This window comes from Gasterosteus aculeatus, chromosome 8 (genome assembly GCF_964276395.1).
Source record: "Gasterosteus aculeatus chromosome 8, fGasAcu3.hap1.1, whole genome shotgun sequence".
In the NCBI taxonomy this organism is placed as follows: Eukaryota; Metazoa; Chordata; class Actinopteri; order Perciformes; family Gasterosteidae; genus Gasterosteus; species Gasterosteus aculeatus.
Genome location: NC_135695.1, coordinates 14,686,096 through 14,830,274, shown reverse-complemented (window position 1 = coordinate 14,830,274; position 144,179 = coordinate 14,686,096). Strand labels below are relative to the sequence as shown.

At 43.0% G+C, this 144,179-nt stretch overlaps 5 protein-coding genes and 1 long non-coding RNA gene across 12 annotated transcripts; 4 read left to right on the top strand and 2 right to left on the bottom strand.

Moving 5' to 3' along the window:
- Positions 1-38,941: 38,941 nt before the first annotated feature.
- fam43a (family with sequence similarity 43 member A) lies at positions 38,942-40,743 on the bottom strand. The gene has a single exon (XM_040184374.2). The coding sequence runs from the start codon at positions 40,741-40,743 to the stop codon at positions 39,703-39,705; it is 1,041 nt and encodes a 346-aa protein (XP_040040308.1). The 3' UTR covers positions 38,942-39,702.
- A 393-nt stretch (positions 40,744-41,136) lies between these two features.
- On the top strand, positions 41,137-46,892 carry lsg1 (large 60S subunit nuclear export GTPase 1). The gene is made up of 14 exons (XM_078108313.1): positions 41,137-42,278; positions 42,485-42,611; positions 42,703-42,823; positions 42,905-42,991; positions 43,160-43,246; positions 43,366-43,426; positions 43,604-43,780; positions 44,005-44,367; positions 44,469-44,570; positions 44,668-44,815; positions 45,052-45,171; positions 45,418-45,497; positions 46,043-46,219; positions 46,353-46,892. The coding sequence occupies exons 1-14, from the start codon at positions 42,180-42,182 to the stop codon at positions 46,530-46,532; spliced, it is 1,929 nt and encodes a 642-aa protein (XP_077964439.1). The 5' UTR covers positions 41,137-42,179; the 3' UTR covers positions 46,533-46,892.
- On the bottom strand, positions 46,818-50,099 carry LOC144411451 (uncharacterized). Its single transcript, XR_013468618.1, has 2 exons — positions 49,832-50,099; positions 46,818-49,030 (listed from the first exon to the last, which is right to left on the bottom strand). It is a non-coding gene; the product is annotated as an uncharacterized LOC144411451 (long non-coding RNA).
- A 63-nt stretch (positions 50,100-50,162) lies between these two features.
- Positions 50,163-55,497, top strand: tmem44 (transmembrane protein 44). Of its 2 annotated transcripts, none has more exons than XM_040183797.2 (10): positions 50,163-50,487; positions 50,570-50,693; positions 50,767-50,857; positions 51,083-51,243; positions 51,498-51,584; positions 51,662-51,832; positions 52,093-52,254; positions 52,519-52,584; positions 52,671-52,822; positions 55,283-55,497. In XM_040183797.2, the coding sequence occupies exons 1-9, from the start codon at positions 50,297-50,299 to the stop codon at positions 52,812-52,814; spliced, it is 1,197 nt and encodes a 398-aa protein (XP_040039731.2). In that variant the 5' UTR covers positions 50,163-50,296; the 3' UTR covers positions 52,815-52,822; positions 55,283-55,497. The 2 variants fall into 2 exon arrangements, with proteins under 2 accessions (XP_040039731.2, XP_040039732.2); XM_040183798.2 differs by having other exon boundaries at positions 50,188-50,487; positions 52,671-52,793.
- Positions 55,498-57,601: 2,104 nt separating this feature from the next.
- atp13a3 (ATPase 13A3) lies at positions 57,602-85,077 on the top strand. Of its 3 annotated transcripts, none has more exons than XM_078108310.1 (34): positions 57,602-57,846; positions 64,031-64,111; positions 68,092-68,178; positions 68,280-68,453; positions 68,764-68,985; positions 69,135-69,205; positions 69,410-69,493; positions 69,847-69,916; positions 70,486-70,620; positions 70,706-70,778; positions 71,487-71,618; positions 71,784-71,966; positions 72,183-72,340; positions 73,029-73,217; positions 73,446-73,507; positions 73,834-73,984; positions 74,232-74,351; positions 74,604-74,621; positions 75,026-75,179; positions 75,464-75,584; positions 75,721-75,845; positions 76,207-76,367; positions 76,652-76,780; positions 76,917-76,996; positions 77,125-77,167; positions 77,291-77,400; positions 77,581-77,677; positions 77,763-77,835; positions 77,985-78,162; positions 78,643-78,821; positions 78,925-79,013; positions 79,238-79,318; positions 79,894-79,989; positions 80,493-85,077. In XM_078108310.1, exons 3-34 carry the CDS (start codon positions 68,128-68,130, stop codon positions 80,688-80,690), a joined length of 3,807 nt encoding a protein of 1,268 aa, XP_077964436.1. In that variant the 5' UTR covers positions 57,602-57,846; positions 64,031-64,111; positions 68,092-68,127; the 3' UTR covers positions 80,691-85,077. The 3 variants fall into 3 exon arrangements, with proteins under 3 accessions (XP_077964436.1, XP_077964438.1, XP_077964437.1); XM_078108311.1 differs by lacking the exon at positions 57,602-57,846 and adding an exon at positions 63,918-63,937; XM_078108312.1 differs by lacking the exon at positions 79,894-79,989.
- A 1,270-nt stretch (positions 85,078-86,347) lies between these two features.
- Positions 86,348-117,010, top strand: opa1 (OPA1 mitochondrial dynamin like GTPase). Of its 4 annotated transcripts, XM_040184207.2 has the most exons (31): positions 86,392-86,595; positions 87,516-87,840; positions 88,370-88,466; positions 88,655-88,762; positions 89,465-89,518; positions 90,959-91,041; positions 92,678-92,833; positions 94,147-94,200; positions 94,431-94,535; positions 94,788-94,874; positions 95,197-95,310; positions 95,499-95,579; positions 95,690-95,764; positions 95,867-95,938; positions 96,173-96,272; positions 96,477-96,607; positions 96,921-96,993; positions 97,523-97,595; positions 97,682-97,797; positions 98,785-98,849; positions 99,048-99,124; positions 100,208-100,373; positions 100,617-100,769; positions 100,997-101,105; positions 101,479-101,558; positions 101,699-101,839; positions 101,984-102,100; positions 102,199-102,292; positions 102,408-102,518; positions 114,951-115,024; positions 115,182-117,010. In XM_040184207.2, the coding sequence occupies exons 1-30, from the start codon at positions 86,567-86,569 to the stop codon at positions 115,013-115,015; spliced, it is 3,111 nt and encodes a 1,036-aa protein (XP_040040141.2). In that variant the 5' UTR covers positions 86,392-86,566; the 3' UTR covers positions 115,016-115,024; positions 115,182-117,010. The 4 variants fall into 4 exon arrangements, with proteins under 4 accessions (XP_040040143.1, XP_040040144.1, XP_040040141.2 ...); XM_040184209.2 differs by lacking the exon at positions 92,678-92,833 and having other exon boundaries at positions 86,348-86,595; XM_040184208.2 differs by lacking the exon at positions 89,465-89,518.
- Positions 117,011-144,179: the final 27,169 nt, after the last annotated feature.

The following is a 144,179-nucleotide window of genomic DNA, read 5'->3' as shown; positions in this document are numbered from 1 at the left end:
GCAGTCATTCTGATCGGCTGTTCTGTGCTGCTTCTTCTAAATGGGAAATCCTCAATTCACAGTGAGACTGGGATAATTACATATTCATTATCTTTATCTCGGCCCTTCTATGTTCCCTTCAATTCTGCCATAAAAGACGTATGTTGGTTATCTCTCTCTAACATTACCACCTGATAAACATGAATACATGCAACGTTATTCTAAAAATGCTTTTGCAATACATCAGGCTGCACATTTCAACCGATTGTTTTGCTAGTTTGTAGATGTTAACTATTTCTTTTTCATCTCCATCATTTAACCAGTTTCTCCTGAATAGGAAGCCTGACTGACAAAAGTATCCTAACATGGGAACATTAAAACACACTCCTCTCGGGAGTACTGACGTGATTTGTGACAAATACAGATGTTTTGGTATTTTTTTCTGCAGATGTTTTGGTATTTTTAGGCTCAGAGAGGGCAGAATCAGAATCCAGGATCAGCTTTTAACATCATATAACATATATATAAATATATATATATACACACACACACACACACACACACACACACACACACACACATACACACTTCCCGGTCGAATTTCCAACCCAAAGTGTGATAAATCCAATGGAACGCCTCATGTGGCCTTATGATGGTGATAAGTCTAATACACTGAACCGTGTCAGGGTGAGAGCTTTTTCAATCCCTTCTATCCTTGAGACGAAATAACATAGAAAAAGAACATAGCGGCTTGGCTGCCACTCTCAATGTTGTTGCTATGCTGTTAAATTTCACACCACTTTATCACCTTCTCTTGTCTCCGGAGGCAATCGGTTCCCATAACAGTGAGATAATATTCACTGTCTCTGTCTGTCTAGATGACAGGCTAAAAATATACTTGAACAAACAGGCTGACTCGTTACTCAACCAGCTGACAAAGTCTTCTGTTCTTGACCATCAGCCTCACTGACACCGTGTACAGAAATCTGTCTCTCAGTCCAGAGCCTTACACGTCTAATTTATCTGAATATTTACTCCAAAATTTCCAGCAACAAATGCTTTATTAGACAAAATAATATTTGAGACGTAGATGCATTTATTTATTTATTTATTATATACATTTGTATTGTTTGTGACAAAAAAAAATCCTCAGTGGAAAGAGCTGCACAAGAGTGAGTATCGGCCTCGTGACTCATCAGTTTTCTATAACCCATGAAAAGGGAAAGGAGTGCCATAAGAAAATAGTTATTTTTACTCCGACTGTGACCTGGATCTTGTCAAAAGAAAAGAAGAGGCGCAAATCAAGCAGAGAGCGACAGAGAGAAAGAGAACCAGCTTGCACCAGTTTCCACCTACCAGCTTCTTTTATAACCCAATATCACACAACTCTAATTTCCCTGAAAGGACTTTAAACTTTGAAACAATTTGATGAATAATAAAACACAGAGATAGTTTGATATTTGATAAGTATGTAAGTTTGATAAGAAAAATCTGAAGGAAAACTAATAACTGAATCTAACTGAAGGCTTGGATCTGCCTCAGAGAACTTCTCCTGACATCTTTTCTAAAACTACAAATCGTAAAGTTAGATGCAGTTGAACAGCTACTCGTCTTGAGTCGCCATGGAGACCACAAACACAGAATGCAGAAAAATGTAATATCCCGCTAAGTGTTATTTCAAGATAAGTAGAGCAATATTTTCCACATCAAACATACAAAGCTATTTGTTCTACAAAGTAACTACAAAGAGGGATTTGACCGCGCTGGCAGAGTAACTGGAGGACCTGGGGAGTCGAGAAGAAGAGGAGGAGGAGGAGGAGGAGGAGGAGGAGAGAGAACAACCAGAGTCGAAAGACCCTGACTGCTCTCACCCCTCAAGAAAATGCACGCATTTATGCATTCGCGACCCCGCACAGACCGTCTGAACCCTCCAGCGGAAGAAGGTATCTGCTTTCCCAGATAACCACGGTGAAGGAGGAAAGTGTGAGGGACACACACGAGGAGCCACGTACAGGACAAGAGGCCCTGCACTCCTCGGGCCACATACCGTATATACCAATCTGCTTGCAAGCCCATGCTCTCGTCACCCTGCTCGACCCCACCGTGCCCCCCCCATCACACACAGAGAACCCCTCCCTCAACAGCAGCAGACCCTGCTGTTCCGTCCACACCAGCTCCTCAGACAGCCCCCCCGTCCCTTCCAATCGTTTCAGAGGTGCAGGAGCTCCAACAGATGCTACAAGATCTGTCACAAAGAGACTATTTTATTACCCAGCACTCTCGAGACTTTGACTGTGATTAACAGTAAAATTGGAAGGAGCTGTTTCAACTCGCAGAAGCCTCAGCCTGTACATCATCAACAGTGAAGTGATCACTCTAATGAACCCTCTCCCTTTCAGTGCATCCACAGTCAAATCCTAAACCCTGTAATCAGACCACATCACCCTCTTATTCAAAGAGCACACACATAAAAACCTTCACTTAGGAAATGTAGATATATACAGCACATCAAGAGAATAAACTACAAAAGGAAACAACAAAAAGTACCAGTGGAAGTCTATCTGTAGCGGGTAGTGTGGAGCACCCGGGCGATGGAGGCAGTGGCTCGTGTGGACAAGCTTCATTCCACAGATCTCTTACGCACAAAGCACAGTCGGAAGCGGCCTATACGAGAACGCGGCAGACGGAAAACCCGAAGAGGGGGGGGCGGTGTGAGTCAATACTCGTGGTCGGGGGACAGAAGGCCAGGGCGGTTTTCCAAAGTACAGACGGAGCAGGGTCAGCAGCGGTCAGAGGGTAAACGCGGGGGGGACAGTCTGGCATGGTGCGGGGAACGATCTGGCGGCGAGGGAGTGAGTGCAGTAGGGTAGACAGGTGAGAGCGAGTGAGCTGGCCAGGTGTTTGTGACCAGCAGGTGCACTGGGTGAGTGAAAGACAGGTGGGGCAGGGGGGAGGGGGAGCGGGGGAGCCGAACCGTGACACTGTCTGTCGGACTGAGCCACAGGAGCTGGTCATACATGATGGAGTAGTTGTGGACGGATTGGAATAATGTTTTATTTTAAACGATTTATTCAAAAGTGGGCACACATTTGACCGTCTGAATAAAAGAGTGATATTGATCTTTAGCTGTATGGGCAAGATGCCCAACAGCATTCTCCACTTGTTCTATAGCGTTCGTGTAAAAGTAAATTGGATATACTCCTGATCATCGCACAAATCACAACGAAAGAGAAATGTAGTTACGTAATGGAATTAAACCACCAAATCACAAAGGAAATTACATTTAAGTGTGATATTATACGAGAGTAAGCAGTAGCAGAGAAACTGCCAACGAAGGCTTTTACAATGTACAGTACGAACTGTACAGCCTGTCTACAGAAACACAACAGGCTACCCGGGGGTACCAGGCTGTGTCAAAAAAGAGACACAATGTCACTTCTTACTGTCCCGTAAGAAATAATGCAAGTTATGTTTTCTCTCGAAACATAAATAAGGATTAGGGTTATATCCAGAGTTGGTCCATTCCTATAAATATTAATCTATATGTTGACTATTATGTATTATAAGGTTCTACAAGCTCTGTTTTTAAGTTTCTGATTTGTAAAATAATCTGTGTGTTTAAAGTAGATTTGCCATCGTTATTAACAATTTAATTTTCTTTCTTTATTATAACAATGTAACCTGAACATTCATCCTTACAAGGCGTATTTTCTACCATTTTAAACGCACAATTATTGCAGGAGGTTTGTCAAAGGTTGAATTTTAGCCTTGATTGAGAGCGAGAAAGAGATGATACATGGTAGACGTTAGATGGGTAGATGGAGCAAAGACAGAAACAGCACGTCTCCCCACATCTTAACATGTGGTTTAGATGACACAGATTTCTGCAGTGACAGGGGGAACACTTTGTACTCTCGCCTCTGATTTCTTATTTTTATCATGTCAGTCAGCGCCAAGCAACACCAGAGGCATGAGTCAAAGTTTCATTTTCAGCTTTATAACTATAACAGAATAAAAACCTGACACTGACAGTAAAAGTAAGTAAAACAGCTACAAAGCATAATACGCTAATACGTTTTTACACAACGTTAACAAAGCTGCCTGTTTTAGCTGTTATTTAAACCTGTATTTTGTAAAATTTTAATGGCATATATTGGTATTAAATTGTACAGATTGATGTGTGTGGTGTACAACCCGTTAGCCAAAATGTGATTCTGCACTGAGCACGTAATACAAAACCTGGATTTTGTGCACAGCTCAGACTGTACACGTCTGATAGAAGCCTGAATATAAATAAAACAGTCATGAACTCCTCTATAAATATTTTATTGTACATCTACAGTAATGAGTTTCGATTCATACCTGTCCATCATTTTTAATGACATATGAGGTTCAGTTACAGTCTCGACTAATGATGCTCATTCTGCTAACTTTATTCAGAGAGGATAAACAAACAAGCCGTAGTACACGGCAAGTTACTGGAACTAACCTGGTTTGGATTTCCCATCATGGTTCCAGGTATTGATGATGCAAGGCAAGGTAATGGGCATCAGCACCGTTGATTGAATTGAATGTGTTGTTTTGCCATAACATTTTCATTTTGTCATTCAAATTGAATCTGGACGCAAACCGGAGCAGAACCTAAAAAAACAGAAGGCCCCCAAATCCTGTGTAAATATGTGTGCCAGACAGAGACTTTAGACGATGTAGAAAACAATGGACCAAGTAAATAAATACTGGAGGGTATGTTTCTGTGCATGTATGTTTATTCATTTATTAAAAGTAAGCTCAAAATCGTCTGCTTACTAACCTTTGGGGCTTTTCAGAACTTTTCCACAGCATCTCAAAGCCTCCAGCAAATGTACCGTTGCAAGCTATCAAGTGGACCTTTGATCTATTGTTACTTGAAGAGGACAAATAACCCGAGTCCCACGAGGTGTCCTGTGGGGGGCACTGTGGTAGCATATGGTGCCGGTCCCCATTGGGCACAGGCTGCCAATGCACTGCGGTTTTGTGAGCTCCATTATCCAAAATTGTGATCAGAGCTCATGTAGGATTTCCAGCCATCTATGTTGTGCCAAAGATCTGTCCTGAGGGATGTTTTGTACTTTACACTCTCTGCCTGGGTGGGATCCCATTCTCATTGGCTGCTGGTTAATGTACAGTGATGCAGGGCTGGATATCAGGTCAGAGTCAGAGAGGTTTCCTAAAGCCTCTCGCTGTCAATGTTAATTGGCGCTCCAGTCAGCCAGTGGCAGCTATCCCACCGCAGCGTAATTGGGAAAAGTAAAGAGTTGGCCGGACGTGTCACTTCTTCCCTTCTTTTCCTTTGTCTGTCTTTGTCATAATTAGCTTGCACTCAGTCAAGACTTCACACGGATAATTTGACATGAAACCAATGGAGTCAGAGTAGAAAAAGAGTGTGTTAGGGAGAGAGAGAGAGAGAGAGAGAGAGAGCGCAGGAAAAGTGGAGAGGGACTTTCAACTCAGCAGGAAGGAAATATGCCTCTAGTTTCCAAGGTGATAATGAAGTGCCAATTGTGGTATGTCACTTTTCCCTTCTCACATTAATAAGTGGCCCTTTTGATCTCATAATCTCTCATGCAGCACAAGTGCATGTCTTCATAAAGATCCTGTACCAAAATCTGTGACAACTGTGGCTAAATCTGAAAAAAATACATGCCGAAAAAACAACTTTAAAGCCTCTACTTTCCTTCATAATTAACTCAACAACATCATTTATTGTCATTCATCCTTCAAAACCATCATTACTCGCCACAAACCCCGACCCTAAACCTATCCCACCAGCGGACAGGTGGATTTTAAGATATTAGAATCTATGCCAGTCAGTAGGAACAAATGGATAACTCTGGTTAACATTCGGAACAAGAAAGAGAATCACTGGATAATCATGCCTGAAGGAAGAAATAACTCTGAACTAGACAAATGTGTGGTTGACATTTATGAGATTAAAGAATAGGGCTCATACGACAAACATCTTGCTTCCAGACAGTTTAGACTTCTGATAATACTCTTCAAGGGAGACCGATAATGTAATCAAGTATTTTACAAACAAGTAGCGTGTTGTGTGAATTACACATAATAATATAACACCCAAAGGACAGACCGACACTTTTTACTTTGCGTGAACAAGGCGTTACATTATCTCTCCATCGATATTATCTCAGGCACCAAAACGTTACCCTGGTTTCTCTTTAAGATATGTTTCTTTGACGTGAGAGACTGGCCTCTCTTAATTGAACATTTGATGAATAGTAGCATCATGAAGCAAAATCGCATTGGATTGGATTGTATACGATGTTGTCCATGTTTTTAGTTTCTTTCCTTGCTGTCTTCCTTCACACATACACGCACGACACATAAACACACTAACTCAATAACACAAACGCACAGAAACACACTGACTCACTGACTCACTCGTCTCGTAGCAAGGACGGCCTCTTTGCCTCCACCTGCCCTCTGCTCACTTTGGTAAATCAAATCCCTCGAGCCCTTTAGATTATTACATTTAATCGCGGCTGACTGGGGACCGGCTGATTGGCTGAGAGGCTGGAAAAATGGGCGGCTGCTGAGAGTGAGGTTACTTTTATGTAAATAGAGGACAGAAAACTCAATACAGCAAAGGGAATTGGGGTGAACGTCGGGCCAACTCAGATATTATTGAAAGAACCAAAAGTGCTGTGAATGTCCACATTGGGATAAGTCGATACTCAATTGTCCACGCTGGTATGGAAAAAGTACACAGTTCAAAGACATACTAGACCGGTTCATGATATCACTGTAACGCTGCCATGAATTTTATTGAGTTGACAAATTCATGCTTTTCACCACCTCTCTTTTCCCTTTACAACTTCAAACACTAAATTCAGACCTCACAATAAAGCACTAAAATAGTGAAGATTGCCTGAACTAAACTCTTAAAAGATAAAGCTTTGAAAAACAAGTTGTAGCCTTGGACCACGAATAAGAACACGCAAGTCACATTTTTCACAACCCCAATAAAATGATAGTGGGCAACACGACACAGTGGGGCCTCCTCATGGGCTTTATTAAAGTCTTCACCTTCTAAATTATATCGATTCGTCTCAGTTGCCATTGATTCTCCAGAATCATTTCACTGTTCATTAATGCCATTGGCTGACATTGCTCAGCCAACAACTTAAGCTTTTCTGAAAAACACAACGTAAAACATCATTATAAATGTTTCCACTGAAATGATTGATTTTTCTTCATTAGTCACAGTCTGAACTACAGGGTTCCGACGCTGTGTGATGAATGAGGAATGAATGCACACAAAATACGTTGTTTTGACATCAAACTACTGTGCTTCTTAGACTTACGTTTCATCTCAAATGTCTACACCACCATACAAGAGAAAAAGGTTATACAACAGTGCGTGTACTCATGTACTGGGTAAGCATCAGGTGTGAAAAACCCAAAACATGTAGCAGTCGGCGGGTACAGTTGCAAAGGCATTGCATCATCTGCGCATGTTAATTTGTGTATGCGTCGGTACGCTCGGGTCTCGGTGATGCTGCTGATCCTACAAAGCATGCATTCCTGACATGCCCCCCCCCCCTTCCCCTCGGCCCCCCGAAGGGTTGCACACCAAATCAAACTTGTTCTTTCCTAAAGCACAAGTTGCTTGTTATCTCGTACGGCTGTTCCCCTTGCTACCGCTTCGCCCCCCAATTGCTCTTATATCTTGCACACGATCACATCAGTGTTTAATCACCAGGCATTAGTCTAAAACGCCCGCGTCAATAAGTGGCGGAAGGCTGGAAAGATTGCGTTAGAGCGCCAGGATCAATAGCCTCTGCAACACAGCGGAACCCCCAGAGGAGGCAAGGCGGCCCTGACTCTCCCCACAAATAATGCGAAAGGGACTCATATGTTTTATGAGTTTTCCTTCATTCTGAGAGGAACTAATATAAGTAATTTATATCCAGACCCTCTATTTATTTATGTTTTTTCTGCTTGATGAGATTGCGGCGTAGGAAGCCGTGAAGGGAACCAGCTTTGCTCTCGCGCATCGAGCCGTGGCGTCTCTCGGTCTTTTTGTCTCGGTGTCTCTCTGAATCTCCTGCTCTCCGTCACTCAACGTGTCCTGAAATGAAATTACCATCAGATGCACTGGAGCTCTTATAGATTCCACCCAGCTGACCCTAATTTCTTCACTGACTTGTTGGTAGCCAATGAAGCTCCTAAAGGCTTTTTGGCAATGGACAGACAACAAACGGGTGTTTGGCGTAGGACACACACACGGGACTCCAACAGTCCTTGTTATGTAAGTGAACTTGTTTAGTTGGTTACGTTCATGTAACACATTATCCATGCTCTACAAAGTCCTGATCACAGCCTCATTACAGAGGACTGGTTTTATAGACAGTCGCTTATTTGGGAGCTCAGTCTATTCTGTTGATGTTTCATTCATCCGTTTTATTTGTGTCTACTCTCACACATTCAAACAAGGTGATTGTTACAGGCCAAGAATTATATTAATGTGATAAGGCAACGTGTCATGTTGGTATTTTCCTTGAGCAATGCATTAAATACTTACATACTACATACATTGAGTCAGCTTTGGGTATATTCCTAAACAAAACCCAGACTTCAGATGATTACATTAGGTCCCAATCAACAACAACATACGTGTAAGTTTATGTGACAACATTTGGCCATAACATGGCGACCATATAAATCACAATTATTGTCCATCTGGACCAAAAAGTTAAGAAACCGCTGTGCGTTTCCCGTTGCCTGCAGACAGAGAGTCCACCTTGGCTTCTCGTGGAGTCATTTTCTCATAGACTTCCCTTCATACTGGATTCTTGCAAACAGGCCAGGCCAGGACAACGGCCTCCAAACTCACTTACGCTAGACTTTCACGGAGCCAATAAAAATAACTGGTATCTCTCTCTGGCTTCGCGGGTCCACGTCTGTGCGCTAGCATGCAGCTTTAACGGCTCCTGACTATGTCGAGACAGGAAGTTGCCGACCCGAGCACCGGCCAAATGTCCTAAAAGAAAGCATTGTCTGCCCTTCATCAATGCCGTCTCACAGCATCTTCATGTTACACAGCTGTAACGTGAACTTTGATCTGATAAATTACATCTACGAACCCATAACGACCTGGCTAACCCGAGCACAGAACGGGCTTTGTGCTAATGCTACTCAAGCCTCCATATCTGTGACGGCTTAGAGGGACAGTTTTAGTATTACGGCAAACTAATGTCTGCGTAGGCGTGTCATGCGAGATCAATTAGGGATGTCACGAGAACCGATATTTCCGTACCAAGATGAGTAGTAGTTTCTAATTATAAAAGTGTAAATCACTGGTGTTACGGTCAAAAGAAGAAGAAATGCACACAGGAAAGTGTTGTTCACCCTGAAGGGCTTTTAGCCAACAACCAAAAACTTTTTTCTTATCAAATTAGCTACTAAAATCCTGTGATTTTATGCTTGATGAAGGTTTAATATAAAACAACTGTCTTTTAATTCCAGAAGTAAAATTCATCAGTTATTGGCAGGCAATTTTTCGTTCATGACATGAGGTTTATATTTTTTGTGGGAAGTGCTCTAATACGGTATGCTGATGGTACAACATCAATAACAGAGTGATTCATGACATGATAAGAGATATTTCAGGTGTTCAACAGTGGCAATCCGATATTAAAAACCTTTTCTGTAATGTAAAGAAATGTCACAATATTTTATGATGTGTGAGATTTGGTGGACATTAACACAATTTATTTCTATAGTGCTTCAAATGGTACTCAAAGAACCTTTATAGGGTAAAAACAGAAACAATACAAGGACTAATAAGATGTCATATAAATTACACTGTAACCGTAAAAAAATAAACATTCACTGGTAGCATCTTTTTGAATGAGAGGATTATGCGTTTTTAGAAGTGAGCTCATTTTTTAAACAATAAAGAAAATTGTTTGAATATTTAGACCTTTGTCGCTGGAAAGATAAATGGGCATAATCTGCTTATTATCGCATATTGAGATGATATATTGATATTATAAATGAAGGTTTTAGAAAAGAATCACTTATTATCACATCACTTATAGGCTCCAAAAGTCTATATCTCAAGCTGGTTTCACAGGGGCAGCAAAGCAAGGACACAACTAGAACAGCCATTTAGGACACAGCGTGGAACAAGCCCCACTTCTAATAGGGTCATTCATGATGAAAGGGGCAGTGGAAGTGCCAGGCCTTCACTCAGCAGACAAGGTGGGCAAGAACCGCCGGTTAAATTCATCCAAGGATTACATAACACTAAAATAAATACATTTTACTGACTCTGAAGGCCCCGGGTTGTGAGCAGGCGTGATCCTGGACACCTCATATCACACAGCAGCAGACGCAGCGGGTCCAGGGTCAGTGCCTGTATGATTCATCGTCTCTGTCTGACTCTCCAGAGTCAAAGTTCAAATGAAAACAGTTACATAGCAACTATACATTGCATGTAGGGACGAGATGAAAATATAGGATTTTTTTGATCCATTTCAGGAGTGAAAGTGTTGGCTTTGTTTTGTAGTTCCCTGCCTCTGGTGTCCCTGGGTTAACTTCACGTCCTCCCCTTTGTGATTGTCTCCCTCGTCCCGGATTGTTCCCACTCGTGGCCAATCACCTGCACCTCCCCAGTGCACTTAAAACCATGGATGTCCTTTGTCTCGTCGGGGCTTCGTGTGCTGTTCTCGGTTTCTCCCGTGACTCTGGAATGCTCTGATTTCCTTGTTCCTGTGTTTGAGTTTTTTTTGTAAATGTCCACGGTGAGCACATCGAAACTGAGCAAATAAAAGATTACGAACTGGGAAATATGTGAAGGAAAAGGAATGTTATTAATGATTAGATTAGATTATTCTTTTGAGGAAACAATTCTACGGTACGTCATCTTTCCAATCTCCCTGTCTTTTCTTTGGCAATTTTGATTTCCAAATGTCCATTTAATTTGTTTTCTGTCGTTAGTTGTAAGTATTCACCTCTGTACTGTATTTAGGTTGCCAAATTCTGCAATTTTACCAATTTATATTTTCTGACATGATATCATTATAATTTACCTATCTTATCTTTACTGGATGGGACTAGTCTGACCAACATGCTTGGGCATAATTTAAAATAAAAGTGTCTGATTAAGTTAGTTATTTCAAATGTTCTCATGGTTTTCCTTCACATCTTACTTTGGACATGCAGCTATGACTAATTGTTAGCTCTATGTCTTTTTCACACGTCGCTTTATGGCTTCATGGCTTCATGGCTTTAACGTATGTCAATGTGACCGGCCATAGATTGACCTACCCCTACCTGTAGTGCAGCAAGCAAAGGCCACGGTCGTGAACTGGAAACGTGTTGAGAAATGATAGGGTGCATCTTGTGGCCATATTTGAGTCTCAGATACTGTGTGTATCCGTCTTTTTGTGCGACTGGGTCAAAAATACTGAATAACATTCAAGCAATCTTATTTTGTGGGACAGTGGTGCACTGGTGTGTTTCCTTGTGTGTGTGTGTGTGTGTGTGTGTGTGGTCGTGAGTTGACTGTAACAGCTATTACCACCTTCAAATATTTATAGGAGGACGTTCTCTAATATTTATTGTCTAAAGGCTGAAAGCAGAGCAGCCATTTCTCATCTATCCAGTTAACTCAGCCGAGGTAAGGAGGCGAGTTAGAAGGAAAGAGGAAAAGGGAGAGAGAAAAGAAAACATCCTAACAGGTTAAAAGAATAAAGGCAAACATTAAGAACAGACAAATGGATTGCGAAAAATATCTTTGACTGATAAAACATCTGAAAAGTTCTAAATAATACAATAAATATGTAAAACAAAATAACCTTTGGAGGATTTCTTAGAGTACAAGTAGATTATTTGTGATGATTTATCTGTGAGTTGGTCTGCCGCCAGATGTAAAAGGAAATCTATTGATATGGACATTTCCCTTAATCAACTTTAAATTGTTTTTTTAGATGCCTCATGAACCAAGAACTGACAATGAATGACCAGCACCATTCCAGACAAGCATATGAATCAAGACAAGATTTCCTTGTTCCAGGCTAAAAACTAATGATAAATGAACATCCATATAGTTTAGCATTTTGGGAACCTTTTCCCACTCCGTCTCTTCCACAAGAAGCGGAAAAGCAAGAATAAGGTTGGCCTAACAAAAAGAGGAGAAAGTTAAACAGACTCAACTTAAAATCAGTGCCCTTAAGGCTCACTGATCAACACATTCGCTTATTCCTAAAACAACATTTTACAGTGTAGTATGCGAGAGCAGGTCATGTTTCGGGCCAACAATTTACAGCTTAAGAATGCCAAGCAACCAGCCTAAGAAGCTTTAAATGAATACTTAAAAAAAAACAATAAAAAAAATTCAATAAAATAAATAAACAGGGTTGCTAATTAGTTCAAATCATTTCAAATTAGCCAGTCCCATATTTGTATTGGCTATGTTTTGTCAGGGTAAATGAGAGGCCTTTTTGGCCAGGCCTTGGTAATCAGCAGTGCAGTTCTCAGGAATGCTTGGCTGAGGTGTTGAGTTACATCATAAAACAAGGAACCCACTGTGAAGGATTTAACACTCAAACGGGCCGGTGCTCATTCCGGTGGAATATGCAGGTGAGTCAATTAACACAACAGCCGCACTCTCACCTGCACCCTGCGCTGGTAAAAGCCACCATTGGCACGCTTCCAGCTGGACACTAAGAGACTTGTGTCAACACATACACACGCTAACACACATAAAAAGATGCATTGTTGTAACATGCTCTACATTTGACTGTAACTCAAATCTCTGAAACACGGTCTAAATGAGCGGCCCGGTTCATTCCACCAGGTTGAAGGATTAGAAAAACCCGGATAAGGAGATTTCTGATGGTGAAACCTGATTATTCGGATTAATCGTGATTCTTAAAGTACCTTGTTGTACACAAGCCACACTAATTCAGCCCCAAAAATCTAAATGGGAAATTTAATATTATAAGCCTAACATTATGAAATAGTTCAACAGCTGCAAAATATATGATTTATGATAAAAACATCCAACTAAATGTTTGAAAAGGGTTTTTATGAGGTAAGATGTAGAGGAATATTGAAGCTGGTATAATTTGGGGCTTTAGGGTCCTTGGAATATTTCATTGCAATATATGTTAAATATTGGATCTGACTTGTTGCCTATTCCTGATTTCTATCAGGAATATAGGTCTTTGTCCACGTTAGATTAATGTTAAATGTATTTGATAACATGGCAACATTGTTACACAGTCAATTTTTTTGAATGTGTTCATAAATGACATCTGCTAAAATCATATGATCACTGAAAACTAGTCAGTACTCTATTAAAACCATAACAAAAATAGAGACGGGCCTTTTGGCTCTTACTGTTCGAATCCTCAAATGACACCAAAGAAATCAGTCGACTGTTTCTTTTTGTTCACAGACACAAGCACAAACTAAGGAGGGGCTGCAATTTTCTTCACAACTGCTTGCTGACACCTGAGGGAGGTGGAGTGGTTCCTCGTTGTGATGAACCATGACAAGACAAATGGATGGATGGATCCGAGGAACTGCAAACGGCCCATCTGGGTGTTGTTTATGTAGGTCAGAAAATACATTTTCCAAGCCGTGCACCAGATTTAGCAGATTCCCCCAACTGTTTATATCATCACAAAAGACTGGAAGCGATCAACTGAGGATTGTTGGAAAGCCGGGCTTTCTGTGAGGCTTCTGCAAAGTTATTTTTATGTCAGAGAACAGCCTCTTTGTAGAAATAAATGATGTTTCACTCTTATTGTTTGAGGATATGGTGGTTTACTTCTCCGCAAGTATTTGGTCGAACATGTTTATAAAAACTTTCTGCAGGGAGCACATTAACACAGGTTGACTACTAATTGTGGTCAGAAGCCCATCTTTGGCAAGCTAATGAGTCCGAATGAACACAAAGCCCAATTATGACGCGCACACAGTAATTCATGCTGGGAGTTTGGGTCAGGGTAACAGTTGGCAAGAAAAGACAACCTCCATAATGAGTTTGCTCAAATCAATGTACAACATTTTAGTAGAAATGAGGCCATACATTTTCAATGGAAATGGGGCCCTAAAAGCAGCTCTTTCTCCCGGGTGATCGGAAAGGTCGCAGCAACCCGCCTGGAAAAACATTACGGAGAATCTGCCCGACACTTTATGTGATGATGAGGTACTTCGGGAAGTAACACAAAAAGCAAAAAGACACATCAACGCACACGGACCAATGCACAATTCAGTCTTAGCAATGGGCATAGATATGGTATCTTCTCAAACTAGTAGCATTTGCCATTAACGTTTTATTTGACAAAATGGTATAAGTTCATGATAGAATTGCGGTAAAACGAAAAGAAAAAAAAACATGAACAAGAATACCACTGCCAGCAATTCTTCATTGTTCAATTCCTTTTTGTCCCTAGTGTTGTAACTACTCCCTTGTCTTTAAACAAAAACTGACTCATATTGTAAACAGTTCAAGGATTTTCACTTCTGGCAATACCGTCTACTATTGTCTGTCAACTCAAAACATCTGGGTTGTACAAAAGTACTCTTATACATGGAAAGGAGAGTGTTCACTCTAAACAATTTCATAGATATCAGTAAATTACTGTCATGGACCACTGGTTTTCCCGGTAATTTAACAATACAGAGCCAGAATATTACCGCTTACCAGGGTTATACAACCATCTGTACCTTCGTACTGTAATTCTATTCTCCACAAATAAAGACCTGGAGACAAATGTATTACAAAACTATGACAGTTTAATACATGTCCTTAAGACAAATAAAAAAGGACATTTGAGTAACATCATAAAACTGTACTCTGTGAAGTCTCCAAACAAATCTGCTTCAAATCATTCACAACCAGCTTAACTGATCTCATGAGCACAGCCTCACACACTGAACGGAAATAGCATCGACGGCGAAACACTAAATAATGCATCAGTCTTGTAGTCTTATACACATGTATAGTTCACTTTAACTGCACAAAGAGAGAGAGAGAACAACTTGAAAAAGGACTTTACTATTGTTAACTTGTGTGTGTCTCGCATACTGTATATTAACATGTCACCGCAAGGGGATTATTTTAAACTTAATGTAATGGAACACATCAAATTAAACATTATCTGAGATGTTGACAGTTCAATAATCATGAAATCAAAACAATACTGGAGTATTTTCCATGAGTATAAGTCCAACGTGTTCTTAGGATTCTATGTGATGGCATCAAATGGATCATCTTGTTTTGTTTATTTGCTGTCTGCATCCTCGGCCAGCGACCATTTGTCTTTGCTGCTGGGCAGACTAGTCCTCCAGAACGAGCTCAGCGCCCAAACGGAGGTAGAGGGTAGCTCAACAAGTATCACCTGACTGGAGGGGTGATGCTTCCTGGCTGCCTTCTGCACGCAATGTCCGTGTGACTCACATCTCATATATACTGCATGATGTGGCACTGAAAGGAAAACCCAGTTACTCCTCTTATGGACTGAACTGCTGGAACAAAGCAGTTTAGCTGGAACGAGTCTTGTCAGAACACTGTGTCCAACCATAATAAATGTGGTTTGTACAACACCTTTCATACTATAAATGCAGCACAATGTAGACAACAGAGAGAATAATAAAAAAAAAGGCCTTCAATAGTATAGTATTTAGTAGTATTTAGTATATAGTAGTTAGTATAAAAATAGTAAAAAAAAGAGTCAATCAGTGCGGAGCACTTGAATTTCTGCTGGTGTTATTAACCCACTTCAAATGCTTTAACTATGGTTGATTGTTTCTATGATGATATTAAGAATATTAACGCAACTCTTTTTACATGAAATGAAAACGTATGATGGAGGATGCTCTACGTATGTCAAATGATCAATGAATTAAAACGTAATAGTGACCAACAGTAGAGGAATGAGGTTGTACTGAGCGGCTCCCAAACCTGAATATGACTCATACTAATATTGGATCTTACACACACAAACAGTCCAATATTTGGTTTACCAAATAAATCAATTTGTGTTCATTTACATTATAAATGTAAATGTTTCAATTTAAACATTAAAGCTCACTCAGGATTGTTTAGAATTTATAAGTACAACTAAATAAAAAAAAAGGAGGAGCAGCTTAACGGGTTAAAAACATTCTTGGGTTATGTGTCACGTAATATTTTAATAGTACCGAATGTTCTAGCATTTATCTTTCAAAGGAATGTGGTCACTGAAAAAAAGAACATTTGCATCAATCATGCTCAAACTCCTTCACAATCCGCTGCCCTCGTCTTCATCGTCTACAGCCCCGAAAATTAACCTTTTATTAATGGGAAACAATTGGCTCATCGATGAGGGATGGAGATGAGGCAAACAGCACAATGGTGTCTGCGGTCAAAGGCCGAGCAAGAAACTCCTTTCATCATTACTCATCATCTATTCACGGACTCATTATCCCAGCTAGTGGCTGGATGTGCTGCCGTCAAACATGGACAGATCAACATTGGACAGAATCAACTCAAGTTGTAGCCACAAGTGAGAAGTCACACTATTAATTGTGTGTTTTCAAATAAAAGGGTTTTTTCTTTGCTATTATTAGATGCAGCAGATTCAGAAATGCATTGAGTTGCTAATAAATGGAGGTTTAGACAACATCTGAAGTCTGTCTCTAAAAGACGAACGCTGTGAAACCTTTACTGAGTTTGCCATCTTGTTATGTGTGTCTGCTGTGGTGAAGTGTGACCCAGACCAATAGATCGGCTCCCATATGATGTCACCTTTACTGTGGAGGGCCTTTATCAGTGAGGTCGGACCAGGATATCATGAGTGTTATACTTATTCCCCATGAGAGCTCTGTTTTTGTCACGTAGACTTAGCAAATACTTGTCAGTGGCTTAACGCCTACAGTATTGCACACCAGCACTGAGAAAAGAAATAAAGAATAAGAAAGAGGTGTGTTTTATGTGGTCTCCATTCCTCCACTTACAGAAATTGATCTTTAAACAAAAAGAGTGTCAAAGCTGACAGATTGGTGTTTTTTGGACGGTAGGGACATCCTGCAAAAACAAATAACTCCTTGAAAGTTTTAAAAGTCAAACCCTCCTTGTTCTTACACTTATTTCGATCAACTTGCCACCTCTAAGAGGAGAGAACTTCCCCCTACTTTTCTTCCCATTCGGGGCTTATCTGCATGATATGGCTGGATGCCAAATAGCACTTTCATCATTTAGGACATAAACTTCCTTGCAGCTGAAATGCACGTGAAGTGGTGTGTGAAATCATCTTCACTCAAAATAGCCTCGCAGGCTACTTGGTGAGCCTAATTGAAACGGCTAGATCGCCTGTATCAGGTCTTCTCTTGCAATCCACATGACTTATTTCCACCCATTAAGGTTTGTCCTGAGGTGGCGGCTTTAGGAGGAAAGGAAGCCTGGCTCTGACTGATAGAACTTCTCACTACCTGCAGGGTGATTTTACTTTCACGTTATTATCTCTCTCGAGTGGCCAGGGGATTTTATAAATCATAAGATGTCAAGAAGTCAAGGGCTTTTAATAAGACGGCGCTTGATCAAACAGAAGAGCGCATGCACACTGCTCTTCTAAAAGTAATACACTTGGGGCCGCAACACTCATCTATTAATTATTTTCTCAATTATTTGGTTTAATTATTGCTTGTAAAACAACACATTTTTAATTTCACAGAGTGACGTCTTTTATCTAATATTGTACAAAACTAAGAAGCAAATATTTGCCATTAAGATGATGCAGCTGATGGCTTTTGTGCCTTTCTAGAGATGATTTTAAACAATGCTTTTGCCTGAGTTTTCTGTCCATTTTCTATTAATAAATGAATAAAAGACTTACACACTTATAGAGAAGGACGTTTGACTGCCTGGGCTTATCCAAGAGATTATTATAAACTAGCAGTGGGGAGGGCATACAACCTTTTTGCTATGATAGACTGCTCGTTGGCTTTATGAATGAGCAGCCTGAAACGCATCATGTGGATTATTTCTTTTTTCATGAATGCTTTTTCATGCTTCAGACGTTACAGAAGAACATCATAGCTGCAGATATTTTTCGACTGTCTTTCTGACCCTGGCATGGTACAGAACAGGTCATGCTGAAGCTGCCGTCTGTCTGATCTGCTTCCAACCCATTTTCTTCACAGCCGTCTCATTTACATCATGGTTGCCATTAGAAGACTAGACTGCGATCAGATACATTGAAGGCTGCATTTCCTGGACGTCAGTGTATAGTATAATGTGGATGGAGGTGGCAGGGGAAAGGTAATTTGTACTGCGTGGGGCAATTCATTAGAGGAATTGAAAGGAAGAGGAAAGAAAGTATGAGAACGTTATTAATAAAAAACACTGCATGACATCACTTAAACTGAAGGAGGAAAAGAGTAATTACAGGACGAAGAACCGTGACGGCATGGTCGTATTATTACTAGTTAACTACGTGTAGAATATTTTTATAGTCATACTGTGTGTATGTGACCATGCCCACGTAGCTGGGACAGTTTGTCCCGAATTCCTTGATCAAGGGTGAGGTCTAAATCTGCTAAAAGCCAAACATTGAGAAGATGAATTTGCAGTTAGGAAACTGGCTCTGGCCTCCCTAGTTAAGGCTTTTATTCTTTTTAATGTTCAAGGTGACCTTGTCTGGTCAGGAAACATCCTGCAGGAGCAGATCACGGCCACCAGCACCCAGATTGCGCCGTCCGGTCAATGTGAGCTCGTTGAGAGCCGCTGTATTGATCCAGGACAAAAGCCTCCTTGAAAGCAGCTTTCTCCATCTGTGATTTATTTTTAGAAAAGGGTGATGGAGCCCTTTGTGTGTGTCATAAGATAGACTATTTAATGAAGATTGCACGCTGTAAAAGTAAAGGTTCAGATTTTTTATAACATGTTATGTTGAAACAGATATCACGACTTAAAGCATTGTGTTGCTTTTATTATACCACAAATGCGGTCCGGGATATCCAATTATCAAAGCATGGATCCATTACATTTTATTTTGTTACTCAACATATTATACGGCAGTGTCTTCTCCTATATTTCTACCTATATTATTACAAAAATATTTAACGTTGCCTTGAAAAGACCTAACAATTTCATGTGAAAATGGATTTGCTTTTTTTTAAATAGCAGAGAATTTTTCAATATGCATCCGCCCATCCCCACTATTGCTGGTATATACTACCTATGACTCTTTGTTATGACTCTTTGTCCATCTTTCTTTTGTCTATTAAATGCAAAAACAATTTGTGAAAAAAAGCCGATTATAGTTGATGAAATTGAATTTAATGTCTGGACTACGGTTCAAAATATGTTAAAAAAGAAAACCATAAAAGAACCCAGATAACAAGCTTTGTTTCAACAGTATAATCTGATTTAAAACCCCAAAAAATAGAATGGTATCCGCAGCATGGAATACTTGGAGGGAAGGTGGTCACGTGATAAATTGGGCTTATTTAAGATTCTGAATTCAAACCACCAACTAGACCTGTTTTTTTGGAAGTAAATCAACAACAGCTTCTGATATTTATAGCACTCATGAATTATTGTCTTCTACAGCACCCGGAGCATGTACGTCTACGGGAAGAGATGCTCTGATTTCCCTTAAGAAGAGAAACATCGTCACACTAAGAGATTCCGCCACTTATGAATGTCAGTCAAGGGGACACTTAGAATTGATATTATTGCGGTTTTGTTTCACATCAATTGCATTCATATGAAAACCGACTTATCTAAAACCTGCACATCTTAAATATCAAGCACAGAAACAATAGGCTTTTTTGCGGCATAATCCAAGTATCTTGCTGGAGTCCAACATTTACTTTCTAAAAAAAAGTTTATATATATCTATATAGATATAGATATAGATACAGATATTAAAGATAACAAGGGATAGTCTTATCCCTTGTTATCTTTAAAAAAAAAGTAATGCAAAAACCATAGAAAAAGTCCACAGAACATTATTGGTTGGTAATGCACTCAGGTTGACCTCTCTTGAATGCAAAAAAAAGTGTCAGACGTGACAGACAATGGACATTAGATGATTTGATATTTATGGCCTCTCTGCTTCTTTTTCTCAGAAGTGCTGTCCGTGTGCACAGCAGGGCGTTTTTGGACACAGCAGGAAATGGACATGTCAATAGACAGCTCATCACAAGGATTGTACATGTCTGAAAACCTCTGAGAGACACTGAATTAGACTTTGTCAATGCTGAAGAATTTGGTCCGAATAAGAAAGAAGAAATAACTCTGCAGGGCCTTTCTTCAACAACTCAGAAAACAATTGACGAGTTAATACATAAATAGAAACACAGCAGGCTTTGAGATGAAATTGGACTCAAGACTGGTCTGGCATTTTCTGCCAGTAATACAGTTTTACTATTTAAAAAGGGTCAGCCTGAGTGTAGTGTCAGGGATGTGTGTGATGTTGGTTTCTGTGTGGAATAATAGCGCCATTGAGTCATTGGGAGCCAGAAGTAGTGCAAACCTGCTGGATTTATGATACTCAAACCAGCTAAAGTCACTGACCACATGTTATCTATTTATTTATGTTCTTACTGATTTTACCTTTTGAATTTAGGGGGACTGTTTTGTTTAATGTTATTGATGTGCAAATGTATGTATTATGTGTACATCCAATCGGTGCTAAAAGTAAGTGTAGTTAATTGAATCCATACATTTCTTGAAGCCGAGTTTTGCTGATTGGAAGGTGAGGAATTTTATTTTGTTTGAATTATATTTTGTTTATTTTGTTTCCTGTATACAGTAATGGCTTCAAAAAATTTGAATAATATATGCATGTTGAAACATACTTGAGTGCACATGCGAGACATCGTGTATATATGCGACTGTGGTTAAACTGAATTCATTTTTTATTCCGATCAAAGATACAACAAAAAAAATAAAAAATAAAAGGATGTGCATAAAGTTTACAGTATAGTACTGATCTGGTAGTTTATAAGCTGGCTTACTGCCCCACTGTCAGACTTACTGAGTCAAGTAAAGAGAGTAGATATATTGTTATAGCCCTTGGTAAGGCCTGTCATTTCCCTCCTTTGAGAATGTGAAATGCATGCTGTGAAACAAGCCTATCGGATAGTCGAGTACCATTTACCTTATCGAAAGACTTGGTTGATCTAAATTTCACTTTCTATGAGCAAGGCATCCAGCCCGTGGAAATGCTTAGCACGTTGAAGGAAAATAAAGTGTATTAAACTGGACATGAATATAAGGCTAGGCGGTGAGGATAAATAACAAGGGTTCAAACATATCATATCTATATCCATATCCATATCCAGTTTTGGCCAGCCACTAGACTTCCTTTCCTATATTTTCTTGCAGTATTTTTCCATTGTTTATCTTTGATTTCATACAGATGTGTGTTTAGATTTAAGACACACATATCGCCTTACGTGCAAACAATGATATAAAACAAAGTTACCGCGTCATTCATACCTGGTCATTCATACCTGGAAGACAGGTATCACAGTATCATCTGTTTAACTTTGACAGGCTGGTCCGCGTTCTACTCTACAATGGAGAGTACTATATGTCCCAATACAACCTGTTTAACAAGGTATGACGTCTCCAGTGTCAAAATGATATAATTACAGATCACCGCACCCCCCAATTAACATAGTAGCCATGGTAACGAAATATACACAAATGATACGTTCAATGCATGTCGTATAAGGTTAAAATAAGGCCCATAGTTTGCATTTGTAAGTGTAAACCTACCTGCCTTTGTCCATTTGTTTTTGTATCATCATGTTTGGCTGTAAGCAGAGCTGGAGGTTTGCTTGTTATTTTTGAGGTTATAGGGGCAGCAGTGAGGATAAATCTATCCTCCTCCTGTTTCCTCTTTCCAGTTCTTTATTACCTACTGTGATAAGACAATACAATGTACAATACCACACATTATATATAGCAGCTGTTTTATTATCTTGTGTCAGAATTAAACATACACTTCACTGAGTTGGTCAAATGTCTCCCTGCCTTTAGCAGCCTGACAGAAAAAAAACATTCGCTGATTGTTCAGGTCAGTTTGCTGATGGACCTCAACTTGTTAGAGAGCGAAAGAAATGGGGGATAAAACCTGCCTGGAAAAGAGATGGACAAAGCCTTGCTACTGTAGCTCCCAACAAGCTTTCCTTGAAAACAAGCTTCCCACTGATATTAGTGTGTGTATTCAATTCCTTATGATTTCACCTGTCTGTAACACTCCAAACAAACTCAACTGCAATGATGTTTCGAAGGCTGCTGACGACATCAGTGTTTGCAGATCCTTCTTTTATGCATCAAACAATAATTTCCCTGTAGAGCTTAAATGGGAAGTTTACCTTTTAGCAGAGGACAACATCTGCACTCAACTTGACTTCTATTACTATGGAACATTGACCCACTTTCATGGAGAATAAAAACATTAACACGTGGCAATATAATGTTACATGTTGTGATCGTATGTTGTTACCATAAGAGTTTTAATAAGACTTGATAAAGGTTCATAAGGAACACTTGATTTGTGTTTGTTTGGGAGTTTGCTCAAGAGTGCTCATTAAAAATCGAGAAAGGCAACCACACACTGATAGACACACATGGCAAGTCAATTATTGAACGGTTTTCAGGTCCCCAGAGAGATGACACCACCCCCTGTTTTGTCATTTTCATTATATGTCTCATCTTCACCCGTAAGTGACACCAGTTCTTTGTAAGGCCTGAGGATAAACAGCACCATTAAATCCCCTCTCGGACAATTACTTCAAGGGACCTTCTTTAAAAGCCCAATATAAGAGATGATCTGTGTTGTTTTCACCTGATGTTACATAACCAAAGTAAAAAATAGGGCACTGAATGGACACTGACATTGAGGACAGCTCATGCCTTGAAGCCTGAAGAAAAAAATAAGGTTGTCAATATAAAAAAGAAAACGTTGGGGCAATGATTCAAGGCGAATATGCGTTTAAAAGAACACATCTTGTGTTTAATGGGGATTACAAAGTGCTTGAAGCCATGCTCTGCAGACAAACAAGTGGAGGTTAAAATGTTGAAGACAAGAAAAGAGGGGGGGGGATCACAAGTGCAGTTTAAACACAGATGTGATATGTTTACACTTTGTTCCCGTATTTGTCAAACCGGTGTTAATGTCCGAGACTAAACGCAGCCCGGGAGATCATAGACATCAATTTCACTCAAACACTATAGGGCATCATTCATTAGAAGGCAAGCTGGAATCTGCAGAAGGGGCCTGCTCATTATCACCACACAGTGAATCAAGGATGTACACAGAACTGAGAGGAAGATGTCACAATGCATATTAGCAATTACCGTGACAAACACCAGACGTCTTCAAAATGCGCCAGTCTGTGTGTCTCGATGTAATTGTCACTGCGACCATGCTTATCTGTAGCTACCGTAGTAACGAGTGTATGGTGAGGAAAGCTATGCTAACCGCATCAGCTTTCACTGCCGTTGTGTTGCTGTGCAGCAAGCACGCGGCATTGTGCGAGCCCGCTGGCACCAAATCAAGCTGGTCACACTGATTAGTTTTCTTACAGTCAGCAGAATGTCCTGGTCGCCAGTAGGACGTGAGCCCATGTTAATGCCAGACATTTACACTTTTTTATACAAATCACAACAGCAGCCAGAGCATAATGATGGCTTTATTCACAATGCAAGTGGCTAACTGAGCCCGTCTCGGCTGTCTGCAACCACTATGTGGAAACAAAATAAATGAGCAGTAATAATTTATTCATCTGTGCCATAGCCCCCCCCATTGATTATACAAATACTACCTAAAACGTGTCAGTGAGCCTGTTGCACTAACGCAAGTATGCGTTATATTGTCATAATCTCCTATCAGAGAATGTAGAAGACCTTCCGTTTATTAGTTTCTAGTGACGTAGTTGCAAGGCAATGTAAATGAATGGGCCGAAATAAAACGTAGTATTGTCACAATTTTGGGGATAAAGCGTGAGAATACCACGTTCCACAACGTAGCTATTCCATGTTTTGCTGTGAGACTGGGTTGGCTGTGATTGTCTTTAGCTGGTAGTCCCTCTTAAACCTGGCTGCTGGTAAAACATACCATGTGCAACCTCCACTGACCCTTTGGAAATGCAACCTTCAGCCATTCTGCTGACAACACACACATGTATTTATTTGGGATAAAGTAAGTACAGTAGATCCTGGTAAGCTTCCTCATGTCGTCTGACTGTCAGGGGCATGATGTAAACTGTCACTTCACTGGAAGCTCGCCAGTTGAGTGTGGAGAATGCAATATAAAACCAGCCTAGGTAGTAAATAGTCAAATACAAGTAAGAAGACGTTAAATAGACCTCGTTCTTTTCTTATTTGTTCAACAACAAAAAAATGCTGATTCAGCTATACTGTCACTGGTATCACCAGGCATAACATCCTGTAACATCAATGGCCTTTGTGTTGAATTGCATCAAAAAGAGCGATCTATTACTGTCTCATTGTAGACAAAGCTCGGGGGTTCACGACCAGGTTATTGTCTTTAGAGGGCACGCTGATTCAAACGACTCTGGAGGGCCTTTTTCCTAAGCCACTCGGGACACGACCCAGAGGCCAGAGGAGTAGATGGGAGTCAGAATCCTCTGCTTTCTTTCTTCTTGCTCCGGGCGGCATCCTGAGGCCACGCAGGCGGCGGTTGGAAATAGCCCAGACATGCAGAGCACACTGCTGGTGTCGTCTCCTCCTCCTTCCTCGGCCATGCTACTAATCAGCAGAGACAGAGGAGGATGCAGGACAGGAGCCAGACACAGATCAAGCCTGGCTGGGTGGGGCAGGCGCCAGGATTGTGCATGTGTGCAAGTATGTGGGTGGATATCTGGGTGTGCATGCGTGCTTACCTGTATGCATTTAGTAACTTTAGAACATGTGAGGGTGTCAGATTCCTGACGACATACTGACTTTAAGATTGAATCACTTCTTCAATCAGTGTCAAAGCAACCCACGAACATTACCAACAGTTACGCTATGTGCTTTCCCTCTGATGTGCATTCCTGGGAGTTCATGTTTAATTATACTTGACAGATATATATCCCCACCCATGTGTATACAACAAACCTTTATCATTAGAGAAGCTCATCGTACTTCCTGTTTTAAGCCCTGCAGTCAATAAAAGAGTTTGACGTGGTCTGAAGTTTTTTTTTTTTTCCTTTAACAATAAAGCTATTGGCTATTCTTCAGCTTTACTTTAAAATATATTATATATTTAGACATTGCCTTTCAATAGACTGCTATGTATAGTTCTACCGTTTTTTACTGTTTTTTCTTATTGGCAAGTCAACTGTGTAATGCAAACAGTTTGACACTTTTATGAATTGCAATTTCCAACATACGTCTGTTTCTGAAGCTTTGCTGTAAATGTAAGCAGTTCATAATGATTTGTTTTTATGTTCCCTTTTTAAATTACTTTATTACATCTGTCCAGTTAAAAGAACGTCATCATAGATACAAAAGCATAATAAAATATTTGATATAATTTATTATGTAGTAATGTATCGCACATGGGACTACAGAAAGACCGTAGTATGCATGCGCAGGTGTTTGTACATTGTGATGATAAAAGGATTTTGTTTATTAATTTATTCAGATGTTGTTAAAGCCAAGCTAGCTAGTTTTACTGTTTTTTTTGTGCTAAATGTTTCTGGTCTTTTAAATGCATCTCTGTTTTTGTATATGACCTTTTTGCAAAATATGACTTTGATTGCTTTCAGAAAACTTTGCCATGAGAAAATGGACGTCCTCATCTGGGCGACAAAATCTGTCCTCCTTGTTTTATTTTGATAGGAGGGCTGTGGATCAGTCTCAGGCTTCATTACTTTCCTAGTTTCTTATCTCAGACAACACATTTGATGACTTGTGGCATTTCAGCAGAGTTATTACTAACTATCCCAAGTCATCTGAGAGTACAGTGCATCATCTGTTTGTCTGCAGGTCAGATATGATAACAGCGCAGGAGTGTATTCCAAGGCAACATTCTTTGTTAATCACCGTGGATAAGACAACTGTGACAAAAAAGGAAACGAGGTGAGGATGCACCTCAAGCAGGCGCTGCAGTCCTAAGTGTATGTGAGGTCAGCGGGTCCTTTTTTGGAGGAAGGGATGTCAAATGACACACGCACACACACTCAAAAACCAATTGGATTTCTCTATTTATCCTAGAGAGCAGCAAATGTGTGAGCGACGACGAATGAACTGAGGCATAAAATGAGAGGTAGCAGATGACAAGGCAGAGGAAGTTGAAAACACACACACACACACTTACCATCACACTTCTGTCCTGTTTCCTGTTTACAGCAATGTGATGTCTCTCTTTGTCCACTAGATGAATGAACAGAGGCTTTTAACTTTAACAATAGAACACGTTGTGAAGTTAACGGAGCTCCCATTTAGTCTGAAAACACACTTAGGAAAGTCAAACACAACAGTAGTTTCTTGTAACTTCATGCATTTCATGTCTGTTAGAAAAAGTGAATCAAATTCAGATCTATTTGTGTCCTCAAATTGCACTTTATTCCTCTCAAACACTTTATTCTTACAGTTTCCTATAATCGATTATCTTTACATGCAAACTGTTAGAACTTGTGTCTACAATTCTAAAAATATCAAGATACAGTTTCTAGTGACACGATTTCATGAATAAATCCCTGAGGGAATCTGGCTGCACTCTCTAAATTAAGGTCTAATCCCTCTTTATGTATTCACCGGACCAATGATAACCACCACCAGCAATTAAACATTTGGTCATTTTCTAAACGTCACTTTTTGTACAAATAACAACAATATCCCATATTAATAAGTGAGTTTTAGTTTTATAAAAAAGAGAAGATAATCCATTATTTTTCCCGCAACGGGGAAAATTTCCTGGAGCACAGCAGCAAAAGTAAAGTGCACACACACACACACACACGTAAAAAGTTCAAACTAATATGAATTAGCAGTAACAAAATAACAAGAATGCACATTAACATTTGTTTAATGTGCATTCTTGTTATTTTGTTACTGCTTATTCATATTAGTATGAATAATATTATATACACAGGAGATAATATAAATAAACGCAGGCAAAACTATTCCGAGTGTTTATACCGCAGAAGTTTGGAGCAGAGCTGTTTGGCAGCCTGACAGTCAAATACATCGTCAAAGCCATCTTTTGCTGAGGATCATAGTAAAGAATGTGAACGAGCTCCGGAGCCCTCACGAAGGGATTGGCTGATGTTCGTTTTTCTCTCTCTTTTTTTTCTCTCTTTCTTCAGACATTGAAAACCGGCGAAAGGAAAACATCCTCACTTAATATTTAAAGAGGAAGGGGGAGGGGGGGGGGGGGGGGGGTGTTGAAGAACGTACTGTATAGGTCACTGAATCTAGGAAAACATTTCAGCAACACAGGTCTGTTCTGGCCCCACTGCCATCCGCCATGACGCCTGTTTATCCATCACACTTCCTGTTTGAATGCAGGACAGCTTGTGTGTGTGTGTGTGTGTGTGTGTGTGTGTGTGTGTGTGTGTGTGCGTGCGTGCACGTCTAAATGTTTTTGTATGAACATGTTAGAGTGTCTCTGTACCCCCTTTCTGCCTCTGTTCTATCCTTCTCAGTCACACACTCAAACACACATAAATCCCCAAATACAGCACGCAGACATGATCACACACACACACACATTCCAACTGATAAATCACAGCATTGTTAATGTGTTTGGACCCAGCAGGCTGCATTGTTCAAACATTTCTGTTGTGTACAGATCTGAGAGGACAAACAATGGGAAATTACACACAAAAACACCTGAGAAAGACAAGGCAAAAAAAAAAAAAACCTGCTGCATCTACTGAAGTTGTAGAACACGAAACAAGGCACACACACACATACAAATTCAGCAAGAGAATGTGAATGATCACATTGAGGGTAAAGTGTAACACCTCTTTTCAGGGCAACACACATGGCATGCTGACATCATTTTCCCAACCAAAGGTGCTCAATGTTACTGGGAGGGTGAGTTTACAAATAAGTATTTACTACCTGCAGGAGAACTATAATTTACAGTTAAATAACCCTATAACCTACATAACCTTAACCGCATCCTGTAATTTTTCCAACCGTTGTTAATCTCAAAGACAGATGCAACCATGCAGATTGTTGGATGCAACTTCTTGGGTTTACTCTTCCTCAGGAGGGTTTTCTATTGCCAGATAAAGAGCCCTGAGGGATCAACCTCACACGATCTTAATCAAGCCCCCAAGCTCCGACCCCTTGTACTTTTCCCACACAGCAGCAACAAGAGGCAGAAGCTCAGTGACTGGCGGCGTCAGATACCCCGTGTTGTGTATCTATTTTTAACCACGCGCTGGTGCATTGGGCAGAGCTCTGAGCTCTGGATTTTGCAACTCAAAGGCTGTAAACCGTGTGTTTTCCCGTCCAGCCATCTGGGCTGACAGGCAGCCTCTGCACTGCAACATGGAGGTGTGCTGAAGATGACATTCATCTTCCTCTCGCTCTCTTTCAGGTTCGACGAAGGGGGAAAGGTGGAGACAACAGAATGTCAGGAATTTGAAAGCTGTTTGTTATATTTAAGGCTTGGAAACACAAAGGAGTTCTGAAGGGAGTTGTCCCGATAGCTTGTGATCTAATGCGTGAACCCGCTTGAGATGTTGTCATTTGGAAAACGGCGTTGCACTACTGTGGTGGAGTTACAGTAATGTAGTTCAGTCTGTTTCACTGGTTTTCACAGCCCTTTTCAGCTGAACGCCAGTGTTTCGCTAATGAAGCTCAAATCGCAAAATGTCTGCTTTTGTCTTCAAGTGTCTCTTTTGAAACTCACATCTCATCTTTTCTTCCAATTTCTCATTAATCGCAATCATTTCCCACATTGTTGGATATATGTGCTGGAGAAGAATAGCCAGTGATGATTTCCAACGGAACCCTTTTAGCTCCACAATGTATCAATTATACAGGCAGAGGATTAAACATTCCTTCGTTTGAGAGTCTCACTTTATCCAATTTTCCATTTAGACAGGTCAGATGTCCATCTGAGCACGACTGTGTGTGTGCGTGTGTGTGCGTGTGTGTGTGTGTGTGTGTGTGTGTGTGTGTGTGTGTGTGTGTGTGTGTGTGTGTGTGTGTGTGGAGAGGATTTGATTAGATCCTGATTAGATGGCAGCATCAGTGCATGAATCAGTGTGTGACTGGTGGCTTATGGGCTTGTAGTGTAACAAACTGTGACTGATCAGAAGACTAGAACGAAGCTACATAAAAGTTATATAAATCCAATTCACAATGACAGACTTGGAAGAAAGGATTTGGGAAAAGTTTGAGAAACTCCTGAAAACTAAATGTGTGTGTGTGCAGTTACACAAACATGCTAAAATATCAGAATATAAGGAACGATCGTTTCAGTTTCAGTGATTTACCCGCAGGTTTTTATTTTTTTATTTGTCATTTTCAATGATTTACTTATCATTGGGTGCATTATTCTTATGCACCCTGGGAATAAATGATTGCGCCCACCTGTCACTCGACAACATTCCAACATAATGACTGTGTACTCTTCACATCTGTATGGATTTCTGTAATCTAACTAAAGTCTCTCGGGAGAGGAGGCCGTCTGATCCCTTAACTTGAAGTTCTCTTTGGATCAATTTCTGACTTTCTTTTGCTCCTCATCTCCTCCCGTTTCAACCTTTCCCTCCGCCCTCTCTTTGAACTATGCCCCCTTTTTTTTTTTTCCTTTCGTCTTCTTTTCCCTCCAGCGATTGGAGGAATGCCAGAGTCTTCAGAGTGGCTAGATATGAGTGTTGTTGCATTCCTATCTGCTGCGCTGTTTCGAGGTGGACAGGTTTGACGGGAGGGTAGGGACTCGTGACCGATGGGAACAGAACCCAGAAGAATCCACCTCTGCCCACAGAACCCTCCGGCCTCTTCCCACTGGAGGATTTAAGTTTCTCAGGCTCTCTTGTTTCGCATGCAACCTGATCAAAACACATTTTAGCCACACGATGCTTTCAATTTCAAGCTTTTATAGAGGGATGACAAGATATGAAGGAGAGAAAGACCCAAGATATGCCCCTCGCTGGACTGTTGAGGTTCATTGTAACCATCTCATCCAAAGCTCTTAACGCTGCTCTGCAATCAAATTAGTTTTAAATATTACTGGAATTTTTTTTTTGATTCTTGAAAAAGCGTAAAAGCAAAAAAAGCATTTTTGACCCCACCGTTGATGTTGAGTAGCATAAACATCATTGGCCTAGTAGCCAAGACGCGTGTTTTAACATTTGGAGGATTTTCATATATTTGGTTTGTGCTTCTTTTGAAAAAAAAAGAGCCCCTAAACACAGACAACACAAAGACAGGGCAATGTCCTTTTCGCTCTTGGGTTGTGAAGTGTGCACACACACACACACACACACACACACTCGGGGTTGTTTCATGTACAATCCCATTTAATCACAAGAATCCTAACTCTGTGCATTCCTGCCCCAAAGAGTTAGAACAATTTGCTTATTAGAGCAAACAATGGTATCCGTCAATTTCATTTTCATAAGCTGAAAGCTTATAGAGCGATGTGCTTATCCTTTGTATCCAGGCCAGTACACTGCGATTACTCTATCTTCCCATGTCTGATAGGCACCACGTTGTCTGTGAGTTTAGCAATATAATTACCAGGTGGATTCTAACCCTGCTGATCTGAGATGTACTTGTTTTCTACAGCAAAACTCTTTTCCTTCACATGCAACTGAATTGTCTGTCTGCAGTTTAAAATGGTTAAGTGTAATCGCCCAGAGGGTTCTTGTTCTTGCACCATGGTTGCAAACCTCATACTATAGAACGCACTCACAGGTATTATTTCTATTATATTCAAAGGGAAGCCCATACTCAGACCTGCTGACTCCCATTTTAGTAAGTTGCCACACCTGAAAGCCTGCATTGCTCTGTCATTGACAATGTGCTGAATCAGAGAATAACAAACCCTGTGATCACAGCACTCCTGGGAAATGATTACACTAATAGACACAGTTGCAAACCTATGTAATGATATAAGCAGTCGTAAATGCAGTGAAGTGCTCACATATTAACAAACAGGGCATTCATATTCTCCAAATAACAGGTGCACACAAAATCATCCTCCATTTCAATGCAAACCCTTAAAAAACATAAAACATAAACATGTAAATGTACATTATATGCATGTAGAAGAATATTACTGAATCCCAATGAATGCAAGCTCTAATCACGAGTTGACATTTGCTGCAGGGCCTGCACCTGCATTGTATTTGTTAGCTTTTCTGTGCGTTTAAAAGCATTTGCATGTGCTTGACAATACTTTTGTCAGCTTGTTTGTGCGTTGTGTCACATTCCTTATGTGTGTGTCAATGTGTGTTCGCAGGTGGAGGAAAGAAGAGGCCGTTGGCAGCAGGGGACCGGAGAATTAAATGAAGGAAACGGGAAGGAAATGACGAAGGCTTGCTCTCCGCGCAAAATTGCCACTCTCTCTTTGTCGTCCTGTGTGGAAACTTGGACTCACACACACACACACACACACACACACACACACACACACACACACACATAGCCTGTTGTTGTTGTTGTGACTGTGATGAAAAATCGGGTACACAGGATCTGAGACACAGGACACAGGATACAATGAACTTGGAGAATAGTGGAGGAGAAAGACGGGAAAGAAAAAAGGGTTAAGGAGACAAACTATGAGAGAAATAATGAACGATGGCAGAGAGAGGTGAAAAATATTTAAAAACAATACAAACCTTAATTTGAATGCACAGCAAAAGTTAAAGTTCTGATACCAATAAAAACACAATCTTATTACCGAATTTGTACTGCTTTTGAAACAGAAACCAAAGCTGACACATTTTCTCTTTCATTCAGCACTTATTTTGTCACATTGTGTGTCTCCTTTTACTATTTTTGAGGGAAAGCAGTTCAATTCTGCACAAATAAAATGTGTGAATTTCCATTCTGCAAATTTGTCACCCGAGCCGTGTCCAAATAAAGCTTTGATGTCCATTAAGTTGAGCGCGAGGGAACAATGGAGGCCAGTGCATCCACACTGATCACTGATAACCCACAAGGGCAGCTGGCTTGGCCACACAAACACGTTGTGGTCACCATGACAACAAGCCTGGATCAAACCGGACCTGGCGATGGGCTTTGATTTAACGGACGTCACGTCTGCTCGAATGTAAATCACAGAGAAGATACATTAATATAAGGGTACTTCTCTCTAACATTCAGGAGCTCAGGGAAAATCATGATTCATCTGCAGGGGCCCGTGACAAAAACAACAAAGGACCCATGCAGGGGTCAAGGGTCACGGCAAGAATGTCATTGTCAGGTTCGTTATCGTATATTTTCACACGAATGCGCATAGGTCTGTGTGTGTGTGTGTGTGTGTGAGAGGACTCATACACAAACACACACACGCTTTTGAAGAAATCAGTGTCTCGTCTTTCAGTTCAAACAATGTTGTTTTGGGTTGTTCTGGGAAACAATGGCATCCAGACATTTTCATCATTCCTGTAACAGAAAAACAATGCTCCCCCCTTTGGGCTTGCACATATTGTAGAGGTAATATCTCGTGTTGGTTTGTGTGTATGTGTTTGTTTGAATGAACAGAACATTGGTTTCTGTGATATAATAACATAAAACTTGCTGCTACGAGGAAAATTGGTGTGTATAAATACTAAAGACAGATCAAATAATGGTAACCGAAGGCATTTTGAATGAGCTTAAAACTGCCACACAATGCGAGAGATTCCCAATGATAACTGCTGAGTTTCTAAAGTTTCTCATTTATTAACATACTGTAAATATCTTAGTCATGTTTTTATAAAGAGAAATCTGTTTTCTGCTACTAGTTAACACAACACAAAGTCCACCCGTTTCGGGAAAACTTGCTGGTCTAAGCACACGTTTCACAGGAAAAAATCCCCTGGTGAAAAGGAAATGATGTCATTTATGTTCCTGGCAACGACGGGGAGATAAAAAAGAAAGAAAATTGTAGTGGCATGACGTGCAATAATAACCTTGACTGGATTAAAAAAGATACCTGAGAATAATCTGTGTAACTCGTAGCACGAAACACCCCATCAACAATGGCTGTCGAATAATGCAGTTTTAAGGTTCAGCTTCTGTGCGTTTCCTCGATGGCGTGCTGCTCATTCGGCCCCATGTCATGCTAATTCCATGGAGACAACGATGAAGAGGGGCTGAGATTACAGTCTCGCAAGTTTGCTCTGTTGCTTCCCAGAGCTCTTGGCCTGTGTCTTAAGAGGCTTTAAACGGCTTGGAAGAGATGAAGCTGCCATCTGGCTAAGTCCCGAACGGGCAGTCACACACGCTGACGTCGTGTGATGCAGCTGCTGGTGACCGAAAATCACAACTTCCGTTATCTGATGATGCAAAATGGTTAAACATTGATTGAATGTTTTAATTGGATAATATGAAATTAAATACACTTGTTTTTATGTAGTAACCCCTACCCAGTTTTTCTTTCAGCCGTCGCACCACCTGGCTATAGTTTAGGAAAATGTACTTAGTTTAACAATAAAAAAGTACACAATGATATGGAGCCCAAGACAGGATATTACTTCATTGAAATAAAATGAAACCACCATCTTTCTCTGACATTAACCCGTGCTTTTGTTGCCCAAACCAAATGCAAGATGAGAACCGCGGGACCTCTAATGTCAAAGGACCCTGCTGCTGTACAATCTTTGTGTGATACAAAAATGTGGGTTAGCGAAGAATACAATTGTCCCAACAATGTGCTTGGGACACTGTATAAGAGCAATTTTGGGAGAAAAGCTTGCCCGTCTTCTGCATTCTTCTAAATTAGGGATAGTTTTAGTATAATTAAACACTAATACTATGTTGCACAGCGCTTTTGTGTACCTCAGCAGTGATTTATTTTTGCAGCATGGTTGGAGGTGTCAACTTTTTCACACACCACATCGGTGTAAAGAACAGCACGAACCTGCATGGCGGGAACATGCTGACTCTCAGATCCTTACCACAGATCCCACAGCCGGGCATGTTTTGTAAACAGCTTGCATTGTCTTCTGTTTAACCAGCGAATGTAAAAGTACACCTATTTAATTAACCGCGACACAGACTCTGAGCTAACTCAAGAAAATCTGTTATCTGATTGGTTGATATTTTGGGGGGGGTTCCAAACTGTCTTTAAAACCAACATCAGAAACAACCTTTCTGTGAAAGGGTTCTAGACAGAGCAACATCTGATAGACATGGGGGGGTTTTGAGAACAAAAGACCCTGTTTTGTTTTCCTTTCCCTTGCAGGGAGACACGTGGTCTGCCTGCAGCGGAGACACACAGATCCTGAACGCTGCTCCTGCTCCTCACGGGACGTTTCTTTGGATGTTCAGCATAGACTGCTATACCATACATGTAAACATACGTTTGTGTTTTTCTGAAGTGTAGGAGCATCAACGATGCATATAATTTCTCTTTTGACACTATTACGTTTCCATCTAGACCCATTTAAACATTTCTACTCAACTTAAGTACTAAAACGTGTTGCGGTGGATAGTACACCAAAGTACGGATGTGGACTGATGAAATGCTGCAAAATGCAATGAATCAGACTCCAGCGGCCAGGTTTCCACAGCTAACACAATGTCCTTGCTCAACACAGATCAAACCGCAGCAGTCAGGATGTATCTATCAGTGAGGTCTCTGTTGCAGTTAATGCGGCTCAATGGAAAGTTGAGATGTAGTTAGTCTAATCAATGCTTCTGAGAAGCCCTCAATCTGAAAAACACAAAATATCCTCGCCTCAAAGTGCATCATTTAGATGGTGGATAATAAGAGAACGTGTGTGCTGACCACTCTTTTGGTTTTCTTAGATTGGGGATGTATTTTCTTCCTCGGCTTCTGACGCCGATGTTCTCCTGTTAGCAGACAAAAGCACCTGCAAACACTCAGGCACACACACACACACACGCACACATGCAGAAACATCTGCATCCTAAGGGACTTTCCTGAGAACTGAGGTATTGGACATTTTATCAGTTTCCTGTATGTATTTGACGAAGCACAAATAAACGTGTGGACTCAGCGTAGTTTCCTCGTACATGGACTAATCTGAATAGTAGGCTGAATAAAGTTGTTCAAAACCAGCTGTCACGTTGCTCTCGCGGAACGGAAAGCAAATGTTTTGGACACATGAATGTATCTCCACTTTCACAAAAAAATGCAGATGGGTATCTTGTTAAAAACACACAAAAGCTTCACAAACCTTATTTTTGGATTCGGAGATTCTGCTCAGACAACAAGTCTGTCCGAGGATCACCCGTGATTTTCTTTCCCCCCCTCTGTTATTATTCCATTTCCTCCCTGTGAACGGAAAGACCGAAATAACCCCGCTGAAATCTATGGCTCTCCAGGGGCAAAGCTTTTGTGTTGGAGCACGTGGAAAACAAGAGCAGCGGTGGCTGAATTGGGACACCGCGATATCTAGAGTTTCAAGGCCTCATGGGACTCGACCCGTGGACACGGACACGGCTCATTACATGAGCAGGCTGTACGGAGACCGAGCGAGAATTGTCTTGTGAGACACTCAGCATGTGTGATTCACGGGGAGAACTCGTAGGTTGGACTCTGAATGTTGGCTGTGTGCGCAGTGATGAAATATTCTGTAAGTACCAGCAACTGTGAGCTGAGGAAGGAGAGGTTTATGATCCAGGCTGAGGAAAACTAAGGTTACGTCTCATAAAACCTTTTCCTGCCGTGCATCTGTTATGATTCTTGCTTCCGCTCTGGTTTTCAGCCACGCTACCTGTGATGTTGATTGAGCGTTCACTTTGGCTCACAGTAAAATATCACAAGCCTGTGACGGCTTCATGTTTTATTACGTTGAAGAAAACCTTTTGATTCACTCAGCATCAAGGGCCGGTCAAAATTTGCACTTATCCTTTGAAACATCTCAACATCTACTGAATGGGTTTTGAAAATGTTTTCTATGAAAGTGGGAGGTTCCCAGAGAATGAATGCCATTGATTTGGGTGATCTACTTACATCTCCTGCAAAACTTTTCTTTCTTTTTTTCTGAAGTAATCATGTCTTCTTCTGGATGTTTTCAATCATTTTCTTTATTTCCTGGATCTGCATCTATAGCGATACCATCGAGTCCAACACTTTGATTTGTGACCAAACACATTCAAAATGAAATCAGTTTAGTTCTAAATAGACAATGTTAGCATGCCAACACGCTATACTAAATTTGTTTAAAAATTGTTAACATTGTTGTAAAGGTCTGAGTTGACATTTTCTCATATGTATCAATCACTAAAAGCTTTTTCTGGTTGGGTGCAAGAAAATATCAATACGATTGAGTTTTGTAATACTATCTTTTTTGATACTGTATAGATTCTGAAACACTGTATTGATTTGTAATTAAGTGTTTGTTAATGCAAAATATAGAAAATGCACCATTATGTCCGGATGTGTGTTGTATTGCGAGATTCTTTATTATTTTTTTCTATGGAGACAAAGTTGCACGGATGGACACAAACACACGCAGAGAAGTCCCGAGGAACAGCTTTCAGATCCAAACTAATGAATGCTGAAGCTGGCACCATAATGTTTTTTTTTTTCCTCTTTCCGTCTCTCGCTGTCCGTCCGTCTGTTTGTCTGCCTTCATCGCATTCACAGCATCCTGGTAAAGTTTACTCTGACATTGATATTGTCTGACAGTCTGCCTCTGGAGAGCAGGGTCAAAGAACGCCCCCCCCCCATAAGAGAGGGCCAACATGTTCAGCAAAACTTTTCCTGGAAGGTCTGCATGGTCTGTGCAGCATGTCTGATTGTGTTGCATGTCAAATGACTCTCTGCAGTCGTGTCTGTGGTTGAGGAACACGTTAATTACACACCTCACTGGCACAAATAGTAGTGTACTGTCTACATGAAGCATCAAATTAGGATCTGAGGAGCATGCTGGGACATGTAGCTCTCTGACACTATTCCTAGAGATTTGTTTGTAACGTTTCCACCATCACGAGAAGGTCGCCACCCCTCTCTCGGCTCTGATTTGATCCCTACAGGCTGATCCAAGTGCTGCTTGTGGAATCACATCGGGACACACTAACTAACGGCTCTGGTGCCCTCGTGCATTTTAGACAAACAGGTTTTCTGGAGTGGTAGAAAACGGGTCTTTGTGGCACTGCGATGGTCTGGTACCGTGGACCCACAGCTGCAGAATGAGGGAACTCTGCTCTTCTGCTTCTATGTCAAACCCGGCAGTGACCGTCATCTCTTCTTCATTTGAGGATAGTTATTGTAGTCGGAACAATTCTCTCATCAAATTCTAATGAGATTCTTCTGGATGAAGGGTGCTAATGTGTTTTCAGGGCCTCACAGGGAAGCGAATATGACATGTACTCAGGAAACTGGCTACTTCATGCTGTTGAACTGCAGTAGGTAGAAAGTACATACAGTACTTCTGCTTCATTTGAATAAATAGATTTTCTTTTTACTTTTGTTTGGCAGTTAGATGCTATTATAACACATTAATATTTTTAATTTAAAGCTGATATGAAAGAAATGATGATTCAAGAACACTTTATAAAATATTTAGTATGTTAGTAAAGTAAATATTTATCTATATACGTGATTATCTATCAGCTATAAAAAGCAAGAATGACAGACAAATGGCCTTTGTACACACAAGGAAGATAAACTGTGTGGATATATGTTGAGATTCAATTGACATGCACAATAACCATTTAACAAGCCACAAGTGCAGCAAATATTAAATATATTTGCAGGCCTGCTAGTGAGTACGTGTCTCTGCATCTAAATCTACGAGTGTTTTATCTTTCAGTGAATACGTCAGCACGGCCAATGAGATTGTGTTCAGCTGGTGAAACACTGTCCGTATATACGGGTAACAATCCCATATCGGCTTCCTCTGGTTTCCTCCGGGCCCATGTCTTATTCAGCCCCGTTCGTAGTGCCTGTCGCAGCAACCCTTCATGTTGTGGGCTTCGTGGGTGAAACTCGGCCAGAGAGAGACGCATCAATATCTGTGAGTTCCATACTGCTTCTGCCTGACTTGCTGGCAAGAACTGCGTGGCATGTGCTGTTGGGAGAGAGGTCAAATCCCTCGCCGACTTCAGGTCCCCTGTGCTGGCATTTGAGGTGAATCTGTCTCTACGCCAATGTGGGTATTAGATGCACCGCCTCGTACGAGAGGAAAGCGAGCGAATGCTTTATCAGTGTCACTTCTATTGATAAACTAACGAAGTCAAACAAACACGTGTGACCAATAATGTATAATGTTTTTAGCAAGAGGGGGAAATGTGAAGGAAATGTAGCCGTTGGCTCAGAGTGTACGATTCCGTATATAGATTCACAGCTCTTGTTTTTCCCCTAAGAGATTCTCTGTAGTGCCCAATTAAAGGAAGGCAGACGTAACAGGAGATAATAAACAGTCGGTGTGCTATTATAAGACCTGTGGTGCTTCAGTCGCCTTGTCATTAAAAGACCCACGTGATGTTCTAACAGCTTGTGCTGACGTCCCCCTGTGCGTACTGGCTTCCCCGAGGCCACTCGGAATGAATGGGCCTTCAGTAACTTAATTGAATAACTCCTAGAGCCTTCTTCCCTGAGAGCAATTTGGCGAAGGACACAGATGCAGCAGAGACTTCCAAATAAAAGATATCTAAAACACAAGACAATACCTGTACACTTTACAGCTTAGAAATGTGAAAAATGTCTCTCCTTCCCACCTACATATGGCTTATATTTGGCCCTGAAAATCCATGCCTCTCACGTTTAATCCCCAGTTAAATTAAAGAGCACCAGAGGAAACCATGGCCTACTTGTTGTCCAACACAAATCCAGAGACACACTTCAGCTACTTCATATAATTTTATTTTTTCATGGTAATTCAATGGGGTTCGCATAACAAACCACATTTCTTTAAAAATAACATTTTTAATTAAACATCTTACTTTACATCTTAATACATGGTGTTTTTTCTTTTGCACAGCAAAGATAGGACATTTATGTTTCAGACAACATATCAGACATTATGTACATGTAGTCAACATATTATGTAAATTAATTTCACAAGTGCAAAATAAAGTAAAAGAACAGGCTGTTGCAAAAGCGCCCAGACAGTTTACTTAAGGATGCCTGTTTAGACCCACTGCACCACTGAGGAAAAGAACAAAACGTGCTTTAAAACGGAATGTTTCGTGTGATCGCGGTGAGCAACTTTCAACAGGAAAATGAGACACAAAATATTCAGGTAAACAAGTCTGAGGACACAGTAAATCCTCTTAAATTAGGGAGCTGGAATTAGTGCAGTGTGTCCTGTGGCGCACTGGGATTTCTCATCTTTCCAACAGGCATGCACTTGTTTTTTGCGTTGAACATTCCTCAAATATAATTGAGAAACCTAATAACCTGTCGATGGCATTTTCTCGGCAACCTTCATTTCTTTTACCCGATCCTCTTATTATTTCTTCTCGGAGGCACCAGATCACAGTAAAAAAATAAAATAGAATTGAAAAACAACTCCCCAACACACACGGTTGAAGACACAGTACGTGTTTTTCTTCTCACGCCAGTGGCTCAACAAAACAGAGCCACCGGCAAAATGTTTCAAAACGATTCAGGCAATTTCCTGCACCTTCACTTCCCCAAACCCGTTGGTCAGTGTCACGTGCTCCTGGCTGTTCTCTATGGACGACTCGCTCCCCGTGCTCTCCCCAGACAGAAGCCTGGTGACCCTGAGGTCAGCCTTCAGCGTCTGCACGTCGTTGCCTATGCTCATCTCCCCCAGGTCGTTGATGATCTGAGACCACTCCTGCTTGCCGTTGGCGACGCGCTCCCCGTCCGTGTCCAGAATGTCCTCGTATTCAAAGTGCATCGCCTTCTCCTCCTCCTCCTCCCCGACCAGGTCCTCCGTGATGGAGCCCAGCTTGGGCGCGCTCCGGCTGCGCTCCACCGGGGGCTTGTAGCAACACTGCCCGTTCAGCAGCTTCCTGATGGGCACCAGCGGGATGGTTTGCTCGCCGATGAGCCGCTGCTGCTGGTGCCGCGCGTCGTCCCTGCGCTTCAGCCTTTTGAACTCGGCCAGCGCCGTGGCCGAGGTCTGGTACAGCAGCAGCGCCATGGCCTTCGCCTTCTCCGGCTTGGACACCAGCACCGCGTGGCAGCGCAGCATCACGGCCTTGTGCTTCATCTCGTGCCTGTAGACCCAGGCGAAGATCTTGGGCAGCCTCGGGTCCGCGACGCAGTAGGTCACCCTGTGCAGCAGGTACAGGTGGCCCGGCCGCCTCGCCTTGTCGTCCACGTGCACCATCCGGATGCCCTGGGAGCTGACGGTCAGCCGCATCTTGGTGCCGTTCTTGCCCATCTCGCTTTTGCCCCAGATCTTGCTGACGGCCACGTCCGTGCAGCCGTCCCCCTTGGACTGGATGGTGGTGGCGTTGCCCAGGTAGAGCACGGTGTACGTGGGGTCCTCGCTGGTGATCTTCACCTTTTTCCTCTTGGACTTGAACATGCTGCCCACCCGGTTGAGCGCGCTCTCGGGGCAGGACTTGGCGAAGGAGGTGAGCGCGGAGTAGTTGAGGCTCACCGCATAGCCCTTCTGCTTGGACAGCGCGTCTTCCTCAATCAGGTCGAACTTATTCTTCTTCCAAGACAGCATTTTATTGCTGTTTTGCGATCAACGGCAGCGACGTCTACCGAGGGAGAGAAAGAGAGAAACGCAACGTTGTGTTACTGCGATATCCGAGAGGCGTTTAACTCATTTATGAGCTACTCTGTGGGGAAGTGAACGCAAAGACAACACGTACTTGTTCCTCCTCTAACGCGTTATTTCCCATCGTAGTGCTTTCCGATCCGTCTCTCCTCAGTTGTGAACACACACGGCTCGGGTTGGATACATTACGCGGAATATATCTAGGGAGAAACCATTGGAGCGAGAATGCGAGGGGTGGGGACGAAACCAAATCACGAGGCGAGGCAAATGTATTTTTTATTGCTCATTTCAACAACAACGCTCTATTGGCCATGTAAGTCGTGTCCTTCTATATGTATTTTTTTTTTATAAATACACAAGAACATTACTTAAACATATAAAAAAACAGTGAAATTGGGGTAAAGTGCAAATGGAGGTGCAGTGTAACGTGTTAATTGTTCATTAGGGAGAGATATTCATAGAGTCCATTAATTAACTATTTTAGTTCTTGATTTTTTCACATTTTATTTATTTTTGCGTTATGTTTTGACGCATTTAATGGTTTTATCTGAAGCACTTTTAATATCCTCGTTGTTGAAATGTGTCAAACAACTAACTAACTAAATGATTTGTAATTAAGTATGTTTTCTGCTGCTGGGGTGAAACCAATAGCAACTGCATCAACACAATTTCCCTGTCTCACTCGTAATACACCATGTGTGTATAGTAGTCTATATGATATAAAGTCACCTAATATTTGCTCTTCACTTTTGGTTATGTAGAGACGAACGTACAAGAGGAGAGTCATTCTGTTGCGCCGTTTTGTGCCGCCATCTCTTGGTTAGAGTAAGAAGTGTCTATGATAATCTCGTGTAACGACGGAAGATCGATTAGTTGTTTCTTTAGCATTACTAAAATATTATTTTTTAATTTCAATCTAAGTTAGTGTTGTATCTGTATTTACATATGTATTTATATGCATTTTATTGTAAAGGCGGTAGAGTTGGTTATTAATGGGGAACCAATTATATTTGCGTCCCATTTCCTTCAGGGCACGTTCGATAGCTGGACAAAAAAGTAGAGTATACCATAGCTACGACACTATAAATGCTTAAAATAAAGCCGAAATTATCCTGTATATTTAGTAAGTAGCTATGCAGGAATTTTATAACAATTTATAACCATTAAGCAAAGGCACCTCAATCAAAATCTCCAAAAACGTTGTCCGGATGTGAGGTTCATTGGTTTTCCGCCACTTCCGGTTCCTTCGACAACACGGTAGTGCACATGGGGAAAAGTAGCTAGTCACATATAGCACCCCTTAGATACACTATATACACGTTTTGTTTCGTCTGTAGTATACTATATATACATATAAATATATTAGAACACAAAAATTAGGTATGGGTAAGAAGAAAGACGGCGGAGGAGGCGGACTGGGTCGATCTTTGATCAAGGAGAGACTTCAGGCAGGCCGAGGAAACAAGCGGGGCGACACCTGGGTATGTAACGGCAACAACTTACCAACTTACTTACTTAATAGTAAACGCAGTCAATTCATTTCCCTGTTCACGCTTCTGATAGACATTTCTTACCGCGATCAATTATAGGATAGTAATGTTTTTGCCATATAGCCACAAAATTCACGATCACCAGGTTTCTTTGGGGGTTTTTTAATCAATGGAGGCGTTGTTTTTTGCATTTTCAGCGCCACACATGTGAGCTCAATGATGGCTATGACTGGGGACGACTTAACCTGCAGTCAGTGACAGAGCAGAGTTCCATGGATGACTTTTTGGCCACTGCCGAATTGGCTGGAACAGAGTTTGTTGCAGGTGAGTAATACCTCACTTAACTTTTTATAATGATCTATAATCTTTTGATTCCATTGCTGTCTCTGACTGCTTCATGCTTTTATTTTCTTAGAGAAGCTCAACATCAAATTTGTCCCACCTGAGGCCAGAGCAGGCTTATTGACAGCTGAAGAGCAAACAAGGCTGAAAAAGCTGCATGAAGACAACAAGCATTTCCTCAGAATTCCTAGACGGTAAAAACAACAGATCTCGTTTATCTTATAAAAACACTATATTGTAATTTCTGAATTTAAATTCTCTCTCCTATTTTTAAGCCCCCACTGGGACGAAGGCACAAGTGCAGATGCACTTCAGCAAACAGAGAAGGACAGCTTCTTGGAGTGGAGACGAGTGCTTGCACAGTGTGTAATATTCTGTATTTTTGCCTTTTCTTTTCAGTAGTTGGCTAATCTTTAGTGTTGTTATGTTTATTGTCTAATAAGCTGTTTGAAAAAAAAAGTTGGAATATGTTTACATCCGTAGAAGATTATTGGTGTCAGCAATATAACTGATCTTCTTTCCCCTAAAAGACTAGAAGAGGAACAGAAGTTAATTCTCACCCCATTTGAGAGAAACCTGGAGTTCTGGAGACAACTCTGGAGAGTGATTGAGAGGAGGTAAAAAAAAGATGAACTTGAAAGATGAACACAGCCATGAGCTTATACCCTTCTTGAATGAGTAGTGTGTTCTCTTCATGTAATACTGAAGACAAAATTGTGTTTGTGTTGTCTTGCAGTGATGTCGTCGTTCAAATTGTTGATGCCAGAAACCCTTTGCTGTTCAGATGTGTCGACCTGGTAAAGTACTTTTGGCCAAGTTGTTAAAATAGAAAAAGGAAGATGCATTCACTGTTTAAGGAGAATAGAACCAAACTAAGCCTTATTTCTGCTGTGCACCCTGCATAGGGATGCATAGCAGAAAAACTCTAGACCGGTGAATCAAACATTTGACACCTTTCTGTTGTATGCTCTCAGGAGGCGTACGTAAAGGAGGTGTCGGAGCACAAGGTCAACATGCTGTTGGTGAATAAGGCCGACCTGCTGACCAGGGAACAGAGGCGAGTGTGGGCCAGACACTTCCAGAAAGAGGGGCTGAGGGCAGTTTTCTGGTCTGCGCTGGCAGAGAGCGACCGACTGGATGCTGAGGAAAAGGTGAGTTTGAGAAGTTGCACATCACCGGTGAACTTGAATGTGTTGTGTTAATACATTTCTATCGATTTCTTGGGATCTTTTAGAACAACATTCCCTCAGCACGGGGGGGTGAATGCTTGTGAATGTGTGTTGGTCTTTTTTTTTATTTTATTTTTTTAGCAATTTCAGACTTGCTGCTGTCTTTTTAAACTCACTATCAGAGCGCAAACTGTCTCTTCTTACAGGGCATGGAAGTGGAGGAACAAGACTGTGCAGAGAGTGACCCTGAAGACGAAGAACAGCCAGACAACGAAGTCCAAATAAAGCCAGCTGGAGAAGAGGAGGAGGAGGAGGACATGGAAGGTGATGAAGAGGGGCACCAGAGTGGTGCAGATGAAGAGCAGCAGGACAAGGTAACTGTTGCTGAGGAGGACTGGTTCACCTGCTCAGAAGATGACGAACATGAAGAAGACGGCGGAGCTGGTTCATCCAATAAATCCCCATTCCACAACTCAAGCAGGCTACTCCATAAGGATGAGCTGCTTGAAATGTTTAAGGCGGTTCACAGCGGGCCCAGGTGTAAAGAAGGACAGCTAACAGTGGGACTGGTGGGTGAAAAGCTGAACACAGTACAACAGACTGCAAATGGGATGCTGCAATCAAGTCGCCTCACAAGTTTTCTGATTGGCGTTTTGAATTAATTCAACAGGTTGGCTATCCTAATGTGGGGAAGAGTTCCACCATCAACACTATTCTAAGGAACAAGAAGGTGTCTGTCTCAGCCACTCCTGGACACACTAAGCACTTTCAGGTTCAGTACAACTCTTTAAAACCTCTCCATGTAAATTAAAGCATTTCATTGACGGAAAGCTGAATGTGTGATCGACTTGAATTTTCTTGACCTACAGACTCTGTATGTGGAGCCGACCCTGTGCCTCTGTGACTGCCCGGGTCTGGTCATGCCCTCCTTTGTTTCTACCAAAGCTGAGATGATCTGCTCTGGGATCCTTTCCATTGACCAGATGAGAGATCACGTACCTGCAATCTCCCACATATCCTCTATATGCTGTTGGCACAGCGCCTGTAGAATCCTGCTCACACAGAACTGTTTATCTTCAACCATCTAATGCTCCCAGTGGGATCTACTTTATCCCTCGGTCACCTTGCACCAGCATCAGTTGTTGAGATATTTACTGTAATGTATACATTTTGCAATTAGAAAGTTTTTTTTCACAGACATTTTTAAGAATGAATTGCATCTTGGTTAAGTCTTTAACGGATTGGCCACATATGTCAGGTGATCCCTCGACATGTCTTTGAAGGCACCTATGGCGTCAACATCATCAGACCACGAGAAGACGAAGACCCCGACAGGCTTCCCACCTCTGAGGAGCTGCTGATGGCTTATGGATGTGAGCCTACCAATTATTAATTGTGTACGAGAGAATACATTAAGAGTAGTCCAAAACATTTCCAGCTCTAAATGACAATAAGCTAAACTTTCACGTTGAGTGATAAAACGGATTCTTAAGCTTCTGTAATATAAGCTCAATCTATAGTCTTTTAAGTTTACTTGCTGTCTTTTTTTTAAGCATTCTGTAGTCTTCTTTTAGATCAAAGAGCAGAATGACATTTATTATTGTTTCCCTATGTTTTAGACATGAGAGGCTTTATGACATCACACGGACAGCCTGATCAATCCAGATCCTCCCGGTACATCCTGAAGGACTTTGTCTGTGTAAGTGCCACACCCGAGTTAGAAAAGTTAGTTGTCACAGTACATGTTTTCGGTTTTGCCAAATTAGTTGTAGTAGCTAATATGAATAAAATGTCAGAAAACTGTCGATCCGGCACCAAAATGCGAACATAGTCTCTTAAAGTAATCATGTGAAACCTCTCGATAAGATTGTTGATATTTGAACTCAACACTCAAACAAATAATAATCGCTTTACTCGGCACTCTTGCTCCCACTGCCTTTCTTTAAACATTCATGGTCTTTATGGTCATTATGCTGTGCCACGGAGCTGCAACATTGTTGTGTAGTTCAGTTTCTCGCTTACAAAGCCAGGGCTGTTTATCAACACTGCACTTTTTTGAGAAATGTTATTTCACTTTTAGCACCAACTACAATTGTTACTGCTTTGTTTAAAAGAACATCAGGGATTTCTGGTCATACAGCTGCACATTGGAGTTCAATGAAATTGTTTTCTATTATTATGTGGACCCCGAACAGAACATCCTCTCCCTAACACACGCAACCTAACAATGTTGACTCCCAACAGGGAAAGCTTTTGTACTGCCATCCTCCTCCACATATCAACGCTCAGGACTTCCAGCCGCAGCACAAAAACTTCCTGAAAATGGACTCCGACTGCTGTGGCCTCTCATCCACATCGACAAACAAACCGCATAGAGTCAGGAGAATTGAAAATGTGGTCGACAAGAACTTCTTCCATCAGGTACTGTAGATGGGTGGTGTTCTTATTAGTGGGACAAAGAAATGCCTTAATGGCAGTCATTGGTTGTCATGGGATTCAAATCATTTATGTGTGAAACGAAAAGCTGAAGTATTGATGCGGTCCCAATCTTTAGGAGAACGTGCGGGCGCTCTCCAAGGGGGTTCAGTCCGTTATGGGCTACAAGCCAGGCAGCGGACCTGTCGGCCCGGGACAGCGTGGTTCAGAGGCGGTGGTGGGAAAACCTTGGAAAAAACACGGCAACAGCAACAAGAAGGAGAAAGTACGACGTCTTACCAGGCACCTGGAAGCCTGACGCAGATTTGAAGTCAAAGCAAAAAGAAGTTTTTTTTTCCCAGAGAAGTTAATCCTGAGTCCTGAGGTTATCTCCTGATGAGGTGCATAATATTTGATAAAGTGCTCTGGTTAGAAGATCATATTGGTTTAATGCATTCTGTCAACTGGATCACCAGTTCAACACTAGATCTCACCAAAGTGTTGGTACATGGAGTCAACATTCAGAGAGTGTGAATTTGAACGGCACTTTTTTAAAGTCATTTCAGACACTGCATCACAAAGGTCAAGTCATCCGGGAAAACCACCGCTTGAATCTGCTTTTATTCATAAAACATGTGGTTATGTAACAAAGCTGAAAATAAATTGTCATGTTGCTGCATCCTTGCTTTACTCCTTTTCTACCAGGTGTCATTGATTAATGCAACACAAAACAACATTGGAAAGTAAAATAATTTGGCCAATCACACGTTCAAACAATTATTAATATCTAGGGGCATATGCATTAATGTAGAGGTCCATTACTTTTATTGTTTGAGCTTGATTTGTTGCTGTTTATATAACTAATGTAAAGGATGAGATTTTAAAGGTTATATGTGTAAAGTACATAAGATATTCTGATATTCTCAGACGGGGTCTGCCATCAACAAGTGCAACTAGTCACTTTGTGTAACCTTCCAGGGCCGGAGGTTCCAAAAGCAGGTAATCATACCTCCCTCCCTCGAGAGGCTCATCTCTCCGAGAGCCAGAGGGCAGACGTTGCCAGGTTGCAAGAGCGGTTTGCTAATGTGTTCTCTCCCTTGCCAGGCCGGACCAAGACAAAAAAAGAGGTGAGGCGGTTCTTGGGGCTGGCGGGGTATTACAGGCGGTTCATCCCCGGCTTCGCGGACCTCACCAGCCCCTTGACCGACCTCACCCGGAAAGGTGCGTCAGATCCGGTCCAGTGGTCGGAGCAGTGCCAGCAGGCGTTTGAGAAGTTAAAACAGACTCTCTGTGCGGAACCACTCCTCCATACTCCTAACTTCTCTCTCCCCTTTATTCTGTAGACCGACGCGTCAAACGGGGCTGGGGGCCGTTTTGTCCCAGGAGGTGGGGGGGGGGGGGTGGACCGCCCCGTGGTGTACATCAGCCGGAAGCTGTCCGAGAGGGAGGCCCGGTACAGCACGGTGGAAAAGGAGTGCCTGGCCATCCGGTGGGCGGTCGGCTCCCTGCGCTACTACCTCCTGAGACGCTCTTTCACCCTCTGTTCGGACCACGCCCCGCTCCAATGGCTCCACCGCATGAAAGATGCCAACACCCGGATCACTCGGCGGTATCTGGCCCTACAGCCTTTTAATTTCAAGGTGGTCCATAGGCCGGGGGCGCTGATGGCTGTGGCTGATTTCCTCTCCCGCTCCTGAAAGGGGGGAGGGGGGGAGTAGGCTAGGCCGGACGGCTCCCCGGCCTAAGTCGGGCGGTGGGGATATGTGGTGGCGGGCGTGGTTTGGCTCGGCTGCAGAGGGGACAGAGAAGGGAGTGGCTCAGGGAACGGTGCCAGGTGGAGGCAATTGGCTGAGATGTAAAAGATTCCTCATTCCTCAGCCGCTGTGCTACTTTCCAGTCCACGAAGTTGGAAAAGAACACTTACTGGATGGGGCGCAGGGAATAAGATATACCCATTGAATGGGGCGTCTGGTCTGCGGGGGGCAGGGGCGGAGGGGGGCATTTTTCCCCATTAAAAAAAACGAAAAAACAAATCGCCCCCCCCCCATTTAAAAAAAAAAGAACGCAAATCGCCGCCCTACGACAAAGCCAAGAGGATACTCACCACGAGATGGTCACAAGTAGTGGTTTCACTGAGTTGTGCCTGATCTCTGAGATCCAACAAACGGAGGATACCATTCCCAAAGAACATCAGATCCTTATCACCAGGACCCAAGAATTAGAGGACAACAAAACAGTCCTTGAAAACATCTGCCTCGACTTTAAAAAAAAATAGAGGCACTTTTTGGAGACGGATGCAAGACCGGCAGACGGACAAAATGAGGCGCAAGATGCAGGACAAGGAGACAAAGAAATAGGAGAGAGAAGAGAAAAAAATAGAGTCCATCCAGGACGTCAATATCAACGTGCCTGAGACTGGACACCTGTAAGAACACCTTCCTTCCCCTCCCACTCCATCCTACCTCATCCATACCTGATCTCTAAGATCCAACAAACGGAGGATACCATCCCCAAAGAACATCAGATCCTTATCACCAGGATCCAAGAATTAGAGGACGACAAAACAGTCCTTGAAAACATCTGCCTCGACTTAAAAAAAAGAATAGAGGCTAGAGAATAGACGGAGATGGACAAAATGAGGCGCAAGATGCAGGACAAGGAGACAAAGAAATAGGAGAGAGAGAGAGAGAAGCACATGGGTTTCGGAGGTTATCAGAAGTGACATCGGCAACAATTGCATCTGTTGTTCTCCAAGAATCCCATTTCAGATGCTCTCCTGCAAACGACTCTGCCCAGCTCAGCAATGCACAGAAATCCCTGAAAGAAAAAATAAAAGGAAAGCCATCAATGTGACAGCAGTCATATAGACCACCATGTGTGCTCCAGTGTATATGGCCATCAAAATAAAATTGAATGCAAAGGGCTTTTCTTTAATTAAACTGAAAAAAAGAAAAGTAATCTAAGTTGTTATGCGCTGTTTGTGTCACCAATGATGGTCAAAAATATTGATATAATTTACCTGTCTACCCACTGGTATTGTCCCTTTTCTATGCCTGCAGCGCTGTAGCGCTGTGCCAGTCCCTCATGGGCTTCAGGGACGATGCCAAATATATCATATATTATCCTAATCATTGAGGCATTAATATGTTTACATTTGACTGACTTTAAACAATTCTGGTGGTTTAATCTATTACAAGATCCTCATGTATTAGTTGAGTAACATCGGTGATATGCAACTAGTAATTAATGCAGTCAAACACCCGTGAACACAACTTTAAACTAACATGTGGCGTGACACTAACATAAATGCATTTATAGACATGACACCTGTACTAAAGTACAGTATTTATGGCTAACAACGTTTATAGTTTACTATTCTCTCGGTACGTGCATTATATGTATACAGAATATAATATACAATATAGGGTATAGTGTAACATATACTATATTGTTACTATTTACAGCTAAAGACATTTATAGCTGACTTCTCCAAGTACGTTTACAGTATATCATGTTTAAACGATGAACAGATAGTGAAAATCTGTGTTAAATGACGTACAGCAGCAAACGCTGCATATTTATCTGAATAATTATTACACATTATACGTCATGGCTTACTGTTTAGTGACTTCCTCACAGCGCGAGGTCCGACGAAGGTGCACCGTCGCTTCGGTCCTCTTTCCCGGGTAGACTGACGGAGAATGTCCGGAGAAACGCTCGGTCTGCACAACAGCGCCACCGGTGGCCAAAGATATATTACATCCGTAGTGGTTTAGCACTGCCATAGAGAATGAATGGGTTTTGTTTTAGGAATTTTAGCTAAAGAACTCTCGGGTGCCGCGCGCGGGAGGCTAGAAAAATGGGTCGAAGCACGCAAGGAGGTGTGAAAAGGGACACGCAAGGGACACGCACGGGTCTCTTGCGTCTGCGTCGCTCTGAAAACGCAGAAGCATAAACTAGGCTTTAGCTCCGCCCCACACTGCAGGTGCCATCATGCCGTTGAGTGTCTTGACAGCTGCGTGGCTGCACAGGTGCTGCATGGATTAGTTTATTCTAGCACAACCAAATGTAAGCCTCCTTGAAATGGACACAAGGGGACGTAGGTTGACCCTGGAGGGTCCGCCCAGAGGGAATCCCCTCACCTTTCCCTTCGGTTTGGCTGAATTTTGCGTTGATGCCGTCACCACCTGTTTCTCTCAGAACTCAGAGAAACGCTGCATCCCCATCGGCCTCAGCTTTCTATCCATGCTGGTTTTGCTGCTGTCATGCTTTCTGTAAGTCTTGATTCAGCAGTAGTTACATTCTTTTCTTTTTCTTCATTGATTCCAACAATAAACCAGCGTTAACTCCTTTCAGCTTCGTGTATCAGAGGTGCACATTTCGAGGAGAAGCCTCAGGAGGAACCATCTCCCTCTACGGCTTCCTCGGTGACCTGTGCAGCACCATAGGAGCCATTCTGTCCAGACAGCTGCATATTCAGGTAACCTAGCTTTAATTTCGGCACTTTGAATGAATCAAATTGTAGTAACTCATCACTGCTTCCTGCTCTGTAGGTTTTGATGGGTGCTTTTGCTGCTACTGTAGATGCTGTTAATTGTATTTCTTGCTGCTCCCATGTGCTCCTGCACTGGAACTCGAGAGAAGGTACGTATAGAGAAATGCCATAACTCCATGATAACCCAAACCACATCGTTCTCATTCTACAAACCGTCCCTTGTTCAAACAAAGTGGAGCAGGTATTTTTAGTAGTTGCGTCCAACTGCCCTACCCCTTTAGGCAAAATAGTGAGGGAACGTATCGGACGCTCTATAGATAACCAAACTCACGAGGTGTGCGTGTGTGTGTCCGTTCGTTTGTTCTCCATCTCAGGCAGGAGGCTGAGGATGATGAAAGGGCGGAGGAGGCAGCACCTCCTCGCTGTGTGTGTACTGATGGTTGTTGCAGGAGGCTTTTGGAAATCCAGAGCGTCCCACCTCCCAGCAGTAAGGCCTCCCTTAGACAGGAGGAGACTGCTGTTTGCCACCCTCCAGGTAAACACACAGCCCTCTTTAGCCGGCCGCAGTCCTTTTTTTTTAATGGTGTGTATTGTATTTATATAGACAAATGCATTTAAATGTCATGTGTAGTGAAAGGTGGAAAAGTACACGTTTATATATTTTACAGCATCTTCAATTCTCGCTGTTTGGTTCGGGGTTCATGTTCTTCAACACTGCCTATTTAGACTTCTCCCCCCCCCCTGTATTGTATCATACATTATAACCACTTTAAACCGTTCTCGTGACAGGACAACACTGAAGTCCTGGGTTACGTACTTGGCCTCCTCTCCTGTGTCATCGCATGCACCTCCAGGTTCCCTGCTCTCTGCAGAGCAGTAAGTAACACAGTGCTGCTTTTCCAAAACAGTTCCCGGTGTTGACGTGCTTCCATTCCATGTTTCCTCCTTTTCAGTACAGAGGACTAGTGTTGACCCGGGCCAACATGTTCTCCAGACTGCTGTGCTCGCTGTCCGGTGCCCTCTATGCTGCTGCCGTACTGCTCTGTGACACTCGGGTTGGGTTTCTTCTGAGAGTCATGCCGTGGCTGCTGTCGGCAACCGGCTGTGTCACCATTGACCTTCTCGTATCCTTTTATGGCCAAAAAAAGTGACCGCATTCCACAAAAGGAGAAAGAGCAGATCAAGAAAAAGGCCAAAAGTCATCGTTAGAGGGCGCGAGACAAGAACTTCACAACACTGCCTGCAATGTTGGTCCTCTGGGAAATAACCGCTGCGAAAGACCAATGTCGCACAAATTGCTTCAATTATGTCCTGACTGGCTTGAATGTGTGTGGAATTGTACGGACTTTCAGCCAGATGTCGACCTTCAATCCAACGTCTTCAGATTCTTGTCGTCCACTGTTGGAGGAGAGGAACTACGCAGAAGCTTACAAGTGTGTCTCCAGACGAAGAGAGCCTCTTCAGTAGCTCCTGCGCCCTCACTGAAGATAACGCTGTCATGAAGAGACCAGGAAAACAGCAACTTCATTCTTCAGCAGGGACTAAAGTAGGATTTGATAGTTGATTTTCTTTCTACAGGACTCATTATCTCAACAAACTTTCAGAGTAAATAAAGAACCAAACGTTTATATGTAATATTGACATTATTGGAAGATTACCTAATGCGTAATTTCACTAATTGAGTTATCTGGTTGAGTCACTGAAACAGTTTTGCAGGCATTCTGCTGAAAAGATTTGGGTAATTTTCATGAAATGAATGCTAATGATGTTTTGGTTCGATCCTAATTATATTCAATCTCGCCTTCAAAAGACAAATGTCCGGAAGGTGACAGAGATGGGTGGTTATATGGATGTCGATGTCGACGCCGCAGGAGAAGTAAGCGAAAGGTCTACGCTCCGTTTCTTCAGCTCAATCCGTGGTCGTACTGGCAGCTAAACATGTGCATTGTTTTGGTTTTACAGATGTGTCTTAAGGAGGCGGTGGAGGCCCGGTGCCTCAGCCAGACGGTGCGCGTTATCAGAGTGGACAGTTTCTGCTCCTCGGACACGTCTTGTGACTCTTCTCTGGTCGACTCTGACCTGGAGGTGGGTTGGAGCCCTGTTTAGCCCTGTTGGTGAGCAGTATGATCTTTTCTTACAAACTTTGAGCAAGTTAAACAATCATTGAATGCAAAATATTTACTCTGATAATGTAGTCTCGACAGCGACAGCGTGTATCTACAGGATCGCGTTGTCGCGGTGATGTTGGGAGTCAGGGAGAGTCGACTGTCGAGCTACACATTTCCCCCTTAACTGTTCTTCTGATTTAATGTTTCGCAAGTAATAACCTTGACTCAGTATTTCAACCTTGATTTTTTAAATTCGATCAGCGGCGTAACAATATATTTTTTTTCCTGCCATCTAAACAAAGTCTACAATGTGCACTGTTGCATGGCTTGTCGGTCTTGCAGTGAACGATTAAGTAAATAAATCCAGTAAATCCTCCAGTAAATACAGCGATGTGTAGTTCCCATGGTGACCACTAGGTGGTGACACCCTGTTAACGGAATGTGTTTCATGAATGAATATAACTGAGTGTAACTGCTTGACTCACACTTTAACTCTGTGGTGAACTCTGTGAGTGTGTGTTTTATATTTGTATTATATCTCACCTATTTATGAATGGGCTGCTTCTGTTTAATTAGAGGACTCTAATGCCCAGCATATACATTTGTAGAAGATTATGACCATGAGGAAGTGGTGAAGAGACGTCAGCAGTTTGATCTGCTGAGATTCCGGCTTTTCACATGTGACCCCGAGGGAAGTTAGTCAGACGGTCGTCGGCGGTTCTTGTAATAATGAGTCACTCTATAAAGAACCCCGTGTGTGGACGATATTTGTGTGCTAAAGTGTACGGAGAGAAGGATCGTGAGAAGCGGTTCTTTTCGTGGCTTCATTCTGCAGTGTACAATTGTGCTCAGAATTTAATATCTGCTCCACGGCAAAAAAACAATCTTGTCTTTGAGGGCAGTTTACATTTATATAAATTCCCCTCTTTAAAAAAAACAACAACAACATACTTTGAGTTTACAGGGAGAGTGAAATCACAAGCTGTTCCTTATCAGGCGCTCCCAGCCACAAGAGAAACTCCCTTAATGTTCTCAAGCTCTGGAGGATGTTCCCTTTTTATCTAAGAAACGCAGGCAAATGGTGTGAGCACAAACTGTTGCAGCTTGATACTTTTAAACCGGAATTAAGCTAATTACCAGAATGCCCTTATTTTAATTTGTTAAATATAAAAGTAAGAAGCCTCAAAGTGTTCAAAATGTACCACCCGTGCAAGTTTTACAAGAATGCAACTTTATCTGGCTGTGTGAATTCTCCTCCTCCACAACTTAATCCAACCTCAACTCTCATTGGTTGGAGACGGTTTGTTTGCGCTGAGCCCTGGGGGTTACATATTTTCTGTTTTAGCGAGAGCACTGATTAGTCTTTGAGTCTTTTAAAACTAAATGTAAACACTCCTGATAATGACTCATCTTTTGCGATTCGATTGCTAGTCTGAACTCTTTGTCTAATACATGCAAAGACAACAGCATTCATAGTTTTGTCCCTCCCTGCGTTGCCCTTTCCCCCCAATGCTGTTAGAATTAACAGAAACTTGGTGATTCAATAGTAAGATGGCTTAACTCTGAGTAATGTTTCATCTGAACTTCACCGATCTGCTCATTGAGAACTGTTACTTTTTATCTGGTTGCGAAGCCTTTGCACCTCATCGAACGCAGAGATCACCCACCTGTGAAATGTTCCAAAGCAAGTGGGAGATGAGCGCTAGGGAACAGTCTACTCGATCTACATACAACACTAATTTAAATGTCTGCTTTCCATACCGCCATAATTTGCTGATCCTGATAAAACCGCACAACGTTTTAGCGTGTGCTGCCTGCATACGCTGGGCTGTCAATGTAGCCTGCTGCTTGAATTGTCTTCTGTTGTGTTTCTTGCACATTTCTGCTGAGCGCCGGGTCTTTAAAGGGAGAGGGGTGGGTGTGTATGTATTGAGGGGCAGTTGGGTTGGGATTGTTTGAGATTTGCTTTGTGGCCTAATTGTTCTCCTGTAGAGGATATTTGATTAAAGACCAGCACTGGGCAGGGCCTGTCTACCTAGGAAGTAGTGCAAAATGCTTTCCTTGTCTATAAGGGGCCAGTGTTACCCTCTGCTATTTTGGGTGACGTTTATGGTCCGTTGTGTGATGGCTGCTGGCCAGGACTTTGCTCTGCGTGTGAGCAGGTCTTGAGCATTTCGCATTCTTGACATTTAGCGGAGTCTGATGCACGAGTAAGAACATACGGCATGAACTATTTCATTTCAGGTCAACAAATCTGGTTTTCTAAGAAAAGAAAAGAAAAAGGTACTTGATGAAGGGCGTTTACATCTGATATAGAGACACTTCGAGGGACCACTTTAACAGATGGTCAATTCCCCTGAATCATAACCATATTGTGTACAGGGATGGTTAGTTAATGGTTAGATTCTACACGATCATATGTTTTTTATTCTGCTATGTAATATCTTAACTTTTCCATATTCCCAGTGGGATTGTGAGGCTTGACAACAGGACGTAGAGAACCTTTCACCAAAAGAATGGCCAGCAAACTCCAAACTGAACATCTGCACTACTGAACATCTGCACCTGCGCGGCCCTGCAAGATGGGGGGAAAAAAAGTCAAACCAACTAATGTAAATCTGCATTAGTAAAGTGATCTGGTGCATTCATTTCAGGGGAAATAAAAAGTGTCAACAGCAAAACTTTATTTGTCTTGTTTTACTTAACAGTGTGCGTGGTGCCCTGCATCTTTCTCATCACCTCACCAGGCTGTTCAGGCCTGTTCAGGAGATCATTTTGGCGGGCGATGTTAAATATTTTTGCCACGTGCAGCTTTGTCCTTCAAGTAACGACATCAAAGATTTCAATTAAACATCTATTAAGTCATTATCTACTGCAGAAGTAGCTAATATTATACTGATAGCGCCTATGCCTCACTAACGCCTCCAATTACTGCTCATTCGAATAAGGGCCTCCGAGGACAAAATGGAGCTCTTTATTCTACTGCTGTAATTACAGGCTGTTTTGCAGTGAATGAAGACTACAGAGGTTGTCAACTCTCCATCAAAACCCCTGAGGTCTGTTTTACTGAAAAGGCCTCCCCCTAATAAAAGAGAATTGCGACCCCGCTGCCTTCAAAGGTTCTTTGGTCACATCCTGTATTTTGCTGGTCGACTTGGGTTATCAGGGCTGGACTGGAAAAAAGCCCCGCAGGGCAGATAAAGCACCGGACTAGACGGCCAGGGCGCCTCCGTCCTCTCCATCGTCCGTCAGACCTCGTGTCCATCGGCTTGCTCGGGGGCTTTGGACCAGGATGATGGAGCAACAGAGCAGGGCATTTTTAACTGAAGGGACTTCCTAGAACCTGATAACGGAACAATACACAGATTAGAGCAATGGTATGGAGAACGTTTTACTCCGCCCAGTTACATTTCCTCGAGTCAATGTCCCTCTGAGACAAATCACTGGGAAACGGCTAATGAAGTGTGGCAAAGCAATTGCTGATATCTGCATGTGTGTAAATGTCGTGTAAACATGACATGACAGGCCGGTTTGGAAGATGATTAAACTATATTGTTTATTGATTATAACCAACATCATACGGAGATGAGCAATCTGTGATGCTGAGTGAGATCAGTCATTACACACATAGTGGCTGTTTAACTAAGTTCAAATTGCATAACAGGCCTTCTCAAATTTGCTGAAGATTTATTGTTTTAATAGATTCATACATTTGATTTACTATAACTGAAAAGTTCTGTAGAAAATCAACCTAAACCCCAGTTGCTGTTTTTCCATTTGTATTTCCAAAGACATTCAATAAATTAAAGAAGAACATGAAGTGTTTTGTACTCTGTGGAAGCTGTCTGATGTGAAAAGTGCTGAGTTAGCACTGCTCCATCTCTGGGCCTCATCTCTGTGCCTTCTGAGAGTGGGTCCAATGGAAAACAAACTGTCCCGTATAGAAAGGTGGAATTCTGTTTGCAAAAGTGATGAAGAGCATGGATTAGCACATCTGAAGCAGCAGTGGGGAGAGGGCCTTTTTGTTTTTCTTGGCCCGTGCGTCAGTGAACGCTCCAACGCAGCGGACATGGAAGATGCTGGATGATTTGAGCCCTCAGGCCCTTTTGTTCACCTTGCAGGGGAAGGGGATGGGGATGGAGGGGGGGTTGTTCAGGAGTAAGCCAAAATTCCATTATTGCAGTGAATAAATAAATAAGAAAAATGCATGCTGAGTAATGAGAACCCAATCCTTACCAAATAACTCAGAATAAAGGATTATATGTTAGTGAATTTATTGAGAACTTTGTTTAAAACGGGACTCCCTGCCCCCCACAGTCCTTTGGATGAATCTGTGCACATTTTCAATGACAGGGTGAACTTTTTTATACTTTTTTATACTATTGACAAAAATGCTACAATTCATTCTTGGGTGATTAACAAAAATAACTAACATTCAGTGAACCTGCTGGCTTTTGGGAAGTCGCCTTCTTTGACCCATGGTGAAACATTGTCAATAATGACAACTTTCTTAAGAAATTGTCAATGAAATATGAATTAACCAATACAAAAATGAATATCTTAACACTATTTCTTGTCCCTGCACCACAATGCTCTGTTCATGCCTAACAATGCATCCTCAGCTCATTGTTGCCCTGCCAGCATCTGGCTTTTATGTAGTACCTCCAATCTGTGACTCACGGTCCGTTTAATGAACCTCCGCTTCGTTTAGTCAGGTTACGTCGGGGTGATTGGCGCGCTCTTCACCTTGTGTAGTCCTCCCCTCCCCGCCCGTGACGTCACCACGTGTCACTTCCGGCCGCCAGACAGCCAGTTCGGGCCAGTTCACTACCGCCGTGTGGAACTCCCGTCCGTCCCTCCGAGCTGTCAACACAGCGCGACCCGGCCACACAGCCTCTCCGCTGCGACAACATTCTCCCTCCCGACATCAGTCGCCTTTCCTCTTCAACGACGTTTTCCTTCAGATAACAGCCCCCCCCCCGTCTCACTATGACTCGGAGCTGATCTTCAGAGTGTCCAGGTGGTTCTGGGTGAGTGTGTTTTTTTTTGTTTTTTTTTACCGTACCCGCTGTCATCCTCACCCCATGTGTCCGTGGCACGAAGCTAACGGTAGCTAGACGATAGGTGTCGGAGTAAAACCGGTCCGGGCTGTTGTTGCTGGTGTTTTTTTTCTCACTCCGACGGTTTCTGAAACCGAAAGCGAGGTTCGGCACCGGAGGACACGCGCACGTTGCCGCTACGGTAGTCACCGGGTAGCGGGCTAACAATGGATCGTGGCTAATGTTAGCGGGCTAGCCAACATGCAAGAAGCACTTCCTGAGGCTCGCCGGCATGGCTCGTTGTCACAAACTAGGTATTTATAGCCAGGGAGCGTAATCCGGATAAAACCCTAACGTGGATTCTGCTGCAACGTGGACCTGGAACAGTCGAGTTGTCCTTAGTCCCTAATTGGCTTAAGGCTGAATTATGTGTGAGGTACTCCAATTATAGTAGTAGTAACGTCATCATCACAATAGAGGGTATTCATAAATGTGTATGTATGCTTTGCCTATATTCAACACCTGGTCTTGTGTACTAGTCACGCAAATCATTTGAAATGCCTTCAACGAAACGATGCCTATATGGATGATGTCCATGTGTTACTGTTGGCATATTACATCATTGTTGATGTTTTGTTGTTAACTCGTATATAGCTGGACATTCTCTTGACAGGACATTGAAGTGAAAACGGTGTTGTGTTTATCAGCCAAAACTCACAAGTGTATTGATGACATGCCAGATCAGAAAGAGATTGGGCCTTAAATAGACAACGCTGATCAATTTAACAATATCCTCATCCAGGTCAAGTTTATTCGCACATGTCTGTGCTTTGTGCTTTGGCTTAGTTGTATGAATAGTTTAGAAATGATGACTAGGGCAAGATACGGGATCTTAATTGTAAAACTTTTATACCATCGTTTTGGGGGGGATGCTTTATTTTCTTTTAAACAAAAAACGAGTGTAAAACTTTTTACATTACATTACATTACATTACAGGTCATTTAGCAGACGCTTTTATCCAAAGCGACTTACATTACACTTTAAACCCATGGCTTTTTCACATTTTGCCTGGGGAGCAATTAGGGGTTAGGTGTCTTGCTCAGGGACACTGCGACATGGAACATGGGGCAGCTTGGAATTGAACCACCAACCTTGTGCTTCCCAGCACACCTTCTCTAACCCCTGCGCCACGACGACCTCTCATTTTACACAATTCCATCATGAAAATCCAGATTTCTGCAATCAGGAAGTGGAACTTTCCCTTTTCACCTTCAAATTCTTTTCCTTTCTGTGACAGAGCTTTTCAAGCTGAACATTTTGAGGTGGTTTAGTTTAGTTAGTCTTCCATTTCCTTCAGGTCTGTGAGCCAATGCGTCAAAACGATTCACATGTGACCTGAGACGGCACCGTGTGATGGACGGCCTGCCAGCGTTTATTGAGAGCAGAGATGAGAAACATCCTGCTAAATGTCCGTCAGCGCAACCGCAGTGTGACTGAGAAAAAGATCCTTCTTGTGCCGGTTTAGCATTTTGCATTCCAACAACGGGACAAACCACTGCGAGTGAGCTGAAACACGTGAAAATGAAAACAACTGTGAGATTCAACAGGGTAATCGCAAGAACAGAGCTGTGCAATTGGATGAATGTATTGGGCATAGCTGAATGAAAGTGCCTTTCTGATCTGATTCATGATATAAACCGGGAGGACTCTACTAACCCGTGTACTCGTTTATTTTGGAATTGATTTTAGAAAATTTGGGGCTTATATGGCGTTGCCCCCAAATATTTGATCTTTTAATCCCTTACAAATTTGCCGGCTGTCCTCTCACAAGGACGCCTAGACCGAATCCCGGAGGATGTCAGCCGTCGGTTGTCAGGTGGCGCTGGGAGACGTGTAGCGGACCATCAGGAGATGTTGTGGTGTGTCACGCGTGGTTCAGTGACACAAGGCTTTAGCCAAGAGCTCTTGGTAACTCCCTCCATAAAATGTTACTCGTGAGGACCACAGTCGTGAAGCAGCTCATCAGCCATTTCGTCAGTCTTTTCTCAGACCCGAGTAAGCCGTTGAAAAAAGAGGAAAAAAAAGAGGTGACAAACCCACAGTTGGCACCACTAATCCGTCTGTCATCACAACCGCAACAAAGAAACCCGCTTGTTGCATCCTGAGACTGACGGTGAATCACTTTGCAGTCGGGGAACTGTATGACATGTTGTGCAGGTAAAGCTCCTCCTGCAAAATGGACCGCTGTGCAAACAAATGAAGCTCAAACGCATGAATAACAAAAACAGGCAATATTTTGAAAATAACTGAAATAACCATTGCTCTGCTATTAACTTGCAGCTTGACATCCCTGTGCTGTACCCCCTTTGTGACTGCATCGCAATTGTGTGAAGGTTTAGATGGCAACTTAAATATATTCTAGTAATAGGAATGCATTTGAGACAGTGAGGATGTCATTTGTCATATTTAAGATTGTAATGAACCTCATCTGATTTACTTCTTTCACATTGGTTTGCCCCAATTAAGAGATGACATTTTGCCCATGAATGAAGGAAACTAATTCAATAATTTGTTACATCCAGATAGAATTATTTCTCACCAAGCGAAATTATGTAAGCTGCTCAATGAAGTGAAACGTGTTTTAATCTCTTGCACATTGTTCCACACACTTTTTCATAAAACTGTTCTGCAATGCCCCTGTTAATCCAAGAGCATGTGGCCCGACTTAAAATTCATACACACTTTTGATCTGTGCGATCCTTTTTCTTTTCCCAGCTCTTTCTGTCCATGTTTTTTCATAGCAGTGTAGCTCTCATACAGGATCTTCTTTTTCTTTATTGAAGCCTGGAATGTCTAAAAACACACAGTCAAAGTTTCATCTGAGGCTGACGCGGGACTGATCGTTTACTCCATCTGTTTTACGAGCTGATATGGAAGTTCAACAAGCAATAAACCGTTAATTTTAAAACTAACCCACTACTAACTATTAAACTAGGATGTGACTGTGCACTTGTTGCACTACTACGTCGGCTGTTTGCATTTGAGTAAAATAAGATGTTATGAATACTCATGTTTTCTCCTTCTGGCGAGTGGTTCAGAGGAAATTGTCCAATTAATTAAGTCATCAGTGGTGGTGGACTGTTCACACAGCAGGGGGAATGCAGACAGTCATAGATTTTTTTTTTTAGTAAGGCCAACGGTCACAGTGATAAACAGCTTGATTGGCCCTTGACGGGGGAACAAAGCTTGGCTGTAATGCCCCATTCGAAGGAGGGGAAGTGATAAAGAAAGCACATTGAGTGCAGAGCGCGACGGCAACAAAACCCTTTTCCCTCCGAATGCTTCCATGAATTATAGACCTCTGTCATTAGGTCATTGGTCATTGTTTGCGCTTTCCTTTCTGTCTGTGTTTGGAAGCACAGGACAGACAGGGAAAGGAGAAAATGTCTAGTGTGCGCTGTCCTGGATTGATTTATTTGTATACGTTTGCCCATGTTCATGTTTTTGAGACGCTACTCTCTGTCTCACCCCAAAATGAACTTTGTTCTGATTTATATTTAGAAAATTACGATATAGAGCGTTTCAGGTTGACATACATTGATCCAGTTAGCTCTTTAAAACTTCAGTCAGTGACTAAATGAATTAATAATCAGTCATTTTTGAAGTGGCATCTTTAAATATATTCTGGAGTCAGCTTCTCAAATGCATGAATTCGATGCCTCTTCTTGTCTCGTACACAATGAACTAAATATATTTTGCCCGTCAACCGTTCAGACAATTTAAAAACAAAAAACTTGCTGAGCATTTTTTGGAATGTTTTATTCAAATTCATGAACCAAATGATTTACTGATTAATTGATGAAATCCTCAGATTAGACACCAAATAAGATTTCAGCTGTAGCTCCGTTCCCGTCGTTGTTCAGTCATCGTCTAAGGTCCGTTTTCGATAACGAATGTAATCCTGATAGTAAGCTCACCAGACAGCTCACAGTACAGTCAAATAGTTTAATCATTAATAAGAGACGATTACCTCATACAGGCGATCGATATGCTTGATCATAGAACAAGATCTGGTTTGGTATTCAAATAGCCGCTCACGTTTCCACCCCTGTTGTGCTTTTGTGCACGTGCTGCTGGAAGAAATTCCAAAAGAAATGGCTGAAATGAAAAAGAAAAGTCTCACCGGCAGCAGACACACAATCATTAACCGACGAGGTTACCTACCTGCAATGATGAACCGGTTAAACTTCTTTTCTATCTCGCCAGCTGCAGTGTGTCCGCCGCCCCCCATTCACCCGCACGGCAAAGTTAACGATAGCTGCCAAGAAGTAGCGTGCATCGCCGCGGCGACGAGCCGCCACTTGCCCAGTAGGTTAGCTCAGCTTTGAGGTTGCCAGCCGTGTGTCTTCCTAACACCACGAATGCTCAGCCGAGAGAGAGAGCGTGAGAGAGCCGAGACGTGTTTTAACTGTACGCGGCTGACTGTTAAAATGCCGCCATTATTGAAAATATCGTCGGTAAAGGACTGTTAAAAAAATGCTTTTAATAAATAAAAAATGTTTTTTTTCAGCGTCGCCTGCTGTGACCGTTGAACATCGTAGCTCCGTGTCCCATCCATGTTAGACCTAAAGTTACTCTCAGGCTCAGTCAGGTGGGACTGACCTTTTTAAGGTGCACCAGTAACCTGTTCCTCACAATTTTGCTCAGCTTACTTTTATATATTTGACATTTTCTGAATTGTTATTGTCGGTTTAAAGTCAAGTGGTTGATTACTAAACTCACTAACACCGATGACCGTCATGTTTAGTCTTGTATTGTAGTTAGAAGAAAGATCAACAGCTGCCTTGTGTTTTATTTTCCCAAGCCCGCATTTCTTATTAACACAATAGCATGTGATCAAATGAGAGACAACAATGTGGCTGTAGGCAGGGCTTGAGAAATCTATAAATAACTCTGAAGTCATGCTGACTCTTAGAGGCCCTACAAGGGTCGTCTGTTGTGTTTTTCTCCTCGCCCTCATATTGATCACATTGTGTCATTGTGACAGGAGCCCCAAGCCTCGTGCGTAGATGGGAGTCAGAAAACAGTTTGTCCAAATACTGCATCCACCTGAGCATCATGATTAGCAGCTCTCTGCATGCATTGCTTAATAACACCTATGTTCTCTGGTCACTGTGGGAGGTAATTGCTGGGAATGAAGCATCAAATGAACAATGTCTGAGCGGGATGGGATTAGTAACGACATAGGTGGGAATGACAAGGAGTAGACATGATTCATAGAGGATGGCACAACCTCTCCCTCGCACTCACCTCACACAGTCTGGTCAGGTAGTCCACAATATTCTGTGGAAACGTGTTCTTTACTGTGCACTGGTCATTGTTTTGACAACATTTTTAACTGCAGAAACAATAACCGAATAAAGTAATAAAGTTCAGTTCTTGATCCGAAAAGTCCAGGACTGGATAAGTGCACTCGTGATTAGTATGTGCTCTCCAGTGTGCACGGCTGAAGACCTTGACAAGTGCTTTCACATAACCTAGTTACTCTTCTGCGGCAGCGCAACACACATTAACTGCGCTTGCCTTTCCGTTCTGGTGATATGTTACTGTTTTGTGAAAGCCTCTCATCCCTGTTTTTCATCACTGTCGATTTTGTGAAAAATAACGAAAGGTTTTGGAAAGCTGTGTTTATAATGCTCGTTGTATCTTTCATTTTCAGTCTCTGCGTGGAGAATCTTGCGTGTGAGTGATTTTGTGAGCGGGCGCAGGTGACAACATTGCTGAGTGCAAAAAGTTGTAATAAACCATAGAAAATACGTGTCTAAAACTGTTTTTCTTGTTTGTGGTTATCAGCTAACCGCTAACTGCTCACAGAGCCGACTGCACCATTCCCCCCCCCCCCCCCCCCCCAGCGCTGCTCCCAGGCCCTTTTATTGGACTTCAACCTTGTTTACACTTGTACAGTAAAACATCTTTACTGAGACTATTGAAATAAACATTTGCGGTTCCCTCCGGTGAGGCGAGTCCGAGGTGCATCTTTGCACAGAGCCTGTGCAGACGTCTGTTAAAATGAGAGTTGAGGTGAAAACGACGGGGAGGAGATTAGCCAATTGTCGGCTGTGTTAATTTGAAACCCGAGTGCGCCTCTCTAATTGGTGTTTGTTTTTCTCCCAGGGTTCCAGGTTGGTGTGGTGAGAGAGCAAACTAACTGTGGGGAGGAGGACTGCCGGGGGTGTCGTGTCCCTGGCTCGCGAGGTAGGAGTCACACGAACCATCGGCACACCGTTTATCCGTTTAATGCCGTTGGCGCAATTGTGAATGAACCCTATAAAATGAATTGCGCGCATTGTTTGAATTGGCGTGTGGAACAGATCCAACGCGACCCGGCGGGTCATTCGTGAACTGACCCCGACGAGAACCTAGGATTTCTTACTTTAGGGGGTATTTTTATTTCATACATACTTATTTTGTATGCAAATGACACCTCTTTGGCTTTGTGACAGTTCCCTCGAATGAAAGTTTAACTGAACTTCTCTCCGGGGGAGTTAACATGTAACATATTGGCAGCCATTCCTTTGTCTGGGTTAATATGTGTTGCTTCTGAGAAGTGTGTTTTCTGTTCTTGTTGAAAAAATGATTGCTACATACTTGACTATGTAACACTCTTCCGATTTCATCCTCACTGACCGGCAGAGGCAGTGCTGAACACCGGGCCTGGCAGCCATCCAAGGTTCACAACCGTTACATCAGTACCCACATAAGCTTGATACTTTTACCTCATTTTTGGGTGCCATTTTCATGAGTTGGCTTTCCTGGCTCACAAATAACAATCTTTGGAAAAAAAGAAAAACTGTTTGCATGATGAACTGGTCCTGGTATTTCCAGTCATAGCAGCGTTGGGGCAGGGATTGTTCTTGTTGCACTGCGCCCTCTGCCCAGCGCCGGCCAGGAGGCTGCTATTGTAAAGCACAAGGAAGGGCTTGGTCCAAAGAAAAATATCCCGCTGTATGCCAGAGGAATAGTCCAGCCGGGTGCAGCTGCCAGATAAAATCAGATAGTCGGGGGGTGGGGGGAGGGCACAGCAACGGGGTGGTGGGGGTCGCAGGTGTGCACTGTAGTAGCGGTGTCCCCCATGCACCATGCCAAGGCTCCTCAGGGATGGTGTATAAACTTTCCCTGTTTGTCACTCAAAGTATTTGTCGTTTTGTTCAGTGTGTGTGTGTGTGTGTGTGTGTGTGTGTGTGTGTGTGTGTGTGTGTGTGTGTGTGTACCTATATTCTTCATTCCACAACCAATACCAACACCATCTCCTAAAGCGTTGCGTTCGAGGAGCCGGTGTATCACTTTCTTGATTTCCTGTCCAGATTAACCATAGATCAAGCCCACGTATTAACCTTAGGTCAAATGCACACAATGCCTGTGAAGGCACAGCGTTCTAGCAGACACAGAGTTGGATATGTCCTCAGTTGGAAGTTCGGATCCAGCCGAGAGACAAGTTGAACAAGAACAGGGCATGGGAAGGAGCATGTGACGTTTTTGTTTACATATTTCATGTTTTGAATCATATGAATCTTTGCAGCTGGTAGCCACAGTTTAAATAATATGCTACCCTTGCAAAGAGTCGTATTCCTGACAATACAGTGAAGTTGGAGAGAATCTAAAAACTGTGGCACATTCCTCTTCTGTCATCCTCACCCTGCAAATATTGACTCACTGCCTGACGAGCACTGCAGGTTGGGAGTGGAGCCGACTTTTCAGCATAAACAGTAGAACACAATACTTGCAACTTAAGGCTTATTCAACAGTTGTTTTGATAAATTGTTCTCGTTGGATTTTACACACAGGGTTGTATTACACTTACAGCAACAAGGCAGCAGTTCTTGTCAGTTTGAGTGGAATTTGCCACTTGACTGTGTTCATGATCTCCCGTGTGTGTGTGTGTGTGTGTGTGTGTGTGTGTGTGTGTGTGTGTGTGTGTGTGTGTGTGTGTGTGTGTGTGTGTGTGTGTGTGTGTGTGTGTGTGTGTGTGTGTGTGTGTGTGTGTGTGTGTGTGTGTGAGTCGAGCCTCGCCCTCGGTCAAACACAGCGGAGAAGAGGCAGGCAAGGAAGAGAGACTGCATGTGCCACCGTAAAGTTATCACCTATTTTCTGCACTGCTACTCTCGCTCACTTCTTCAAGGGCCAAAAACAATCTTAAAATTCCCCCCGAAAACGTCTTGAGAACTGGCTCCAATTCACAAGCAGTCTGAGTCATTCTCCCTGGTTTCATATTTGCACATTCAAATTCTTTTCTGGGGAATGCGAGGAAAATGCTTGCACTGTAGAGACCTGGAGGAGATGTCACCAGACAAAAATAAAAATTCTTCTCAGCGATAATCTGATGCCAATCAAAATCAGGGCTGCTGGAAGCTAAAACCGTCGTGAAATCCACAGTGTCCCCGATTAACTAATTGATTCCCAGTTCACGGCCTTCAAGCCCGTAGCCTAATTAACCCCTCTCGCCTCTTGTGCTACTTAATCAGTTTCTCTCTGTAACTACTAACAACTAAAATCAGCAAAATGTCAAACCAGCCCACTGGAGACAATCGGTCGGCTTCCTTTCAAAAGCCTGTTCATCTTTTGATCTTAATGTTGTTGTCCAAGGCGTCCTCCTTGGCAGCTGAGCGGAGGGAATGGGTTCAAACTTGGTATTGAGTAACACGCCTATATTACTCAGGTGGTCTGTGTGTGGTTGTGATGGTCCTCTCCAGAGAGAGGGGGATCTGAGGTAAAGCAGCTGTCTTGAGTGCTTTGCGTTCTTCTAGTGAAGTGTGTTTGTGTGTGTGTGTGTGTGTGTGTGTGTGTGCGCCTGCCTGCCTGAGTCCTATATGTGTCAAATCAACTACTGACCTCCAATAGCTGTCGTGCACTTTGTACCTCGGATGGTAATATCTTCTCGTGCTGTAAATATATTTAATATTAGCCCGCAGTAACACGTTAGAGGATGATTATCCACCTTTGTTCGAAAGACTCATTCAAATGATTACGTAGTGATTTTGCACGGAACTGTACCGCACAAAGATGTTTTTTAAATTTTATCCGTAGAATAGGTTAATTTAGAACGATTCGATCGATTTGATTCAGTGACTTAAAATCGATTCAGTAACTTTACAGTGCAGGCAAAGTTTCCAGGATCCCTGTTGTTTCTTGTAAGGAAATCAGGTTTAAATTAATTATGGAAATTATAAACAAGCAAACAACAATTAATGGCAAATGTATTAACCTTTTATGTGAATCAAGTGCCATTTTCAATGTAAACATTACACAATAATTACACAATGTTTGGATCAATTCACAGAACCCCGGATTTTCAACCACATTGTGGGGTTGCATGTCTTTACAGCTAAACTTGTTTGGCAATTGTTACTGTGATGTTGAGTTTGGTGCTGGCGAGGCCTGAGGTGTCTGCAGAGCTGGAGTTACCTGCTGCTGCTGCAGCGGTGACGCTGCCAGCGGTCCTGACTGTCGGCGTTGTTTAATCCCACGGCGCCTTAGTAGATGGCCGGAAAGATTCGTCGTGTTTCCGTGGTTTTTATTTGGCTTCTACATATTCTACAAACAGCGGCCGACTTATTTAGCACACCTCCGTGTCTAAAGTGCTAAAAAACAAACAAACACTCATCCATACCGTTTTTGTACTTGAATCCAATGTGCAGTTTCCAAGTATCGATACAATTGATTATGTACCATTTCAAATCGATTTGTAATCGATATATGTCGTCCGAAATTCCGATTTGCGGAGTTCAGTTGGATCGCAGGAATATAAATTGATTAATCGATTCAGGGAATGAATCGTTACACCCCTACAAGCAAGCAAAGCAAAGTTACTCCTTTCCCCCATCAATGTACCATTGGATTTTGACACCAGATTAAATAGTAATTGGTTGCAGCGTTTTGTTCTCTAAGCCTTTCATAAACCTCTCAACTATAAAGTTATTTGTTTGTGTTTGCATGGTTTTGCAACAAAAGGAATGCAGAGTTAACTGCATAAAATCTAGTGATGATCTTGGTTTTTCCCCAGGATCCTTCTACAACTCAGGAAGCTAAGCTAAGATGTGCCTAATATGTGGTGACAAACAGCAATTTTGGAATCCGATCGCTCGTGATCCTCTGGTGTCTCGTCACGGTTTTGATTTGCTGTTGTGCAGCTGAAATGTTTTTTTCACGCTGACATTTTTTCCGGTTGTGTTTTGCAGTGAAGAAAGGAGGAGCTTGGCAAACTGTTCTGCATCATGGAGAAGGAAGACCTGAAGGTCCTCAACAAAGGGGAAGAGGAAGAGATGGTGCGATTCTTTTATTGAATTTAACGTCAGGGCCGATGTGTGCATTTTTGCTTTTTGCCCTTTTATAAGACTGCGTCCCCTTTTCTGCTCCCGCCCTCTAGGAGCTGCAGGGCTACCGTCTGTGTCGTTGGCGGGTGGCCCTCGTGGGCCTCGGGGTGCTGTGCACGGGGGGCTTCCTCCTCCTGCTGCTCTACTGGATGCCGGAGTGGTGCGTCAAATCCACCTGCACCCGTACCACAGCCCGTGATGCCAAAGTGGTATTGCTGCGCTCCACAGTAAGTCGCAAGTGACCCTGCAATAATGAATCACTGAGTCAATGGGGGGCAACTACTACTTGGATGATCCATGCAACGTTCCAATGTTTTTTTTAGAAGCAATTGTTTGCCCGACTGACACTCGCTACTTGCTGCGTATAATCAAAGTCTCATTATGCCATCGTATGCTTAGAACTTTCCACTTGCATCCTTCTTCGCATCGAGTTTTTGTTAAGAATTCAGTGTGACTGACTAGTTGATATAGAAATCTTAATTTCATGGATGAAATACTCCTTTCCAGAACTGCAGCTTTGTGTGTTTTTCCGTCTAGGATGAGTTCCGACGCTGGTTCCTTGCCAGGGTACGAGTGATGCTGGCCCCGGGGAGCAACCCCTTCCACAGCCTGGAGACCCGGACCACCTCCCCCTCCCCCTCCTCTCCCTCCCGCCCCTTCTCCTCCCCCTCCCGCCCCTTCTCCTCCCCCCATCTGGCCAACGGACATAACCTCGACCCCTCCGATGGCGGAGACTTTGGTGACTACCAGCCCACACAGGTAATATTCATAATGCCGTATCCAGACAAATACAATGTGCTCCATTTGTTCAATAATTCAAAGTGACCTTATTGCAATTGTATATTTGCAGTATGTAAGTAATGTTGACATAAGTCTCATCTGCCCCTCCCCTATTGTATTTCCTTCAGATTCGCTATTTTACCTTCCATAGCACAAAGTATTATTGGATTGACGGTGTGCAGAACTTTGAGGTTTTAAAGTAAGAAATCTTTGATTATCTACAGACATTTTACAGGCTGTTTTTGGTTGCATCCTGGAAGCACTTTTGCTGCAGAAAACTTGGCAAACAAATAGCTGTGAAGAAAAATATTAAAAACAAGCTGTAGTAAATGTCCAAGTTAAGCAGAACTTTTCCAACATTACAAAACTCTGTCCTTGGTCTTAACCAATATTTCCCCTTCAGCGGCCTGGGTGATCTACAAGTCAGCTGCTCCACCCTCCACTCAGAGCACAGTTCAGGCCTGACCAGAAACCAGCAGAAGTACAGGTAACATCTAACCCGTCGTAAAGGCCAGATGGAAGGAGGCTTCTCCCGCCTGTTGGTCAAATTATTCTGTTGTATTTGTTACACTTGCTGCAGTTGTGTAACTACAGAATACAGATGTGTCCATTGTTTGAGTTACACTATCTGTCAGTGTCAGTGGAAGTGGCTGTAGAGATGTTAAAGTGATAATTAATACTGTATAAATCATTTGAATGAGAGGAGGAGGACCTGGTAATTTTCTTAAATGGTACGTTGCCGTGTATCTGTGGTGTACATCATGTGTATGTGTGCGCGTGTTAAGATATGAACGTCTGGTTCAGAGTTTGCTCATGAATGTCTCTTTCACCTCTTGTCAGGAGACTGTTCTTCGGAGTGAATGAAATTGCAGTGAAAGTGCCTTCTGTTTTCAAGCTGCTTATCAAAGAGGTAGGACCCAGTTTGCATTCAACACAGGCATCCTTTTCTTTCACCCCGAGTTTGAATCACATTCGAATGAATGACACCGTGTCAACTTATGTGCTCATCTTTTACAAGTTACCGGCTTGTTGGCTTATGGTTTCAGTTCCCGCTAAAGCAAACATATTTAAACCCCACACAAATGATCCAATATAATCTTTTATCTTTCCCAGATAGTAGATAGAACATAGCTATGCACATATTTGTTAAGAAAAGTAGTTGTCAAAGCTACTCACTGTATTTCTACGACAGGGGTGTATGCATAATATGTTTGAGTAAATACTACACTAATGCCCCCTGAAGACTAACACAGTAATGACAAATTCACACCACAAGGGTAACATTAACCAATGCATCTCATCCCCTTGAATCCCAAACAGTCGTAAAGCATGTGAACTTGATCATTTGTAAAAAAGTAGATGACCCTTCCCCCCATCCTGATTGTCCTGGTAGCATCTTAGTTATGCCTTCAAGTTGATTACTGTTCCTTGTGCTCTACTCTGCAGTTGCCACAGTTCTGACTTTGTCTCCCCCTGCAGGTCCTAAACCCCTTCTACATCTTCCAGCTCTTCAGTGTGATCCTCTGGAGTGCCGATGAGTATTACTATTACGCTGTGGCCATTCTTTTCATGTCGGTCATATCCATAGCTACCTCTCTGTACACCATCAAAAAGGTGAGCTTCACGAACTCATACCTGTGTCAGATGGATCAAGAAGCTGTCTAAATTTTCTAATCTATATTTCTTTGTTCTTTTCCAGCAATACATCATGCTTCATGATATGGTGGCAACTCACAGTACGGTCCGTGTGTCTGTATGCCGAGCCAACAATGGTTTGTTGAATATTTAATATTTGTGTTTTTCTGTAGCCTCCGTAGAGTAACTTTAATAACAGTGCAAGGCATGTCTGATTTGTATTTGGTTCCTTTTTAAAGCACGCTTTCTGAAGCAAACCTGATGTTAGACATTTGTCCTTGTTCAGAGTGTGTCCAGACTCAATTACACTGTTGCACTGCTTTGGCTGTCATCCAGATGTCCTTTGGGGAGGGGAAATGCAGACTTTGGGGAAGACATGGCGGGCGTACTGCACATTCTTTTGTGTGTCCAGAAGTCCTTTTAAACAAGTGATTGCGCCTGCAGAGATGATGCCGAAAATGGCACGGCTGGTGTCTCACAGGACGAAACTTAGCTCAGTCCTCCTCCTTTAGAAATATTGCGTTGGAAGTCTGTACACAGTTTAATTTATGCGTCCATTTCCTGCACATTTCCCTGCATGTGATACCCAAGCTTTTTTTCCAGGTTCCTAGAGAGGCTTGTGTAATGAGAGATGTGCTGCACAAGACTCTGGGCCTCGGACACAAAATATCTCCTCCCCTACCTCCACATGCACCTTCTGCTACTGCTACAGCCCCTTCACACACGTTACACCACTCTACATGCGCGGCGGTTTTTGTCTTCCATTCTGTTACCCACACTGCACTCCAACTGACTGTGTTTAATGCTCCTCCAATGCACCCCCACCCCCCTCCCCTTCCTGGCAGAAATCGAAGAGATTTTGTCTACTGATCTGGTGCCCGGTGATGTTATGGTCATCCCCAGCAATGGGACCATCATGCCATGTGACGCCGTGCTGGTCAGCGGCACCTGCATTGTCAATGAAAGCATGCTCACAGGTTAGCGGCAACATCTGGACATTTAAGTAACTTAAGAATGAGAACCACCTTTGCAATATTTGTACATGTACTTCACAAACGAGCACAGGAGACTCCAAACCGCAAATTTCTTTTCCTTTTTAATCGCACAATAGCCAGAACTCATATCAATCTAACCCCCATCAGGTGAGAGCGTTCCTGTGACAAAGACCAACCTCCCCAACCCATTGCCTGGAGAGACGGGGGAGGCGACCGACTGTGTCTACAGCACGGAGGAACACAAGAGACACACGCTCTTCTGTGGCACCAACGTCATCCAGACCCGCTTCTACACAGGAGACCTGGTCAAGGCGGTGGTGGTCAGCACAGGTGTGTGTTCAGAACGCTAGTGTTAGGTTAACTGGATCTACATTTCTTTGCTATATAATTGTGGGTATGAAAACATAAAGTGACCTATTTCCATGGGATACTTTATATTTATACACTATACATTTATACATTATATTTAAGCTTTACTGAGGGACATGACGTCATTCGACTTTGCCTGTCTGAAAAACATTCTAATAACAACCTCTTGACCTTCAGGTTTCAGCACAGCCAAAGGCCAGCTGGTGCGCTCTATCCTTTACCCGAAACCCACCGACTTCAAACTGTACCGTGATGCCTACCTCTTCCTGCTGTGTCTGGTGGCTGTAGCTGGAATTGGCTTTGTCTACTCCATCGTCCTCAGCGTCTTGAACAAGGTATTCTTGCGATTGACCAGCGAATTAAACAAATGCCAATGTTCTGATTTCGGGATCCATAGGTTCAGAGTTTTAGGAGTGAAGGGGGAGAAAATATGATTAAGTCTGTATGGAATTCAGATCTAGTTCTGTCTCATAGAACATTGACGGTTTCTTTTTGATTAACCTACTTGTGAGCTGCCCAATACAACCACAGCTTTCTTTGTTGACCAGCTCAATATGTTTGACGCTTATAACTGAACCTTTTTTGTTGTCGAAATCCCTTTAAAACAAACTCTAGGCGAATTGTGTTTTGTTGTCGTCTGATACTTATTGACTGGTGTTTTATCCTTTCCCTCCCTTGATTTGCAAAAGCTTTCCCAACTAAAAATGGCAATGCAAAATTTCTAAATCTGACTGTATGATTGTAGGGCTGTTGTAGGATTATAGGGTTGTTGAGGAGTTAGCATCAGGTTATCGGGATCAGTTCTTTTGGATGATTAATTTGGATTTTCTGCGGAAATGAGCAGTCAGAGGAGAGACTTGCTGTATCACTGTTACCAGTTCAAAACTGACATATTTGACTCTCAAGGTTCGATTTTAGTCAACTGTTCAACTAATGAGGGAGAGTGAATGGAGAATCTCTTCTAGTTTTAAGAAAAACTCAGATGAAACGTTTCCTGACTTAGTTCCTTTCTGCCTGCTCCAGGTCCCAGCAAAGACTATCATCATTGAGTCCCTGGACATCATCACCATCACTGTGCCGCCTGCGCTGCCAGCCGCCATGACAGCCGGCATCGTGTACGCCCAGCGACGCCTCAAACAACTCGGCATTTTCTGCATCAGTCCACAGAGGATCAACATCTGCGGTCAACTCAATCTGGTCTGCTTTGACAAGGCGAGTACAAGTGGTTTTGCTGCTGCTGTTTATGCTCTTCAAGTAGTCCGCACTTACTTTAGAGATGGATGAAGAAGAGTGCAATTTCATGGAGGCCAACAAGAAAGTAAACATCTGAAATAAAACAAACCCAGTGATCTGACATTACTAGCTGTAGAACCTCTAGAATACTTTAGCGATTAGATTTCGATTCCATTCGACTTGATAAACACGTCTTTCTGCTTACAGACTGGAACTCTGACAGAAGATGGATTAGACTTATGGGGAGTCCAGCGGGTTGAGAATGGCAGGTAAGCTGTACTCTGATGAGTCAAACGCTTCCTGATTATCTGGTGGCAAATATTCGTAGAGTGTATTTTGTGAGTTCTCAGATTGTGTCAAATTTTTCATGACAAATCATTTTTCTGCAATATCCTAGTTGTCGTGTTGTGCATGACTATTTAGCGAGTAGATGTTATTGATTCTGTGGTTATAATGTTTAGAAGAATAATGGTCGCAAGAATCCCTGATGATAATAATCATGCAGTGTTACTGTTCTTAAATTCATACATGTCATTGTACTCCATTGCTTTTGATCAGTAAAACTTCTTTCCTCGTCCACCATCTGTCTCTTCAGTTTCCATCCGTCAGAGGAAAACGCATATAAGGAGAATCTTGTCAAGTCCCAGTTTGTGGCTTGTATGGCCACCTGCCACTCTCTCACCAAAATAGAAGGCCAGCTGTCTGGAGATCCGCTGGACCTTAAAATGTTTGAGGCTATTGGCTGGGTGAGTTGTTCTGTATCCACCCTCAAGCAAAATGTTGGTCAAAGCAGCAAAGTGGGGATGTAATTAGTCTCACTATGGGGAGAAAATAGCACTCAGAAATCATTTTGTGTGCAGGATAACCACGTGAGAGAAAAGGCGAGGGATCTAAAAGATAGTCATTCATTTCTACACATTCTTGACATTTCTTAGTTTGGTTGCATCAACATTTTTTATGAATGTTATTTTCTCAAAACCTTTGTCTGCTTAGATCCTAGAGGAGGCCACTGAGGAGGAAACATCTCTCCACAACCGCATCATGCCCACTGTTGTTCGACCTCCAAAACAGCTGTTGCCCCCAGAGCCTGCCGCGACACCGGAGCAGGACATGGTACTTTGAGCAACCCAGTCATTCCTCAAAATTGAAAGATATAAAATGTTAGCAATCTTGTGTTGCATATTTCATTTTTATTGTGGCTTTGCATTTAATATTCCTTCACTGACGTTTATTGGCTATTTTTAAAACCAACATACTCTTGTGGTTGTGTATATTTATGTTGCATTGAGGTAAAACAAAAGCTACATTATTAATACTTATTAGTTTATTTGTGACTCATCCCACTTTGTCTTTTTCTCATTCTAGGAACTCTATGAGCTCTCAGTAAGTTGTCTGATTCCTTTATTTTTATTGAGTTGGTTGAATGTGTTATGTCTCTTATTGTCAAATGAATAACTCATAACACAAGGATGTGATTGAGACTGTAACCATAACTATTAAAGATTTACCACAAAACGTTTTTATTTTAATTAGAATAGTAGCGTTTTATTTACTAATCTTGGCCAGTTGATATAAATCAGTTTAAGATTAGTTGATATATTTTAATATTATTTATTTAGACTTTCCTATCAAAAAAATCTGGATAATCTTCTTAATCCTGAAATCTTGCAGTTGTTCATTTTGTAGCATTACCAGTGAAGTTTTCCTTTTTATTTTTTCCATCTTCTCCTTGACGTAAGTAATGAATACTGATATTTTTCTCTTTCTGTGTGGCTGTGCATATATAGTCAGCGTATGAGATAGGAATCGTGCGCCAGTTTCCCTTTTCTTCAGCCCTCCAGAGGATGTGTGTGGTGGCGCGTCTGCTGGGGGAGAAACGTATGGATGCCTACACGAAGGGAGCCCCGGAAGTGGTGGCTAGTCTCTGCAAGAAAGACACCGGTGAGCCGTCTGATTCCAGTTACTGCTACGGTGCTTTATAACACTGAAAGTAGTATTAGTTTGGGTGCAGGCTCCATCGATGGGTGCATTATTGGCCAATAAGCAAGAGAATTTGAGATAGTGGAGATCCACCAAATTACAATGTCCAGCTGCATTCTAGAAAAGGCTTTACAACCAGTCCTGAATAAGGATGTCCGCCTCTATTGCATCCCTTCCACAGAAGTCCGATCGCCTACCTCTCTAGATTGACAAATTTCTTAAAATGCCTTGCCGTCTCTTTGCAGTGCCAGAAAACTTTGCCGAGGTTTTGGAGGGCTACACCAAGCAGGGTTTCAGGGTCATTGCTCTGGCTCACCGCCGACTTGAATCCAAACTCACCTGGCACAAAGTGCAGAACATCAACAGGTAGGGTTGTGTTCATTATCGATACTCTCGTAGTTCCTTCAATCGAACCTATTCAATCCAACTTCTCTCCACTTCCCACTGAAACTTGCGTTCCTTTACACTACAGATGTGTACTGTGTATTTTCTCTTGAATTAGGGATCACATTGAGGCAAACATGGATTTCCTTGGCCTGATCATCATGCAGAACAAGCTGAAGGCGGAAACCCCAGCGGTGCTGCAGGACCTCCACCGAGCCAGCATCCGCACAGTCATGGTTACTGGTGAGAGCATGCACACATTCACACGACCATTAACTAAACTGCTGATGACGTGAACGCTGAAGATGACACAAAAACACAGATTTGCAAACTAATACATACAGCAAACATGACACACAATCTGTTATGTCGTTCTCCAAATCTGCTCATTATAAACCTCTTACTGCCACAGTTAGCATAACTACTAACCGGCAAAAACTGACTCCAATATCCAACAGCGTAGTCTTTATTGTTTTTTCTAAATCCATGCCTAATCGTCGGCCTTTCCAAGTTTGCTTCACAAGTTTTAAAAATTTTGTGAAAATCTCCCGTTGAAGCTGAATTTGGTGATTCATAATAAATTCGTTTTGTAATCACAATCCAGGTGACAACATGCTGACAGCCATCTCCGTGGCCCGGGACTGTGGAATGATCGCTCCCCGGGACACAGTGATCATTGCTGACGCCCTCCCTCCCCATGACGGACAAGCTGCCAAGATCACCTGGAGACACGCTGACAAGCCGAGCAAGGCGTCTCGCATGGAGGTGAGGCCATTGGGCTGACGCTAACACAAATACCCGTACAAAACCAGCATCTGGTTTAATCTCTTAACAAATGCTTTGCTGGCCTTGACGTAAAAATACTGGGTCGGCACAGGGTCGTTCTTTCAGTGTTTGTCAAATAAATGTTTTCAAACCATTAAATACATTTGTTAGCCTAGTGCAATGCAACAGTTGGATGATTAAAAGAAGTTGATATTGACACAGTCTGAGTAATTGTCTTTGGATCGGATCAATTCTGGATCGGTTGTAATCCTTTACTTTAACAGGACGTGAACATCAGTGTGGATGACGTGTGTCACGTAGATGAGCCCAAAACACAAGAGCTGTACCACTTTGCTATGAATGGAAAATCGTTCGCCATCATCTCCGAGCATTTCCCTGACATGCTTCAAAAGGTATGAGGTCCCTTTTTATGAGTGGAAATCCCTTCAACCTTTTCTCTAAACGAAGAAAGAAATGTTAAAGTTGCTCCTACTGTTCTTTGGGTACAATATCTTTAGTTTTTTAATAATTGGATGTTCTGCGTTGCAGCTGGTGCTACATGGCACAGTGTTTGCCAGAATGGCCCCGGACCAGAAAACTCAACTCATTGAGGCTTTGCAAGGTGTAGAGTAAGTATAATTACCCCAAAAACTATAATAAAGTAATCAGCATTACTCAAACTGAATGTGGGTCAGAATGTTGAAAAAAAAACTATTTATTGAGCACAGAGTCACTGGTCTTCTACATTTACTCACAGCTACTTTGTGGGGATGTGCGGAGATGGAGCAAACGACTGTGGGGTATGTACAGTCATTTCGAAAATAACTTAATTAGCAGAATATCAGATTGACACAGACATTGATTGATTGATTGTTCATCATATTTCTAACTTTCCTCGTATTTTATTTTTCTAACTTTCGCAGGCCCTAAAGCGGGCACATGGTGGTATCTCTCTGTCAGAGCTCGAGGCATCTGTAGCCTCTCCCTTCACCTCTAGGACCCCCAACATCTCCTGTGTCCCCAACCTCATCAAGTGAGTATTTGTTTGTTTTTGTGCAGAGGAAATATGAAGTTTTTGAGCTTTGGGCTTCCAAATTGGTTCAATTTGACCACTTAAATACAAATAAACCACCACATGCTTTTCATGCTGATAAGGGCTTGTGTTGTTGTGTTTGTGTAGCTAAATTACGTACTTGGTCTGTTGCTCTTACAGGGAGGGGCGTGCTGCTCTCATCACCTCCTTCTGTGTGTTCAAGTTCATGGCACTCTACAGTATTATCCAGTACATCAGTGTCACGCTCCTCTACTCTGTATGTAATGCTGCTTCCACAAACAATAGGAGCTGAGGAATGAATGACAAATCCAGACTGTAATCTGTGCTGTTTTGTTTCTTAGATCCTCAGTAATCTTGGAGACTTCCAGTTTCTCTTCATCGATATTGCCATCATCCTCCTCATTGTTTTCACCAGTAGGTATAAGAAAAGTATTGTGAATAAGGGGATGCATTTAACTTCATCATGGGGATTTGTCTCGCTCGTTTACTTCAGGTCTCTTCTCCTCACCTATAATGTCTTATTTTCTTGCATCTTCGTTTCTTTTCCCACCGCACCTCCTCAGTGAGTCTGAATCCAGCTTGGAAAGAACTGGTGTCCCGTCGTCCCCCATCAGGTCTGATCTCGGGGCCTCTGCTTTTCTCTGTGCTGACCCAGATCCTCATCTGCTTGGGCTTCCAGACCATTACATTCCTTTGGGTCCGACAGCAGTCCTGGTACACAGTCTGGACACCACTTACAGAGTGCGTACTTGCTATTATTGTCCATTTGCCTCAGCTACACAAAAATAACATTGCAACAGTGTTGTTAAATAGATATGGTTGAGAGTCATTTCATATGTACAGATTTCTACGACAGTTTACAGAGGACAAGGCTGGAGCAACCTCATCGCACCAAACACGAGATTGTTAAACACTTGGCTGACCATGTCAGAGAGGACATTGGAAATGGCAGCCATAAGCATAATAAAACATACAACAGGTCTAATAGGACAAAAAAGTACACGAATGCCGTCTTTGGCGTTACGATCATGAAAGAACACCAATAGAACATTCAAGCAAACGTTTGACTTTAATCTGTCTTTTTAATCACAGCTATCTTTGCCTTTTTAATTTCAGGAAAAAAACAGTTTACAATGACCTTAATGGTGGGAGATGTGTTTTGACCACACGCTGAAAAATGTGACGTCATTGATTCCTGAATTAAACTCTCCTCCCATCTAGTATCTGCAACTTGTCATCACACGGTAACGTGTCCGAACACAATGACACAGAAGTGGACGACCACAACATCCAAAACTACGAGAACACCAGCCTCTTCTACGTCTCGTCCTTCCAGTATCTCGTTGTTGCTATCGTTTTCTCAAAGGGAAAACCTTTCAGGCAGCCTAGCTACAAGAATTGTAAGAAACTGGCTTCCCTAATGTAGCTGTCTTAAAATAATTGCGTTACTCGTATCTGTTCTAACTCTTTGTGTGTTGTTGTGCTTCAATGTTCTCTCACCAGGGCCTTTTATGCTGTCCGCATTGAGTTTGTATGTTTTCCTGCTGTTCATCATGTTCCACCCTGTCAAAGGCATTGATGAGTTTCTAGAGGTAATAAGACGTCAGCACAAGTGTCGTGCACTGTAGCTTGTTTTGTCATGACGAGCTGCATACTATTATATAATAATATTTTGATACAATATGAAGCCATAGTCCGTCATTTTAATTTTAGATGGGCTTAAGTCAAGTGTTGCAGGCACATAAAGCCTGAAAACAACGCTGTCTTTCCAAAAAAGAAGGTCAGTGTTGGAGTTTCTCTTTCTCTCTCCATACAGATTGTTTGTGTCCCGTTTGAATGGAAGATAAAACTCTTCATCATCATCGTGGTCAATGCTTCTGTGTCTGTATTCGCGGAGGTAAGAAACACTTTGTTCCGCTTTTATAGAAGCTTTTGGTATTCAACTTTTTTTTAAATATTACCTTTTGTTGGGCTTTCGAGAACTATCAAAACAGCATGTGCTGTAGTTTATAGATGGAAGAAAATAATGTATTTGTGTACCACTGGATGATAGTAAGTACCTCGCCAGACTCAGTGCAGCAGTATCACAACGCCTCTGCCTTCCTTATAAATGACTGCCCTCGCTGCGATGCACTCAGAAACCTAGATGAGGCTATTTCCTTAAATTCCAGTCAATGCTCTGTTTTTGTTTTAATTGAATTCAAAATATATAAATATATATATTTTGCACTTGATCAAAGCTTTCTGAATTTTGATTAGCATTTTGAAATGCCAATATCCAAGCACTTTCTTTTTACTAACTGGTTTACTTTAATCTAACCTCACATGTAATGATTAACACTACATTTTGGCTGTGCAAAAACATTTGAAGACTTCTATGCAAAGGAATAAATAAAAATAATACTGAGGCTATGAGAAATCAAATGAGCCATTCTGTAATTTCTTTCACCTGCCCACTGCGCTATTCCATAGACCTTCATCCTTGACATCATCTTATGGAAGCTTGTGTTCAGCCGAGACAAACAGAGCAGCTTTGGCATCACTCCCGTTGCCCCGACGGGACCACAGGTTGGAAAAATCTGACACCTTCTTTCACCCTCGCATTTTCCTCTTGTGTGGTGTTCCCCTCTTTCTGTCCCCACTTCTACCTCTTAATGTTTCGCAGGCACCGGTCTATTGTAGCTACTAACCGAGAACTGCATGTGGAAGAAGTCTGTCTGTTTATCACTTTTTTTCTATTATCTCTTTTAGAGGATCGAGTGAATGAGCAAAGCTCTTCTTGCTGCACCCTTAGTTTCCCTATTGGTGCCTGCGTATCTGTCAGCCAATGCTGTCATGGTTCATATCGAGCACACTATATTTAAAATCAAAGAAAGTTTGTTTTTATTATCGGTGTAGATCTGCTGTGGAATCATTTGTTTGCGCTTTGACTCCATGAGCTTGTTTTTGGGGAGTGGACTCAGACTCAAGAGTTTCATCTCCCTTCTCCTCCCATCCTCCCATCTCCTCCTCTTGCTACTATTTTCTTTTCATTCGTATGTTTTTTTTTTGGGGGGTTGTGGCATTTTCAGGGCTGCATTGACCTGCGAGCGTACAAGTGTCTGTCCCGGCTGTGCTGCCCGGGCAAGAATAATCCGAAGGCTCGCTACATGCATCTGGCCCAGGAGCTCCGAGTGGACCCAGACTGGCCTCCAAAGCCAACCACCACCACTGAAGCCAAGTCCTGTCCAGAAAATGGCTCCACCTATCAGATCATGATCAAGTCCTAGCACCCCCCCACGGCAGCTCACACTATCTAACCTATCCCTCCGATTACAGGAGACGTGTATGCATACGACGCGTGTTCAGTGAATGTACACAGACTGGCTTCTATTACCGAAGGTTTTTGCAGCAACCTCTCTGGACCTAAAGATTTCACAAGAGAACCAAACAAGTCAATTTTTCTCTGGCTCAACCATTCACACAGTCTCAGGTGTCTCTTGCTTGTTCTTTCCATTTAAATATCAGTAGCATTCTACCCAGGCTGGGAGTTTGGGTGATATGCCGAGTTCAATATGCACCTTGACCTCTTCAGAAACAATCTAAAAGATAGTTGGTTGATCAAGAAAGAGGATGGAAGAGAACGGTCTCATTGACCAACACTGTATCATCTGATCGTATCATATGCCGTTTGGATTTCGGAGCAGGCTAAACCTCACTTTAGTTGCTTCCCACTGGTTCACAGGTCCGACTTGTTGCAAGCGGCGCAGGCTCTCATTGCTACTATGTAGTGGTCTTCTAAAGCTAATGTAAATGTACAGAGAGTCATTTAAATAAGAGTAAGAATTACCACCCGGCAAGCACTTGTTAGAGAGTATTGACTCATAACCAAAAAGAAAAGCTTTAAAACCCACTATAGACCCACAGGAATGAACAAACAAAAACTATTTGAGACCGGTATGAAAATAGTTTTCTGAGCACAATACGGGAAATCTTGGAGCAAATTTCCGCCAAGTTGTTGTATATTTGCACGCCTCCGAATTTCTATTGCAGGTAAATGCATAAATGAACTGATTGGCCGCAAACAATTGTAAGGTTTGGAAACGTAACGATAAGTCTTGAAATATCCATGTCTTTCCAAAGTTAACGGGACACAGAAGTGTTTGTAAATCTGCAGTCATCGGCCATAACGTGACGTGGCCTCTCTGAAGATCCTACTGCTGTCCCCGGCCACAATAATAATTAATCCCATATATATTTTTTTAGAACATCCTATACCTTACGTTATAAGTAGGCAAGTTAGGTGAGATGAGAGAGTTTTTGTTGTTGTTTTTTTGTAAATTAATCACAAAATAAAGTACATTATACATCAGATTGATGATTTAAGCTACAAAGTGATGAACCACCTAAACATTTGGCACAATATTACTGCTTCTACAAAGTTAAGGACTAAAGACAACAGTGAGGAAAATGGATTTGCTAATCTGCTCTTAAACACAAGCTGGGACCTCTGGCAGGATCTCCATTTTGGTTGTCAGGTTCTCGATTTATCGTTATATGTAGAAAAATAAAAAATAGACAAACAAAAATTTAAATTTCATCTAAATGTTTTTGGCATGCCAATTGATCCATTGATCTGTAGTACCACCAACTGCTTAACGCTGTCGATTACCTCGGAAACTACTGACTGAATACTCTACAACTTCCGTCGTACTTTCATATTAATCCATACAAAGCGTTCTAACATGTTAAATGTTAGCACGCTACACTTCTACGACACCAGGCGTCTCAATAATGTTTTTTCTACTGTGTAATGTGCTTCGTACTATCATGGGCCACCAGTGTGACTATTTTATGAATTATAATCGTATGTTTTTGCATCCATTAGCCATCTAAAAACCTACCCAGACTTGCATGAAGCCAGTAACCCAGAGTCTCGTTATGAAGGCTCGAAGGCTGCAAAACCCGAAATATTACTGCGAATACAGAATCATCACATTAACCGCTCTGTATTACTACTGTAGAGTATTCTGCACAAGAAACGGCGTCAGCATGGATAGCTTCCCGCGTGCATGAGATAATACAAGTTAAAGCATTCAACATGTACAAACTCATGTCATCAATACTTAAAATATATTTTCTAAAACAAAACAATTTCTTCCTATGGAAGACTGATTCCAAGCGTGATAGTAAATGAAGGCATTGTGCATCACATCCGCCTGCTGCACATTCAAATATCCACCCTGCAAATGATGGATACAGATCACCTTACACACTTTGTACATATTCATGTACTGAACGCAGGCTACCTGCATGGAGAGCTAAGGGCTATGTTTTAGGTTGACTGCTTTTTCTTTGACGTTGGAAGTGATGCTCCCCAAAAATGAGTTCTTTAAGTATCAAACACTCACTCCTGTAAACTTTGAAGGTGGCTATTGGATTGTGCCGTCTTAACAAAAGTTTGACAATGGAAATCCAGGGTAGAGATCTACACTGGAGGAGTGGATTGTGGTGTTTTTAGTATCATTTGTGACTGATTGGATTAAAGCCAACTGTGCTGCAAAGAGAAGAAAACACACGTTTTAAAGCCACCACTGATGGATCCTCAAGGAATGCTTGAGTGGGGAGTAATACTTGGAAGCAAAGACACCAACACGCTTGCAGCTGGTTCTCAATTTCCGCATATGTCTGTCTTTCATGAATTGTAGGGTTTGATTTGACTGATTTGGTGGTTATGAATCCCTTCGAAGGGTATTGCTGCTACTCTTCCTGCCTGACAAAATTGAGCAAATAATTTCTCTTACATCAGGTTACACTTTCAAATGCTCTATATATGACATTTCATTAAGCTTGTCTATTATAAATTATTGAATTCATATCGTGACAAGATTTCCTAATGTCGTTATAACAAATCTGAAGTTGCGCACTTCCTAAAAGCCATTGTCTATTGAGCTGCTTGTTATATTGCAAATGCACATGCAAGTTTTCATCCTACTGTCTTTTTTTTATTGCAAGCTCAAATTTGATGTGTGACAATAGTCCGCAAGGACACGTTGTTTATTCCATGAACAAAGTATCGTATTTTGTTATTTTGTGTGTAAATCGTCAGCGTGAGAAGAAAATATATATAGATACTATAGATGAAACAAAAATTCTGATATGTTGTCAAAAACAGTGACTTACTATGCTTCTGTTTAATTGGCATCTTCTAATTTTGTGTTTGCTGCCAGGGTTTTATTTGTTTTTGTTTCATCGCTAGAATCCTATTGAGACTAAAACAGAAAGAACAGAATTCAGTACAATGCAATACAATTCTTGTTCCAAAAGACTTTTCATTGCATCTCAATTTGTAATTTGAAAACATTAATGTTGAGTTTTTTGTTTAGTTCTTTCAAAATGGATTTATCTACACAGAATTAGACTTAAGTGATAATAATATTAGCGGTTGGATTCTGTCTGTATATTTGACATGTACATTACTAGTGTGTGCACAAAAATCAAAAGTTTTAGTATAACAATAATGGATTTTGGATTATCGAAGGGCTGGTTGTGTCTTTTTCTAGAGTTTTGGTACTGTGCTAAAATCAGTTTTCTGTCTACCGTTTGATTGTACTGTCAATTGAATTTATTTGTGCTTTTACTTCTGTTATTGTGTTGCATTAGCTTTCATTATGCTTATTTGGGCATGAATCCTGGGCATTTATTTTACAATTTGCATTAGTTATTGTGACGTGATTGGGGCACTTGGATCATTTTATGTTTTCTACGTTGGGTAAAAACATAATGCAGCACATCTACTTAGGAGCTCTGTATGTATACATATATTTATGTATGTATATGTATATATACACACGTGTCGCCTCCTCTTAACAAATTCATCTAAACAGACAATCGTGTCGCTTTTCTGTTGATTTATCCAAAGTGTATATTCTACTTTCTTTGTAGCTTTTTCGAAAGATTGTTTGCATGTAAAAAATGAACTTGTAATTGGCAAGAAGAATGTGCATTGCTGCTTGATATCAACTGTTGTAAAAGTGACTATATAGCTACTAAGGGCAAAAATGATTCGGTCTCCGCTGTGCCATAATTGTGTGCTCATAATTGTGTGCTTTGATACAGAAAGGTTGTGTCTTTTACACTACGGTTTTGCCTTTTATCCAAACACTGCTATCTCACAACAATGGATTTTATGCTGAAACCTCTATGCGCTTTACAGGTACAATATATACCGACTGTTGACAGTTAGCGTTGGCCTCTTGTTCACATGTATTTCAATCAATCGAATAGCGTTTAGATTATGTCAGCCACTGAGTGTATCAAGTCTCATGTGGATCTAGTTTCCTCAGGGAAATGTGTTCATTTGTAATGAATAAAGAAAAATGATGTAAGTTGGCACCCAATCTGAATGAAAATGCAATGTTAGTAAAACTTTTTATTACACTCAATATGTGTGTAACTCTTCCATTACAGATATCAAATAGGTCTGTTTTTTTATTTGAAGCTCCACACCTCGGCAAGAGGAACTATGTGTACTTTTTATTGGCAGGGCTGTACGTTTTGGAATTTTTTTGTACTTTGTAATTTATTTTGTATTTATTTTAATTTCTTTCTCCCTGGGGATTGTACTTCAGATTTATCTCAATTTCTTTCTTTTCAATAAATGTTCTCAAAATGGAATGCCGTCATTCTGTAATTTGTGTTCATTGAGCAAGAATGGGATACCATAATGCTGCAGGCGCTACAACAATATATTATACAATATTACAACAATTATATGTAGAGATGGCTTTACGTTTCCAATGTTCAGATATTAAAATATACGCTTTATGGAGTTTATCTGTATACATTATTGGTTACTAAAATAACTAAACGCAGTGCCTGGCTAATTGGATGTAATCACAAGATATTTCTTGACCTTAGAAGTTGATCAGCATCACCTAAAAGTAAAAACTAATGAGTAGCACATATGGGTAGTGGGATACTGAGAGCTAACGGTTAAACAGGGTTTGTACTTCGTATTTAGTGATTTAGCAAAACCTTTGAAATGTGACGCCTATCTGGATGCATTTAATTAAAAGAATTTCCCCCTGCATTGGAACATCAAGCTTCAATGTTGTGCAGTTTTCCTCACTGGTGTTGGCACTTCCCCTTATGTACACAGAGGTAGCTGACGTAAATTCCTGTGTACACCAGGAGGCAGATAAACAGTTGCAACAATTGGATTTTAAAAGAAAGACTGCTATCTGTAGCATTAACACCAATGACTATTCCATATACTTATTTGATATTGGTAATAATTAACTATTTGAATATGTTTTAATAATGTCAATGTTCTACTTAATATATGTAATGTTAAATGTAAATAATATTTAAGTAATTCATAAAAGTGAAAAGACAATTCCTAGAACATTGCCAAAGTTTGACATTAAACATTACATGAACATATATCATTAAAACGAAAGTATTTAATATCTGACCTAATGTGATTATGTTGATTAAAATATTTTGGTGACTGCACAAGTAAATTATAGCACCACCTTCTTTATAGAATGACCATACAGTGATTATTGTGTATGCCAGACTAATTACTAAATAATTTGATAACCCATTAAATACCTGAAAGTGTTGCAAAAACAACAAATACTTCCTCTACAGCCTTCAGCTAAAGTCACACAATTAATGCAGACATATCTGAACTGCCCCTATTTATTTAAGTGACACCTGTATCTATCATGTTATCATTATTGTTCATGCAAGTCTACTTTTGACATGGCAATATGCACTTGACTGATGTTACATTGTGACAGAAAATACTTTTTAAACTCCCATTTATAGATACAAGTACTGCCTAGGATTACTTTATTATCAACTGAGCATTACGATGATCTCAATATCACAAAAATCATTTTGCATTATTTCAACGCCGTGTCGCATTCAGAGGCCCTTTACCGTCTACACGTAGGAACTACTTTGCCTATGCGTTTTCTACCCGTTCTTATTTGATAGTAGGACCGCTGACAGGAAGTGGACTGTTGGTCTGGGCTGTGTCCTTGTTAGCTGCCATAACAGGCAAGCAAATGTGCACCATATGGAAAGATGACCTAAACCGTGCTTAAAGAACAATTTTGAAAGATATTTGTATTAACCCGCTGTGGATAACTGCACCATGCTGCGTGTCGGGAATAAAGCTGCCTGGTAAGTTCCAATTTGATAAAGGTAACGTCACCGATACCAGAAGCTAACTAACGTTAGTTGGGTTATCCGTGCTGTGTGGTCAGTTTGACAGCTGAGGACAGCGAAGCTAGCTAACGCTACTTATTCAGTATAAGCAGTCGTCCTATGAATCTCATCGCTAATTAGACGCTCAATACGTTCCCTCCTCAAACTGCCACTGACGTGTATTAAAATCTCAAAATGAACCTGTATTTTGACGTGAACCAGGTAACGTATAGCTAACGAGCTAACCGGGAGATTGTGGTTAAACATTAAACATTAACATGGCTCTGTTGACATGCTTTTTACACTCCAATAGTGTATGCTGAGCTAAGCATATGATCGTAATGCACCTTAAAAATAATGGATTTACTTATAGTATGTACATTTTAAATGTATATAAGCTAGCTAACGTTAGTTATCAGGATACGTTAACTTTGTTAGCATACGATCACGTTGCCCCAAGATTTGTGACGTTACCACATCATCGCCTGCGTTGTGTGGTTTTATCCTTTGCTAAAAGGGTCACAAACAGCATCATTTGTCACAGCATCAGTAGTTAAGCTGTGTATCCTGTTACACGTATCAGTTGCTAACGTTACCCCCGTAGAATATAGAGTACTCCAAGGCCTTCACCGTACGTGATGGAGCCAAAGGCTGGGAATTAATAAAATACATTCTAGCTTGACATGTTGACATGTTGTTATTTCTACTACTGCTATGACTACCACTAGTATCAGAGATCAATATTTGATCTCTGATACTAGATCAGATCAATATTTTAGAATAGGTGTGACTGAATATGAGCTTCTACTGGGATTATATATTCTGGGTTCCTGGTTTTTATTGTCAAAAGAAGGTGAGTTTGTCTGACTTAATGTCCAATCGTTCCGTCCTCTCAGCCTGGCCTGCAGAAATCTGGTCTCCACCAACATGGGGGTGAGATTTCGGGTACCGCTGCAGAAGCTGCACCCTCTGTCACGTGCCATCCACCACCGCTACTCTGGAAACACCAACCCCCAGCGACCCCCTCACCGCACGGCAGCCCGCTACTTTACCTCCATGTCACGGTTGCCCATGCGGCCTCCCAAGCCTCCCCCAGGGTCAGGGGGCCGCGGCCACCAGCAGCAGCGCAACTTCTGGGTGGCAAGCCTCGCTGCCCGCCTGCTGAAGCTCCGATACATTCTGCTGGGCTCGGCAGTGGGCGGAGGGTACACCGCTAAAAAGGTCTGCGTTCAGTGTCTCTCACTTTTCTGAGTTATTCCAGCCCGTTAACTAGTTTTTAGTTCTTGGTTAATTAGGATGAGGCAGATCTTATCGAGGATCACAATTATAACACTCAAAAAAACTGAATAGCTCCACGTGCGTGATTTGGATGACGGTTTCAGTTTGCTGTCAAGGGAACTATTTTTTTCCCCTAAATATATAAAATAAAATGTTGTAAAAAATAATTTCTTACTTTTATTAATGAAGGAGACTATTACGATTCATAATGACCGTATCTAACATTATTTAATAAAGTGATACCAGTAGGTTTTTGGTCCATTTTAAGTGTTAATATGAGCTGAGCGTCAACCGGAAATGTATAAATACCCCCAACGATCATAGTTCCTAAACCTTTCTTTGGTGCCTGACAGCTGTCCCCTTCCCTTATTGTTTTAGCTTTAATGTCACACTGAGTCTCATTGAAGACAGTAGAGGAAAATCTCTAATTCTTGTGAAGATAACAACTTACAACATGGGATTTTCTCTCCAGACCTATGATGAGTGGAAGGAGATGCTACCTGATTTTAGTGAATACAACTGGGTCATACCGGATTTTGTCTGGGAACTGAGTGAACAAATTGATCTTGGTAAGTATTTTCATTTTAATGTCATGATTCAATGTGCCAACACTGTTTTGTCGTCTTAATGAAGGAATATATTTCATCAAGCAGGGGGTAATATTGTTATTCTTGAAAATGTGGCTGCACATTTATGCATTATGAGACTATGCTCCTGCCCCTCTGTGTTCTCCATGTGATCTGTTTTTTACCCACAGATAAACTGGCCAAAGCTCTGCCAGAGATCGAGGAAATAGCTAAATTACTTCCTGACTTTGATAAGATAGGCGAGAACTTCACTTTCCTCAAAAGCCTCCTGTCCTCTGGTGAGTGAACCAAATTCAACTATGTTTTCACATATCATAACAATCCAATCCAACGTCTTTAGTTTCAATTTAAGATAGAGGTCATTTTTTTCCACATCTGTTTTGGTCTCTGATTTTATATCAAATATCCAAAATTTCAGCTGAGAGCCCTATTAAAGTGAAGAGACACAATAACATGGATTTATAATAATGAAAAAATCATAGAAAATAATCTTCTTTATGCCCTAAATTTCTGCTTTTCTGCAACTTTTTTCCATGGTCACCATGTGTTTTGATCAGTGGTTGTCTAGCCATGCTAAAACACCTTAAATCATGGTGGAAACATTCATTTATTAGGTACAATAATAGGTTACAAGGTACATTTCTTTGCAGTCCTGCTAGACTACTTTGTATGTGTATATATGCACGTATATATTACACTATATTTACTTAAAACATTATCTAAAGCACATGAAGATTGCCTAGTACGGCGTCATAGTGGTGGGTTAATTTGCTTATTGCATGCCGTGGCGCACATATCTCAACTATACCGCCACTCGAAGCTCCAGCACAGCGGCAATTTTTTCAAAACTCATCATTTGACCGTGTCCCTGCTTTGAACACCATCCCTCTGCTTCTGTCTGTTATGATTTTTATCTTGTGCTGTTCTTCCTTTCTCCTCCTCCCCATCCCTGCTGTCCTCCTCCTCCACGTTCTTCACAGGTGTGAGTTTGGGTAGTGAAGTCAAAGGAGCTTCTGGTCTGCATCTGTTGTTAGGTGTGTACACCCCACGCTCTGTAGCGCTGCCTCCTCCTCTCTATGCCACTCTTTGACTAGCGCCACAATACCGGTATGCTTGTAGCGCCTGTGCTTTCCTGCTCGCCATGGTTTGGCTCTAGAGGAAAGAGTGGGGCACCTTCCCAGGACTTTGGCTCTCAGTTTGCGGACCAGTCAGATCGTCTGTCATCAAAGGCAATGGTCATGGTGAACACGGTCCTGTATTCAGTGAATTGTTTTACCTGTGACCAGGATGGTGAAGTTTCATCTTGGATATTTAGATGAATGTGGTATCCAAGCCGACTTCCAATTTTACTCTTTTGGCTCTCATCCATTTACTGGAGTAAACTCCAACCTCACTCTTTCAGGTTTCACCTCTTTCTGAAATAGAAAAAAAAATAGTTTAATAGTGGCAACAATTTTTAATTCCTGGTCTTAAATACAGACCGAGTGTGTTGGCCTTTAGTTGGTTCTTTTCCCCTTTTGAGTCTCTTTAACCTGACTGTGCGTGGCTGTACGATGTCTGTGTGGTTTTTGCCTCCTTTGACTTCCACCCTTTCTCTCCCCTGGCGTATATGGGTGGCTTTCTTAATTGTACTCACATTAACTAATACGTGGGGTGATCTCAGTCTGCTTTTGGTTATTCATTACATCAAATGTTTGGAAAACGCACAGAACAAACAATTCACATGAAGTTAGTTACACTAAATATTTGTCCGAATGACAAATATTTGTAAAATAATTGTTAATAATAGTAATTATATAACCCTAATATGATTGAAAGTCTATCACTCTGGTACATGAAAATACGTTTTATCTTTCAAAATCATTTGTTCAGATGCTTTTTCAGGCCACACAGGACCACACCTTCTGTGAGTCATACAACCAGCAGAAGTGTGTTTCTGGCTCTACTTAACCTCACACCCTTCATGGCTGAGTGAAATATGTTTCCCTTTACAGTTTGAAGTCTTACATTTCATTTAGGTCATGTAAATAGGTTTACATCAGAGACATTGAAGTTAGGCCCTTTTAGACAAAGTCCAAAAACTCCAAGTGCACTTAATAGTATGAAGATACTGTTTACTACTACTCTTATTGAAACTAATTACACTATAGATATAATTCATTCTTTCAACGTGCAAAGCATCACCAAATAGTGTAATAGTTCGGTAGTTGACGTTTTTGGTTATTGAGGTTGACAGTCAATAAGTATGTGAAGTGCACTATATGTATATTTACCTATATGTTCAAGACCGATCAAGATTTCCAAACATTTGAAATGTAATCAGTCACTTAATTCCTCAAAATCATGTGCTTGCTTTAAATGTCCGAATATCTGGCACATTTTTGCTGTCTTCCTCAGGTAATTTCAGTTCTCATTATGCGAAGTTGCAGTATTACAAGGAATCTTATTCTCTGTCCTTGTTTCTCCGCTGCCAGAAACATCAGGCGATCCTCCGCTAAAAGCCACAGACTCTTCGACTGCAGCCGCACAAGAAGGCAGCGACAAACAATACAAAAAGGCAAGTTAGTAACACCCGCCGGCGCTCCTCAGCTGCTGTCCCCTCTGCAGCGTGGCTACCTTTCACCTCAGCAGCTAGAACTGCAGTGGGTCGGATCAAAATCCACTCAAAGAATCACACACATGACGTATCGTTTATGGCATAAAACCATAGCCTTTATGTGCCCTTACGAGTCATGTGGTCAAAAGTTAATGTCCTAATTAAACTAATGTCCTAATCATATTAACGTATGTGCTCACAATGCACCTTGAACATATGTGGTGCAAATGCCACATATTATGTAATACAGGGAAATGCCTACATATTTTTCAATGCGTTTTGATTGAAGCAGTTCACCTGAATGTGAATGTTGAATTACACAAGCTGGCGTCTACACGTTACTTTCAATAAGCTATTGAGCTTGTGTGGCAACGTTATCGAATGAAGTATGCCATCATGATTTGAGATTAACTGATTCCCATGATTCCCATGTATACGGTTTACACTTATGTATGTTCATTCTGTAGTGTCTACGCTTACCGTTTATGCACACTGCCTTAAGTACTTGTCATGCTTCTTAACTCTTCCAGAATTCTAACTCATCATTTTGCAAGCTTTATTTTTTACAGCAGTCTTTGGCAGAGCACTTCATATGCATATTTGTTTTTATAAGTGTTATCTGTTTCTTTTGTTCTTTTTTGTGACCCATTTCATTGTCCCCCCTCTTCTATTTATGTGTGTCTTTTTTTTTTTTTTTTACTACACAGAGTAAAGTGGTTACCACGATAACATGATGCGATTGTTTGACAACATATATTTAGAAGAGCGGCATCTCTAAAAGATTTTGCTTTTTTCCTTTTCCAGCTTTTATTCTACAATCATGTTTTCCAGCATGAGCAAAATGAATCACAGCACAACTCCAATTTGTTGACGTTTCACTTCAAACCAGATTGAATAGATCTTCTGTGTGTGTTTCACAGAGCAGGAAGAAGCAAAAAACAGCAGAAACTAAAATTCTGCGAACTAAAGCAAACCTCAATGTGTGCGCTGTGCTTTGCTCCTGATGCCAGCGCTTACTCTAATCATCGTCAGACTGATATTCGAAACCGCCGAACATCATTGTGTTGCCGCATATTGTTGCCTTCACTTGGCTTTTATTTTAACATTTGCAGTAAAACCTGAATTTGTACTGCTGTTATTTATACTTCTAGGTTTTAGTATGAAAATGAATTCTGGTGTTGTCCGTCAAAGAGCCATCAATCTACAGTGGTGAATGGTGGCGAGGAAAGTCATTGTCGTTGCCGCTGGCTGAAAGGTGCTATTTGTGGTATTAGTCACCTCCTCGGGCTTCAGTCTGGCAAAGTTTGGCATCTTCTTTTTTTTTTTTTTAAGTGCGAGAGAGACTGACTTCGTTGGATGGACTGACGGGGTGCCAAGATTAACAAAGTCAAAAGACCTTGATTTTGTTAAACTTGAGCCTCTGCTGAACCATCCCTCTCGAGCCTGAACGGTTTGAGACTCGTGTGAGCTTTTCTCTGTTGTAGCCTCGTGTTCGGATGCAGCGTTTGCCCGTTTGGCTGAGCCCAGTGGCTGGGTGATTTTTTTATTTTTGTTGTTGCTGCTCCTGCCTGTCTCTGACTATGACGTACCCCAGCAGGGTCTGCTTGGCGAGCTCGTTCTTATTCAGCAGCAGATCCAGCGGCACGAGGAGGAGGTCCGGCGGGCCGCAGCAGCCAATAGTGCACGTCCCCCACCGCCAGAGCCTGCTCCCAGTCCGCCTCCGAACCCCAGTCCCCCTCAAGAGAAACGCAAGGTGAAGGTCCCACCCCACTTAGATCCGTTCTATCCCACCCAAGAGCTGCAGAAGAAGGTTCTAGACATAAAGCATATTCATGGCCGTCTTGCCAAATAGGAATACGAATTTAGCAGCAGGATGAAAATTAGAAGTTTTTTTTTAATGTTGCACCTCTCGTTATACAACCTAGTATACTTTAAAGTCACTTCAAACAGATTAAAAGCTGCAACGTGGTCAGATAAAACATGATTTTGACCTGATGTTACATTTTCTCAATAACTAGATTCATGAGGATAGAGCTGTGAGTTAGAATATAAAAGAAAAAGAAAACTTAATCATAAAAAAATAGAAGCTTAACATTATGCACACAGGCATTCTGTTAATCCGTGATATGCAGAGTACGGTGTAGATGACACACAAGCATGAACAACTAAAAGGCAAACCAACAGTGGGCTCCATGTATCACCCCGTAGCCCGTCAGGCTCAGCTTTGTGGAGAAGGTTGTGGAGAAGGCATGCATGGATCTTCATAGCCTGGTCCCAGAAGCCCAGCGACGTAGCTCAGTCTCACTCGCTCATGTAACTGGATGGATAATCAGCAGCAGCTCTGCATTAATGTACAGACACCCTGCATGGATTGGAGTGGCAACCAGCCGCATGGTGTCAGCGGCACCTTTTTGAAGATGCCCTGAATGGAGCCAACTACATTGTAATCGGAGAGTCGACTTTGCTGTCAACCACAATGTAGAAGCCTTCAATATGTGTTGTAATTATGGAAGAATCAAGCCATTTACATCCACTGTGTGCTGTAGAACATTACATAGAGGGCACTGCTTGTTTTATAGTGTGGTCTGGTGTGTCTCAACCTAACTTCTACTCTGTCTCATTTGTTCGTGTCTGCTATGTCTCTTGCTCTCTGTCCTGTCTCTCATCCTGACACACAAAGTGTACCTTTTGTATTTAATCAAATTAGGTTTGGCCAATCATGAAAAATTAACCTGTTAGCTGAATGAAAAATGTAATTTAGTAATGTGTTTTCCAGGGCTCCCTCTGTGGTTTGTGCCTGTTGACGAACTATAGCTTGTTGATCGAAGCTGAGCAATACCAGAATGTGTGGTGTCTGCCTGACATTTCTGCTCTTCATGCATTAACTTCCTCTCTCAACTCTGGTTCTCTTTATAATCCAGTGTGCACGTAATGAACCTTCGTGGTGCTGATGGGATTTTGTGCTTGTGAAGTTGCACAGTAACCGGAAGTCCTTATTTTCAAAACGGAAAGGAAGCATTGATCATATATTTTTGCTGTTCTTTTTCTATTTTTCTTCGCTTGTAGTCATCGGACAAAGAAAGAGTAGACCTGCTTCAAGAAGAACTGCTCCGTACGCAGGTACAGTAAATGCTTCTTTTGATAAATCTTCTTCTGAGGGAAAAGAGGATTGTTTTATGATGCAGTTCAGCCAAATGTGGTTTATTCTTTAAATGCTGTATGACATATCTGCCAAAAAGTCAGATCGGATAAAAGATCTTTGTCATACTAGGTTTTAGGCAAAACCATTATGAGATGTTGAGTCCCAGTGATCATAGTTGTTTGATGGGATTTTACCATTTTTCCCTCAGCTAAAATATCAGCGCATGCTGGAAAGGCTGGAGAAGGAGAATAAAGAGCTGAGGAAAGTGGTGCTGCAAAAAGACGATAAAGGGATTCACCAAAGGAAAGTCAAGGTGTGTTAAACACTTATGAACATACGCTCAGTAAAGACACTGATACACACTACCATGTGATTTCTCGCTTCGTGTGTTTTACTTAGTAAAACTAGTTACTTTAGTAAGCAAGATAATTCTACAGATACAAGGTCATTTTTATAAATTCCATTTATTTGTTTAGTATTTCTTGCTTTTATTTAAACCAATAGTAATTACTATGTTATCATACATTATCATTTATCTTCATTGCTGTTCTCTCATCTAATGCAGAAATCCCTTATTGACCTGTATTCTGAAGTCCTGGACATCTTGTCAGACTATGATGCCAACTACAACACCCAGGATCACCTTCCCAGGGTAAGGATCAGCCAAATGTAGTCCTACTGTTCTATTGAATAGGCCAGATATTAGAAATGTTTTTGCCTGTTTTCGTTTCAGATATGAATGAGGCAAGAAACAGGCGAATATCCAAAATGTTCTTATGTTTTTTATTTCATTTTTATTTTTTGCAATTTCTATCTTAGTTTAGATAAATCATCTCTTAACTGGATTTATGAACCAGTATGTTATATCGCATGGATTGTGTTAACTTAATACTCCCCTCTTCTTATTCTACTTTGTCCATATGCTGTTGTCCTTTTTTTGTCCGACCGCTCACCCTCCTCTTCCTGTGTTTCAGGTGGTTGTGGTTGGCGATCAGAGTGCTGGGAAGACCAGTGTGCTGGAGATGATCGCGCAGGCCAGGATCTTCCCCCGGGGCTCAGGAGAGATGATGACCCGCTCTCCTGTCAAGGTATGTGCGACCGCACTGGCTGAGGTCGGTGCAAGCATACCTTTTTAAAAAAAGACCGCGCACATTCTTCGAACGACAGCATTGTTAGTCGGTTTCAACGTGGCCTGATGTGAGAGGGAAACGTGTAGGAACCCAGTGCTGTTGGATTCCTGTCCGGGTCTTTCACAGTACTCCTCTTGTCTCTGCAGGTAACACTGAGCGAAGGCCCACACCACGTAGCCATGTTTAAGGACAGTGGCCGAGAGTTTGACCTTTCTAAGGAGGAGGACGTAAGTCGCGCTCTTCATCCACCTAAGATGACTTTCAGCACTTTTTTTAGCCGTTTCCTTTTAACCTGTTGACATCATTGTACCTGACCTCTTATCCTTTTGTCGTGCAGCTCGCTGCTCTGAGGCATGAGATTGAGCTGAGGATGAGGAAGAGTGTGAAGGCGGGACAGACCGTCAGCTGTGAGGTTAGACATAGTGCTTCCTTTCAGATTAACAAAGCAGCTCCCTACTGATTTTTACATTTGTGTTGATGTATAGAATATTGATGTTTATGTCTTGCTTGTCAGACAATATCCTTGAGTGTTAAAGGCCCCGGCATCCAGAGGATGGTGCTTGTTGACTTACCAGGAGTCATCAGTGTGAGTATGCCTTCTTAAATTCAAAAGGCTGCGAATAACTGTATTTGACCGTATACTATAATGTCTACACATGTACATTCTTGCTAATAGTTTAATATTGTGTGCAAGGTATTTGTTTCATTATGTTATGTTTGATCTTTGTGCTGGCAAAGCCAACAAACTATACTTGTCTTCACAAATACAAAGTTATTAAAAGTTTATTTTTTACCTTTTTTAAATGTGTTCCTCTCCAAGACTGTGACTGCAGGCATGGCGTCGGATACAAAGGAAACCATCTTTAGCATCAGCAAGGCATACATGCAGAACCCCAATGCAATCATCCTTTGTATTCAGGGTGAGGACTGAGTTTACTTTTGGCACAGCGGTCGTATATGGACGCAGCCGTTGTCTTTGTGAGCAGGCAGATGGTTTTTCAGAGGACTTAAAGACTCCTCCCTTTGAGCAAAACACCAATCTCAATCTTTTATGATTTTCTTCCTCTATGTTATGATATCTACACCATTGTCATATATCCTGCGCCCTCCTTATCTCCCTTCAGATGGCAGCGTGGATGCAGAGAGGAGCATTGTAACAGACTTGGTGAGCCAGATGGACCCACAGGGGAAGAGGACAATCTTTGTCCTGACCAAGGTGGACTTGGCTGAGAAAAACCTGGCCAGCCCAAACCGAGTAAGTGTGTGTGTGTGTGTGTGTGTGTGTGTGTGTGTGTGTGTGTGTGTGTGTGTGTGTGTGTGTGTGTGTGTGTGTGTGTGTGTGTGTGTGTGTGTGTGTGTGTGTGTGTGTGTGTGTGTGTGTGCGTGTGTGCGTGTGTGCGTGTGTGTGTGTGTGTGTGTGTGTGACACACACAAGTGAAGCTATATGCAGCTGCTCCACAAGAGGGGGCTCTGCTCCTTTCTAACTTCTTTATGACTATATTGGGGAAGTATTTCCGAGAGGTCTCTCGTGAATTTCAGAAATGGTTTTATTTTAATCTGTATTTTAGATCCAGCAAATAGTGGAAGGAAAGCTGTTTCCCATGAAGGCCCTGGGCTACTTTGCAGTGGTGACAGGAAAAGGTAACATCTACTAGTAATCCATCTTGCTGTGTTTAATGTCTACATCTTTTCAGGATCAGGTATCAGGAAACATTTATTTGCCAAAATATGCCAAACATACAAGGAATTTGTCTTGGCGGTTAGTGCGCGACAGTAGACAGACAAGACAACAGTGCACAAGTAATAAAATAAAGTACAATGAAATGCTAATGCAATGGGTTAGTAGAATACGGCTAAGGCTATGGGTTAGTATGAAACAAGGGAATAAAGTTACAAATTTTAAATATTAAAAAGAAAAATATTAAGCATAATTTGCACTAACGAACAAGTGACGAGTGACGACAAAGTGATGAATTGCAGTTAAAGTGGCATGTTCAGTATGAAGGGGAGTGACCGGTGGAGTGTTATAGTCAGTCAGTGGGGGACCGGGCTCTGTTGATGAGCCCGACTGCCGACGGGAAGAAAAATGACCGTGATTAGATACGTAGGTATTATTGTTATGTATTAAATCTAACATTAGATCTTTCTTCTGCTGTCTTTTTGTGTACAGGAAGCAGCGGGGAAAGCATTGACTCCATTAAAGACTACGAGGAAGAATTCTTCCAGAACTCTAGATTACTAAAGCAAGTTACTCTTGATTCACCAAACATTCAATGTGTCATGGAATGTATTAGTTTAAAGCTGAAACTGAACATCCGTTTGAAACTAGGGACGGCATGCTGAAGGCCCACCAAGTGACAACAAAGAACCTGAGCTTGGCCGTCTCCGACTGCTTCTGGAAGATGGTTAGGGAGTCTGTTGAGCAGCAAGCGGATGTCTTCAAAGGTCTGCATGCATACGTGAAACTACCTCTTATCCCATTGTTCACTGCTTTACATGGCATGTTATTTGTTTTTGAGTGATGTCTATATCCAATGCCTTTAACAAGCCATTGCCTTTTAATAGTGTAGAGGAACATGGTAGGGTTTCATTCAATAACTGTACAGGGAACAAGTGCTACTATTTTTATTTCTCTTCTGCTCTCCCACCTCCCTGTGTTAGCATAACCTAGCCAACCCTGCCACACGTTTCCATTCTCTGTCTTGCTTTCCAACAGCAATTGGTCTAGACAAGCTCAAGCCCATTGCTAAGTGCACAGGAGATTTATGGCCATGGTGCTGCACTTCCAATAGGCCCATTGTGTCGCAAATCGATCCATATCCCATGAAATCACACACAGCCGGCCTCCATGCTCCCTGCTCGGCGCCGCGCTGTGGCCCCACACACCAGCAATTAGCCTAATCTCCACTGTGGATTGGGGGCTCTGGAAAGGGACTGCAGGCGTGGTGTGTTTTTTGCGTGTGCGCGCATGTGTGCATACACAAGGCCTAGAACCGTGACTATTGATAAACACCGCGTGATTGACTCCATCCCCTCTCCTCCAAAGGGACCAGTTAAGAGAGCAGATGAAAAGTCCTCACCAACGTTTACTAAACAAGAGGCACCGTTTGCAGCCGGAAAGCTCCATTTATATCTTATCAAGTTAAAACAAAGCAGGTACCCTCCCTGTCTGGTCATTGACCATTGACTACAGGTAGTTATTGTTTGGCAGTGTAACATAAAAGACAAAAATATTCAGAAGATGAGAATGAGCACATGCCAAAATGAAAATTTCAAGATTGATTTATTTAGTAACTTTTAGGGGCACGGCTTAATTTAAGGCGGTATGATGACATCATTAAATCTCACTTGTAGTTTGATATTTTTCATTCAGATGTCAAAACCGTTAAATTAACTTAAAATCATCATTTTCACTGTCCCTACTCATCACAGCATCTCGCTTCAACCTGGAGACTGAGTGGAAGAACAACTACCCTCGCCTGAGAGAGCTGGACAGGGTGAGAACAACAAACCGCAAGTTCACATAAGTTACACGTTGACGTCGCTCTTTAGTAGATGCTCGCAAAAAAAACAAGTATGATGAAATTATTTCTTTAAGTTTGGAAATGTGAATTTTCACAGGATTTGTGTCAAAAGTTACACACCAAGTTGACACAATTACCATAGTTATCATACGGACGTTGTATTTTTTGCAGAATGAACTCTTCGAAAAGGCCAAAAATGAAATCTTGGATGAAGTCATTAGTTTGAGTCAAGTGACTCCACAACACTGGTAAGTTAATGACAAGCTAATTTCATTATTCTTTATTAAAAAAACCAATGCTGTTATCAGTTACCTGCTAATAGTGATTAAAAGGAATGATAGACATTTAGGTTCAGAGTCGGAACCTTTTATAAGCACAAGTACTTATGAAGTGTACTTCATGTTTTTACGTTTGTAAAGATGTCTCCTGTTCTGCTTCCACCTGTAGTTTAGTCAAATGTCAGTTTTTGCATTGCAAGTACAGTCCATCATTTGTCACTCTATTTAGGATACTGGTCTGACTGACAGAAAGTAGATCTTAGCTCCAGCACCCAATCAAACATTAGTAGAAAGACATTTTTAGCACATTTTTAGCATTGTGGGCCCATGTCTTCCTGTATCTGCCCCAAATAAGGAAAACCTTGCTGAATAAGATGCAGCACGGTGTTGAGGTCCTCCCCAGTGTGCGTGCCATCAGTTCTCCCCGATCAATATTTTGATAAATGGCCCATGGACGTGGACAAGGGTGGCCCTGTTAGCCAGCCTCAATATTGGAGTTGGCGCTTATTGACAGTGAGGAGTCCTTCCCTGAACAAAAGGGGCGCCTAATGAAATATGAGTGTGTTTATGATAAATGAGGGAGGAAAAACACCGGTCTGGTCTTCGAGGGGACTTTGTAGGTATGTTGGGTTTGGTTCCATTGTCGCGTTACCCTGGAGAGATGGAACAAGAGTGTGGAGGCTGTTAGCTGCTAACCATCAAACTGGAGCTGTACTGGAGTCTGCAGACAAGTGCAATTGCAGAACTGACTACGTATAAAAATAAGCTCAAATCCCCTCTTCACTCATTGCTGTCTTACCTCACCGGGTCACTTAGCTGAACTCGGCTGGACAACTATTACAAACACTCTCGCTTGTTTGATCCATCGTATTATTATTCTCAGAATCACAATAAATAAAATGTTCCACGCATCTACAATACGATCGAAGGACTTGTTACTAGAAGTCAGAAGATGGAAAACAAAAATTACAACTGCCACCGGTGCTTGTTAAAAGATATCTTCCCCCCCGCCTGTGAAATGAGGTTGCCAAGACTCATCTTTTACCCTTGCAGGGAGGCCATCTTGCAAAAGAAGTTGTGGGAACGCGTTTCCACCCATGTGATTGAAAACATCTACCTGCCTGCTGCCCAAACAATGGACTCTGGTACCTTTAACACCACTGTAGACATCAAGCTCAAGCAGTGGACCGACAAGCAGCTTCCACACAAAGCGCTTGAGGTAATGCTCAATGTTAACGTTATCTTGTACAACTGGTCATTATTTAACAGATTTTAAATGGAGACTTTTAATTTATAATCACATCCAACATTGGTTATTGTATTTAAATTGTATAATTTTATATTTTGTAATATAAACAGTTACACAGTTGCTACTGATGTTTAGTTCAACGTTACAAATATTCAGTCAGGAAAAGGCCTTGTGGTAATATGAGCCTTTTCTTTCCCAACTAATTGTGGCCAGGTTGCCTGGGAGACGCTGCAGGAAGAGTTTGCCCGCTTCATGGCTGAATACAAAGGCAAAGACCAGGACGACATTTTTGACAAGTTGAAGGAGGCTGTGAAGGACGAGAGCATCAAGAGGCACAAGTGGAATGAGAGGGCCATGGACAGCCTGGTAAACACACTGAATCCACTCACCCTGTGTGCAAGGGCACGCAGAGCCCACAAACTAGTTTATTTGACACTTCCCAAAGCAGACGTTCTCACTATCATGTGCACTGAATATAAAGAAACTGGTCTTGCTAACGTTTATGCAAATGTCCCATAATGCTAACTGTTTGTTGCACATCTGGTAGAAGACTTACACTTTTCCTTATTTCCCTGTGTGTGTGTGTGTGTCAGAGGGTGATCCAGCACAATGCCCTCGAAGACCGCTCCATCACAGACAAGCCCCAGTGGGATGCAGCCATCCAGTTCATGGAGGAGACCCTGCAGTCACGCCTCAAAGACAGTGTGTAATGCCCTTATGCATGTGTCACTTATCCAGAACTAGCCTCACCTCCCAGGTCCAAAGGGATGATCATTTAGATGTGTAGATCTGACTAAACACAGTTGAGCAGTAACGGATGTAACAAAGATTTCGCATTACTTTAAGTGCCTTTCCCTCCAGGTATCCTACTTCTTCCTTCGGCAGTGTCCAAAAATAGTCATGTCGGATCGATTCAACTGAGGTTTACAAAAGCGAAACTTACCCCCACATTTTGATGTTGATTGTTAAACCAGTTGCTTCCACAGAATCTTTTGTAGGCTTCTCTGCTCGTCCACCGCTGTGCCTCTGTGGTGCCGTGAATGCTGATGGCTTTTGCTCCTCTCTCTTCTTGCAGCTGAGTCAGTAATCAGAGACATGGTCGGTCCAGGCTGGAGGCAGAGGTGGCTGAACTGGATGAACCGCACACCAGATCAGGTCAGGGTTCAAGCATTAAGTGTGCTAATTTTGAGAGACCCCCATGAAAGAGGTGCAAACAAAGTGCAAATATCCATCTTCTGTACTTCTTAACACCCACTGGGAGGACAGCGTTAACTTCCGTTTATTTGACCTTGTAGCACATTCGTAATGAGACAAAGAATGAGCTGGAGCGCTTGCTGAAGCTACACGATGAGCACACAGCCTACTTGGCCAATGACGAGGTCACCACAGTCAGGAAGAATCTGGAGGGGCGAGGGGTTGAAGTTGACCCTGTGCTGGTGAGATCAAAATACCTGCGTTTGAATGGTCCTGGCCAACATAAAACACGAGCTGTGCTGTACTTTCAGCTGTAGCATGCGTACGGTGCTTCACCATGCCGCCATCTATTAACTACTGAATTACTGCTCTCTTTACGCGGACAGATCAAGGACACGTGGCATCAGCTGTATCGCCGACACTTCTTGCAGAAGGCGCTGTCCCACTGTAATCTCTGCAAGAGAGGCTTCTACTACTACCAGAGGCACTTTGTCGACTCTGAGGTGAGCAAAGACGATGAGCAATCCTGAGATGTCTTTCATGTCTTATATTCAAAGTCTGCATGTGAAAAGCTAAGAGGTGCGCCTGCATGTATTTCTAGTTGGAGTGCAATGATGTGGTTCTTTTCTGGAGAATCCAGAGGATGCTGGTCATCACAGCTAACACGCTCCGACAACAGCTCACCAACACTGAGGGTAAGGATAGGGAATACGCTCTCCATGATTAAAATAAACAAAAGCACATATCCCATTTGGATTATATATCATTGCCACTCAAACAACGAAAAAATGTGTCTATTTGTTATCTCAGTGCGCCGACTGGAGAAAAATGTAAAGGAGGTGCTGGATGACTTTGGAGAAGACATGGAGAAGAAAACCCACCTCATCACCGGCCGCCGAGTTCAGCTTGCCGAGGATCTCAGTAAGACGCACTAACGCTGTTGTAACAATGTTAGTTGGATAAAACCACAAGTGAACAAAGTCTCATTAGTTGTTGTAGGAATCAGGGTTTAAAATACATAAACCGCAAAACAATGCAAGGCAATTTTGTTTGTAAAGCACATTTCAACAACATGGCAATGTTGTTATAAGTGCTTCACGTAAAAAACGTTAACATCCAAACATAAAGCAAGGAGCTTCAAAAACAGGTAACAACATTGATTGAAACATAAAATAAAAAAATAAATTAGACCCCAATGCAACTTGCATAGCCTTACTTACCTACATACGTAAACTTGTGGTGTGTTAATGGTTCCTTTTTTTGGAAAATCGTGAATATGTCAGTAGGTGGCAGTAGTGCTAAAACAAATCGTATTGACCAGTCTGTTACAGCACTATTAGAAGTTCGAATCAGTCAACTGGAATTTGAAGCTTCTTTTTAAGGCAGATCGAACGTTTCTGTTGTATAGAATAGGTAGTAATGAATACTAGTAGGAACTAATGCTGCCGCTTTGTACAAGGGTTGTGTGCACTGACTGGTCCTCACTACACTTGTGAGGTGTCAGATTGGCTTAAAGATTTCAAACAGTTTATTTTCCCAGCTCTGTTAACACAACATAATGATTAAACATAGCAAATTTTGCAGAGTGCCCACACACCTTAAAGATGAGCCAGGACTTGCTCTCTGTCTCTGTGCCCATCAGACTCTTATGAATCAGAATACGGTGACTATTACTTTGCAACAAATGCATATACTACACATTGTCATCTCTCTGAACTTGAAAGGTTTCCAGTCTCTCGAATCGGGGGAACGGCTTCTAAAATGCTCTAAACATTATGCAGGCCACATTTATTGTTCACATCTTCCATTATGTATACGATGTATGCGTTAATGGTAAGCTTTATGAAGGGGTACTCTGAAACGTTAGTGAATCATCATTTGGGAAATCCTTGGGTCTCCCTAAGGTCACGCCTGGCGTGCTAGTTTGTTGTGTGTGCGGGTGGGAAGAGGCTTCGATGAGTCACTGCCAGTATGGTTCTGGTTTCGGTTTGAGCATGATTTTAACGGCAACCAGAGACTGATAGAGAAAAATGTCCCCTCTGTAGACATTGTCTGTTGTTTCCATGGAGATGTACATGTATTTATCTACAGGGGGCTGATTGAGTAACACTGCTGGTCCCCCCCCCCCCCCCCAACAGTAGTTGTTGGGAGAATTCCATGGCTAATGTGTTCCTGTCTGAACATGATTCAATCCATAAAGCCTCTGTAGAGAGGCAATTAAAGAATCTTCTCATGACGAGGATCTAAGGGGAAGATTGTACTTCTTTCCGCTGTGCGAATACGTGTTTGCATAATAGATTAAGAATACATTGCGTTGACGTAAGTACTGAGTGTTGTGTTTGCACAATGACACGTGTAATATTTCTGCTCAGTCGGTAAGTTTTGAATGACATTTCTTTGGGGGATGGGCTCTCCACAGCCGCTAATTTTTACCTGTCCGCACGCTGAAGGCTCCTATTTGCAGCTCGTACAATAGAGGTTGGGTCTTGTTCTGCTTTGGTCCTGTTCAGCAAAATCTCACAAAGCAGAATGCGAAGCTTGCTGCCATATCTGAACTCTTTGTAAGACACACATACTTCTAATAATAGTTCCTGTCACCATAAAGACACACACACACACACACATGCTAGCATAGTTTTACACACACCTACCTCAAAGTGAGTTCTAACTGTATTGATTGTTTAATCGTGTATCTTTTGACTATAATCAATCCTTAACGCGTCAGTCAGTGTCATCGGCGCCTACAAAACTTTTTCAGGAAAACAAACACATTTTTGCTTGTGAAGTTTGAGCATTTTGTTTTGTCCCTGATGCAAATAATATTTTTTTTAAATAAGCATGAGTATCCTGAAACCGGACGGAACAATGCCAATCAATGCTGTCACGTGTAACCAAAATTACGTTTGATTCTAGAAAAATGGATTCTCATTTCTGTCTGAATTGGCCACAGTACTCTTGTTTCATTTATGTTTTTTTTTTAAATTATTTCTGTCACATTTAAGTGTCAATTTAATTTAACTCTTACAGGCGCACACATTCTCTTGTTTCCTGTCTTCATTTGGATTCCCTGACTGACGGGTATTCTCGGGTTGTAAAGGCCCACACGTGAATGATTGTTAGTGGTTTGTTTATCTGTGTATGTTTGGTTTGGTTGAGTCGATTATCGCCTTTAGAAAACACGCTCACACCCCTTCACTGACTTTTTCTCACACACCCCTTCACTGACTTAATACCCTTTGAAAACACGCATGTATTCAAATCCTATGGAACAGGATGCTTGCTGTAATCTGCATTCAAGTAGACAAACATGCAAACACACTTGTACACAGCTTTTCCCGGAGAATACCTATACATTACATATAGGCACAGCGAAGCAATGGGAGAGGAATAGAAAAGAGATACTAATGCACATACTCCCTCTGCAGTGCAATCAGCTTTACAGTGACACCAGCCGAGGGAAGGGGGAGAACAAGCGCACACACACACACACACACACAGAGGCAGGCAGTTCTCGCTCCAATAGACACTGTCTGGAATGCCCAGACCTGCCTGGCCTTGCAAATCCTACAAGGCAAGTAGAACCAAAAACTTCCCCAAATATGCTGGTCATTTCCACTTTCCAGCACCAGGACTCCGCTCACTGATAGATGAGGGAATCTTTCGTGGGATCTCAATGGCAGAAACCGTGCAGGCACGCCAGGCTTATGGGGGCCAGCAAGGGATCCTGTAAAATTGGTTTTCCAGTAAATCTTATTTTCTTTTAATTAATTTTCACTTTCAAACATGCACAGTATTGTTTTCATTTTTATGGACAGCAAGAAATTCCGCCAAAATTGTTATTTGTCTCACAGACAAAAGGCCTTGAGCAGGTAGCCAAGAGTTAGAGGAGACGCGGGACACTTGACAAAAAAAAATGAGGTAATTGTAAACTTTCTCCGTGAATTTATACTACTGAAATGGTGTTGATAAATCTCTGGTACCGTGGTGCTTTGTTGCTTTTAGGTGGCCGTTAAGCCACAAAGTTCCGGGTTTGTCTTCGGCTGGAGACATTTCTTACAGTCTAGTTGCCAAGGGATGCATGAAAAATACCCCGAAAAGCCATTTTGTTGTAATTCATACCTACAATATATTCTGGAATTATACGTCTCCAGATGCTTAAATCACTAAGCCCTAATTTTGCGGTACACAGCAGATTTTTTTTCTCCCCCCCCCCACCCCCAAAAAAGTAAATTTGATAGTTTAAACTTCATCTGTCTGTTGAGTTAGTGGGTGAGAGGAGGATCCGGGTCGTTAGCTGTCTGACACTTCGCACAGGCCTTTCTATGTAATGCAGTCTGGACGGGTGAGCGTGAGCATGCGGGTCTGTTTGAACCGAACTGCTCTGTGACGTCTCAAAGCACAAAGCAAGCAAGCTTCTGAGGGCCAAAAGTGTTTTTAAACAAAAGCTTATTACTTGCTGTTCTCTTAAACTATTTTGCTTTGGCAAATATGACTATAAAGTCTTTTTTTTATGGCTTCAGCATTTTTTTTTTGTTTCTAGTAGCTCTGATATAACTTGCGCTAAACTCCTCAGCGACCGCCATTTTTGTTTGAACTTAACAACCTGCTAAAACACATTTTTGGTGTATCTACTGAAATCCAAGGTTACGCCACTTGATTGAAGACACATGCACCTGTTTCAAGCCATGAAATGTTCTTGAGGAAAAGGGGCCGTTATGTTTCTGTCTATGAAGAAATCCTACTCGGTGCATGATGAAATCTTCATTCCTCATCTCATCAACCCTTCCCCTGACAATCTTTCTAAAAAGACAGAAGGTCAGATCGCCTCAAACCCAAAACTATGATCTGACCCCACAGGTCAGCCAGCTAATACCAAAGGCTACTTGATCCAGCTAGCTTTCCTTTCCATCCCTCCAACTCTCTGGAACCCTCATGTGAGATTCTTTCCAACAGACCCGCGTCCCGCGCTCCCTTTACAGAGAGGGAGAGAAAAAGGAGTTGAGACCACACAACCTCCACCATGGGGAAAGGAGGGAAGGCGGGAGGGAGAAGTGGGGCTGATGTGAGGCGGGAGAAAGGATGAACGCGCTTAACAAACGCAGAAATGTGCTCCCAGGGGAAGTTTGTTATTGGGTTGTATTTGCCCCTACTTGCAGGAAGGCTCATCAGTGCTCAGGTTACACACACACACACACACACACACACACAGGTCAGGTGTGTGCCTCAGTCAGCAACCGTGTGAAAGCACTGTTAATGACTGGTATCACGTACACAGCAAAGAGGTGTGTGTGTGTGTGTAGGTGTGTCAGCGTGTGCCAGACCAGCTGTATGGCACAGTGCCGTCTCTGGAGCGCAGCCCAGGCCTAGTGTTCAAGCAAAGGCCTCTTAGGAGTCCACTGGGATGTTGCCTGGCTGCTTCGTTGCCCTTTATAGTGTGTGTGTGTGTGTGTGTGTGTGTGTGTGTGTGTGTGTGTTGCACTGTAAACGGTAGCATGGTGCCTGTTTTGAACATCCACTATACCAGATTGTTAGTTTAACTACTACTTCAATTATGATACCACAGTTAATGTTGTGAGTTCCCAGACACGGTATACTCAGGAACATGAATTATGATTTTCACCTTATTCATAGGTTACATACATTTGTCATTCATGACTTACAGACCACCTTCTCAATGGGCTCTTCCTGTAATCTAAGGCTTATGGTATTTCTTAAACCAACCTAAAGCGTTAGTTGTATTTTCCGCTTACCTTATTTGTCCTGCTGTGTCTTCCAGCGACAGCCGCAGCTTTGGCAAGTTGCACTGTAAGTTTAATTTCAATTTTTTTTTATATTTAATTTTTATTCCTCTGCTCCACCTCCTCCTCCGCCAGATGAGTTGGCCGCCTGTAAAGGGGAAGAATCGGTTCCCAACTGTCACTCCAAAACGTGGAGTATGTTGTTGTTTTTTAATGGCGATTTTTGATTCACTCTTCACGCTTTTCGACAGTGAGCCGGCAGCTCGCAGTGCAAGCTGAGGGTTAAAGTGCTGACGACCGTGTTTACCCGCGGGGGCAACCGGAGGGTGGGAGGCACGCTTCCGCTGCAACGCTGTCATCGCTTGCGACCGTCTCATGAGAGCAGCGGCCTTCGGCCAGCCAGTGGCTCAAAATGTAAAATCATGTCTGTCGGTGTTAAACTTTGCTGTTGGCTGGCACAGTTTGGCAGAGCAGAGTCCATGAACACCGTTGCACCGCGCAGCCTTTTACGACAACATCTTCACTGCACGTCTACGTTGCAACCGCCGCATGGGGCAAAAGTGCAGACGGTTATGGATTTATTAGGAATGAAAGGTGTCGACAGAAAGTGCCCTAAATAACAGTGACAATGTGTGAAGTGTTTTCATGTTTGCACATGCATTCACGCTCTCCTTTCCTCCTCTCTCTCTCTCTCGTGTGTGGAGTCAGAATACAATAAGGTGCTGGTTGTCTGAGCTTGCTCACCGGAATGCCTGCTCAGCCTCACGCTCACTTTGTTTCCTTTCATCTCCTCCCCCTTCGTCTCTTTTGAGCAGCTTCCTCTCGAGTGATTAGCGAGTGCTCGTCTGTAGGGGATGACGTATCGCTCTGAGGTGGTGTGTGTCTGCATGCATGATCACAGTGTGCAAACCCTCCACTCATTTCTGGCCTGCTGCTGTGACTCCAGCGATCGGATAAAGATTGTTTTTTGTTTTTTTACCATTGCTGCAAGATAATAGTACTTGATTAAGCGAGGGTTGAAGCAACACGCATCAGCTTTAAAAAAGAAAGTCATCAAAAAAGTCGGAAAATGTCCATACACATTTTTTTTCTTTCCTCCGTGTAAACTTTATCTGTTGATTCATCTCTCCACATCACATCCGAGAACACGCTGGCTTGCTTGGATTTCTCACTCCTTTTTCCTTTTTTTTCTTCTACTCCCTTTTTTCCCCTCCACCTTTCTTGCTCTTTCTGTAAGCATTCCTCCATTCTTTCTGTCGTGATTTTTTTTTTCTTTTTTTTGTTGGTCTCTGAATGAAATAGTTATACTGAATCATCACAAAGCCACACATTGTCTAAGTTTGGGGTTTTTTTCCCATGGAGGAGGAAACCTCGGGCCACAGAGTTGCTGCCAAATTATTCACTTTCTGCCCGGGGGCATCAAGTACACAAACAGTAAATCCACAGTTGTCATAACACTGGCACGGTTGAAGCTGCCCCTGCTGCATTTTATCTACTCTTTTCTTGTAAAAAAAGACTTGAGACCTTTTTATTGCAAGACACTGTAAAACATCTGTTTATATATCTTGAATCCTTTGTGATTGTGATTTGTGTCCTTTTATCTGTTTTTCTAAATTAGGCTACACTTCCATATTGTAACCTGATATTAATGACCTTGTTCTGATATTTGATATTTTCATAGTTACAATGTGATCAAGTCCGGTTTTCTTTTTTTATATTCGCTTTTGCAAAAGCTGCCACAAGTAATTATTTGTCAAGAAAAAACTCAAGTTTGATAAAGTTAAATGAGATAATTTCCTGCTTTCTTTGCTCTACGACAGTAAACTGAATATCTTTTCATTTGTGGACAGAGAAAACATTTGATGACCTAATCTTTGCCTTTTTTTTTAAACAATTATTTGACATTTTATAAACCCAACAAGTAATTTATTAATCAATAAAATGAGCAACAGACTGTACAGCAATGCAAAGGACATTTTAACTGCTGTACCCCACAGGAGTCTCAAACCTCACCAATTTCCACTGTCCCATCATCCATCACCTCCCCCTAACCCTCCCCGTCACTGTCTCCCTTCCCCTCTTCACTATATGCATCCATCCTTCCTCTTGTCCGCAGCCAAGGAGGCCCATCTAGGGCACGTTGTACGCGCCTATCTGGCTTCTGGGCTCTTTATAAGGCCTCTGGTGGTTGGTGGCCGGGCGAGAAGTTGTGAAAACAGGCTTTGATGAACCCCTACATTATCTTTTTAGTTTAAGAGTTTCATTTGAGACAACCAATAATAAAAGTGTGGTACTTTTATGTTTATACCAACATAAAGTGTTTGTACTGGAAGACTGGTAAACCATCTGCAGGTTATTTAGCTGCTCCCCGGAGACCAGTAAATCCACCGGAATAAAGAAACCAGAGTGAAAGCACCTGTGTTTTTCAGATGACAACCAATCATAAGACGATAATGTCAGGGGTGATAAATAGGCTGAAAACCTATGAAGGAGAATGTGAAGCCATCGATCATTCTCCTCAAGGGGGGGAGACGCAGCAAGTGTGGGAAAATAAGGAGAGAAGAAAGAGGTGTGTGTGTGTGTGTGCTTCTGTTCACGTGTTTCCAGCACACTGCAGCCACCGGGGAGCCGTTCTCACTGATCCTCCTGTCACTCAAACACAGCCAAAGGTCTGACATCAGGTGCTGGTTAAGATGAGGTAATAGAAAAACCATGTACTTCCTCCCTGTGATGGGTGGAAAAAAAGGCAAACCTTTGGTTTGGAACGTTCTCATGTCATGGCTGCCCTGGGAGGTTAGCCGTTCCCTGCTTCTGATTTACTGTTGTCTAGTTAACAGACCAAATGCCGGGGTCTCGTTTATTGGACAGTAATGTGGTTTGAGAATATTTCGGACATCCGCTGTTTCAATGTTCAATAGAGACATTTTATGAGTGTGGAAGTTGTTTCTTGTGTGCTGTCTCACTTGTTTATCGCTTGTCGCAGCATTCAGTCCAGTCTCCCTAAACTAGCACTTATTAAATAAACCGTTCGCCAGACTTTTAAATGACGATGCCTGTACGTGTGGGTAGGCTATTTCTGGACTATGAATTTAATTTAAGCTTACGGCTTTATTATTGGCCTTTGCAAGTAAAACACCTACAGCATATGAGCCTGAACAGGCCTTCGCTTGTGGCTCAAAGGCGTGGGGGGTCCACGACAGCTGGAAACGTGTATTCACCTGAGGGCAGCGGAGAGGAGAGCCGACCTGTCTTATCTCTCTCTGTTGTTTTGTTTAATTGGCTGGTTTGGGGTCAGCGCCATGTCAAGAAGGGACTGCGAGGAGGTGATTTACAAACGGATCCTTTACACTTAAGCACACGTTCAGTCAGGGCTGGAAGTATGCGTGCCCCCTTTTTCCAACTCGAGTGTGTTTACATTGCGCGCTCGCTCGAGTTCAGCATTCGTTAACTCGGTCAACACACCTGCGGCCCGATGCAGCAGAGGGGAGTTTCTCTGCAGACTTCTGACAGGATCTCCGTTCAAACACGACTCGCCGGCCTCACGTCCCCGGCTCCTTGTGGCTACTCGAGATTGATTGCCACTTAGCCTCACCGCAGGGCTCCATTTGACCGTTAATAACGCCTTGGAACGCTTCAGACCCCTGACTTTACTTACGTGAGTCATAAGTCAACTTCCTGTCTCACTGTTTGCTGCTATATTTGAAAAATGTTTTGGTTGAGCTGCGTTCATAATTGTTTACATCTTCCCTCCCTTACATCAACCCGTCAGGACCCGAAGCTGAACCCACCCTCTTCCAACGTGTGTCACCGCTATCTGGATCTTTATACCCCCCCCCCCTGCACTCAAATCCGCTCAAATCTCGAGCCCCTTTTAACGGCTCTGCTGAACCTCGTCAGACGACAGTCGTCACCTGGCTCTTTCCAGGGATTCCTCCGCGTCGTGCCGTTCTCCGTTTCGTCTCACCCCGAGCTGTGACCTGTTTAACCCTCTGCATGTCTTTCCCCGGGTCGGGCTGCTCTTTCTGTCTCGGGCATCTGTTTTCTAGATAAGCGCCGCGACTGCCGGGGCTGATTCATTGCTGTGTCCCTGACCCGTCGTTGGGCCGTCGCTATCCCAGCCCTCCCTGTGTCCACAGGCCCCGTGGCCCAGTTTTTATAGCACGATCATCCAGGTTTAGTGACAAATCAAGCAGCGTGCGGGAGGCGGAGAGGGAGGGAGGGGGGCTGCTCTGTTTGTTACATTAAAAGCTCTCCTTTCGCACAAACGGCAGAGCATTAAAACGTTTTGAGTCCCTGCCTGCTCGGTGACCCTGGCAGTCATGAGACCATAAAGGTTTCTGCTTGAATGACGGCAGGTTTTGGACAGGAACCGAACCCCACCGCCCCCGGCTCTGTCTGGAGAGCGTACTGTCGATCTCTGCTTGGTGGGCTGCTTTGAGAGCGGCACGCTAAGCTAACCCTCAACCGTGGTGCCAAAAACCTCATCCGCTGAAATCGCCCCGTTGGCACTTTCTCATAAAGGCCACCCTTTCTTTACATGAGAGTGGCCATCTCCCACAGTAAGATTATATATATATATATATATATATATATATATATATATATATATATGCATTTTTTTTTTCTCTCCCACAGTGAGTTGCAGGCCTCCCTGGCCTCTCCCCCCTCTCTCGTCTTTTTCTCTCCCTCTCTCTTCGGTGTTGGCTACTTGTCCAGCGGGGCCGCGCAGTTTCACACTCTAATTACAGGTCAATTAAAGCCTTTGTGGCGCGGCCCTCCTTCTGCCAGCGGCTCCGACTGTGGCAGGCTTATGGGTGAGAGTGAATGAGATATCATTTCATGTGGAGATCAGCAGGGAGAAGGTCTTGAAAGAGGGAATGGGGGTGGGAGCTCTCCTTTTTTTTTCTCAATGAGGAGTCCCTCCGTCTTCGCCAAGCCACACAGCACCGAGCACCTTAAAGAAGGGGCCTCTGGGATAGAGGCCAGAGGATTATGGGAATATTCATGACCAGATAAAGGGGTGAGCGGTTGAATGACTGTGTTTTCAGGCTCATCTCTTGGGTAAACAGGGGCCTAAATGGAGTTTTCAGATCGCTACTCCCACTGCTCAGCGAGGGACCGGCGGCGGCGACTCTGTCTGCTGTTGTTGCGTTTCCACAGGACGGGGAAAAGAAAGCCTTGTCGTGGCCTTTTCTTCCTCTCGCTAGTGTCTCTTGGTGGCAAACAGATGGTGTGGGGGAAATAAATATCTGTTTCTCACAGTTTTCCCTCAACAGAATATTGTGCTTTTTTTGTAAGCAGCCATTGTTGTTCACCAGTGGCCTCCTGGGCCGCTGAGGGCTCGTTTTAAAGTCATCAAGCATCCTGCAGTAAGTTGGTCGTTTCTTCCAAAGTGTCATGGAAAGTTGGTGGCTGCTGAAAGGCAGGATACTTTTGGGCTGGATGGGACCTGGAAGCTGCTCTGAACTGATGAAACTACTACTTCACATATTTACTGTGGAGGGTCGATTTTGCCATATTTTGCAGTAGTGTAAATCCTTCTGAGGCAAATGAGTGCCTTGAGGTTTTTGGGCTGTATGAGATGGTATTTTAGGAGCTGCCCAGGACAAACACGACCGCTTTACTGATTTGAATCCTTCCGTGTTAAACTTTTCCAGACCAACTTTTCCAGACAATCTGGGGAAACAAACGTTTGTGTTATCACAAGCCCCGTAATCTATCCGCTGCTGACCCCCCCGAGCGTTAGAAGTGGGCAGGACCCTTAATGTTTGACCCGTGTGAAGCGCTCCGCATGCGAAGCACCGAGGCTCCACAGAGCACCTTATCATCCGCCACATCTAAACCCACTTAGAAGCTTTGAAGCTTGAGCCCGGGGATTTCCCCATGTTTTGATGATCCCACAGTCAGTAACCTCCTTTCCTCACACGGCAACAAAAAAAAACCCTCCACACCCACGTACCTCGCATGTCTTCTCCTCCGGGTCAGACAGATGTTGGTAATCCTACTCTGATTGGCTGGGATTGAGCCGTGTTGTTCTGCGGTCAGGGCGTGCAGCCCACGCGGCTGAAGCCGCTGCCCTGCGGTGGGCTGCGTGCTGGAATACCGCAGCTTTATGTTTCATCCAACCCCACACCTGCTGCAGCGACTTGTCAGCCTGCCCCTCGACAGGCCCCCTTAATGCATCCATTAGGTGTGGTAATCTCCACCTTGCCCTGCCTTTTTGCCTGAGTGTGTTAACAAAGTATCAAAGGGATTTCTTCTTTTTTTTTGCCACCTGACAGTGTTGAGTGTTTAGGAAGGTGGAAAAGGTGACGGGGGGCCATCATGGCTGTAGCTGGTTTTTAGGACGTTCAGGTGGTTTTGGCTGAGTGTGTGTGGGTGTGGGGGGGGGGGGGGGGGGGGTTGTTCCAGGGTTCTTAACAACCGTGTGCTTTTCATCCGCCAGGAAAAGGATACCTAAGCAGCCGTGCTCCCATCAAAAGGGGGCTGCACACAAGCCCCCAGAGTACAATATTTAGTTTCAGTCCAAAGCACGCACACACTTACCGTCACCTTTGTGCCGACCTGAAATTGACACTTACGGCACTGCGGCCCGCGAGACCCAAACCACAATGATTTATCTCCCTCCAAAGCCTTTTTAAAGTTGTTTTCATCGGGCAGGGCCTTCTAGGAAAAGAACCGACAATGGGGTCGCCTATGGATCTCGTGTGGCAGATTGATCAAGCCGGAGCAGCGCTGGTTTGTTCTTCAGAGCCGCTGTTTGAGTTTGTGCTTGGGGGAGATCCAGACAGATTAGCGACGGTGACAGGGAAGCCGCAGAAGCCAGCGAGGCCCGCGAGGTGCAGCTGGCGTCGCGAGCCGCGGCTTCCTTTTCTTCTGTGTTGGCCCTCAGACTTCCTTCAGCCACTGTTTAATCAGTGATTAAGGCCGCTTCCGAAGGCTCACTCGTCTCGTGTGACGGTACACGGTGGGTGGAAGGACCGCTCGTCTGACGCGCGGAAAATAGGAGTGTTTTTTCCAGTAGATTTCTCGCTTTTATGTGAACTCTTGTTGTTCTGGTGTCTCGCCGTGTCCATAATCGACGTGCCCGTGAGGTACACGCCACGAAAAAGGGAGGGTGAGGGCTTTGATGTGGTCTTTGCCAACTGGGGAAAAAGAGTACACAGGGCTTCATCATCACGTGTGAAGAAGGTCCGCCAAATGCAAATGAGCAAATGTTAAAAGAGCACGTTAACCAGCTGCCACGGATCCTGATGTTCATTCACCTAGAACTCATGTTGTTGACTGAGCTCCATAAACTCTCAAATTCACACCGTTTGAAGGGAGCATCATTTGAATCATCATTGGAAATGTTTTAGGGCTGCAACTAACACCTGTATCACCTGTACGTGTTGCCAGTTCATTCAAATATTTAGTTTACAATGATTCCAGAAACCAAAAGCTGGCAATCACATTCTACAAACATACATTCTATTCCAAAGAGTCGTTGAAAATGAATGATTTAAATTATTGCTGGACAATTCATTTACAATATTTCCGTCCTACACGTGTTTTTGTATGTTTTTATCAGGGGTTTAATTAACCAACCTGCTTTTTTGTGCTGCTTTTTTTGTAGAGAAAGTTCGTGAGATTCAGGAGAAACTTGAAGCCTTCATAGAAGCTCTTCACAAGGAAAAATAAGACCTCGAGGTATGTGTCTCTGCCGTATGGCTAAACGTACCTGTACCAACCGTAAATGTTCAAATTGTATGAAATGCGCAGATCCTAAATCAACCCTGACAGCAGGAACATGTGGGATGTTTGTGCACTGTATGTAAATATCACATATTTCTCTTTTCCTTTCCAGCACTATTGTATTGAAAAATGTGGATCACAGCAGAGAAATGCACTGAACAAAGACAAGTCATCTGTAAATGACCGCCATCACAGCCTGACCTTGTCCACATCACTCATTCATCTGATTTTAATATTTGCGGCTTGGCTGCTTTCTAAAGCTGAGGAAAAGATGGAGCTGAACTGAAGCTTTAACTTTAGATTTTCCTTGAGGTTTTTTTTTTCTCTTGCGAACTGTTCCGGATCAAGAGGGGAGGAAAGTGAGAAGCATGCACAGTGTTGTCAGACATCTAACCTCTCATTTTCAATAAATGAGGATTGTGTACATGGTAATATCCCCAATTTGTCCTTTCCCAGCTGATGGTGTCTGTGTACATGTGATTAGAAGAGTGTGTGTCATCACTGATGTCACCTCTTGTTCATGATGGGTAGAATAGCCTTGAATTTCATACTTTTACTTTGACTGGCGCTCCTAAAATTCGTCAAAACACTCACCTGGTACATACAAATGTTCCTATATTTAACATCTACCAGCACTTTTGGATTCAAAGCACTTAAGTGATCCCTCCAGGCAGCAGCCATTCTCTCAGCAGATGTCCTCACCTATTTCTAAGAGTAGAAAGTAGCTTTCTGCTTTGATATTCAGCTTCCCCGTCATCAACGCTCTCCATTGTAACTCCACAACAAGTATTCTTTAACCGGTTACGAACCGCTCTGAAGGTGTCGAAAACAATAGTATGTATAGATTTATTTCTTTTCCTTTCTTTTTGATCTAATGGGAGTTTATTTTTACACTGGTTTGTTAATATGTCTGCCAAAAGCACACAATGCCCTGGTCATGCTTCTTTTTGGTTCTGTGTCTAGTTTTTGGGATGTTTACACTTCCACCATTGTACATTAATATTTCATACTCCCCGGTGTTGTAGTAGCAGATTCAGATATGGCTTTCAAAGTTAGATCAGCAAATGTAATGAAACATAAATTCAGGATGCTTTTAGGTCGCAGAGGAGAGCCGCAGCCAAGTTATGTGGTGTGAAAATATCACATTATTATTTCTAAGGTTACAAACATAATTTATCAATAGCTACATTGCTTCGTCAGTTAAATATGTCATAGTAACAGTGTAAAATTAAACAATTTAAATGTGCATTTAATTTGATTTTCAAAATCTGCAACGCTGTCAGTTGCTCCACTTTGGGTTATCCATTGTCTGTGATAACAGTCAGGTTGTTTGACTCTTGCTGCTTGGATGGAGGGACGTGACCAGATACCTGAAACCAAAGGGAACGGTAATCTCCCCTTCGTAGATGAACAGAAATAAACCTCAAAATTAAGAAACCGGAAATATTTAAAATGGTTATTTTTAAACTCTCCTCGGCTTAATGTTTCCACACTGCTCCCAATATTCGGCTTCTTCCTCTCATCTCAAACTCTTTATCTCACATCCTCTTCCATCATTTGGACTGTTGTGACTCCACAAGTCCATCGCCCACTTATACATCCACTCGCTCTTCCTTATTTGAAGAATTGTCTGATATTTCACCAAAAAGCCAACAAGACATTCATGTGTTTATGGTTGTTTCTGTATATACATAAACACATAGATGCATAGGACAGGCCGTGCATTCTGTACATGTTAAGCCCATACAAATTCACGGAGCTCCTATAATGTACAGCACATGTATGCAGAGTGAACCGCTTGTGTAACAAAATACGTGAGTTGGCTCAAAAAGGTTTTATGTTGTAGAAAGTAATGTTTGCATGCTGTACCCCATCAGATGTGCATTATTTATTAAATTTGTGTTGAAAGGAGAAATTAAAAATAAAATTGACAAATAAAAATTTGTGTCGTCTTGTCCATTAAGTGTTCAATCTATTTGCACATTTAGTCACCTGTAGTAAAGTGCTTGCAGTCCATTTTCCGGTACCTTTTTAGCTGATAACACTCCTAATATGGAGAAGGTTGACATCTCTGACTAGTAGTCTTGTGGAGCTTTTGACCAAATTAATAAGTTAGTCATATATATACAATATATACAGTACCAGCCAAAAGTTAGGACAAACTTACTCATTCAATTTTGACTGGTACTCATGGAAATGTTTTTTTTTCTCATCCATGTCGGCTTAGCAGTGCAGGTTCAAAGCTTATTCTGGACCTTGAAAAAAGTTGACAAACGATTTTTAACTTTTAAGACGACACAAAGTCCTTAAGGGCTACGTTTTATGTTATGTGAGTAAAAGCACCAAAGCAATAACTAAATGCACGTTGTGTTAATATTTCATTAAGAATGAACATTGAAACTTGATAGAATGAGTCTACAGTCATTGCAGGGGCTCTGGGAGACTGTCTGCAACATTCCATGGCAATGCATCCAAAAGCTGTTTAGTTAATAAAACCCTGGCAAGTTTAAAGGCAATCCCGTTTGAGTTGTGTTGCCTGAATGCGTGTTTCCTTAATGCAGTCTGCTGTTGTCCTACAGCGAGTTGCATCTGGATGCAGCGACCTGTGTTCAGGTCTGGGCAAACCTTAAGAGTATTTAACTCTGCGGGCTGTTATCTGGACCCTGAGGCAGCCGAGGGCCCGAATGATTAATAAGTCAGAGTCCAGAGGTCCTCCACTCCCGGGCATCCTCTCTTCTTTCACAAGAGCCTGTAGTTGTTACCTCATCTCTACATTGCTCAGAGCGCAGTGTGGGGGGCGGGGGGGAGGGAGGAGGGGGAGACGGCCTCATCCTCACCATACCATCACCTGAGGCTTTACACCTGAAGATAACTGCCGCTCTTCAACTTCATATTTTCTGTGTGACTATTATGTTCCCATGTTTTTTTTTTCAAAATGAAGGGCAAGGAGTATAAAAAAAAAAGAAGAGAAAGCCTAATGACTTTGGAGCAGTCATGAAAAGAAAGGGGGAAAAGTCAACCTCCAGCAAAGGCCTTTGTGCTATCAGATAGCCACGTTCTGGGAGGTGGGAGGCCGGCCGGGACACACTATACACCATTAGCATCTGCAAAGGCCGTCACGTTGACTAATAGCCAGTGCCACAACGGCACAGTGGTTCAGTTTGTGTTTTCTCTCAATCCCCATTATGTTGGTCACACAAAAGCAGCCGGGCCAGACTTTTCAAATGTGCCACAGCAGCGGACGTGCACAAAGCTTCATTTCTTGTCTTTCTTACGAAAAAGAAAGGGCCGATCTTGTTGCTTCGTTTTTTTTTTTAGTTTTTTTTTTAATCCCCCGCGTCTCATCACAGACACATTCTGGGTTTTTTTTGGCAGGGGGTGTGGTGGGTCGGTATATGATGAAAGCGTTGAATCAGTCTTAGAAATGGGCAATAAATTGCGGGGATGGGCGTTTTTTCGGCAGCAGCAGCGGTGTTAGCATTTGTTTGCCTTCCTGTCGGTGACGCTGGCTTTGTCCTCGTCTTTCCGTCGACCAGGTCAGCGTACGTGGCCGTCGACAAAGAAGCAGCTTGAGATGGACAATTACCAAAAGTACATTTTCCGTCCAGCCTTCTCTTTCTATGTTTGTCGGAGAGCTAAATAAAAGGATCGCTATTTGGAAAATATATCTGGTTATTTATTAATAATGCCTAATAATTCTTTCAAAAATAATTACATTGGTATCAAATGGCATCTCCATGTTTCAGCAACTTTCCTTTTTTAAATGTATGTTTCTGGTGCTGCTTATTTTTCCTGTTTGGATTGTGCAACGACATGAGATGCACTTTATTTTTTGCCGAAGAAATGAGAATAGCGTATTTTAAAATACACAGCAGCGACAATTACAAATACTCAGAGCGCATGAGAGACTCCTGAGGAGACATTACAAGCAAAAGACACTGATTTGGCCAAAGAGAGTCACTTATCAGCTCTTCAGTCAACAAGTGCCGATAAATACAGTGGATGTAAATCTCACACTTTGCGCCCCGGGAGACAAACTGCCTCTGTTGAGTCACCGCTGATGAATCATATCAGAGGCTTGTTGGAGCAACAGGCTTCCTTCTCCGTTTCAGTCAACAAAGTATTCTACTGTCCCCGGGGCCCGATTCTTTCTGCCCCGCAGAGAATAGTGTCACAAATGGCCTTTGTGTTCATTATGTTAGAGGCATCTTCCCATTGCGTTGTGGGGTCCTTTCCAAATGCAGAATTAGGCCCATGGGGATTTTAGCCAAGTCACAGAGGTCAGTGACCCTTCTTGTCACACCCCCAACACACACACACACACACATAGAAGGAGCCCTGTTCTTATTCTGCGTGCGTTATAAATTATAGCAGCACTGAGTGTTTCAATTTCACGAATTGAAGGAGGCTTGACCGTGTGAATCCTGTGGTGGTCCTGTATCTATGTGTGTGTGTGTGTGTGTGTGCGTTTCCACACGGGTGGCCGGGCAGAGGACCGCATGCATGCTCTCACCATTCAAGTCCACCCGGAAAGAATCCATAAAATGACCTCATCGTCGTCGTATGCGCGGGACGTCATCAATGAATCAGCCCATTGTGGAGGGAAACAACCTCCAGTAAAACATCCCCGATAGTGGATCTGGAGCTTCCCATTAATCCCGGAACATGTGGGGTGTCCACTCACACACCGGGTCGCGAGCCACACAACAGAGGAAAAAAGAACACGAGCTGACCTGTCATCAAACCGCTTCCTGAAAAAACACCTTAAAACCCTGAAATCTGAATCATTGTTTGGCTGTGAACGGACAAAACGTGCATTTCCCCAAATACATATAAGGACTTAATCGGAGCCCAATCCTAGAAAACATGACCTTTATTATATTAACACATGAATATATAATTGTGCATAGCGACTCTAAATGAATACTGAAACGTTTAATTGAGACATCTTTTTGATGGTGTTCTTCCTCAAAGAAGAACATTATCTAATATAAATATTGCATTATCTGTTGTCAGTAAAATGTTGTGCAGATGTAGACAGTGTGCATGATGATGCCAAACTAAGGCAAATAAAAAAAAACAACGGCAAATAATTTTTTTTGTTAATAATTTGATTGTAAACTTGCAAAATGAACTGTTGCTGAAATGTACTGGAGACAAGTAAAAGACAAATGTAGGTACTAAAGAGTTGAGCCTGCGGCCTGAACCCTTACAAAAACAATGAAGCCACGCCGGACTCCCCAAGATGGCAACTAGAGAAAGTGTGACTTGAGTGATAAAATGCAGAAAAAAGTGGGTGAGGAAATGAAAGGGGTGTGTGTGTAACAACAGAGAGGGTGGGAACTTTCCTCTGCAGAATGGATGCAAAGTTGCCATGGAAAAACTGACCGTTCGCACAAACTGTTTCTGAATCGAGTGGAGGCCTCGCCGAGTGGGAGGGACACTGAGTTTTTAGCACAAGAAGCGGCTCCGGGTTTGCATGGATTTGGTGGGATTATGTCAGCATTCATGGCGAGCAGTGAGGCCAGCAGGTGAGGTCTGGGCTCAGCCGCCTTAGCCTTTAGGTAAACACAGGGAAGGGTTGCCAGATCTGGCCGCGTTGCCAGGCTGAAATTGTATCTGTCCACACTACTTACGTCAGTCAGGCTGATCCGTCTCCTCCCGCCGAGTGGCGCTGACAGGGGGCTGCACTTGTTGCCGGATGGGGGACTCTGAGGACCGGCTTTCATCGCCTAAGTGCCACAGTGATGTCGGACCGAAAACGGTCTGGTGACATTACTTGACTGGCCATCAATAGTGTCTTAGCAGGCGCTAAAACCAAAAGCAAACACGCAGTGATGCCGGGCGGGAATGTTTGAGGCGAGGCTGCTACAATCGTTTGTTGTAGCGCAGCAGAAATGACAACAGGCATGGAGAAGTGATCAAGTTGTGAGCTTTTGTCTCCTTTCAGGAAGTCCTGATCTGATTTTCGCAGAGCTTATACTTTTAATTAGGTTAGCCTTTTTCCAACACGCCTGTTTTACATGCGTATTTGGACTTAGACAGTCAAACAGGCTTATCTGAATGAATAGCCGGGTGTTTTTCGCAGAATACTTTTACATTTTCAAACTGCCCGACTGACTCAGATTAAGACGAGCGCATTGCCACGTTACGTATTCAGCGTTGTCAGGAATTCTTGCTCATTTGCTTTACACACAAAGCAAGTTCTTTCACAGGACCTTTGCGGAAAATAAGATAAGAAGATTTGAGAAGATTGTGAGCTAAGTGAGCTCCGGCTCAAAAAGCATTTTCTATGGAATATCTGCCCTTGATTTCATGATGTAGAGATGAATCACTCGAGCAGGAGAGAAATAAAAACCCCAAATGTTTTCCTGTCTCTGAATGTATTTATTCCCGAAACAGTTGGAGCCTGTTTTGAATCTGTAAATATGTTAAAACTAAACCAAACTTTCGGAGTGGAACCCATGTCTCTGTGGCATCCCATCATGTCATCATCGGGCTCCTCCTCCGCTGCAGCCTCTGTTTGTTCACCTGCCGGTCAGTCGTTCCCCGCTGACCTCGTGACCCCTGCGGCCTCCACACGCCTCCTCTCTGGACCAGCAAATATTGAACCCGTCAGTCTGGGCTGCTCCGCTGCGTGTTTGACCGTTGCCAGAGAACAGCTTTACCACCATCGGACAACAGCAACAGCAGGCCAGGGCATGTCCATGTGTGTGTGTGTGTGTGTGTGTGTGTGTGTGTGTGTGTGTGAATTTAAGTGTGGGTTGTGATGACAAGAATGTCCAAGAAACCTGGGTTAAGTTTAGGTCTATTTTGCTGTTTTATGACAACGCAACTTTAAAGTTGGTAGTAAGCAAGGCTCGTCATTAATCTTTCTTTAAATCTCTAAATCTTTAAAATGAACATCGGTCGTATTTCTCCAGATCATAATCGATGGTTCACCTGTGACGTCCACTTCATTTGTCAATGCGCTATTGAAGTGTGTCCCACAATGCAATGCACATAGGAAATAGATCAAACGGTCAGAAAAAGTTCAAATAAATGGTTGAATGTGTCGAGGCAAAAACAACAAACAAATTTGCATCTTTATGGTTTTTTTTTTGTACGGTTAATTTGACAGTGGCGGTTTGATTGGCGTCCTTCAGCACCTGTACAGCATCACCTCCTCAGTAGAAACTTACGTACATTATTTTTGACAACAAAACCCAGCTATGCTCTATGTGACAATTACCACAGAGAATTGAATACTTTTACTATGCGGTGTGGAATTGGGAGGCTAATCTTACTCAATTCCTTCTATTTTTCCATCATGTGTTTAAATGCGTTTTTTTATTTGTATTCAAGAGTCCTCTTTATATCAAAAGATGTGTGTGTGTGTGTGTCATTCCTCTGCATTGTGTCTGTGTGTGTGTGTGTGTGTGTGTTTGTCAGATCCTGGGTGCTCAGGAATGTTTGCTCTGCCAACACTCAGCGACTGTAGTCGCCGTCGTCGTCGTCTCTCGAGCGTCGAGTGAAACAGACACTCTGCAGCCTTTCATCAGACGGACACGGCCCGGCCCTCTCAGAGGAGGAAGGTAAATAGTTGCAGGACTTTAATAGGTGGATAATGTGGTCGCAGGGCACAAGACTGACTCTCCCTGAGCAAACAAGACCACGGCGGCCTACACACACACAAACACACACACACACACAAAGAAAAGATACAAAGAACGTGGAGAATAATTGTACACGTTTAGCTTTCAATGCTCTTTGAAAATGTAAGGCACTCAAACACATCAAGCACTAAAGTGTCAAATAATGGTCTAATTCAAAAGCAGTTTCTTATAATCTCCTTTCATTTATTTTGATCAATATGGTTCTTTATATTTAGTTTCTTCTTCATCAACTGCCTCACCTTCACGTTTTTGTTTCTTGAAATTAAATGAAACTTTACCAATCCCCAGAATGGAAACTATTTTTGTTGCTTATTCACAGTAACAAAAAATGAACAAGACACGAGTTAGAAAACATGAAAGATACATTTTAAAGGTGAGTTATTTGTTGTTAACAAGTTGTTTCGTTTTGTTCACCTGCGATTGGTTAACTGGAACAACTGTCCCATCATCATGGTATCACTCCTCAAATCACCTCTTGGACTGGACATCATCATCATCATCATCATCATCATCATCATCTCACATCCCATCCGTAAAGAGAAAGGTTTATCTTCACATACACTCACATACTTTGAAACACACACACGTTCCCTGAAGTCTCTAGAGGCCAATTAAGATAGTCTATCTACCTTGGGGCATGTACCCCCCCTCCTGCACACACACACACACACACAGACACGCACACACACACCCTTCCCCCTCACAGACCCTTTGACCCCTGACACACGACCTCTGTGTTGAATGAGTACACACAGGGGCGTCAGAGCGAGATCCCCATTCCTGCTGCACCACGACACACATGCACACACATACATAAAGTAGAACACGCATCCACAAACCTTGTGGCTGCGCACAGTAAAAAAAGGTATGGACACACACACACGCACACACACATACATGCACACGCGTACAGCCGGCAGGTAGGAGGTTAGTTGTGAGTCGCAGGTTGGACATCAGGGTGCAGGAGGAGCTGCAGCAACGAGGAGCAGCTCTGGTCCTTTTTCTTATGGTGGGACAGAGAATCGTACCCAAAGTTCTTTTATAGAGCGCCCTAACAATGACGATTTATATGAGATAAATGAGGCGGGAAGCAAGAACGACAGGTAAGAAGGGAAGAGAGATGGAGGCAAAGAACAAGAGGTGAAAGGGAATGATTTATAGTAAGTTTAATTTAGGGGTTGATTTAATGATTTACATTCCAATATTTATCATCAAAAGAAATAATAGGGGAGAAAAGACAATAGGACAAAGCCAGCAAATGAATGAAGCACACATCAAATCCATGGCACATGATTACTCGCAAACCAGAAAGTTTTATGGGCTGATGACGTGGGACATACATACACATATGTCATCCATTATTATTACCAGTGTAATAAAACAAACTGAACAAATGCTTTACTCACCTCAATCAAAACCACACATCTGTAATGCACAACTAGGTTATTCTGGAAAATACTCAAAATGATACAAAACTCCTTTCGACTTTCATCTCATGTTTACTGGTCTCTATCATTTGTCACCGAGACATTTACAATTTGTTTAATTTAATTTGTTTTCGACGTGCGTGGTTCTACACGTACATTTTGTCATTTCAACATTGAAATGAAATAACCAGTTTCATGTTACTTTGGCACCAAATCCACCACATTACCTTCGATTGTGTGTATTGTTCCGATGTGGTGGTCAGTGCATGAGGACTTCAAAGGGATCAACCCAATAGTGGCAACACTGGGAGGAGGATAAGACCAGACCCAGCCAACAAAACTAAGCTCGACCTGAAAGGCCGGCAGGCCCAGTAATACGGGATCATCCCTGGTGTAATTCCTCCCTCCTGGTCTCAAACAAAGAGACCTGAGACAAGAGCTGCACATCTGGGGGAGGGCAGGAGGTTCCAGTGAAGGTCCGGTGGTCCGACAGTCCCTGACCAGGTCGCCATGCCAACAACACAAACACACACATATTGACACACGCACCCAAACAAATGCCTGCGACAGTCCGGAGCCCTCTTGCCCTCTTTCATCCCCTTCCATATTCTAATCAGCTGCCTTGGGCCTCGTATTGTGCGCGGACGTGTCCAAACATGGCGGGAGATCAGAGGTCGGCTCGGCCGCTGACCTTGGCAACTAGCGGGCCCCTTCGGAGGCCCGGCGAGGGGGCGGGTGGATGTGGGTGGTGTCGGGCCGTGGCTCTGTCCCTCCGTGGCAGGTCCGGTTCTTAATCGGCTCACGGGCCAGTTGAAGGCCGGAGAGCAGTCGGTATTGTCCAGTGGCGTCTGAAAGGCCCGGCGCTGAAAGGCCGGGGCAGGACGGGGTCAGACTGGCCGCAGCGCTCCGTTGCCTTTCAAATACCATCGATACCCTCCTTCAGTCTGGCCGGCTCTGCATGCAGCGAGGAACAGCTTCTGATTTGATCACTAGAGGATGACACAGTCTGGAGCATCAGTTCATCCTTAGTAATGTAAAATACCAAATAGACCAATCTGATTGTAAAAACTATGACCAGATAAGATAAGACAAGCCTTGACTTGTTGTCAATCATACTGTGTAAATATTAAGGCTCATTCCTCTGCCCCGAAGGTTCTTCTATCTTCTCTTTCCTTCTTCCTTCTTCCTTATTTCTTATTTCTTTATCATTTAGCTGATGCTTTTATCCTTTCTTTTGAGACCTAACAAACTGTTTGATGCTGCCATTTCATCAGTTTGACCCAGTGGAGTTTAAAATGACCCCTGTGATCGTCTTGTTTTTAGGATAAATAAAAAATCTTATCAGATGCTAGAAAAGTAAGAAATTATGATTATTGGACTGATGTTTGCCATCTGCCTTTTTCATTTGTAAATTAAGTAGATTCTGACAATTAACTTTCCCTTTCTCATTCACTTTTCTTACTACTTAATTTGTGTCTTCTGAGTTATTCGATTTCCTTGCAGTTGTAAAATATTTTGATTAGAAAGTGAGAAAACCGCTTATAGCTTAAAGCAGCAGGCACAGAAACAAAAAAAGACACACAAACATCTAACTAAATAATGGGGCCTCATTTGCAAATACTGCTTCTTCTTTCAGTGACGAGGTAAAAGCAAATTTTCACGTTACAGTTTAGGGATCAAATGTAACATTGCTAGTCTCTCATCGTTCAAAAGAACTATAAGAACTAAGAAACAAGCACGTTTCTAGCTTTAAAGGAATTACCTCTACGTGTCCCCAAAGCAGCGGACGGAGATAAGAAGACGCGCACACGCGCTCCACACAGCCCCCACTTGTTGACTCAGGACTCAATTAGCAACTGATAAAAAAGGCGTTGCAAGACCCCTGATTCACTTTAACCTTCAAAGCTGCTAATGTCCTTGGGCCCTCAGAGACTGACCCACACACGGTAATTCTATTACAACCGTGCCGAGCTAATTTCATCAGGCTTCCCCTCGCTAACCTACACGCACTAATCACATTTTCAGCCAAACTACTGCTGGTCAATGAGGTGCTGAAGGGGGAGGAAGTAGAATGGGAACATGTTGGGCCACTGAAGTATCACAAGCTTCTCTTTTAGACGCATTAATAAGGATAATCAGGTTATGGACACGTGCTAAATTCTTCTGTTGAGTCAAACCGCCGTGTTTCCAGCTCCATTTGGGAACCAGGAACGCTGATTTGAATTTTCAGACATAGACTTGAAACATGCTAAAGGCAATGCAGAAAGCGATTTCTTTATTTAGTACAATGAATAAATTGGGAGAATTTCGATATATATTTTGAAGTAAAGTTTTTTTCTTAACCATCTGAACAATTTGGCTGAATATCTTTCTTGTACAACCACATTCTATTACGTAACTGAGGAACTATTATGGTTCTGAAATGACAGTCTTCATATGTTATGACGGTCAATCAGCTGATGAAGACAGTGAAGAAAATGAAGTGTGAGGTAAAAGCCCTGTACAGTCCCTGCTTGTAATCCTTGGGTTAACATTATTTTGACAAACGGTGACTTTTTGCAATCATTTCCATCGTTTACCGTAACGTTGTTTTCATCAAACCTATATTAGTCTTTATTTTATTCCAAGTAACTTTTTAAAAACTTGTCCTATCACCTGACTGCTTGTATTTCCTGTGCCGTTGGACTTTTTTTCAATCAATGTTGTCATATTCCTACTTGGCAGTAAATTTAGATGCAAACAATGGCCAAAACTACCAAAAATAAGACCCAAGTTGTATGAAAGCATTTAATAAGAAGCCCTACCTCTTTACTACCATACAGACTCATCACAGGTTGTCATGTCTTTGATAAAAGACAGAAGACACCGCAGCGAGTCTAAGGAAAGTCCAACTGCACCTAAGTGGGTGTAGGTTTTAATGAAGTGGATGACAAGTCGTCTTGCACCACCCTACCCTCACAGGACGTGCGACATCCTCAGCTCCTGTCGCCTCACAGGCTAATAGGACCTGCCAACGGAGTCGTCCCTTTTCCCCCTCACAGCAAAGAGAAATGAGAGCAATTAAATCCAATTGCCCACAGCCATGCTGGGACCGGGGGCCCCGGGGGGGAGGAGAGGGGGGAGCGCTCCGGACGCCTAGTGGCTGGTTCTGATAAATGGTTCTGATAAATGGGCTCGGGGAGAGAAAGCGCTCGGTCGGTCATTAATCTGCAGTCAGATGGGGGACAAGCACACACGGTCGCCGCCAAGTTAATTGGCCACTTATTTTAGCACGAGCGGGATGGAGATGGATGCCTCCTCGTTGATCCATAATTCGGGCCTCCGGGGCACTAGCACAAGCAAGACAAACAGAATACAGGCGGAGGAGGTGAAGAGGAACGGGAGTAGTAGAGTGAGGGGAGAGGGCTCACGTCCCCGAGGACGCCTGAGGCTTTCCTCACTTCCAGGGGTCATGAAAACACCGTCCACGGTGGCTCAGATAGGCAGAATTGACTAGACCTCTCGGGGAGAATTAACATCCGGGTTTTATTTGACAGTTTCCACTTTTACAGAGTAATAAGAGATAATTATTACGTATGATGGAAAGAGCACGATGGACTTCCTCTGCCTCGCTATATCACGATCGGGGAAAATGCTGATTTATAAAAATGTGCTCAGACTTGTTATCTGTCTTATCTCTTATCTCTCCGCTCCTGTGTGTCCTCTCCGCCCGGCTGTCCAATCAGCCTGAGCGAGGGTCAGCAGTCGTCCAGGTGGCTGCCCGCCTGATGGATGATGGGAACAGGAGGGGTTGACCCAGATGTGATAAGGACCTTATCTTGACAGGGGCTTCCTTTCCGAGCTTGAGCTCCGTAACACACTGTCGACAGAGAGAGATGGATGTGCGGTTAGGTGGATGGATGGATGGATGACGGGGAGACAGACACAGGGGTGCGGAGGGGGGGGGGGGGGGGGGGTCTTATGAAACAAGGCACAACCTGTCCTTGGGTGATATCGGTTCACCCCTTGACCTCAGTTCCCTCCCTAACCCCCTGAATTTCAATTAAGCCTTAAAAATTGAGGTGTATAGGTGGGAACGGCCTATGTGGGTCTATGTTTAGGTCAGTGCACTATTTGGTCCGGACTGAAATCTCTTAACAAATGCTGAATGGATGGAAGTGAAATTTTGTCCAGACGTTTGTGGTTCCTCTAGTGGAGGAACCCGAATGCCTGAAGATGATTTTTCATCTGTGCCACCAGCAGTGGGGGGTTTGAGTGAAATATCCTGTTGAATGAGATCCATTATCCATTCTGTCAATTCTGTGAGACTGCAATTACAGAGCAGGGATGACCATAGACTCGGTCAACAGTTACTACATACATTTATTTAGTCATTCATTTTGTTATTTTGCAAATGTAGATTAACATTTAGTTTGTAGGAAACTTTTTCCGAAGCAGAACATTTCTCTGCTGGGAGATGTCTTACTCAAAAATAAAATTCCCACACTGCATGTGAAACCTCGATTCACACTCACACAAACTGAAAGCCCCAAATGTGAGCTGTGATCTAAGACAACAAACAGGTAGAGGGGCCAAACCAGTCTCATCCATCACCCTGAGAGATCACATCAGGTCTGAGACCTGACCGTACATGCTCCCTCAGTGGAGGTCCTGAAGGGACGCTCGTGGTGTGTGTTTGTGTGTCTGAGTGATACAGTTGCATGTGGAATTTAACGGTATTCACCATCTGGATTGAATCTGGCTGTTAGTACTGCATCACGCCATGGTGAATACGCAGAATTGGACAGAACACCGAGAGCCTGATCAATATGATAAATTGGGGTGTCGCTGCACCGCGCAACCTAATTCCAGCTAATTGGACACTTTTCACACATTTCTCCGGAGCAGATTGCCTCCTCTAATGAGCGCGGCTGCTTTCATTCTGCGATCTGTGGCCAGCAGCAGGAGCCTGGCCCCCGGCTGACCTGCTCGGTCCCCGGTGGTCGGCATTGAGCCGGACACAGCTTCTGGTTCAGCTCCAGTGAGTAGCTGCTCAGCCCCCCGTTTCTCTGCAGGAGGGAGACCTGAGGTCTTCCGAGCTCCAGGCCTGACCCCGCGGGGAGGAGGAGAGAGGGCCCCGGGGGTCAGGCTCCGGAGTCAACAACCGCCGGACCAGCCTCCGCACCACCACGGTGCCCTCCGACCATCGGCCTCCACCGGCCTGACCCCGCTCAGGCCCGGCTGAGCCCCCTCACCCCCCTGTTGTGAGTCAGGGGGTCAGTCTCCCGGAGGGTCATTGTTGTGGGCGCTGACAGACGATAAAGGGGCCAGTGGTCAAGCAAAGGAGCCGTGGAAGCGAGGGGATAGCAGCACCCCTGCAGTCTAATTTGGCAGGATGATGGTGCGGTCAGCGACAGACGCCGCACCAACAATGCATCTGCACCGGTAAACAATAATGTTTGTGCAAGGTCTCTTTCTTGTGGCCAATCTAGCGCTCACACAGCCCATCTGGCATCAATGAGATGTCCTGAGATTCTATTCAGCACATAAGTCTTCATTGTAGCGAGCTTTTTAGGAATGGTCCTCTCTGGGTGCACAATTGCCACTGTTGGCTAACACGTGTAAAGGGACAGGTGCTATGGATCTAGAAGTTTTGGAGTTAAAGGGAGCATAAGTTAAATCTTTCTGTAATAAGTTTTTACATTTTTGTGGAAGGGTGAAAGGACAAAGGTGATGACTCAAGATTCTTGATTATTAAGTGACATTCATTGCCCTTAAAGTTAAATAAAAACGTGTAAAACATGAGAACAAGAAATATGTCATACATTATTCACAGAAATGAAGAATTTTTAAAAAGGCGCAGCATTTGTGTTTTTATCTGGTGGAGTAATTGTCTTTGCCGGGTGATTTGACCTTTCTTACTATTCATGAGGAGTAGGAGTTCATGTATTTTAAAATTGTAAAATGTTCTTCTCAGTCCATAAAATTATCACAATTCTTAAGTAAGAAAGGACTTTCATTTTATTTATTGCATCCAGAGGTTTTTCCATCTCAAATATTCTCCAAAATACAGTATTGGTTGGACTGATAGAGAAATAATATCCCCCTGTTTCCCTGCTGAACATGCGGTGGTCGTCATCCAAAGGAGGTTCGTGTTTGGTGGTGATCACGACCAACCGCAGTTGGAACAAGTCCCTTCTTGGGCCCAACGATACGGAAGAACTCAACATCTAGTTTTCTCCTCAGTATTTCCTTTTTTCCCCAACATGCTGAAGAACTCCCAAAAAGCTCTTAATTAAAACTTGATTAAGGCCCATATGACTCATGCCTTTATACTGAGGAGTGTGGGAGGAGGTTTGGAACAAGATGGTAAGTATTTTGTTCCCAGTTCTGGGGCAGGGCCGGCTGGGTCGGGGTGAATAGTCAGGAGGCTAATGAATAAGAGCGAGAGACAGAGAGCGAGCGTGAGAATGGAGGAAGTGAGCACAGCAAGTGGCAGATAGAAGCCAGGACTCTCTCTCTCTCTCTCTCTCTCTCCCTCTCCATGTCTCTCTTTCCACGTCTCTCTCTCTCTGCGCCTCTAACCCAAACCGGGACAGGAAGTAGGATTGTTTGTGAGCAGCACGTGTGATCCACAGCACAGCGTGCTCTGCTCTCCGGAGGGAGGTCAGGCAGGAAGTGGCCAAGCGTGGGCTATGACCTCTGGGTAATGAGCAAGGATCCTCCGGGGGGGGGGGGTGGTGGGGGGGTGGAATTGCTGCCCGCTGCCTCGTTCCCTGTGTGCACTCACACACGTATCTCAGTATGTGACTCTGAGTCACATTTCCTGGACCAGATTGTTTTTGCTAAGCAGACGCTAAACACGTGCGTAAAAAGACGGAGGCTTTGAAATACAGAGCAACGAACTGAGTGCTGGTTCTATTTCAGTGCTTAAGTAAACATGCGCACAACGCTTTCCTGTGTGAGTGTGTGATTGTGTGTATTCGGGTGCACGTTCCTTTCCGTCTGTGCGGTTGAAAACTGGCAAATTGCTCTCTTCTCATGACTCTCTTGCCCCCTTTCTCTGGCATGCTGCTTGTTAAGCTTTGCCATTGTCTGCACTGTGTGTGTGTGTGTGTCTGCAATTCAGTGTGCATTTGCATGTTAGCTTGCCCGTGTGTCAACGTGTGCTTTTTATTCAGTCATTGTGTGCATGTCAGTGAGTGTCATGCCTGGACGTCAGACAGTGTGCTACTAAGGGCTAATTCAGGGGTCCGTCCTGTCGGGATGCGGATGGTGTTGGTGGTTTTTTTTTTGGTGGGGGGGGGGGTTGTCGGCGGGGCAGCAAGCCAGGTTCCCAGGACACCCTCTGCAGACCACTTGAGACAAGTAGAAAGGGAAGAGAGTGCACAGGAGAAGGAGGAGAAAGAGACGTTCTCAAAACGAAACATAAAAAAAAGCGAGGCCACAAGTCAGCCAGGGAGACATTGGGATCCCACGCAGGTAGCCTGGCCAGAGGGAAGCCAAACTCTCCTTTGTGACACAAGAGCCATTCAGCGGGAACAGGATGCTGTCTGCGGGATGTCCCAGACCCCTCGGCGCTGTATTGTAGTGTGTGTGTGTGTGTGTTTCTGTGCGTGTGCATGCATGTCTGGCCAAGTGTTGACTTTCGGGGGAAAGATTGACGAGGCAAGTCTCGGCTCTCTTCCGTGTCAAACGTCTGACAGTGAATGAACGCTTCATAGACAAACTCAATTAGCCAGGATGGGGATTTCAAGGAGGTGTGTCGTGCGACAATAGGACTCCTGTTTTTGGCATGTGGCTGTGATGAATGTATGGCAAATATATCTCTGTGTGAGTCAGTATCCGACAGGCTAGTCGGATGCTGTGGGACAGAGTGATGGAGAGAACGCAGGGACAGACAGACATCGAGGCAGGAGGCAATAATTAACCATTAAATCATCAGCCATTAAACAGTAAAGGGTCTTTTTACCCAAATCAGAACATTACATTATCCCACTTACTCCACATACCCATGCAGATAGTAGTGGTTTTAAGGACAGTGTATTGCATAAACTAGTCGGTATACTTTCTGATAAAACTTTAAATACAGGACTTTAAGTTTGAAGTATCTATAGATGGACTTTTATTCTGGTACAATACATTTTCCCTCGTGTAACGTTTGTACTTCTTCCTCCACAGCAGCGTTGTCACTAAAATTTAAAGGTGGTTTGTAGCTTCATTATATGTTTAAAATTCTTTAGTTGTTTTAATGCCAATGGACAGATTATACAGGTAAACTGAATCTAAACTGCTGGACTTGGAAACATTTCCACCTTTACAACTATGTGTACGCCACGTCTGACTCGCACACATGAGTGGATGAATGCCGAATGAACCAGCTACGCCATGTTTAGATGATAATGTACAGTATGTGTGTGTGTGGGTTACAGTTGGTGACTTCCTGAGGTCATGTTTAACCCGACGCTGCTGTCAGCTCTGTTTCTAATCTCCTCCCTGAGACTCCCCTGAAAGCCCTGACGGAGAGCGCTGGCAGGTTGCAGTGAAACAGCCTGAGTTACACACAAGACCTTCCTTAGGTCCCCGGACCGTACCTTCGTAAAACATATCGCACCCTTACATTACAGACACAGACTTCCCAGGTCCATATTTTAGAGTTCAGGTGCTGAAAGCAGCTACGTGGTGGGAGACGAACCAACATGTCCTGCAGAAACAAATGAATTCACGTCAGCTAAAATCGGAACAAGGGGAGGCCGATGCAGGGGGGGGGAGGCGGTTTCGTGCTTGTGTCTGTGTTCATCCCCATGACAACGGGGATGAAAACATGCACTTTCTTGCACAGTGAGCCCATATAAGGGGGCTGCTGGGCTGAGGACTACTCAACAATACCTTTAATGTCATAGCTCAGTGACTGTTCTTTGTGAGCGGGGCGGCGCGCTGCGACCCACACAAAAACTCAAAGGCAAAATGGATTAGAATATGAGAGAAAAGATGACTGAATCAAAACCGGTGGATTGTAGGAGATTAGCTGAAGGGATTATGGGAGAAAATGACACACTAATTACTTTCTGTTGGGGCAGAGGATGACTTTGATTTTTGCATATTTTCATTGGAGAGTGGGCACTCACTGGACATTTTGTGTAAATTAAATTTGGATAATAAAATTATTTATTAATTAGCGACAGTATTTGTGTGGCAAGAGGCAAGTTATTAATAGATTATCCGAGAAAGTTATTAAATTAGTCAATTTCCCAGAAAAATATCTTGATATTCATGGAAGTGCATTTTAAATAAAATTGATAGCTAAATTATTTACTTCATAATATGTTACGTTTTTTGCTTTTAACTAGGACTCTTCTGCAAAGAGGAATTGCATTGACATCTATGTTTAACCATTTAAAATCCATAAAAGCCTCCAACAACCGAGTCAAACGCTGCAACGCTTTCCCTGTGCGGCTGATATATCTTATGGAGTGGTTCATTCCATGCCGTTGTATTTGGGATCCAAACTAATGTCAAACACTCTTAAGATAGACAACAGCGAGCCACTAAGACCTGCAATCTGACACTCCTGTTTTCCCAATGATTCTCTCTTGCTGTTAATTATTTAACCAAACTGGAGTCAAGGAGCTTAGAGAATGTCTTGTTTGGAGTTTACTCTGCTCTCCAGGTCTCCAATTAGACTAAAAGGACCTCAGGAAGGATTGCAGAGACAAAGACATAGAAAAGCGTTTGGGATGCCAAAAGAAAAAACAAAACACAACAATCAACAAGACCTCCTGGCGTCCTAGTGGGGGGAAGGACCCCCAACACACACACACACACACACACACACACACACACACACACACACACACACACACACACACACACACACACACACACACACACCTCCTCCCATCCTTCACAAACACTGTGGGGTTTTCAGAGCTCAGTCGGTCACTGTGGAAACCTCTCTTACACACACGCACACACTGACATCCCCCCCCGGCCCCCCACCTCCTCCCTCCCCTCCATTCACGCCCTCCCTTCTTCCAGGGCTAAAACAAAGCGCGGGGCTGAAAGGGCTCTGAGGTAGGTAAATGTATTCAGTGACAACGGCCGGATGATTCCCTTCTGCGGCAGCCCTGTAACATTTGTTTCGGGCCTTGTCTGAGGGCAGGGACAGCGTGTTTGGCCTTTTGTCCCACGTGCCCTCTGCCCAGCCCTGCAGTTAATGGTGGCCTTGTCCTAAGCCGCCGGAGCAGAAACCTGCAGCCCCGCGGGACGGGCGGACACGGTGACACGGGAAGCGGGAGAGGGACATGGGAAGCGGAGGAGGGTCGAGGGGGCTGTTGGGGTGTGGGAGCTAACCAGCCGGAGAGCGCACCTCGAAAGGAAGGAGTTTTTGCAGGACGAGCGGGAGGATGATGCGTTACATTTACAAACGAACGCGGTCAACTTCATATATGTAAATCCTAAGATATCCGTTCCTCTCCTCTCCCCCTCATCTCCTCTCAGCTTATCGCCTCGCCCCGCCTCCCCTCTCATCTCGTCTCCTCCCTTCTTATCTCCTCTCCTTGCTGACACAATACCCACAAGCCTTTTTTCACCCGCTATGAGTGACAAGCGGTGCAGCCGAGTGGCCAGGTGCTCATTGAGAGGGTGAACTGGATCCATGGAGAGCATGGAGGGGGCAGACGTCCTGCTGTCTGAAGAGGGTCCCCAGCATTGGGCAGTGAGGGTCCTACCGGCCGCTTGAGAGAGCATCTCCACTCGTGTTTTGTGCTTCTCTCTCGCTGAGCGAGGAGCGGCCTTTAGGGCAAAGAACTATTCCACACTTGACTTCAGTAATCTGCTGCAGCGGAAGAGCCGCGGCCTCTGTTGATCTGAGAGGAGTGCCAAGCCGTGGTGTTTTTTATTAAGTTGCTGTTGTTGTTCGTTTTCAACACGAACAGTTGCCTGCAACATATTAATCAACATCTGCCAGGGGAGGCTAAAAGTGATCAAGGTTGATTTAGACAACAGCAACTCGTTGGCTAAACTTTGCTGAGGTAATTCTTAAAATATCAGTTGCTGCCTTTGCTGAAAATGTGGTTTATTTTCATCACTCACTATGTATTGGTTTAAGATTTACGTAATCAATACGGGAGTATGAAGTCTTTCTAATACTCAAAGTAAAAGAACATGAGTATTTGCCACAAAATGAAAATACTTAAAGTATCAAAATATATGAATAACGGCAGTCGAATAAAAATAGCACAACTAGTGTAATGTTTTATTAGACTAGTTGTGGTAGTTGTGTATATGTTGCTGTATTGCTACTGAATTAACTCAAATAATTTTAAGGTAAATTTGTAATTTAATCATTTAAAGTAATGAAGTTTGAGTGAAAGTATAATACAAAATGAAAAGGAAACTCTCGAGGAAAATACAAGTACATCCATCAACATGAGTAAACGTTTGCATTCCACCACTGACCATAAAAGAAGAAAATATATTACATAAGTAAGTTGTTGCAGGATAAGACATCAGCATCAAATATTTTGAGTGTTTCACATCAGGTGTATATTTTTATGCAAGTTAAAATTTTAATTACTTCATAATCAGGTATAATCATGTAGAACAAACTACTTAGGTACATTGAGTGAAATTGCCCCAACTATTGTGACTCTTACAACAATTTAGTATTAGTTCATTTATTTTGTTACTAGTATATTTAGTATTTTAGTATATTTATTTTTGTTTTATTTATTTATTTATTAAAATAGAATTTCTTAACTAGAAGAATATACTGCATTTGCTAGTCAAATAATCTTGTTTTTCATACTTCCCTATAAGTCCCCATGGATTCCGTTAATACGTACGTCTTAACTTCTGTGTATCGGGAAAATGTTGTTTTTATAGAAAATGACTATAATGAATAAATTGCACCTTTCTACAACAGACCGCAGTTGATTGTTGAACTAAGCTTTATTGAAAATGTCACCCGTCATTCTTGCTGAGTTTTTGTTTCCATGAATTCACTCAGGCATTGAAATGACCTTCTGCCAGGAATCCCAGGATTCCCACAAGAGTTTTTGTGCCTTTGTGTGTAACCGTGTGTGTGTGTGTGTGTGTGTATTCATAAGACCCAAAACTCAAATCCACATTACTCTCTCGCAATGTTGGGCAACAAAATCAGCTCTTGTATTGGGGGCCACCACTACAAACTGTCTGTGAGGGGATTAGGGGCTCCTTGACCGCTCCTTCAAACACACACCCAGCATTGCCGCCTCGATTATGACCATTAGATGCCTGGAAAATGAGACTGAGATGAAAGGAGGGAACACTGAGGGCTTTTCCCAGGGATGAATTTGACCACACGTCAAGCAAAAATGAATCTGTAATCCAAAACCCTACAAAAGCCGTAGTGGGAGCTGTCCTAGAGTGTTGTGCTAGCTTGCTGAGAGAGGCTTTATGTTTCTATTGCCTTCATTGTGCCCGAGAGTGCCATAATAATGATTAAAGACTTTAAAGGCGAGATTAAAGTGACGACAACGGCAGCTTAGTCTGTGAAGTAATTTAGAGCAGTTGAGCAGGTTCTTTAATGGGAAAATTCCTCTGAACAACAGTGAAAAGGACACAGGACTCAATGCATGAGGACAAGGGCGTCCTCAGATCAAGCTGGCACTGTGATATACAAGCATGAAATGTACGCACACATGCCCACTCACACACACACACACACACATGCGCAGCAGAGGGGCTGCAGGCGGTGCAAGGTGGTCCCGTATCATCACAAATATCTGACGTGCTTTAGGCCTGAGGTGCGTCAACGCTGCTGGTCTACAGCTACCTGAAGGATGGGCTGAGATGAAACCTATTGAGTTATTGAAAGGGTCCTTAGAGCCCGCTGGTTCCATATACAAGTTTAAATGTTTCCAAATTAGTTTTCTGTGCATTTCTCTTCAATTCATGCTGTGGGTTTTTTAAAGATTTAACTCGGCTGATTATTCTGTGTTACTTCTATCAACACACACAAGGACAATAACATCAACCTCAGTTGATTAAATCAGTGTTACCATTGAAACCTTTTATCAAATGGTCCTCTTTGTATAGCCGGACTGAGTTTTACAAGTGGCTCCCATGATCTGCACTGCATTTATAGAGCAAATTACAATTTGACTCTCATCACTCATTCACGTACACTCATGCTCACATATGGCCTGAAGCTACTATACAAAGCACCGGCTGTTTTTTTTATATGAAAATGAGGTTTTAAGTCTTGCTACAGGACACTTGAACATGTGCAGCTAGTGATTAAACCACCAATCCGACGACCAGCGGATGACCTCCACCAGCCACACTCACACTCTGAGTTGAGCTATAAATCAACCTCGTTCCATTGCATGATCACAAGTTCTGGGCGGTAACCGAAATGAATAAAATTGTGGATGAAAACCAATCACGTCCTCCGTCTGCCAGATGAGGTGATTTGGGCAGACTCATTTAGGGGAGCCAGAGGTTCAGGGTATAATACAGGGAGAAGTCTATGTCCACAAAGCATATTTTTTAATAGACGCACATGATGATAAAAACTCTTTTGAAAAAAAACAGATAAATATATGACAAAGTTAAAAAAACATCACATGAATGTGTGAAGGCTACAGATGTTCAGCTTTTGAACATCTTTTTCTTACCGTAAGGCGTAATCAGCATTCAGCACGGAGCAATGAAAAAAATGTTTTATAACTGAAATACTACCAAAATGAAAAGCATATTTCACAATGATCCTAAAAATCCTGACTCAAAATCATTCAACCATAACAAGCCTGTACACGGATCACAAATCAAATGCACATTTTACTTACATTTTACTGCCAAGTCTACCCCACCCCACCCGCAGCCCAGGATTCCCCTCGAATATCCCCTAATTCCCAACTGGAGCCGATAACAAAGCCGGACGGGATGCCAACAAAGCCCCAGGAGATTCCGAAATATCCAGCTCCCTCTCCCCCTACGGCAGAATAACTCCCTCTCTAGCCAGAACTCCTTGTTTGTTCATCTCAGGCCAGACAATATGTGTTGCAGAGAAGGTGAAACTCTGCGCTGATGGGCCCTCAGGGACTGGTGCTCATCACAGGTTCGGGATAAAGGGAGACGGCGAAGGTAACTCAAGCATGGAAACGAGAGAAGGAGTGAGACCGGAGTTCAGTTCCCTCTGCACGTGGCGCCCACACCTCCAGGCGCAGGTGTGTTTTTCCTCTCTGCTGGGAAGTTTTACTGAGTGCATCAGCATCTTTAATAATCGTCCTTTGGAATTCCTCTCAAACTCTAATCATTGTTAAATGTCAGAGCATTTTTCCTGTCATTCAATACAATGTAACTTTCATAAGGTTTCAGTGTCACACTGTTTTCCCGCCCAAATCCTTTGATCTCCTTCAGATGGTCTAGGAGACATTTTTCCGTTGATTTCTTAAAAACTTTCACTTGCAATTTAAGTTGTTGCGTTGATCTTAGTGGGTCTTTCTAAATGAGAAGAACTACAACAAATGCAAACATGTCTGTGTGCAGCTTCTTTGTGCAACTTAAATTTGATGAATAAAAATACAATTAATATTTTCCCTCCTATGTGTATTGAAATGAGAATGGGTCGTGAGATCTTTCACCCTATGTGCTCAGTATGTATCACTGCAAAAGCCTGTCAAACATGATGCAGGGATCAAGTTTTCAAGATTCAAGTGTTGACAATTTTTACATCAAATAGTAGCAACAACACAAAATCCAAAAAACGCATTTTAATGTATGTGATGAACTGTGAAAATGTTCAATTTAAAATAATGCATGCGTTACATGGAGTAGCACTGTAATGATGATGTACAACTCTTATCCTGCCCGTGGAAATAGTAGAGCTGAACATGCTGTTCGTACCTCCACCACTAGAGGGAGGTGTTGTCTCTGAATGCTTATGCTGGAGGCTGGAGGACTCCGAGGATCAACTCGTGGACGCTTCCACCCAAACACAGCAGTGTCTTCAGCAGATAACATCATGTGCACATGAATGTAGAGCAAAACGTCCCCGGCACAAACGCATTATACATAGAAACCATTGACACTGTAATTTATTAAGCAGCAACTGCTCAAATTGCGGTTGCCTGCAGGGATGAAGGACGTTAATCAGCGTCGTTGGCGTTTCCGCTCAAAACAAAAGCATGTTGACTCCTGAGCTGCTGTCATGCATGCAGACATTGAAGTGTTACTATGTTGTTCTCTTGCTACGTGAAAGTCAAACAAACATCATCTTCCGTTTTTCTTGCAAACATTAGCCAGACTCCGCTTTCACCTGTTTATGCTTGCAAACAATAAACCATTGTATCAATCTGCAGAAAAACACTGAAGCTGACGCACCACTTTTTTTGCAGTACAAATATGATTTCCACTTCCCTCCCATGTTTCCGCCATGCAACTATATCATCAACAGAATCCAGTAGTGTTCTTGCACCCTGAAGGCTGTGCGCATCTTTTGTAGCTGTCAATTCACAGATGTGGACGGTCATCAAAGTGTGCTTCTCCCCCTTGAACGAGGCATCCACACAGCGAGCTACACCCTTCAGAAGTCAGGGGGCCTGTGTTTGCTCCAAGGATTACATTACCACACCAGAGGCCTTCCAGACAGTTACACAGATCACCACCCAAGGTAAAGCCTCCTCCGCTGGTGGGTGCAATGCACAGGTCACGATAGGTCCAGGCGCTTCACGGTGTGTCCCTCTTTTCTGTGGCGTTCCTCCTTCCGGGGGTGTGTGTTGACTCAGATGGGACGAGTAAACAGAACCGGGGTGAAGCCATGTGGGCGCTCCATTCTCATGGAGCCCCGGGTCCAGTGGATTAGGCAAATGCTGGCCCACGATGTCGAGGAGGGGTGGGCTGGGGAGAGGTGGGGGGGGGGGGACGAGGGGAGAAGGGGGGGTTGCGGTGCTGCCGTTCCCTGACAGGAGGTGATGGATTAGGGCTTTGTCAGGGCCCATGTTGGCCTGAGGAACCCAGTGATGAAGGGAGGAGGGAGGCAGAGGGGAGATCAGGGCCCAGGGCGAGCCCAATCCCAGGATCAGCAACATGTTGACAAGGGATTATCCCGTTTGCCGCGTTGCTTCATCTCATAGACGGCCAGGAAGATAGATAGCGAGTGCACGTACAAGCATCCGACCACGAGACCTCCATCAAATGGCACGTGAGGGGACGGGGACGGTGGCACAGATGGTTGCGGTTACAGGTGAAGTAATACTGTGGACATGATTATTCAAACTCTCAAACATCGAGACCGAAAGAAAGTGCAGGTTTTCGGTGTCAATTAATGACTGCTCCCCTTTCTCCCCCTCTGACTTATGAAAATCTGTAAAATCCGCCGCAAGAGTGAGTCGTAGGAATGAAAACCTTCATCATTTTGGTTTCGCTGGCACAGAATTGAGAACGGCCGATTTAACAGCGGCCATAAATCCCACAGGCTTGAACAGGGATTGAGTTACTGTAAGCGCTGGCGATAGCACCCCTCCCTGGAAACGGCGGCGGCATGATATCTCGGCCACATTTACCTCCTTTGTCGAAATGCAAAAACCAGACGGAGTCTTTTTACGGGCTCCCTTTGATACCCGGCACACTTGACCCTCCCTCGGCTGTGATTTAACTGCATGCTCTGGTTTATTTCTGGAAACCTCCTACACTCCTCAGCTTGTTTAAGACGCCTGCCTAAGTGTGCCTCTTGTTTACTTTTCCAGTCGGGACAAACAGTAAAGTTAGGTGATTAAGCATTTGTTTGAGGTCTTGCACACCGCAAGAAAACCACGAGGAACATTTGGAGGATGTTGGTTCTGATGAGTAGTGGGGTGTGGAGGAGAATAAATGACCAACACTTGGCAATATCAACCCCTGGCACCGTCTCCACATCTGTGCTTTGTCAGTTATTAAATGGGAAAGTGGAGTTTTGCCCGCCGGTGTTATTATAAATGACACGGATAATGAGGATACACTCCAGGGAGATCCGCCATTCGCCATTTAACTGCATCCATCGACACTTACACATTCCTCAGAAGATGTATTTTTTTTACGGAGGTGTTCATGAAACATAAACGATTAGTTTAACATAATCACACACTGACAGAGGGGGAGACAAAAAGGGGGAGAGTGAGCTTGTGGGAGATAGTGACTGACATGTGGCAAGGAGGCACCGATCCGTCTCTTGACGAACTTGTCGCCTCACCACGCTCCATGTGTCAGGGCCTGGCACTCTCCCGATGTCAGGCGTGGGTGGCCTCCTGACAAGCGTTGTGTGTGTGTGTGTGTCATGTCCGTCTGGGCTGAAACCGCTCCTGAACACACACCCCCGTAATGACACTGACACGGTGCCATCAGGACCGCCACCGAGCCCAGACAGTCGCGGGAAAACTCACCCTTTATCTCCCTCCTCCTCTCAGCCTTTCCGTTTGCTTGCTCTTCCGCCCCGAGTCTATCACTCATTGGTTGAGTGCAACCACAGTCATTAACTAGCAATTTATGCCAGAATGATTATATTTAACGAAAATATGACTGTTAAAAACAGAAAGGGGGCCTTGGGAGCGGCTCTTGGACCCGGTTCATCTGAAAAAGAAGCCCGTGCTGCACATTGTAAGTACCTCTGTGAATGTCAGTGAGGAGAGTGCCAGCCAGCCCTGCGCGGGCATCACTCATAGACCCCTCTCTGTAATTGCCTGCTGGCTGGAGCTGCTGTGTAATTTTTGACATTGGCTATGTGCCGGTGGCGACGCTGACAGAATAAGGGACCGGCGATTTAATGCCCTGTCTCAACTTCCTCCTGAGCTTCTGCCGCTCTTTTTCTGCTTCATCGGTGGACCTTTTTTTTTTTTTTGTCTTCTGCCTTCAATTATTTTCCAGGATTCTGCGGGGCTGCACTCACGCTGCCCAGGTCGCTGAGAGTACGCCGCAGTCTGGCATCAATTAAAATCAACTAGTGTCAGAGCTGGATCTGGGCCTGGCAGGTAGTCAACACACAAAGCTGTAGTTTCTGCCTCAGAAAGCACTCCCAGCATCCCATTAATGCAGTGGCAAATGTGGAGTAATGTCATTCATATTCACTGAGGAAGGCCGCGTGTCCCCACATAGCAGATGTCCATTTGCTGACTCGCTACATATTCATTCCTGCACATTCCTGCAGGTGTGTTTGTAGGCGCTCATCTCCCTATGATGCACCCACTCAGTATAAAGAGGAGGAGGAGGAGGGAGGCTGAGCCTTCATTGACAATAGTCTCCCTTTAGGCGCTCTCCATGGATTGTTAGAGGGGGGGCATTTAAAGGCCATTCAGCCCCTAGTAAGACCCCCCCCCCCCCCCCACACCCCCACCAACGACGCCCCCACATTCTGGGGATGACTACCTGCCCAGGAGCTCTCTCTCTGTCCATCTGTCCCCTCCAGAGGCGGCCCTCCTCTTCCCTCCTTCAGCACAGTGCTCCTGGAGTGCTCCAGCAGCCCCCCCCCCTCCCCCCCCCCCCCCCCCACACACACACACACAAACAAATGGTTGATTGCTGACTAAGCTCTACATCAGGCTGACTGTGCAAAAAGGGCATCGCAGGGGGGTAAAGAGTGTGTGAGCGTGGGTGTGTATGCGCGTAGGAGGGAGTGGGCTGTTGTTGTAGTCGGCGTGTGTGTGTGTGTGTGTGTGTGGGAGTTACTAGGTGGGAGATTGAGCATTCATTACTGTTGATGGATGTGTGTGTGTGTGGGAGTTTGTGTGGAAGGACACATATGTAGGAGGTGGAGGGTGTGTGTGCAGGGTTTGTATGACGGAGGAATTCAGGGGCGGGCCGTGGGTGTTTTGCAATGTGGGTGGGTGGGGGGGGGGTATTATATTGTGTTTTACCCCCTCACCTTCATTACAGATTCATTTTTAAGTGTTCTAAAACCAAACAGATGTTGTATTAAAATATAAAGGTGAACTTTCTTGCCTTTACTGGAACCTTATTTCATAGTCCGGATCATCAGGTTCGGTTGTTCTCTCTGCAAATACGTTTTGTATTTTTTAATGATGCCAATTTTCTATCTTTATTTGGAATTTAGCTACAATGTCTTTGATCCTGTCATGAAAGTTTGATGCCAATATATGGGTAGGTTTTCTTCATCAGCATACCCACTTATCCAGAAGCAGTTTACGGCCATATTCCCTGTATGGCTGTAGGAACGGGCAAGATGTAACCTTCATCCCTGCATGCTCACCCCATTAGTGCAATTTACTCAGCTGTCAAACTCCAAATTTACACTCTTAACCAATCTGAGAGCGGAAGGTTATAAAGAAGAAAGGCGCTCTGCATTCCTTTCACCGTCGTCGTCTTGAACCTCACAGTCTGCACAGAAACTTGCTGAATAAACCTTCCTCTCTGACCCCCCTTCCCCGTCCAAAACCCACTCCCTCTGTTGGAGGATGACTGTAGATGAGTTAGCTAAACACTTTCTGCTTTCTGGCGAGCAGGCACGCCGCCGGCTGCACCCACGAAGCCTGCAGGCGTGGGAAAGCCCTGGCTCTGATAACAAGCAGCGTTTGGCCCTCATAACCTCTCCAAGCTTCAGTTCGGGCAGGTTGTCTCTTTCCCCCCTCACTTCTTTTCCCTCCTCTCTTTCTCTCTGCCAGAGGAAGAGTCACAGGAGAGGAGGTCAGCCGGGGAGAGGCCCACAGCTGCCGCTGCGAGGTCCTGGTGTGTTTATTTGGGAAAGCCCAACCAAAATAAGCTCCAGCCAGGCATCGCTCCCGAGGACTGGGGGCCACCGCGGCGCTTTTCATCCCAACAATGGGGGAAAAGGGCCCCCGACCGAGGAGGGAGCCGCACGGCACAGTTTACCGTACAACAGCTGCCTCTTCTGTGGGGGAGGAAGCGGGCCGCAGATGTGAGCAGCATAGATGGTTCATGTTCCCACACCTACTCCTGTTGTACAGTTGTTCACCCGTGTTCAGCGGTCAGTGAATGAGTTCCTTTGTTTAACACGGCCGGCCCAGGGGAAACACCGAGGGGTGTGGATCCTTCTTCTCCATCCTTCTTCTTCTT

Bases quoted from the DNA above. Each gene is read 5' to 3' on its own strand.
- tmem44 (XM_040183797.2), top strand. From the start codon at position 50,297: ATGGACACAAGGGGACGTAGGTTGACCCTGGAGGGTCCGCCCAGAGGG. The intron at 51,244-51,497 runs GTAAACACACAG...TTCTCGTGACAG, and splicing joins TGCTGTTTGCCACCCTCCAG to GACAACACTGAAGTCCTGGG. The intron at 52,585-52,670 runs GTAAGCGAAAGG...TTGGTTTTACAG, and splicing joins ATGTCGACGCCGCAGGAGAA to ATGTGTCTTAAGGAGGCGGT.
- atp13a3 (XM_078108310.1), top strand. From the start codon at position 68,128: ATGGAGAAGGAAGACCTGAAGGTCCTCAACAAAGGGGAAGAGGAAGAG. The intron at 71,967-72,182 runs GTGTGTGTTCAG...CTTGACCTTCAG, and splicing joins GGCGGTGGTGGTCAGCACAG to GTTTCAGCACAGCCAAAGGC. The intron at 78,163-78,642 runs GTGCGTACTTGC...CCTCCCATCTAG, and splicing joins GTCTGGACACCACTTACAGA to TATCTGCAACTTGTCATCAC.
- opa1 (XM_040184207.2), top strand. From the start codon at position 86,567: ATGCTGCGTGTCGGGAATAAAGCTGCCTG. The intron at 95,311-95,498 runs GTATGTGCGACC...TTGTCTCTGCAG, and splicing joins TGACCCGCTCTCCTGTCAAG to GTAACACTGAGCGAAGGCCC. The intron at 100,770-100,996 runs GTAAACACACTG...TGTGTGTGTCAG, and splicing joins AGAGGGCCATGGACAGCCTG to AGGGTGATCCAGCACAATGC.
- lsg1 (XM_078108313.1), top strand. From the start codon at position 42,180: ATGGGTAAGAAGAAAGACGGCGGAGGAGGCGGACTGGGTCGATCTTTG. The intron at 42,612-42,702 runs GTGAGTAATACC...TTATTTTCTTAG, and splicing joins TGGAACAGAGTTTGTTGCAG to AGAAGCTCAACATCAAATTT. The intron at 42,992-43,159 runs GTGTGTAATATT...TTCCCCTAAAAG, and splicing joins TGGAGACGAGTGCTTGCACA to ACTAGAAGAGGAACAGAAGT.
- fam43a (XM_040184374.2), bottom strand. From the start codon at position 40,743: ATGCTGTCTTGGAAGAAGAATAAGTTCGACCTGATTGAGGAAGACGCG.